This window comes from Athene cunicularia (genome assembly GCF_003259725.1).
Source record: "Athene cunicularia isolate RWA chromosome 1 unlocalized genomic scaffold, athCun1 chr1_part2, whole genome shotgun sequence".
NCBI classification, from domain to species: Eukaryota; Metazoa; Chordata; class Aves; order Strigiformes; family Strigidae; genus Athene; species Athene cunicularia.
The window spans coordinates 68,717,239-68,861,417 of record NW_020799092.1 but is presented as its reverse complement, the minus strand read 5'-3'; the positions used below and the strand labels follow the sequence as shown (position 1 = coordinate 68,861,417).

General features: G+C 43.5%; 1 long non-coding RNA gene across 1 annotated transcript; it reads left to right on the top strand.

Moving 5' to 3' along the window:
- Positions 1 to 38,554: 38,554 nt before the first annotated feature.
- On the top strand, positions 38,555 to 125,628 carry LOC113491587. The gene is made up of 3 exons (XR_003400439.1): positions 38,555 to 38,664; positions 85,528 to 85,575; positions 122,011 to 125,628. It is a non-coding gene; the product is annotated as an uncharacterized LOC113491587 (long non-coding RNA).
- The last annotated feature ends 18,551 nt before the right edge of the window (positions 125,629 to 144,179 follow it).

The following is a 144,179-nucleotide window of genomic DNA, read 5'->3' as shown; positions in this document are numbered from 1 at the left end:
TCTCCCCTCATCCATGCTTAAATGAAAACCTGTCCATGCCACTGTTCTGTTTCCCTGGTTACAGTGACTTTCTGCTATTCAGGTGCGAATTTCTGATGTTAAACACAGTATCATTGCTTTTGTGCTGTGGTAAAGGTTAGAGGAGATAGGTAAGCTTTTGTCTGAGTAAAACCAACGTATTCTTATTAACTTACATAAAAATGGTAGCATTTACACTGTGTGCATGCTTGCATTTTTAAAACAATTAGAGGATGTAATGTTTTAACCCCAGCTGGCAACTAAGTACCACCCAGCCACTTGCACACTCCCCCACAGCAGGATAGGGGAGAGAATCAGAAAAGTAAACGTGAGAAAACTCACGGATTGAGTTAAAGACAGTTTAATAGGTAAAGCAAAAGCTACAGATGAAAGCAAAGCAAAATGAGGAATTCATTCACTGCTACCCTTCAGCAGGCAGGTGTTTAGCCATCCCCAGGAAAGCAAGGCTCCATCACGTGTAACAGTTACATGGGAAAACAAAAATCCATCACTCTGAATGTCCTCTCACCTCCTTCTTTCCCCCACTTTTTATCGCTGAGCATGATGTCATATTGTATGGGATAACCCTTTGGTCAGTTGGAGTCAGCTGTGCTGGCTGTGTCCCCTCCCAGCTTCTTGCACACACCCAGCCTACTCGCTGGTGGGGCAGTGCAAGAAGGAGAAAAAGCCTTGACTGTATGTAAGCACTCTCAGCAATAACAAAAACATCCCAGTTTTCAGCATAAACCCAAAACATAGCCCCATACAAGCTAATATGGGAAAAATTAACTCTATCCCACTAAAAACCATCACTTCTTAATCAACAGAAGAGTGAAACTGGGAAAACATTATTGTGCTTGGTTACCAAAGATACAGGGTTTTTATAAAATCTGATGAATATTTGATTTACAACTTTGTAATCTTAAGCAAAGCACTTCAAGATTCTGAATGCATAGGAAAATTTTACTTTTGGTGGTCATAAGGTACATTCTCTATTGCTGCTTTAGCTTCAGCAACAAATAAATGGTGGCAGCTTTCTCACCTGTAGTACTGTGAGGTGGGATGGTTAGGTAACAGTTTCACAATGCCCTTTGCCACTCGTGAAAGCAATAGGGTGAAATGCTGGGGTTTCAACCCCAAGCCCCAAATTAAGGTTGACATCTGGGTGATTCCCACAGCCCTTCCCAAAGGGGGTGAGTTTGCCTTTAGGCTTCCCTCCAGGGAGCGGCCGGCCTGGCAGGGAGAGCCATGAGGTAAAGGAGCCCCAGGTGTCTGCATTAAGGAAGCAAAGCTCAGGTGTCCCACTTGGGGATAAAAGCTGGGACCACTGGCAGGAGGGGCAGTGTCTGTCTGTGAGGTGGATGCCCTGTGCAGAGTTCCCTGTTGGGGAAGGACCTCCTGCCTCCCTGGGACTGGGCTCCAGTCAGGTCTGGCTTTTGTAAATGTGGGCTGTGTAGAGATTCAGTGTGTGGCTTCCTTGGTCTGATGTGTTTGGCTTGTTGACTCAGTTGTCTCCTGTCCCTTCTATGGGAGACTGCATTTCACCATTTATCCCACCTGTTGTTGGTGGTGTGGTGTTGTTGTTGGGGTCAGTGGGATTGATGTTGATTATGTATAATCTGACTTGTTTGTACCCCCAGTGCTCACCCATGTGCTGACCCTTTTGTACCAAATACAGTTTGGTTATTGGTTTATCTTTATGCTGGCTGTGTCCTTTATGCTAGGCCTAATAATTGGCAAACCATGGGGGCAGTTTGCAGGATTAAACACTTTCTCACAGTTATACTTCCACCCCACCAACTCTTCCAGTGCTGGTGTGGATACAATGATTTCTCTTGCCAAGAGACTGCATTTAGACCGTCATGTTTTAGAAGGTTACAACTGAAAATACTGCTTATCTCATTCCTTCTTTCCTCCGCATAACATGCGTTGCCTTTCATTCCACTTGGACTGTGAAAATTGGTTACATGGAGAGTTTTGCAACATCTTTTCCAGCACTGGAGGAGAATGGTTGGAAATAAGAATCCTTAAATGGTGATACTGTGTGGTTTATGCTTCCATGATAGCATTGCTTTGGCCAGCAACGTGCTTTGTACTTAGACATTTATTATAAACTTGTTTATTTTACAGATACTCCTGCTGTGTAAAAGGGAAAAGGCAGTTTATTATGAATCTTTCCAAATTATGTTACATAATCCCACAAAATACAGAAGTTAGTAAATTTTGTCAACTACTCTATGCTGTTCTGATACTACCAGCGTTATCTAACATGTTCTGTTCTGGTATATGTCTGTTATAGAGGCACAGAAACTGTTAGTTTAGATCAAAACATAATTTCCTTGTGTCTGGTATTCTGTCTTTGACAGGTGGGTGCAGAAAAAGTATAAATTAAGATGAATAGGCCTTCAAACAATGCATTGTGGTTTGGGGATTTTTTTCTTACTTAAGAGAGTGCAAGGTGAGCTTTCTGGGTTAAGAAACACTTTTGGGTTTCCAAACTCCAGGTCTGGCATGAGGTTATACACTAATGATTGTTTATTTTTAGGCTTAAATAAAAATGTTCTGTCTAGAAATAGTAAGGAAGATTTTCTATGTGATGGATCTGGATTTGATAATCTTTAACTAATAGATAGCTCCTCTTTCCTAAGCAAAGGGCTGATTTATCAGAAGATACCACAGTGAAAAGTCAGCTGTCCATCCTAGCAGTTAAAGTAAAACCCCTGCTCTGAAGGTGGTCACAGGGTATGGACATGTTGTGCAAGCACTTCCATCTAAGATGGTTCCGTGCAAGCTCACTTGTACAAGACAGCACAGTGCTACACAAAGGTAGTGGCTGGCTCTGTAAGTCATAGCCACGTTAACACAGGGCTATGCCCAGGCTCATCATCTCTGTTCCTCAGCAGAGCAGATATCCCCGGGCATAGGTCCACGCTGACAACCTGTATTGCTCCCCATCTCAGAGCTTGCCACATCAGCATTATCTGGGGAAACTCTGCACTTCCTTGTAGTTCATGTTACCAACCTACCTGCACACACCTTGGGAGAAGTGTGGGTGTGCTTCCTGACAAGCAAGCTACAAAGCAGTTGTGCAACATCCCTGACCAGGCCAGGACAAAATGTTCATCTCTGATTAAAAGTTGCTATTTTCCTCCCCAGTGTAGTTTGCACAGTGAAATTGAGTAACCCACATATGCCCAGCCATGCTGGGTTGAATTTCCCTCCAGTTTCTGTGAGGTCTCTGTGACTGCATGTATTTCTGTTAAGAGGAAGCTGCAGCTGGAGAACTGGAGGGAATGGGAAGAACGAGGAGACAGTTGTAGAAACAGAACAGTCTCTGGGAGCAATCTCTCATGTCAGTAGCTGTCCTGATAAAATGTTGGGGGGGATTTCGATATGATCCCAAGAGTGAGATTAAGACACAAATGCCATATAACCAAACCAGGTTTTTATTATTAAAAAAGAGGGGTAGCGATAGCACAGAATGGAAGGAAAAGGCAGAAATGAAGCAAGAATGTGGGATGGGGCTGAAAGAATAGTCACCACCATGGATCCAGAGGCATCCCGTTGGTCCTCAGTCTTCAGTTCTTTGGTGGTGGGTGCACACGGATCTGGCTTTGAAGGTGGAGGCATACTGAGCAAAATTTAATGCTGCCTTTTTAAGTTCATCGTATCTGCTCAACTTTAGGTTGTTTTTTTCTCTGGTCCAACAGGTTTTGTTTCATCCGGCTTCAAGGGCAGGAACATTTGCCTCTTGTCAGTCCATTAGCAATGCAGGCATGGGGTCTGTCCTGCACAATAGAGCCACAAACGGCTACAGGATGGGGCCAGCTCAATCCATGTCTGCCCCTTTGAGGGTTGTCTAAAGAGTCCGGACAGTGCAACCGCAAGGAAGTGGGCGGGTGCATCCTTCGATACACTCCTGCTTCTCTGGGCAGCATCCCCCAGACCAATTCATTGGCTGCAGCAGCTTCTCTTGGAGGTTTGCACACACACAAGCAAGCTTTGAGACAGTCATGTGACATTTCAGTCTCTCACAGTAGCTCATAGTCTTCAAGAGGCATCTGGTGAGTTGTACACACCTAGTTGGTAGGAAGAGAGCCCTACTGGTAAAGATAACCTTAAAAATAATACAACAAAAGGTTACACCAAATAAAATTTGATAATGTAGTTTGTTTCTTAATAGTTATACAGCCTTCTGTATATTAAAGACACTTTCCAAATATTTAAAATTGAGTCGCATGAGTCAGTTTGGATAAGATTTCTTTTACCTAATTGTAGCTGTCTAGATGGGTCTCCAGTAATAATGGAAGGGAGAGAGAAAAGTACTTGCAGGTGATTCATGCAGACAATCTCTGATTTGGATTCCTCTACAAGTGTCCAGCTAGGCTGTCATATTCGGCTTATCAACATCACCTGACCCTGCGAGAAACACATGAAAGTTGTTTAGATAAGCCAAGAGATACAGAGAGCTTTTGGTTTAGCTTTGTGTGATATTTAACAAAAATACCCCATGGACTCTTGTGTATAACAAGATTTTTAGCCTGTTTCCCCTTGAAATCAGATGTACATGTGATTATGATGTCTTCTTATCTGTCACATCCTTCTCAGAAATTTTATCAATGGGTATACTTCAGTCATATCTAACAGAAGAGACCCAAATGCTATACCTTCCTCAGAGGTCTGACTCTGATTGGTTTGACAAAAGAGTCTCAAATTAGTATATTCACTGGATGAAAAGCAGCAACAAGAGGTTGGTGGTTATGTGTTTGACCTCATGGTTGGCTGGTGACAACCTTTATACTAACAAGTCAGTAAACACATATGGAGCTGAGAACCAGTTACAGCATCTGCTGCTTTTTATCTGGTCAGCTGTTAGGCGATAAGGGAGTAAGAAGATGTCTTTAAGATTGGGGAGTTAAAGAGGAGGAGTAAAAGACTTGAAGATACTGCAGTATTGCACCTGAGAGCTAGTGATATAGGACACAAAGCCATAAAATGGTTGCCTAGTTCTGCTGCTCCCAAAAAACCCTTTTAGCCTATATTTTTAATGTTACCAGATTAAATACTAACCAACATTTTCACTTCACAGCAGTTACCTTTGAACTGACACACAAAATAATGATGAACCAAACAGCTGTTAGTAGAGTATTCTCAAATTATCCTCTCATGTATCTGTATGCACATCATTCATGTTGAATTCTCTGAATTCAGCATCCTTCCAGGACATGATTACTTAAAGCACTGCCCATATACCAATTTCTCAGTATAACCCAAATGCTAATATTTTGCAAGTTTGAAGTGGTTGAACAGCAACACGATTTACAGAGTCTATTTTAATCACCTTGAACAAACAGTTATCATTCCAATTCTGTAACTGTGGAAATGAAAAGAATAAGAGAGGATGGGGAAAAAAAAATGACAATCACCTGTGCAGAAATTATAATACATGGATTACATACAGGCAAAGCAAGCAGAATGATGGAAAGTGCCAAATGGTGACCCAGCTTCCAGAAAGATTAATGGTAAGGGCTATTACTTTGCTGTTCAGTTTGAAAAGGGATTCCCCGTTTACTTAAAAGTTGAGCCATTATATTTCCAGGGTGTTCCCATTACTGTTTTACTTATCTTTTGCTGTTCATTCGGAGTATCCTCTTGCTGGCATAATATTTTTTACTGTTTTTCTTTTCTTTTCTCCATATACCTTCTCCTGGCTATACTTTCTGAGTTTCTTTTCTCTCATCTCTCTTCTCAGTCTTCTCGCTGTCTCTCCATCAGTCTCCTCTCTCAAGACAGCCTCTCATTCCTCCTCCTTCCCACTCTACCCAGTCCAGTCTCTTTCCCAGCAGCCCACTCTTTTCACTTTCAAAGGCCAAAGGGTTTGTCAGCAGTTCAGCTTTTCCCTTCCTTACGCAGCATGCTCCTGAGCATTGATTTCTGTCATCTTCCATATGTAAAGTGAGAGAAATTTAAGCAAACAAATGTGATAATATCTTCATGCCCCACTGAACTATTCTATCATCTTCTTGTTGGCACCCTTATCTTTTATTAGCTTTCCCTTATACTATCTATCTATCTATCTATCTATCTATCTGCCTTGTGACTGGTAGTAAACTACATGCAGTCCTAGGCAGCAAATTCTTTGAATCAGCAGAAGTATCTTTCCATTTCAGTGCTCTATGACAAGTAATATAAGTGAGAGTATATTCCATACTGCCAGCTACTACATATTTCACAAGCTCTGAATTTGATGAATTGACACCAGGGAAACCCACTATTTTTCTATTCCTCACACAGTTTGTTTAGATTTTACTGTTTAATCAAGTGATGCTTGGCTCATTTGAACTGACTTATGTACAATTCTCAATCGTCAGTTCACAGAGTCTAATCAACAGCTTAATAACACACAGTAAACAGTCATCATGCTTGATCCTAACAGCACACTGCACGTTGAGGCAGTGATCTTGAATTCAAGGACAAAACTTACTCTGGATCCACCCTTGTTGGGCTAGAAACTGATTATCATTTTCCTTGGCAACCAGGATGAAAACTAGTCATGTGGTGCAGTAGATGAGTAAATTTGGTTTGGTTTTGGTTTGGTTTTTTTTTTTGTCATAGAGCAATTTGGCACAGGTTTGTATTTTCTGAACAAAAAAAAAATAATACCTGGAGGTAGTTAAATGAATGCTAGAGAAAGTGGCATAGATCGGTGGACTTTGAGTTGCAGAATATTTCGGCAAAAGCCTGTTTGAAAAGTGCTAATGCAAGTAAATTTGAGTGACTTCTGAAGCTGAGTTCATTAGTTATTCCCATTAGAAGTCACAAATTGGAAGTATATACCGTCCCTCTGAAAACACAATATGTAGCTATTTCTTTCCATTACAGCATTAGTTGAAACATCTATATGAAAATATTTCAACTTATTTGTAAGGAATACACACTTCTTTAATTTGTTCAGACTTCTCATAATGTCACATTATAAGACTAGATATCTTGAAGAATAAACAGATGGATATATTGATGACACCAGCTGTAACAACATCTTTATGTTATAATGACATCAGTGCCGGTAAATGACATTTTTAGTTAAGGAACACTAAATCTATAAATCTACAGGTTAAATTTCCCGTTTCAGTGGACATTCATCACATATATATCACAGGCAGAGCTATGTGTGTTCAGGTGCTATAGGCGAAACACAGCCTGTAGTAGCTCAAAATCTGTGTGTGTTATGGTTGGTGAGTTAGAGATGTTACTTGAATTCCGTCTTCAATTTTCTAGTTCTGAATTACAGTCAAAATCATAATGTTGCAGTTAATAACTAGCAACAGTTTGACAAGCTGGATGACACAATTTGTTGCCGAGATAAATAATTTCTTCCAACTGGAAAACAGAACATCATTCATAATCTAAAAGAATTGTATACGGAAAATGTATCTTTTAATAGGAAAATGGAACTGGTGTAATGAGTGTATAATTACATTTAAAAAGTTATTTCCCAAACTACTCTCAACAGGGGGACGCCGGTTCAGATTGGCATTTATGTGCTTTTTATTGTTTAGGTCTCACTCCTGGCGATTACCTTTATATTGCTCACAGACAAAAATCACTTTCTATTCATAATTTTCCATTCAAAGAAAGCAAACTTTTATCAGAGGAAAGTTATATATTTTGAGAATGTAAATTCAGAAAGTGTTGGGAACTATGATTATGGTCTCCACATCTGGTGTGACTTGTATCCCTTGTGTTGTGGTAAGGATTAGCTGTCTTTTTCTATCTGCTAAGCCACAGGAATGTGGCATTCAGATCACAGCTAACCCTTGCAGGAGGTTAACCTCCGCGGGAAAGAAAGCACAAACACCAGTATGGTGGATGCTATCTGTTCGATTTATTAGCTGCACAATTGCTTTATATACCCCTTTCTGTACATCGCGAGATCTTTCGTTCCCTGTACTTTCCGTGCATCACGAGATCTTTTCATGTGCCTCCTGTTTTTCCCGTACATCGCGAGATCTTCCGAGCGCCTCCCCCTACACCCTTGCAGTTTCAGTGCACTGTTCTTTATTGCTTAGATTTTCTCTAATATTTGTATGTGATGTGTCTGAGCTACCATGAATGGTTTGGTACTAATTAAAGAGAAAACATAATTACATGAATGACTCTAGGGCAGGGGAGGCAGATCAAAAGAAGGAAAATGTAAAGTTCACAAAATTTTTTCCTCCTACTTTGACCATATTTCTCAATTTTGAATTATCAGATAGACTACATTTGAATTTTAAATGTTTGGACACAACTTATCCAGAAGCAAATGGTGATTTGGGGGCCATATTGAGCATTTTAGCAAGACTGAAGGATAATAGAATAAATCTCATACTTATAAACATCCTGCTTAACTCTATCAGGGACAAAACAGTTGCAAAAACATGGGGCCTATGCCTGCAGTACTGTTTTTCTTTCCAGACACGCTGGAACAAAATGGTGGTTTTGTATTGGAAATATTGGCTTAAGCAAATAAAATATTAAAATCTGGTTAAACTGTTACAACGTGTACTCATGTTGTGCTATCTAACATGTGAGTATAAACACGCAGTATATTACATGGCAGATGATCATGCAGTTTGTGATGGAAAGCTGCGCATTGCCTAAATCCCTCTGAGGTATCTACCTGTAGCTGAAAAGGACTTTAATCAGAAAGAGAAAAACAATTTTTGAGTAAAAGTATCTGAAATATCCCTTGGTTGAGTAAGATAAACTGCCATCCTCTATCTCTAAAGCAATCTGTCTTGTAATTCCTTCCAGACAGATCATTTTTCTGTGGCCTGGATCCCGTTAACATTATATTAAATTTATTGTACATTCATTATTCTGTTTAAAATACGAGACTAACTCCAGTGTGACTGAACTGTGTGAGATCAGAATTTCTGTGTTTGGTGTATAAATGGAAACTCACATACCTTGGAAATAGATATGCTGAGAGAACTGAAAACTCTAAAGATATAAAGAGAATTGTATTTAAGAAGGCTTATGTAGGCTTTACTTTTAATCCTTTTTTTTAAAAAATAGACATGCTGAACAATTATTCATTCAGAAATGGTAAATCATTAAAAAAAAATGCTGTAAGGTAAGAACTACAAATGAAATAAGGCCAAAATCCCTTCTAATATGATTATAGTTACACATTAGGATATTCATGATCAAGAGCAGAAGAGCATCCAAACCCTGGCTCATCCATACACAGTTTGTTTAACAGAGCAGAGATAACTTATTTAACACAGCTGGAGCCAAAGTATTTAATTTTTTTTTACCATAGTAAATGTCTGCCATTGCTGCCTGGGTTATTATATCACAGAGGAAAATAAATCCCTAGATCATGGTGTGGGAGGCAGAAAAGAGCCATGAGAAAGCTTCTTAGGGTGATGAATAAATTTCTAATTAAAGACAAAGCTGTTGGTAGTGCAAGAGTACTCTGGCCTTCCTAACCTACAGTTAGCACTTTATGGATTTCTTCATGGCACTTCATGGAGTTTGGATTTATACTGCTGAAATATTATATTAGATGGACCAGAAGAAAGACTTCAGAAACACTAGTTCAGAAAAAAATTGTAATACACCCTGGAACAAAATGAAGGTATCTACCGATTCGCTGGCATGTGTACAGTACTTCAAAAAGTGTCTCTAATTAAAAATCACTTGTGACTTGCTTCAGATAATATGCAGGAATGTATTCCAGTTTATCATCTTTTTCTTAACTAAAATTCAATAATTTCCTAGACGTAGTCAGAGCTGTGTTAGTCCCTCAATTGCTCAAATGTCAATGTTAATAAAACCAGGGGAGATGCACAGGGCAGGATTCAGCTTGCAAATTAATACTTCAATTTAGATGTCTGTATGTGGAGGACTACATGTGCACTCAGTGTCCAGTAATTACCAGTATAGTTACTGGAGATTTAGTCAATACAGTCAGTGGAACCTGGAGAGCTATTCAGCTCACTTGGAAGCAGGCATGTACAATTCATGAGTGAATTGCCACCTAGACTCCACTGACTTGATCTTCAAGGTCTTTTCCAACCTAGATGGTTCTGTGGTTCTGTGATTCTGTGTCTGTTTTGATCACATCCCCATGTACTAGTGTTGGAGTGTAAAAAGTTCAGTTTAGCTGTCTTAATCTCTGTGTACATTGCTGATGTGAGTGGTGGTTGTTCTTACTCATGTCAGAATGAATTACTGAATGGAGATAAAAAAATCCTGAATTACATTGATATTACTTGGAAATATTATGAGGAAGAACCTCTTATGTAGCTATGGAGTTCAGAGTTTGGCTGCTTAACCAGACCTGCCTGAGTGTCTGAAGCACCCAAAACTGATGTGCATAAGATCACCAGTTGCAATTTTATATCTTCCCATACCCAGTTTCCCATGAGTTTTTAAAGAGCCAAAGGACCATAGCAATCATCTACATTGAGTCTCTGCTGAATACAGGTAATTATTATGTCAGTAGATCAAGGGTGAAAATTTAAAGGCATTATTCCCCCTAGTTGCTCCCCTTAATGCTACTATTAGATACAGATCCACTCCAGGTCATGCAGCTGGGAAGTCATGTATCTCCCACCATAGGCTATGGCTATAGCCAACCTGCCACTTACGGGACAAATGCGTCTCAAACGTTTTTAGTCTCCCTGCCCTGGTTTGGAGAGGGCACGAGGCACAGAATGGATACCCTCACATTAGAGCTTTTGAAGCTCTAGTGTTCGAGATTGTATTTCTGCAGCTTGAACCTGGATGCTGAAATACCAAAAATTTCCTACATGTTCCCATGAATAAATGTTTACTTTTAATATTTTTGAGTGGGGACCTAAAAATATTGTGTCTTGTAACAATTTTTATATGAAGTCGATCAAACAAACTCCCTATTTATTCATAATGTGTGCAGAGGGACTGACCCAGGTGTCATTTAATCAGTTTTGCACTTGACTTCAGTAGAAGCAAAGATGGGCCCACAGTAAATGCACATCCAGGGGAAATTACACCCAGGTGCTTTTCAGTGAAATCTTTATCCAGTTTAAAATAAATTCCTTATTTCTTTATTTTGACAGACAGTACTCTCAGTACTTCAGGCTGGCTTATACATGTTGCCTTTCTCTACAATATATTTACAGAGAAAAATCTAAGCTCAGCTGCAGCCTTTGATGTTGAAGGAGGTGTTTATAAGCTTCGCTCCTTAGTAAATTCCTTCCCAGCCAAATGTACTGAAGCACTAGAGTGTCACACTGTGAAGCACAGTCTGAGTAGTGAATATTGCCTGGAGTGCACAGGGGAAAGAATGTTTTGATGATATTCATGCTTGCAGGTTTTCAGGTCTTGTGCGTACGTATTTACAAACCTTAGATATCTGGCATGTATTTCATCAGTGTCAGCTATAATATAAATCTTCCCTGAGCAAATTATACAATATTATCTACATAGTAAGTAAAATGTACTGATACATCTGAAAGTGTTGCCTAGAGTTTGAAGCTGTTACCAGCATTATGATCCTAGACACTATTATTAACCTATCAGGGTGTTTAAATATGTCAAATTAGAACTCTGACAGCAGAAGGCTGGTTAACATTGCAGAAAGGAAAAATGCATGTGTTCAAACATTTCTTCTTACATAAAAGCTTTAGAAACAGTGTTAGGTATGGGGCCTGAAATTTGTCTGCTCAGGTCTGGTGTGTTTTGAAAGAACTATGAGTGAATGTCACGTGTTTGAAAGCAAAGCTCTGATAACACTGCTCTTGGTTCCTCTCCGGCAAACCCGAACTGTGTGTGCTGGCACCAGCCCGTTTGCACCAGCAGGTCCCCATGGCGGCCTCCAGGGCTGTTTTTCCCAAGGCAGGGCTGAAGTGCTGTCCTTAGATGATGTGTCTGTGCTGGATCCAGAAGGTTCCTACCATAAATGTCAGGGTTTGGGGTGCAAAAACATGGTATCCTGAAGGATTCCCTTTCTACACGAGGGTGTGATTTAGGAACAAGGTATGTTGTACATAGAGCAGGCCCTACAATGTGACTGCCAGGTCTTACCGCCTGGAGAAGGAATGATGCTCACAGTGTCAAAGTGCTCTCCTGCTTGTGGTGAGCATCTGAGTTAAACATCTAGTTCACGGGTCTCTGTGGCTGTGGGAGCCCAGGCTGGGCACAGGTTCCTGTGTGCATTGGCCCCAGTGCAGGTCCCAGCAGAAGGCTAAAGTAGTGGATTTGTTTTAATTTACTTCTAATTCTTTTATCTGCATACCATCTTTCAGGTGTACTTTCAGAACTTCTTTTTAAGAAAATGTCAAAATCTTTCACATTGAAGTAACTGTTTAAAAACATTGTGAGATTCACAGTGAAATCATGAGAGCTGACAACACTGATAAATATCATGCTTGAAATGAAGGCTTCTATCAGGCCCTGAAGTGCTATTGCACAACATTCCCACACGTGGTCAGCCAGAGGCAACATTTGAAGACGCTGTGATTTTTTTCCAGCAGGAGAAAATACATAGTTTGTCTCATGCTCTAAGATAACGTTTCACTTATTAATGTGTCGCACAGAATTTACAGCTGCTGCAATCATGAACTAAAATATTGCATCTCCTGTAGCAGGGTTTGGGATAGCAAATTTACTCATTTTTCTTTTCTGTGTATCTTGGGAGATGCAAATATTCAGCAGCATCTGAGTCTGCAAACCTTTACTATGACTGTTCATAAGAGCAAATGGAACATTGGGCCCTTACCAAGTTCAAATATTTCCTTCAGAATTAGGCCTACAGCTGTACTCTGAACGCTGGATCTTGGGGGAAAAAAATAGATCTTTAAACCCTTGCAATTTGCCTTTGAATTCAAGCATAATGAGGCAGAGAAAAAAAAACAGATTTGAGGAACAGATAGTAAAAGGCATAAAACCTACTAATCCTTCTGGAAAAAACATCAGAAGGAGGAAATCTGCCAGAAGTCCAAGAAGATGATCAAAGTATAAAGCATCTGAAAAGTCTCTAATAAAAGTCTCAAAGACAGGTATATTCTAGGAAAAAAAACCTAGAATAAATCTTCTGTACACACAGGTACTTTAGAGGAGTTTGAGGAGGTTCCCACACTGGAAATCTTCCTTCCAGGATACTTACCAAATGCTTTTTTTCAAACTGAAATGGAGATAGCAAAGTTCTTGGAATAAATAGGCAGAATGCATTATAATATATCAGAATGGTCAACAGGAACAGGTAGGACAAAGAGTTTTAAAGGAATTCAAGGATGAAGTATTCAGTGTGTCAACAGCGCTGTGTAACCTCTTGTTTAAAATTGCCTTGATACCAGAGACTGGGTGATATTTAATTTGATACCAGTTTTCAAAGAGATCAGAAAAGAAAGAAGGAACTGCAGAACAGTAAGTTGGTGGCTGTACTAGTCAAAGTGGTAGAAATGTTGATTTAGCAGCCATGTTGGAAAACATGACAAATATTGGGGACAGTCAGCATGGATTTTAGAAACAGAAATTATGATTCAGTAGAATAGCTCTGAAAATGCTCAGACGAGCAGCAGTGATGAGCAGGGACAGCAAATCTCTCACATATCAGGACAGATTGAAGAGGCCAGGACTCTCCATCCTTGCAAAGATATGATTCACCAGAGATAGGGGAAGAGTCGATATAAAAGGAGGAGGTGCATGAGTAAGTTCGGTAGAAGAATATTGTCCACTGTATTTTCAACACAGGAATTAAGAACTATTAAATGAAGCTAGCAGGTGAAAATTTGAAACTTTTTTTTTCTTTCTTTTTTATCATCTAATGGATAACTAAGCTGTGGAATTTTTTACCTCAGGACATTGTGGACACTGAAAATTTGCAAGAATCAGCTGTACAAATTAATTGAGGAAGGAAAAATTCTTGAAATCTCATTAAGTATAAAGATACCTCTGCTGAACTGCAGATTGTTTGAGACTCACAGAATGCCCTGGGGAAATGCTGCTGCATGTTTGAGCTATGATTGCTCTCTTCTGCTGCCCACTGCTAGGTACAGGGTGTGGGGAGATGGGAATGAGGGCAATGGTACGGGGAGAAACAGCTGATCTAGTGCACCTGGATTTATATTGTTATGTTCTTCTAAGCTTTTCAATTACACTGTCTTCCTCAGTTGTCCACATACAGATATGTGGGGAACCAGATCAGTAAAGATATTTGGGTTAACCATTCCAGCTGATTTTCAAAGGAGCTAAAACAGTCAAAGAGTGGTAGGCACCTATGACGGGTTGACCCTAACTGGATGTCAGATGCACAGCAAAGTCTCTCAATCACTCCCTCTCCTCAGCTGGACTGGCAAGAGAAAATATAATGAAAAGCTTGTGGGTTGAGATAAGGACAGGGAGACATCATAGTATCATAAAATCATGGTTTGGGTTGGAAGGGACCTTAAAGACCATCTAGTTCCAACTCCCCTGCCATGGGCAGGGACACCTTCCACTAGCCCAGGTTGCTCACAGCCCCGTCCAACCTGGCCTTGAACACTGCCAGGGAGGGGGCAGCCACAGCTTCTCTGGGAACCTGTGCCAGTGTCTCGCCACCCTCACAGGAATGAATTTCTTCCTTATATCTAAACTAAATCTGCCCTCTTTCAGTTTAAAACCATTACCTCTCATCCTATCACTACACTCCCTGATAAAGAGTCCCTCCCCATCTTTTCTGTAGCCTCTTTTAAGTACTGGAGAGCTGCTATAAAATCTCCACAGAGCTTTCTTTTATCTGGGCTGCACAACCCTGACTCTCTCAGCCTGTCCTCACAGGGGAGGTGCTTCAGCCCCCTGATCATCTTTGTGGCCTCCTCTGGACCTGTTCAAGCAGGTCCATGCCCTTCTGGAGACACCAGAACTGGACACAGCACGGCAGGTGGGATCTCATGAGAGTGGAGTAGAGGGGGAGAATCACCTCCCGTGACCTGCTGGCCACACTCCTCTTGATGCAGCCCAGGATATTGTTGGGTTTCTGGGCTGTGAGTGCACTTTGCTGGCTCATAGTCAGTTTTCTGTCCACCAATACCCCCAAGTCCTCCTCTGCAGGGCTGCTCTCAATCCACTCATTGCCCTGACCCATGTGCAGGACCTTGCACTTGGCCTTGTTGAACTCCATGAGGTTTGCATGGGCTCACCTCTCCAGCCTGTCCAGGTCCCTCTGGATGGCACATCCCTTCCCTCCAGAGTGTCAGCTGTACCACACAGCTTGGTGTTGTCATTGGCAAGGGTGCACTCAATCCCACTGTCTATGTTGCTGCTGAAGATGTTAAACAGTGCCAGTCCCAGTACTGACCCCTCGTCACTGCTCTCCATTTGTACATTGATCCATTGACCACAACTCTTTGAGTGTGACCATCTGGCCAATTACTTATCCACTGAGTAGTCTATCCATCAAATCCATGACTCTTGCATTTAGAGGCATGTCATGAGGGGTGTTTAGCGGATGTCATGTGAGGCAGTGTCAGATGCTTTGTACAAGTCCAGGTAGATGATGTCAGTTGGTCTTCCCTTATCCACCAACACCATAACCCCATCATAGAAGGCCACCAAATTTGTCCGGCATGATTTGACCTTAGTGAAGCCCTGTTGGCTGTTACCAGTCACCAACTTGTTTTCCATCTGCCCTAGCATAGTTTCCAGGAGGACCCGCTCCATGATCTTGCTGGGCACAGAGGTGAGACTGACCTCAGTGGTGTGGCGGGAGCCCTTGCTGGTGAAGACTGAGGCAAAAAAGTCATTGAGTACCTCAGCCTTCTCCATATTCCAGATAACCAAGTCTCCCATTTCCTTCCAGAGAGGGCCCACATTTTCCCTAGTCTTCCTCTTTGTTGGGATGCATCACTCCTGAGCTTGGAGGAAGTGATACCTAAATGTTAACTGGCTTTCTTGGTCCCCTTTTCCCTCCAGGGATCTATCCCATGCTACTCTGCCAAGCAGATCCCTGAAGAGAACAAAGTCTGCTCTCCTGAAGTCCAGGGTAGCAAGCTTGTTGTGCACTCTCCTCACTGTCCTAAGGATCTTGAACTCCACCATTTCATGGTCACTGCAGCCAAGGCTGCCCTTGAGCTTCACACTCCCCCACCAGCCTCTCGTTGGTGAGAACAAGGTCCAGCATAGCACCTCTCCTTGTTGGCTCCTCTGTCACTTAGAGAAGGAAGTTATCATCAATGCATTCCAGGAACCTCTTGGATTTTTTGTGTTGTCCCTCCACACATACTGAGGTAGTTACAGTCCCCCATGAGGACCAGGGCTTGTGAACATGAGGCTGCTCCTATCTGTTTATAGAAGGCTTCATCTGCTCCATCTTCCTGGTCAGGTAGCCTGTAGCAGACCTCCACTATAATGTCACCTGTCCCTGTCTTCCCTTTAATCCTGACCCATAAGCTCTCAGTCAGCTCCTCATCCATCCCCAGGTAGAGCTCCATGCATTTCATCTGGTAGATCACTCACCAATTACTGTCCCAGGCAAAACAGACTCAACTTGGGGAAAGTAGTTTAATTTATTACCAATCGAGTTAGAGTACAATACTGAAAATAAAATCTAAATCTTAAAGACCTTCCTCCACCTCTCCCTTCTTCCTGGGCTCAACATCACTCCCAATTTTCTCTGCCTTCTCCCTGCCAGCAGTGCGGGGAGGCAGGGAATGGGGTTGTGGTGAGTCCATCACACAGTGTCTCTCCCACTCCTTCCTCCTCAGGGGGAGGACTCCTCACACTCTTCCCCTGCTCCAGCATGGAGTCCCTTCCACAAGAAACACTCCTCCACGAACTCCAATGTCAGTCCTTCCCACAGGCTGCAGCTCTTCACGAACTGCCCCAGCATGGGTCCCCCGTGGGGTCACAAGTCCTGCCAGAAACCTGCTCCAGCATGGGCTCCTCTCTCCATGGGTCTCGTGCTGCCAGGAGCCTGCTCCAGCGTGGGCTTCCCACAGCCACAGCCTCCTTGGGGCACCCCCTGCTCCAGCGTGGGGCCCTCCCCGGGCTGCAGGTGGAGATCTGCTCCTCCGTTCCCCTCCCTGGGCGCAGGGCACAGCTGCCTCCCCATGGGCTGCCCACGGGCTGGGGGGAACCTCTGCTCCGGGCCTGGAGCACCTCCTGCCCTCCTGCTTCACTCACCCGGGGCTGCAGGGTTGTTCATCTCATATTCTCACTCATCTTTCCAGATACAATTGTATAGGTTTTTTTCCCCTCTTCTTAAATATTTTATCCCAGAGGCACTAACACCATCACTGATGCCCTCAGCCTTGGCCAGCATTAGGTCCATCTTGGAGCCTGCTGGCATTGGCTCTGTCAGACATAGGGGAACCTTCTAGAAGCTTCTCACAGAAATCACCCCTATAGCCCCCTCCTCCAGCAAAACCTTGCCATGCAAACCCAATACAGCACCTAAATAATATGTATTCATTTACAGTCAAAAGAAATTATTTTCCTTTGAAAAAAATAGCATCAGCAGTGGCATTTATGCGAATGGAAGCTTACGGACCTTATCTCCAAGTGATATAGAGTCTATTGCTAAGCAGTTACTTATCAGCAAAGGGCTGTTGCTTTGTACAGGTTAGGTGCATTATTGCAAGTGACAGGGCTGTGACAACACAGTGGTCCTGCCTACCGACACTGGAAGAGGGTCCCTGCACAACCCCTTCTCCCCATTGAGGTGAGTGAGCCAGTGAGGTGCCTCTTGGTCATGCACTACTATTTTGAAAAAAAAAAAATTAAAATGCAATGTTAACAGAAACTGTTAGAGAAGTCTTTAGCACTTATATTTGTCACTGGTTTGTTAGTATTTTGATGCATTAATAATACAAAATAAGGATAGTTAAGGTGGCCTGGACCCCAAACGTATAGGCTTGTTAAGCATTCAGATACAGATAAACCCTTGAAAACCCTAAATAAAGCCAACTAAACCCAAGTCACAACAGGAGGATTTGAGTTTTTGAAAAAAAATGGGTCTGCATCTCACTAGAAAGGGAAAGTGGGAATGTGTCTAAGTGACTGAGAGGACCAAGGGAGCAATCAGCCTGCAAGTATTGCTGACGTGTTCAAGGAGGACGACAAACAGGCAGGAGAAGATAAATACCTTCAGGAAGCATGTGGAAACGTTCAGCTGAGAAGTGGGGCCATTCATTGCAGAGATGCTAAAGAGGTAACATTTAAACAGAAAAATGAGAGAACAGAATGGAAGACTGACAAGAAAGAAAAGAGAGCTTAGGAGCACTTCCCAAAGTGGAGACGACCATCAAATTCCACCTCTTACCCCACTCTGCCATGCTCTAGATTTGTTCACTGTAATCCCTCTTAAATCACTCGCATCATGGGTCCTCACCAGTGCATAGGGGTTCATTGCACACTGTTCATTTTTATTTTCCCATTCAGGGGGGAATGGAGACCTCACTGCAATAACTGTGAAAGCCATGGAAGTTGCAGCCAGCCAATGCTCCAACCTGCCTAATTCAATATAATGGCATATTACAACTGCCCTCATTGTCTTACAGTGCAGTTTTGGATTACAATCAAGTTACTCTTGCAATGCTCTATGGGATACCAGCGCTTCTCCTAGGAAATATCTGAAGAAATTTCCACCAGAGGGATGGGGACAGTCATCTTCAGCCATCTGGAGAGCAGTCAGGTGAAGGCTCATCCACCAGTCTTGTGATTAAATGGATAGCTGTTCACAGACAAGCCTGTTATGGTACTGATATGCCTGTACAGGGAGGAGACACGAGAAGATCCTGACTTACTGAGTTTAAATCACAGTGGTTTAGTTGGATGACATCTGTGAGACACAAATTAATTGAGTCTTCAGCAGACATTCATTCACTCTGGATGCTGCATGGGTGTCTTTGCCGTCACAGATACAGGTACCCAGAATATTTAATAGTGGCAGACATCTCTGAGAGAGGTTTTTCCACTTCCCCAAATGAGATAAATATGTTGATTAATGTTGGATCTTGGATATAATCTGTCTGTTGTGTTGTAGACAATGTATAAAACTCATCCATTGTGTGCTGTGTGGAAAGAGAGTTGACAGAGAGAAAAAATACCAGCAACAGATGGTGGGTGATGCAATAACTGTTAGGCAGTGACAACCTTAATATAATTAGTTTCCTAATCAAGATTAAGAAGACACCAAAGGTGTGAGAAAAGGTGAAGAAGAAACCTGTAATCTATAAAACATATATAAGAGGATGAAAGACATGCTGATGGATAAGATGAAAGAGAGGAGGGAAATCACAAGAAAAAATTACTGTATGTCTTGTCAACGTGAAAACAAAGTAGTCAGACCTTGCATTAGCAGACATGTACAGAACAAAAAAAGGTGGGCTATGTGACTAAATTATAAACCATTATATGGATAACTGAGTGACCAGAAAGGGTCAGCAAATTAAGCAGTAATTTTAAAAGTATATTAAAAAAAATTTAAAAGATGTTTGATAAGAATTAATGGTGTTACCATTCAAACACAGTTGGAGGTCACAAAGTTTCTGCTGTGGCTTTGAGAAATTGAAAGATAAGTGAAAGGAGAAGCTGAGGAATATCTCAATGAAAATTTTGCCCCAAGTCATGTCTGCAGATGTGTTAAGAGGACCATCGCCAGCCTTGCCCTTTGCCTAGGAACTGTGTACATTCCGCTCCCTGTGCCATGCTGGGTCTTTTACACAGAAAGCTGTCCCCGCAAAACTCTCACTGTTCCGTTGGCACACTGTGAAACCAGTGCTCCTGATTAGCTTAAATCTCTTCAGTAGCATCAGCTAAGCTCTCCTTTCTCTTTTATCTATATGGGACCGATGATCTTCTTTATGCAGCTCCTGTAACTGCTACAGCATCTGCTTATGCAGCAGTGATAAAAGGGGTACATGCAGAAGGCACAGAGCACGGACATTACCAGCTTGCTATAGGCACTTGCTTCCCAGCTGCAAGTGCTGGAGTGGAGCACGTGTTTATGAACCAAGCCTCGGCAGGTGGGACCAGGCCATGGGGCACTTCTGGAAGACTCAACAGGGGTTGCAGAGCATTTGTGTGTGAAAAGTGGCATTTCTTTCTTGGCAAGAAAAATAAATTGCAGATAAACCTCAAATTACATCTTTTCTACCTCTGATGAAAATTCACTTTATTTTCAAGGGATTCTCTATAAAAATGGAGCACTTGCAGTTTTTCTCAGAAATGCTTTTGGGTTGTGTTCAGTTAGTAGAGTTGATCAGCCTGAATATTTGAAATGTTCCCACTGACCTGCTGCACTCTTTATTGGCAAAAAAATTTTCAGACAAAATGTTTCACTCAGTAATACCAAAAATGTGAGGTACTTTGACACTGGTAAGAGGGAAGACATTAGCTGACAGCCCTGTCTCGCAAAGGATGTAGGGGCAGCAAATCTATACTGGGAGAAGTTGAAATCCAAGTGAGGCCATTAGTGAGTCTTTCTGCACAAGACTTTGAGTATGGCTTTGCATACGATCTTCCAGAAAGATCTTCTCACTGTCAGATCAGGCAGGTTAGATTCAATAAAAATTATTACATTTCTTGTTTTTTTTTTTCTGACTGGCTGAAAGGAAATTATTCACATAGCATAGTTTGGGTTGGAAAGGATCTTAAAGATCATCTAGTTCCAAACCCCCTGCCATGGGCAGGGACACCTTCCACCAGCCCAGGTTGCTCAAAGCCCCGTCCAACCTGGCCTTGAACACTGCCAGGGAGGGGGCAGCCACAGCTTCTCTGGGCAACCTGTGCCAGGGCATCACCACCCTCACAGGAATGAATTTCTTCCTTATATCTAAACTAAATCTGCCCTCTTTCAGTTTAAAACCATTACCTCTCATCCTATCACTACACTCCCTGATAAAGAGTCCCTCCCCATCTTTTCTGTAGCCTCTTTTAAGTACTGGAGAGCTGCTATAAAATCTCCACAGAGCTTTCTTTTATCTGGGCTGCACAACCCTGACTCTCTCAGCCTGTCCTCACAGGGGAGGTGCTTCAGCCCCCTGATCATCTTTGTGGCCTCCTCTGGACCTGTTCAAGCAGGTCCATGCCCTTCTTATACTGGAGACACCAGAACTGGACACAGCATGGCAGGTGGGATCTCATGAGGGTGGAGTAGAGGGGGAGAATCACCTCCCGTAACGTGCTGGCCACACTCCTCTTGATGCAGCCCGGGATATTGTTGGGTTTCTGGGCTGTGAGTGCACTTTGCTGGCTCATAGTCAGTTTTCTGTCCACCAATACCCCCAAGTCCTCCTCTGCAGGGCTGCTCTCAATCCACTCATTGCCCAGCCTGTATCTGTGCTTGGGATTGCCCTGACCCATGTGCAGGACCTTGCACTTGGCCTTGTTGAACTCCATGAGGTTTGCATGGGCCCACCTCTCCAGCCTGTCCAGATCCCTCTGGATGGGACCATGACACATCCCTTCCCTCCAGAGTGTCAGCTGTAGCACACAGCTTGGTGTTGGCAGCAGACTTGCTGAGGGTGCCCTTGATCCCACTGTCCACTGCTGATGCCTGAGGAAAGCCTCTCGTCACTGCTCTCCTCTTGGATATTGAGTCATTGACTGCAACTCTTTGAGCCAATTTCTTATCCACCAAGTGGTCATTATTACAGAGATCATGGTTTGCCTAAGCAGAAAGAAGAGACTACTTTTTTAAATTGGTAAAATAAGGATAATTATTTGCCCTGCTTATGATAGCCCTGCTATGTAGAAGCAAGGTACCCCATAGCTGGTACAAGGGCATCACAGGAGTCCAAGTGTCACACAAGGGAAAGCTCCAAAGAACCAGTCCTTAATTGTGTCTTTTAACTAATTTATGCATTCATTTTCAGGAGTACATAAGTTAACACATGACAACATAATTCTTGGATACACAAATTACTTCCACCGAATTTATACCAGCGCTTTATTATCTTGTTCCCATGGTTACACTATTAGTACAATTTAGCATGGCATTTTCTTGCTAACCAGAAATAATTTTAGCAATGAACACAAATAAAAATACTTAGTTGTTATTGTCCAATTTAACCACTAGTCAAGGTCAATATAACTTCTCTGGTCAGTGAAGTAGCTCATATGTATCAGTATACCAACAGCTAAGATTCCTTTAATCTGGCACTGTTAGATGTCTCTTTCTCTAGTCCTGGATTTCTGCAAAGCTGGAAAGAGTTGCATCTGCACAAGGTCAAGAAACTTGAGGCAATGGATTTATTGAATTGCAGTATGTCATTAGTTACCATTCAAACCAGGATTCCACTCCACATGCACACATGTGTCAACAGGACTCTTTCCTGTTATTGGATGCATTTGTGAACCAGCATGGATGTTGCATAGTCACAAATGTGCCTCTGCAGAGTGGTCTGGAGAGATTAGTTTTTAAAAAGGCAGCACTGCAAACAAGAATGTTCCCTCAGAGCAGCATGGTCAGAGTTAAGGGGCAGCCATACCACTGGTGCTCCAAGGAGCCCAAGATGCTCTTTTCATCTATGGGTCTGCATTTGTGACTTGACTAAGTGTGGTCTGAGCAGTTGCATGGATGAATGTTAAATGTGTTTCTCATTAGGCTGAAACCATACTGAGCTGGTAATGTTTCAATGGATGTGAACCAAATATTTGTGTTATTAAGGCTGTATGGTACATTTTTATGTTGTACTCCTGAATCAGATGGGAAACATTATTCTCCTAGTAGAAAGGCTAAGACAAAAGACTGGTTTTGAGGGGTTCAGCAGCAAGGTAGCTGACGTGCTGAGCAGCTGAGTGCCTCACCAGCAACCCTCTCCATACACTTTTGAGTTACTTTGTGCTGTTCCTGAATAGACAGTATTTGCCTCGTGTGGGTATTGTAAGCAAACTGTTAGCACATTTTTATCAAACTCGTAGAATTATTCTGATAGCATGAGATGTCAAATGCCAGTTTTCAAGGACAAACTGTGCAAAATCAAAAGTACATGTTGGCTGTTATTCCTGCATGAATTACGGATTGTCTCTGCAATTGTTATTTTTCTCTTGAGCTTAATGAGAGGGAAATTGTGACATGCTATTGTGTCTCCAATCCCAAAAAGACAGAGTCCATGAAGACTGCTACTGTACAGATTTTAAGGAAATTTGATCTATGGGGTTTACAGTCCCTGTATTTGATGTCCAAGGAATTGCGTAGTGTCTTGGTGCACTTTCCTGTGCATTTCTGGAGTCCCTGTGTTTCCCCTGAACCAGGAACTCCAACCTCTCCATACATCCCGAACTTGGACGTTTTGAGACAATTACAGAACTGTTTTCCATACATCCATGTCTTCATCGTGGTCAGGGAGTTTGTCAGCTGATTGAAGACGGTGCCTCCCCAAACTAAAGTTTTCCAAAGAAGCTGTCATGAACTCTGAAGTAAATTGGATTTACTTCCAATAAACTTGTTTGGAATAGGTCAGAAGCTCTCAGCCCCGTCAGTTTGTAGTACCACTTTCCAAAGCAAATAGTCCCATGAGACTGAAAAATGAATTCACAGGTGTCACTGGTAATACAGGTAGGAATAATGCATTAAAGATTACTAACTTACTACAGCCGGTGGTGATTCTGATGGGCTAAGGTCTTGAAGTTTATTTTTCCTCTAAACATTTATTTATAAAAATCAAGTAGTCTGAATGACAAGATATTGGATTGCTCAAAAAGCGGATATTTTCTGTACATTTATTCAAATGCTCAAATATCTCTTACGCTGTATTTCAACTGCTTGCAGTATAGTAATAGAAACACTTGCTCCCTGATGCATTGGTGAACATTTTGAGTTACTTGTGGCATTTCTTCTCTTTGTTGCCCACCAACAGATTTAAAGTAAACTAACTACTTCAGAAAACAGTTCTATTATACATGTTTTCAGCCATTATTTATTTATAAAGAGAGTACTAGAAAAAGGACATGAGGCTCCAGGGCTTACCAAAATTTTTGAAAGAAGACAGAGTTACTGCAATCCCAGATAAACTCTTCTTTCCTCTGGCTCCATCTCTGGATTCAGTTGGGTTAGAGTCATCTTACTCCATTTGAAAACACCACATCTGGTTCATTCTTCTTAATGAGCTGGTGCACACCATGCACTTTGGGGGTTTCAGAGGTCACCTAGCAAGCCTTCGAGCTTCATATCCAACTTTGCAGGTACCCAGTTTTTCCAGCAGCCTATGTCAGTCTCTTTTGGTGGGACTGTCAGGTTTTCCCTCTGCCTCACATTGCCGCTTTGCCTCACATTGTTCCAGTCCTTTCAGTGTCTGAACAGACATCTTAATTTCTAAGACAGAAATCACCAGCAGTAGTGCATTAATAGGCATATGCTAGACATTTTAAATGGAGGGAGACGTACTTTGTGTGACTTCTGGGCATCAGTGCTGAAAATCAGAACCAGAGCGGTTGTTTGCTGTGTTGGAAGTACTAAGGGGTTTTTTATTTCAGACACATTGCAGCACAAGAACAGTACATGTTCTGGACTTACAAAAATGTTCAAAAAGGTATTACAACTTGATATCATAAACCTAGACAGGACTTGAAATTGCATGTGCATGACATAAGGATTTGCTGAGAGCTATGCTGGTAAACATTGCTGTATAGTACAAATCTTGGGGTTAACCAGCAAGACTAAAAAAAAAAAAAAAATAAAGGCAGAAACATGTAATTCTGTAGAATTCCAAAGAAGAAACTCCAAATTTAACCCTTCCAGTTAGGAACTGATTGGATAATCAGGATTACCAAAACACCAAGGTTAAGGACTGTTGCAGTTATACTTGAACTTGATATGCAGACTTGATAGCAAATGGAAGATGAGATGTTTGCCAACACAGATATACTATGATAGATATTAAAAAAATATATATACAGATTTTTTCCACATTTCTTGAAAGATTTTAAATTTTATCAATTCTGGCATGTCAAAAGCAATGAGATTAAGAGGCTCAGCAATGTCATAGGCTTGGCCCTAGGTAAAAGGGTAGTCTTCCCTTTAACAGGAAAAAGGCAAAAGAGAAAAGCATTACCAGTGTTACTGGTCTTATTCTCCAGAGCTCTCTCACCATCCAAAGCTCAGATGCTCAGTGGGAGAGACATTGCCACCCCTGATACCTCTGCTGCTGTTAGCTTCAATGAGACATCAGCTCCTGAAAGGCAGTAAAGTCTCACTGCCAAATGTCAACTTTAATGAAGAAGCAATGCAGCCGAGCGATCTCAGGGCCTATTGTCCATTTCTCTTTTCTCCCAAGCGAAGCTGTTAGGAGATCAGGAAGAGCTATAGCAGAGAAAAGTGAAGAATAGCACATGACAAGCTGTGCAGGCATAAAGACGTATGCATGCACCTCAGGGGCATTGAAAGGAACTATACAAAATTCGATGCCTTTATCATCTGTTCAGAACTTGTCTTGCCTCTGTGCCAGTCCATTTGTAGTATCTGCTAGCGCTGCTTTGGAAATCATATTTAAATGATTGTAATGACTTTGGTTAAACCTTAACATTTCCAGCTCAAGAAGGCGGCTGCCTCCTTCTGCTTCCATCTCTCTCTTTTCAGAGGAGATTGCCCCATATTGCTGCCTCCCAGCTGCCTGTCTCCTCCACATATTAAGGTCCTCCCCTCTGCCGGCCTTTAGCTTTGGCATAACCCACTTCCACTTCCCTGCAGCGTAAAGGTGCTTCAAACCCCACCTCACTTTTTTCCTGTCCCACAAACTACTCTGAGGTACAAGCGTGGGTCCCCTCATTCAGAGGAGCAGGGTGCAGGCTGGCTTTGGGAAGGTTGCTGATTTTGAAAAGGGGAATGAAACCAGTCTGGAGCTAGATCTTCCCATACAGAGCCAGCTGGAGTACATTGAGGAATCCCCAGCCCTGAGGAAATTGGTGATCAGATTTTAATGCTTGGAGAATGAGCCAATGTCTCAGAGAGGGTGAGTACCGTTCCCACTTGTCAAGGAAAGCATGGCATAGTCAACTGCAGATAATTTCTAGCAACACATTAATGCTTTACAAAAGACAAGAGGGACAAGAGACTTCCCCTTTATCCCCAGCGCACTCAATTACTTCATTTTTCCTTGCTCACGGCAGAATGTTTCTTTGTTCATCATGTCATCTTTCTACTTGACTTTGGTCACTTCCTCTGAAACTTCACTTTCTCCACTAAAGTACATGGGGAAACAAAGCTCCAAGTGAGGGCAAAGAAAATGGACGTCGTGCCCACAAACAGGGGGTTGAATGCCTATAAATTGTAGATCTTAAGATACTTCTCATTTCAACATTAAATCACATTTCTTTCTCATGATGCATTATAGTCTGGGAATTATAGCCATGTTTTGTCAGAGAATGTAGCAGTGACCATGAACCTGCATCTCAGCTTACATCAGAGCAATCTCACCAGTGGCTGTTATCCACTGCCACACAACTTTTTGAATGTCTCAATCAGCTTCCATCATAGGAGAGATTTCAATGGCTGGCCAGTGACCAAGAGCAGGTACAGGCATCTGCCTGGCAGCTGGTTGTACTGCAGATGTTTCACTGCTTCCATCTGCCACCCGGTGTGCTGAGTCAGCATTCTGAGCCAGCACCGTGGGGTGGCCTGCAAGGGTGGAGGAGAGACTCAGCATGTTCAAGAAAACTCCCCCCTTGTTTTATTTAATTTCCTCTTTCAAGTGTTTTTATTGTTCATGTTACTTCCATAGCATGACAGCCAGCAGAGCGGAGGCCAGATTAACAATTGGTTTAATTCTTGGTGACTTTTTTTAAATTGCTCGCTTAGTTGTTGACCACTGACCCATGCTATTTCATGTACTGGGTGGGTGAGTTACCCCATTTTCCAATCATTTCCAATCATGACTGTCAAATACTCTTAAATGGCCATGTAAATGAAATGGTAACATGACTAGGATGTCATACCACCTATTTCTCTGAAGCTGTGAGGACTGATTCTTTAATGCATTACTAATATGCTGTTGCTGTTTGTGTGCCTCGTTGCACGAACCAGGTGAGACGCAGACAAATCCCTGCAGCTGAGGGCTGCAGTAGCGTGGATGGAGTTCGGTAACAGTGTAGGGAAGCCTTGCTGGTTGTGAACTCAGTGGTTATGCAGTGTAAGCTCAGCTGGCTTTACAGACTGTAACCATAGGAGGAAAAACAGTCAGCAAGAGGCTTTGCTGACTACAATACAGGGCACAGTTTATCCAGGTGGAGAGTTTTGCTAAATTTGTGGCCAAAGGAAGATAAATCTGAAGGCTTTCAGCAAAATGGCCATAGTGCTCAAGCCTAGAGTTTGCCTTCAGTGCTGCTCTTGCCCTAAGGCTTAAACAGGTGCTGTTTGTGTTGTCCTTGTGTCCAGCTCTACAGCTACTGCAAACCTCATATGCTGAGAACACTGATGATCCCAGGTTTCTGATGTCTGAAGATACATGGTATAAGACCTTTAAATTCTTACAGTTTTCTTAAGGGCCCAAAGTAGCTGAATTAGCCTCACAGAGAAACACATCCTGATAATTGTTTAATACACTGCTCCAACTCCAGCTTTAATAACTATTTAACAGCATCAACTTGGACAACTTAAAACTTTTTGACCTGCCTACAGCTACTGAGTTTGTGCCAGAACCTCTTCCCTGACAATTCAAAACTGCCTCTATGTTACAGCCTAAATGTATTCCTGGACAGTTTATATCCATTTGTTCAGGTGCCAAGTCTGCCCTTCCAGTTAAATAGCTCTTCCCACTCTCTGGGACCCATTCTCTTGTCTTTATATGAGTTATCATAAAATTCTTCAGTGCATCAGCACCATAAGGCATACAGATCTGTTTTCTGGGGTACTTGGGTTTTTAGAGGTTTTTGCCTCCTTTTTTTCCCAGTGAGTACTAACTGGCTGCAAAGTTTACTAGTTTTCAGGATCCAAAGACTGAAACAGTGCTATTTATTATGGACTCTACTGTAGACTTTGTTGTATAAATTCTCTCTTTGTATGAATATCTCTTGCTTCTGCATCTTGCTTCCACCTTAGAAGCCTGCAGAACTTTGCCATGTTCATTCTGAAAATGGTGTCTGGTGCACTCCCAGACTTCCCCACTCAGCAGCATGCAATTTGCTTACAATTGCAGTAGCTTCGGAAAGCTGGAGGCATGCATTTCCCAAGTACAAAACCAGGCTGTTGTAGTTGCTTGATGTTTCACAGGGAAGTCAGGACAGCTTGGATGAGGACTGGCAAAAAAAGAAAATCACTTTATGCCTCTCATCTTTCTTTGTCATCACGTTTTCAAACCTTTAATAAAGAAGGGAAAGGGCAAATTTCTATAAAGACTACAGTGAGAGAGCCCACTAGTGAGCTCCTTTGCCTCTTACCCCCATTTGTTCTACTCAGTTTTCTTCTCAATTTGAGATACACAACACTATTTTTGATCTTAGCACTCTGTAGTTCCATCTAGCTCCTAATTCTTTGGCTGCTATTCCCCTTAGATATCCTTTTTTATTATTGCCAGAGATGTTTATCTCTTAGCCTTGTCATAAGAACATAGGCCTGGAGAAGACCTACTAAATTATCAGATCTAGTCCCCTTATCGTGGGCAGTTACAGCATGATGCAATACCATTCCTGAAGTACCATATCATTGCATCTTAAAATAATCTTGCTCTGATTAACTTGTTGTTCCAAACATCACTCTTCTAAAGATTAGAAACCACTAGCACCGCATGGCTCTAGTGCTCATGTTATACTGAAAAAACTTCCCCCAGTGCCGCCAGTGCTCATGTTTACCTTTCTCTGGGTGCATTTTACTGGTGACTCATGGTCCTCCAAGGGCTGATCAACATGTTCGTATGTTTTCTCTTCTTTACCATCTGTCCCAATAGTCTTCTGTATTGATAGTGCCTCCTATCAGTGGATTTTACTACCAAACCTCTACTCTTGACAAAGCTCCTAATGAAAACACTAAATGATTGACACCCAGGCTGATCTTTGAGGTGCCCAATGTATCCTCACAACAGTTCAAGACTTCCTTTTCAAGCAAAAAGTGCCAGCTCTCCAGGAACAAGTACAATAAGCACCTTAAATTTTCATGCTAATCTCTGTATTCTCCAGGTTAATAAATGTTTCTATATGACACAGTATTAAATGATTTCCAAAGAGCATGTTACTTAGCTTTCTTTTATAAAGTCACTGCTTCCTAGCTGTCAGATAGAACCATGCTAACATTACCCCACTTTGTATTGTATCTATAACTGAGGTGACACTGATGGGTGAGTGTTTGCTCCAATTACTTTTCAATTTTTTTTTTTTTTTTTTCCCCAAAAAAATTAGGTAACATATATGCTGTTCTCCAATACCTCAAAAATAAATCTGTTTAAAAAACGTTCCTACCAACTTTGAAGTTCAATGTGTTGGTTATTTCAGTATTTGGGGTTGGAGGGTCCATTCTTCCAGCTTGAGCATAGTATGAATATATAATAAGATATAATATATCTTAGGTTTGCCACGGGCTTGGAGGCAGGAGTTCCCATTTCTGAATGCTTATGCACAGCTGTCAGGGCATTGTCATCCTTTTCTCTTGCACCATCCTCATTGAAAAATGAGGCAAAGAATTAGGTCCTAGTCCCAGCCTCACTCCATATCTGCTTTTCCTCTTATTTATTTGTTAATCTAATTGAAGATTATTTGACTTTTTGTTTCAATTTCTCTTGAAAGATTTAACACAGCTTGACTTTTGGTAAGCTGTCTTTTAGGCATGCATTATCTAACCTCCAAAATGTGTCTTTCTTTGCTAACTAGTCTCTTTTCCTGTCATTTCTAAGGTCTCTGCTCACACTGTCTTTCCTTTTCCCAGGGCTTTTTGGAGGAAAAGGTAATGAGGGTAGGAGGAAACAGTTTCCTATTCATTCAGACAGAACTGAAAGTAACCCTGGAATTTTATTCATCTTGTCAAGATACTTCAGAAAATTTACATCTTTGAAAGAAATTCAAGACATTCCCCACAATTAAGTATGGACTTCTTCAGCCTAGTTAACTTGTTAGCTAGTTTCTTTAGTTTATCAAAGTTTGTCCCTCTGGAATACACATTTTTTTAAACCCAGTTTTAGGATCATTCTTATTCATATTCTCATTTTATTTAAATTGACTTGACTCATGGTCACTGAAGGTAAGATTATTTTCAGCTCTTCCTTCTCTTTACCAAAACCGTGTTTAAAATATCTTTGCTTCTTGAATCAGTAACTTGTGATGAAATGCCAGCCGTATAAATCTCAAGCAGTGTCTAGCCTATGCCATTCATAATAGCACCTATTCTCCAGTCTGTCTGCTGTAGCCTACACTGTATTTATATTGAGTTTATTCGTTAATTAAATCTAGTACATTTCAGTATGCTATGGTTTGGCTAAAGACCAGGTTCTACAAAGAGAAGTTAGCATTAAATTAGAAAGCTGTAACACTCCTCCGTGACAGTGTTTAAAATAAACCCTTTCAATAGTAAGTTTTGTTACCAAGCAAAGCCAAGCCAAAATTTTATTAGAAGGCTGTGATCTGACAAAAAACCAAAGATGCAGTATAAACAAGTAGTTCCTTCCTTACTTATACAGTTCTTTTCCAGGGAACTCTGGCATGTGAGAAAAGTGGCTGTTGGATATCCCTACATTGTCAAATCACCTGGCTTCACGATGGTTGACTTCCAGGTCATGGCCTCGTGAGCACATGCATTTGCAATCATCTTTGTCATTGCTGTGATGTCTGGGCATGGCACTTCAGCTGACACACAGGGCTCGTAACACGTATTCTGTGATACAAAGACACATTAGAAAAAACTCTGGTGGACTGTGACATGGTTTTCATGTTATTTTAGACACTTTAAACAGAAAATCAGAAAAAAAAATTTGTTAGATCCCAGGGCCACTGGACACCACAGGACGTGATACAGCATAAAAGTAACTTTTGACATGTACCTTCCTGTGAGCTTCTAGCTATATCACCTCCCATACCTGCTTCATTGTAAAGAAGTATTTTTATCCCTTATTGCATAAAATTTCAGTTTACCCATTTTTCATCAGTTAGTCATCTACCTCTGCTATAGCTGTCAGCAATTCATTGTCATGACATTTCTAGGCATTTTTTGCCCACATTGTGAACAAAGGCCTGCATCCATTAATAGGCCCCAGATTCCATATTTTTTCTGTCCAAGGCGCTATAAATACCTATTGCATATAACTGTGGTTGGAACACCAGAAGTTGTGATCTTTCACAAGGAGTCATTGGTATGCACCTTCTGAGTCACCTGCTGCACACTCATAAAAATCTTTGATACTCTTACATTATCTTTATGCTCAGGCTAAGATAGTTGTTGTGCTAACTAAATTATTCATAGAAGTGCATTAATCTCAAAGTTTAATTATTGTAGCTAATGATCAAAACTCAGAAGCTAAATACTCCTGTGATGATAAAACTCCTCACAGAATTTCTGTCTCTATCATACCAAAGAAATTTCTATCCATACATGAATCCAATACTTGAAGTCCAAACAGGGCCTCCTTAGTTCAGTCAAATTTCTCTTGCAGTTCTTCCCCCAAGTGATGTTAACTGAAGTAGGTTGCACTATCTTTGCCTTTCTTTTATGCATATTTACAGCTTAACATATTCCTCACGTCTAACATTACTTCACTTTTCCCAGTTGTTTCCATCTTTCTGCTCTTTAGTGCTTGCTTGTCTTTGGGAATGGATGTTGGTCAACCATATTTCTGTTATCCAGCTTTACATCTTGCAACAGCTGATCAGATTCTTCCATTTTGCTCTCTAAGTATAACTAGCAGACATCAAAATATCTCAGCTATCTATCAACTCATCCAGATTATGGCAAGTCTTCCCTCCCTGACTGTAGCACCTACCTCACTAACACTTTCCACAATATTATTTTCTTTCTCTTTGCTGTCCAGTCACTAAATATTTGGTCGTCTTTTTTCCTTTTCATAAAATCAGCATGAGAAATACACATATCTCTTGATATGTGTGTATATGTATTCTTACTAGATTTGGCATCAGAAAGTCAGTGCCCTAATAAGTCAAGTGGCCAGAATTGTGTCACGTCTTTTGTATTATTACAGGAATGCAATGGGAGTTCTATTCCTTTTTCTCCCCCTTAGCACTGTCTATAAATATTCTTCATCCTGTGGAGATATTCAGGCTTGTCTACATTACCAAGTAAGACGATGGAAAATAAGAGAATAAGTAGATTAAAGCAGTTACTGCTGAAGCCTCTCACATGCTCATCATATGGGGTTCTAGGGTTTTACTTCAAATGAGAAGTAGTCTTGTCTCCTGGACCAAATGCCCCCATTATACATGTTGTTTGAAACTTTCCAAAGGAAGATTAACCCACAAACCTTTTCTCCTTCACTTAGATGGGGGGAGCATCTTTGGGCCTCTCTAGGAAGGTCTGTTTTTGTCCATGTCACTTAGATAAAAGTGGCACATCCGTGTCCTGGAGTAAGTCCACAGAGCACCTCCCTTGTCCCACATGGGAGCCCAGGGCACAGAAGTCCAGATATGATTTTATCATTCCAGCTCTCCAAGAACACTGCCCTTGAATCTTGAATTTTATGCCACTTGTCTCACTGGCTATCTCATACCCGACAGCAGTTATGTGGTTAGCAATCCCATATGAGCACCACCAAGATATCCTGCTGCCAGAGGAACTTTTGGTCTGCTTATGGCACACATTAATAGGCTGTGTCATCTCCAGTTGGCACCTTTCTGAAGAATATCTCCAACGCTGAAGACTAGATCTGGCAGTCTTCAAACAAAGCAGCAAATAAGGAGACTTATATGGCATTTGCCTCTTTGTATTGCACAGGAAGCACTTCAGGTGTTGGGGAAGCTCTGCATGGTTCAAGAGCCTTATCCTAGGCACAGGGTTTGTGGTGATGAAGCCCACACAATGAGTCAGAATTTTAAGGTCCTCATCCAGCATTGAAGAACTTTTAGAAAGAAACTTTTAAGCTTCTCCAAAAATAATCTGTTTTACATGCACCAGAACTTTTCTGTGAATGGGATCGGTAAATGGAGAGAATCAGGGCATTTACTTCAAAATCGCACATTTGCTCCAAGCCAAAACATAAATGTAAACACAGAGAATTATAATTGCACTCATTAGTACAGTCCATATCACTCAAATCAATCTCAGCTGCATGGAGTTGCAGCCTTTGCGTTCACTCAGGATTGCACTTGACCCTCTGTCTTCAGCCACCTCCCCTCGCACTTTCTTTTTTTCCCAGGTACAAGCTCCTGAAAGACTCTAGTCCTGATGAATGTCCTCTGCCAGAGTCCTCACCTTTCATTTAGCTCTATCCTAGCAGTTCCCTCCACTAACATGGCTGGCAAAAACTCTATTCAATTTATTGGAGTTTAATGAGTCACTGTTTTTTGTAAATACCATTTAGAAAAAAAAATTGAAAACAAAGAACTTTTCAGTTTTTGGAACCATGGAGCCTTGGAGGGTCTTGCATATGTGGGTGTGGAAAGAGAATAGCTGGTCAGTGTAATTCCCATTCCATTATTCTGACTCTTTTATCAGGAAACTTGCCATCATCATACTCTACATGCAAGCAAATTGGGTAGGTTTTCAGAAGAAGAATGAAGGAGAGAGAAGAGTCCTGCCAGTGGGAATTTCTCAGCACTGGTTTCCTGTATAACAGTCAGCCTTTTTATAAACAGCACCTCATTCCATGCAATGATACAATTTTAATCTGTCACCATATTTGGCACAACCATAGGAAGAACTACTTGCTTGCTAATTGCCATTTGAGCTCATGCACAGAGCACAGGCTTGGTCAGAGTCACAAGTCAGTCAGTGCCAGCAACAATTCAGTGTCTGTTTCCAATCTCTGAAAGTGTCATATCTGCATCCTTTCATCCCAGGAGATAAAATCCTGGATTCCCTCTCAGTATGAATAATTTGTCTTGTCACTCAGAGCCCTAAAGGAAAACCATGTGACAGCTTCTGTTAGCTGTTCATATGAGAAAAAAGCTTTTAAGAAGTGAAGTAAATATATATCAGGCATGTTTAACCACTATTTAGTAATTTTTTTTAAAAAGCTAGAAAAGCTTCATCAGACTCCAATATGTAGGAGAAACAATTTGTTACCTCATGTCTTGTAAGAAAATTAGAGGAAGGACTGGAGGAAGCCCCGGGCTGTCATTGCAAAGGCAGTAGTCCTGCCAGGAGCTTTCTCAAGCAACCAAAGAGACAACAATGTGGATATGATTCTTGCAAGTTTTACAGTTGCCCAAATAGTTTTGAATGGAGTCAGTGACACTAATCAGTTGTTTATCAGTTTCCCACTGCTGTTTCTCATGAAGTTCTTGATTAGTTACAGAGGTCTGAGGCTGGGCTGTTTGCAGACTCAGGAAGAATGGTGCTAATCCAATCTGTTGAGCTCACACACAAAAAAAACTACCTTTAACTAATATATATTTAACATTTTCCTTACTTGAATCAAAAAGTCTGTAGGAACTAATGATTTAAGTCTTTTAACTCAATAGGTGAGCTTTCCAAATCCCAAAGTTTCTGAATTTATTAGGACTGGATAGTAGTAAAATAGTAGTAGCCTTTGTTACATTTCCATTTCAATCACATTGACATTAGAGACAGCGGAAGTTTAGACAAAGATATGGGACCCATGTCTGTGTTATAAAATAATGTCATAGCAGTTTCACTGAAATTGCATAAAATGGTTTCCATTTTTCAAAATTGTATAAAACTGAAAGTAATTTCCTCCTAGAGAAAAATCTTCTAATCCTCTTCAGAAGGATTAAAATGTAAAAATTTCTAGCAATACAAAGTAGATCTGTAGGTGGATTTTATACCTGTCTTTTTGGACTTGTAGCTAATAAATTATTCATTACCTGTTTCATAGTATTGAGGAAGTCTATATTTTTAAAGGCATTCAGTGCAAAATATTCCCTCAGCAAGTGAAGACTGGAGGTTGACTAATCTCACTTATGTTAACCTCTATAGTTAGGTTATGATTCCTGCATCTGAAGATGTTGACCAAGTAGTCATCTAGTAGAAAGCATCTAAACTGTATAGGGAAAGGAGAAAATAATAATACCTCCTCTTTGATACCTGCCTTTATGCAAAGGGAACTAGTCCAGCCACAATTTATCCATGTGTCTTACTACCATGAGAAGTCCAACTGCAATCAACAGAATGACTCAGAAAGTTAAGCAAGTATATCAAGGCATGCAGGAACAGAATTCAGAAAAGGCGAGTTGGAAATCTGAGGAACACAGCTGGGAAGCTGTACACTGAGTTCCTGAGATAAGGGCCCCTATTTTTAATTACCTAGGTGTAAGAGAATAAAGCTATTATTTTTAGGAAGTACTAAAAACATATGTCTGATGTGCTATGTAATAAAAAACCACAGAGATGTCAGTATTTGCTAATTATTCTTGCACAGTTAGCAGAAAAATCCCACATCAGTAGATCATTACCTAAGCATTGAGCTTCCTCTCATTTTAAGGACAATTAATAAAAGTAAACTGGCTTTGGTAGATGCTGTTATACATATAGTAAATCAAACTTTTGTCAACAGTTATCTGGGTAAATGTGGGCATTTTAACAAACATCGGAAGTATGCAGATTTGCTGCATCATTTTGGTGGACTCCCTTGCAAGTGTGAGGGCAATGCTTATGCGTTGACTGCAAGAAATAAGCTGTTTGGAAGTGTGTGTAACCAGGCCCAAGAAAGCAAATTACTATACAGTTTGTCTCTAAAATCTTTGGAAGATCTTATGAAATTGTGTAAATGAGTTAAGGCAGGTAATAGGCAACTTAAAATTTGCCCAACCTGCATGTTCTGAGTAAATCAGTCCTTATCTAATTGTCCTTGTTTCTAAGCCTAATTGTCCTTGAAAGTATTATAAGGTGTTATATTTTCACATAAATGAACAGCTCAGACAGAATTTGTCAAATGCCTTAGGTGCAGCTTCTATTCTACATCAGATGATTTCTGCAGATGTGCTTTCAAGGCATTGTCTACAGCAATTGTGTAGCTGTCAAAAGGAAACTACCATTCCTGAGCTCTGTTTTCACATCTCTCCTCTCGTATTTCATCATATCGATTCAGTGCAGGTGTGGGTTTGTTTTGAGGGCATTAGAGGTATGTAAAATGACAGCACTTACGCTTGTCCAGAAAACACAAGAACTTGTTGCAATTCCCACAGCAATGGCAACTGTTGGTTGCACAAGCGACTCCATGTATGAACTGTACTTTCCAAATAGAGGTCTGACTCAATAACCATTTAAAAGGGTGAAAGACGCACAATGTGTTATTTTCAGTTAGCACATATACTTCCAATGTAGAGCACAGTGCACCAATACAATATTAAGACTTATAAAAGATGGCTTAGGATCCATTGGATCTCATCAGCCATACTAAGGTAGAAGGGCTAATGCTGGAAATATAGTTGTTTCCAAGTTAGAAAAGACAGTACAGACAATTACTGAAAGCTTATGGTTTTTCTGATTCTCCTAAATGCAATAAAAACTGAGGAATTAACCCATTCAACACAATCTTTATTTTTAGATTTTTCTTCTTTTACTTAATTTTTATATCCTATCCTCCCCTACTGAAGATGCCCGTATGCCATTGCGCTGGCTAGTGCTACACACGTTGTTTGCTTCAGTGAAGCCAATGAGTCCCTCAGCATGACCAAGGGCTGCAGTTATGTGTAGCTGTGCACTACTCCTTGCCTAAAGTTCAGGTTGGATGAGACCTCTGGAGACCACCTGGTCCATCACTCAGGGTTTCCCAGGGAAAGACATTGTCCCAAAGCAACTGGCAAGGTACAAGACATGCCTTTGCTGCGTGCCTTCTGCTGTGCCCAGTGACAGTTCCTTCAGGCCGTGGGAAGCCAGGTCCTATGCAGAAGTACATTGTGTCCAGTCCTATGCAACTGGCACATTGGGGTGTTTTCTCAGCGCATAGATTTTCTCAGCTAATGACTCAGTGGGGAGAGACCATGTTAGTGAAGATTCAGTGTATGGTTTTGCTTTTTTGTGTGTGTTTCTGTGATGAGGCATCACCACCTCAGGACACATGGTATCCTCTCAGGGGCAGAAGCCTGGTGCTGTGTCCCTGTCGTGGTACCCTCCACTGCCAGGCACACGCTCCAGCAGGAAGAGGGACAAACAACCGCCAAGGAGGCTGCTCCCCAGTGGCCACAGGACACGTGGGCTGAAGAGCAAGTCTTGTGCCAGCCCAGGGCTGTAGCCAAACCTGGGCTGCTAGGATGCTGGGGCAAGGGCTGTGACCATGCTCCAGAACCCAGCAGGGGCCACACTTGAGGTCTTGCACCAGAGCTCACGTGTACCACCCAAGGTGCGGTGGCTGGGTACAGGTAGCTGTGCGTGCTCAGCCCTCACCCTGGCACCATCCAGGCAGGGAATGTCACAGCAACTGCTGGCCAGTGGGCAAGACTGATTCTGCTTCAGGTGATGGAGCACATTACTTTTGAAAAAACAAATGTCACACCATTTTGCCTGCGTCACAAGAGCCATGTTGGCCCATGACACTACCTGCTATCCCACAACAGAGCAGTTTCTCTGGGAACCATGGGTTAAAGCAAATTTCTGCAACTTAAAAATTAAGTTCAGCTTTTTAGCAGTCACATAGGCTGATGGATGAGCACCTGAATACCTATCCTTTGCTGCTGTCCCTGTCACAGTACAGCTGCCCCTACCCAGAGGCTTTCCATGCAGGTAGAGGATTTTAATTTCTCTTAGTGTTAAAAGGATCAGTGCTTTTTTGTTTTTGAGATGTCATGTGGTGATTCCTCAAGTAAACCAGATCAGAAGGTGACAGCAATGTTGACGGCTTATTTTTCTGTGCAGAACAATGTTATTACTTGTGTTTTTAAGGAGCATAAACCTTATGCATAAAGCATATTTCAGTTAAAGGGGTACTGCCAACTGATAAAAAAGAACCCCAACCTTGCTATTACCTATGTATGTTACAAGCACTTAGATTACCAAAAATTATTTCCAAGAGTTGTTTCCTCTGTTTTTCTCTGGTTTGTTTGCCTACACCATTTGATAGTAATCCAGTGTTTCGTTTGAATATCCAGGTTATTATAATTGTGTGAGCCTTTCATATTACAAAGAAGAAATCAATCTCACCAGGAAAATGTGATTGTACTGGCACAAAAACTTGCCAGGAATTCAGGATTTAGCTTTTTTTTTTTTAAGCAAGGTGCACAACTGATGTTGTATCCTAGGTTTTTATATTAAATACCTAATCACAGCACATAATTCTGTGACTTGTTTTTAAGTAACCTAGCTTTGAAGCTCAGGATGAAAAAGTGTGTTTCTTTAATGATAACTGTAGGTTCTCATCAAAACAAAAGTTTGGTCTCATTATCCCATTGTTCTCCTTTTCTTTTTTCTCCAAGCTGCCTGTCTCGTCCTGGGTTGTATGATTTTTCCTGATGGCTGGGATTCAGATGAGGTAAAACGGATGTGTGGTGAAAAGACAGACAAGTACACGCTGGGGGCTTGTTCAGTCCGCTGGGCATATATCCTGGCAATTATTGGAATCTTGGATGCCCTGATCCTCTCATTTCTGGCATTTGTGCTTGGCAACAGACAAGACAGCTTGCTAGCAGAGGAGCTCAAGTTGGAAAACAAAGGTAGGACTGCTTTAGAAACACTATTATTGGGTGGCCTTGAGGGCAATTGCTTAAAACCAATGATCAGTTTAATTTTATCTTATTCTTAAAAGTTGGCATGCTGGCTTGCTTCCTAAATTGCTGGGAAAGAAGAAATGCAAGGGGCAGAGGAAGTTTTGTTTTTCAGCCTCCAAAATCTAAGAAAGATCGAAATTGCCATAATTACCACACTATGCATGATTTACCCTTAACAGTTTTTAGAGGTGGTTGAGATGTTTCTGTGTTACCCACTTGCACATTATTTCATTAGCATTTAATTTCACTATCTCCATCTTTTTCTGTATCTCATGCAAGATTTGTACATTTGGTTCCTTTAGGATTTTGCACTGTAATGCAAATAGCTGTAATATGGCATATGTGTTAGCACAGTACACAGTAAGGGGGAAGTATTGACTTGGGAGGTTGGCAATGAGCTATGTAATGAGCCCGCCTATACAGCGAGGCACCAGTGGACTGAGGATCAGAGCCAGGAATGAAGAATAATCCTAGTTCTTGTTTGATTGTGTTGCTTTGAGCTCATTAGTCAGCTCACAGGTATCTAGGAGGCTGTAGTAACTGAATATTCATGCAGTGGGTTGGGGATAAAACATATTTCTAGATTAAGAACCTGAAACTGGCTCAGGCCAGTAGTTTGTCATGCAGTTGTGAGAGGAGAGATGCTGTTCAGTGAGTGTGTGCAAGCCCGGCTGATTTCTGCAGCCCCTTCCCGTTGTGCTCTCCCAGTAGCCACAGCTGTGTAGCTGATGTGATAGATAACCACAGAGGGCATGTCCCTGCCTTGTCTCTTTAATAGGCCTGTTGTCCCTGGATCTGTCTAATCCCTTCTGAACCTGATGATAGTCTGCTTCTACAGCACCAACTGGCAGCAAGTTCCTGAAGCTCACTACTGACTGCTAAAGAAGTACTTTCTTTTATCTGTTTCAAATCGATCCCCTACTAGTTTCACCGAGTGTCCCCTAGTGCAGGATTCTGCATTCAGATCATCTACCACCTTTGTAGTTTTGTAGGTTGCTTCTAATAATAGCAAAGATATTAGGAGTCCTTCACCACTGAATTGGAAATCAAAAGCTGCTTGGCAGCCTGTGTTGTACAAAAATAGCTGGCCTCAGTCCTACTCCAGAAGGACCATTATCTATATCTGAAAGCACCAGCACACTGGCCCCAGCTTGCTGAATTGCAGACAGTCAGCACACTCAGCCCAAAGATAAATGGACTCGAAGATTGAACTTCACATACGATTCCAGACGTGGTTATATCCTACTAATGTGGTGGGTTAAGGAAAGTGTATGTTGCTTGCAATTGCATGTGTACATCTGCTCTGCAGGTAAAATGAGGGCATCAGTTTCAGGGACTGTCTCTGTGGCCCTTTTCTGTAAGGATAATATTCATCTGCATTTGAAAATTAAAATACTTCTCAGAAGGGCATTCACAGCTATGCCACAAGTGCTTTTGGCATCAGCACTGTGTCTGATTTGTCTATACCATACAGAGCTCATGAACCAAACAACTATTTGTATCAAAGAACCTCATCTGTTTTGGCACCTTATGAGCAAGAAACAGCTTCTGGAGACTCATCACCTCTCACATCGCTGGCAGAAGCTCCTGCCAGAACATTTGGTCCTCAGCATGTCGGACAAAATCATTCAGCAGCTCATTTTCCTTGGATTAAGCACAGAAATGTACCACACCACCAGCCTCAAGGCAAACCAGAACTCCACAAAAAGGTATCCAACCCACTTTGTCCTTCACAGTCGAGCCTAATGTTCACGACTTTTGAAACTGAATTTCAAATGAAAAGGAGGGAGCCTGTCTTCTGAAAAGAACATCTTCTCCCCACTCTTCACAAAAAGCTTCTGCTAAACAGGTCAAGTCTAAATAGCCCTGCAGCCTTCCCCACCTGCATGTGTTGCCACGGGGCACAGCTGCAGCCACAGTAGAGTCCCAGGAGAACACAGTGGGAGCATGGGTGGACACCACCACCCCTGTCAGTGTTGGGGACATGGCAGGTACTAGTGCCAGCAGAGTACCAGCTCTCCACTGGCCAGAAATTGCCTTCTTCTAGCCTTTTGGATGGCAGGAAAGCCTGCCTGCATCCTAGTGAGCAAACATCCTACTGAGACAACAAGGCACGAGCACTTCATTCCCTCTTATGGTCTCTGATCTCTGTACAAGATGGACTGCAGCTTACTGTCTCCCATGCTGTGCTGATGCAGCAGGGGTTTGGGGCATGGTCCCTGCAGACCAGGGAGGGGTTTCTGCCCAAAAGGCTGTACTCTAAAGCAGGCACTGAGATGTGTAGGTAATAAGCATTTTTGCAACTAGCATTCATTTGACTGAAGATGCTGCCCACGGTGTTTAGGAGGAAGATTTTGGGTTCATATGGCCAGGATTGAGAAGCAGGTTTTGTAATCCTGGCAGTCACTGGCTGCATGCTCAGGTGACTGAGCTGGGGCAGTGGTCTGTGGTTAGAGAGGGCGTTAATTACTTCCACCATAATGATGAAGAAGCTGGTAGAAGATTAGGGCCAATACTTATCCTTGAGTTGGCACCAACCAACCTCCCATCTGTACCCCTGGCACACTACACATGCATGAGGGCTCTGACACCCCATAAACTGCATCCCCCCATGGCCTCTTCTGGGTTAAGAGATACTGGAGGAATACTAACCAGCATTAGTACACATGTAAAGTATCCATGAGTCTCTTGGAAACGGTCAGGGTGCTAAAATACTGAAATATGCAAGTATCACTAGCATGCCTCCCATATAGACAAGACGAGACTAAGGATATAGGCATTCCCATCCTCAGCCTCCCTAGCTACTCTGACAATGTGAAGTCAAAGCCCTCATAACAAGCAGCCATGAATATGAATATGAAGCACCCCTCATCCTCACCTATAAGAGCTCTGCCTCCAGATTTGCACTGGCTCCTGCTTCTAGATTAGCCGGTGTGGATGAGGAGCATACTCAAGGAGGAGTCCCTGGGCTGCTGCTGTCTTCCAAGGAGCAAAAGATGTGGCCTGATGGTCAGGGCTATCCTTCAGGTGGGAGCCCAGGGACTCCTTCCCCTTAGTGGTGGTGATGTCTTCTGGTCACAAGCCTGGACATCCCAAAGGCTGTGATAAGCAAGGTGTCCACTTAAAGGGACAGTCATGGCCCCATCGTGGCTTTCTGGGAGAATGCACCTGGGGAGCAACCATAACTACCTGAGAGGAACCTCTGCTTGCCCTGTCAGCTCTTCTCTGCTGCTGGGGCTTTGTCCCACGCATGTAGATGTGATTATGTGGTAGCTCAGCAGAGGGGAAGAGACAGTAAGTTAAGTGTCACAGTAGTGTCCTTTATGTGGAAAAACCTTCAAGAACAAGAAATTATCAGGCAATGATCAGACAGCTGGGCAGCTGTTTTCTTAATCAGGTAGTAGTTCTGTCTGGAGGCTTCATTGCAGATCAGCTCCCACAAGCTCCTTAATGAGAGTCTGCAGTGGCTCTGTGAGCACCTGGTTCCACAGCTGTTTCTGAGCATTGGTGACAAGGAAACAGTTAAAAGTATATGAAATGCAACAGGGGGGTAAAAAGGTGAGAAAATTAGAGAAAAAGAGAAAGCTGTACCTCTCCATAGACTTGCCATGCTGAATTGTCCACCTGCTCTTTGCTTTTCATGACTAGGGTTCTGTATATCTACATAGATTAATGAATGCTTGTAAATAAGGAATTTGAGTATTGAAATTATTCATGGCAGAAGACAGCCATATTTTTGCTGTAAAAGAAAGTTTCTTTTTTCACTACATGATAAAAATAGTGCTAACTCATTTCTTATTTGCTTAGTTCTGAAAGTAAACTACAATGCAGGTTTCATGTCTGGGAAATATAACGCAAGTTTAGCAGACTTTCTTCAGGTTTTTTGATGCAGTTTCCTAATCATGCAAATTTTACACAACAATCTGTATCTTTTTCATTTAAAAAACTGCCTTTTGAAGAAAAAAAGTATTTCTAAAAAGGCTTTCACATTATCTTTATGTCATTAGCAAAAGGACAGGAGACAACAGTATTATGTGTTTTTCTTTAATTTATAGGTACTAATGGTAATGACTTAAAGGCCTGTATGTTATTAAACTAATGGCATGCAGGGTGATAACAAAAATAGTCAGAATTCATCTTAGCTTTGAGCTTCACCTACACTATTTCAAGTGAGCCATCAACATCAGGCATAAACCTTTGCTGTGTAATGACATACTTTAACAATTTGAACTCTAATGTCTTAATGACATAAAATTAAAGTTCTGGCCAAAGGCTAAAAAGACCAAATGAGAAGTTTCCAAAATAAATTGAGAGTGCAAGGCAATTACTTTTTAATATGGTCTGCATTATGAGTGATAAATACAAGAGCATTCAGAAGAAACTATACTGTTAAGTAATATCAGTCAGAGCAGGTGCGTGATCCACTTTGTGGACAGCTGTGGCTTTTCTGATTGGATAGAACAGCTTCAAAAAGGTGTTTAACATTTGATTCATCTTTGGGGCTCATATGGTCACAGATAAGCAATTTGCACTAAAGATCTTCCAGAGTTACAAGCCTAATGCTGAAAGAGATAAAAGGAGCCGGGAGCTAGATAAGTTTGAAGGATTCATCTACATTGCAGTGATTACAACTCATACAGACTCAAACCACACCACATCGCTTTCAGCAGCCAGGTTGCAGGAAGGTTGTCACAGAGCTCAGTGCACGATGCCCAACCAAGGACTTACTGGTTGGTTGACACTTACACCCTCATTATTTTCCATACTAGTGCTGTCAGATCCTGATCCAGGTTGTTGAAGACTGGCTCTGTACATCTGCATGAGCTGCAGTCATTGCAGCATACACAGTTAAAGACAGAAGCTAAAGGGAAGTTTTTTCTTGGTGACCAAGCAGTTTCCTGTAAAAGAAAAAAATAGTCTTGCACAGAGATTTGTACACCTTTGGCTAGAGAATTGTCTTCTGTAAACAGGAATAGCCTACCCACATGATTGCTGCTGCAACAGAAAACCATCTGCAAAAGGTCTAGTATGTGAAGCTGAGTGACAGGAGGCTAGCGGTGCACTTGTCCCACCGAGGGACAACATGACAGAGTGCGCATCAGCTGTCATTCTTCAAAGGAAAATAGCTCAGGACACAGTGCATGTACAAACTGCTGCAAAATTGCAAAGCCGTGCTTATTAGCGTGTAGTTCTCATGGCATACACTCACAAATATTCAGGCTAACTTGTTCAAAGTTATGTGACTAAACACGAATATTGATACCTGATTTAAGTTTTCACACATAACTGCAATGTGTAAAAAAAATTGCCAACAGCCCTGGTAGTAGTAAAGAGTACAAATCCAGTCAGAACACCATGTATACCCCTGTATACCCATGTTCTCTATCCAATAAAATTATGTAGTCCCTTTATTGTAGAGTCATGTACCCCTGACTCCCCCTGATACAGAAAAAGTCAGTGTATGCACCTTTTTATTTCAGTTAGCATGTACTTTTCAAAAATAAAATGCACAATTTCTGTTACTCTCTTCCCTTTTTTAGACTGGTATTTCTCTCCATGTCTGCTAGTTTCCTCCCATCGTTCCTTCCTACAGAGTTCAAGCGTTATCCACTTCAGCCTCTTGCTGCTTCAGTGTGTGGCTCCATGTTCAAAGCACTTAGGGTGACTTTGAACTCAAAACCAACTTGGCCACTTGAATTTCCATTTGAGAAGGGAAATGTGGAAGAAGCTCATGGAGGAGTGATCTGTGGTGGATTGCTGTAGACCGCCTACCACATGCATTTGCCAGGCTGCAGCTGGCCAGAGGAAGCTGGAACTATGTCAAAAGGTTTATGCTCCTGCCCCAGAGAAGTATTTAGTCACCCTGCTTTCTAGAGGCAAAATCAGGCTCTTCTTTGAAGCCCACAGCCAGAGGTTCCAGGTTGGGAATTCCTCAGCCTCATTTCTAGCTTCAAAACATGATTCTCTGCCATGTCAGCCAAGAACAAAGTCTTGTCACAGCTGTGAAGAGTTCACATGTTCTCTCTCAGCTTCAGCTGACAAGTGCTTAATCTAACATATCATCACTGCAGTTAGCTCCAGTTGTTAATTTCTTTGTTTAATTACAACCTATTTTCCTTCAGGTATCACCTCCACAATGAGCTATAAGGAGCTCTGAGTATAAGAACAGTAGGCAAATAGTACAGGATATATTTAATCTAGAAGCCAACCTAACAAAATTTTTTTTTAAAGTTTTTTCCCCAACACTTCCTGCTTTAGATAATGACAACCATTAAGCTGTGATTTCAGCTATATAAATTACGTTTTTAAAAGAGAAACTATAAAGATAAGCATGGAGATTTCATTCTCATGGAATCAGAGGGAACTTCTTCATCTCTCCAGGTCGAGGATTTGCATAGCCCTGCTATGGGATCTACACCCAAGGTATTAACTTTCATCCAAGGACTGTATGAACAGTCACTGGATCCAAATGCAGGATTTCCCTTTGCAGAGCCTTAATGTCATGCACTCTCTTGCCCAGTGTGTATTGAATTCTGTCACACAAAACAGAACTGCTCCAGCATGAGGATTTTTGGCCCCTCTCCTCCACAGCAGTCTACAGTGCAGGACACTGTTGCTGGAGGTCAGAGATGGAAGTCTGAGAACCTCCGACTTGAGGAGGGAACCTCCTTAAACTAAGGCAGGCAGAAAGTCTTTTCAAGGTTTTAGCAGAAACTGAGGGGAAGAAACTGGAAGTGAGACAGTGTCATGGTTTAAGCCCAGCCAGCAGCTAAGCAGTGAGTGGCCGCTCGCTCCTGCCCTGGGGATGGGGAGGAAGAGTCAGAAGAAAAAGGTAAAACCTCATGGGCTTAGATAAGGACAGTTTAATAGGACAACACAAGGGCAAAGTAGTAATACCAATACTAATAAAATATTGTATAAAGCGAGTGATGCACCATGCAATTGCCCACCACCTGGAACCCAATGCTCAACCTGAGCTGTAATCCCTCCTCCCCCTGGTTATTTTCCCCAGTTATATACTGAACATGATGTCATATGGTATTGAATATCCCCATTGTCTAGTTCGGGTCAGCTGTCCTGGCTGTCCCCTGTCCCAGCTTCTTGTGAACATTAACTCTATCTCAGCCAAACCCAGGACAGACCAGAAGTCAAGGTTCTTTAATACAGACTTAGAAGACACTTCCAGGTCTTCCTTTTGAAAATGTCTACTTTTGTGTTTATGGGCATGTGAGAAGACCATGCATATGCATGTGAAAAGCTACTTAGATCTTTCTACTGCTGTTGAGAGGTGTTCAGATTAGCTGAGTTTGATTCCTGGTTCTCTTACTGAGCTTGGAACTGTCATTCAATTTCTCAATCTTTTAAATGGTGGGGAATGAGACTGACTTTGTTGATAAGGCATGTTGTGATTCAGCAGTGGAAGGTGAATTAGAAAAGCTAAATAGTGGTGGAATTATTATTAAAGTATGTATTCTGAGACAGCCTTAATAAAAGTATTTTTTCAGGGAACTACTTTACTGGCACCCTAGATGATGATACTCTAGGGGGAGGCAAGTGAGGCATCAAAACTAGAAGTTGAAAGCTGATTAAAATACCTTATTAAATAAAGGTCAATCTCGCAATAGTGCTGATTGATATATCAGCTGATCCAACAGTTCCATTCCAGCTCTACTTTCTGTAATGAGAAAGTAAAATTAGTCTTAAGCATATGCATTAATTACTCAGCTGAAGAAGTTTGAGACCATGAATAAAGAATCCCAGTTCCCCACTGATTAAGAAAGTAAAACCATGGTGAACTGCTTTCTGTCTCACAGAAAGGGATCCCACTTGTTACACTCTGTAAAGAGTCTCATACAATAGCTCGGTTATAGAAATTATCATTCCATTTAATGAGCTCATGATATGAAGGACCAAGTATGGGGACTTAAAGTCATGCTGGTAGCAAAAAACTAGGCAGCCTCAGAAAAACCCACTTCTTAAATAGTATAGGGGATTCAATGCATTGTATGGGCTCTGTGCTCAGCTGAAAAATTCTGTAGGGCAGCAAGGCATCGAGGGGTTGAACATTACAAAGTGGAGTGATATGATGCGTGAGAATGGGGGATGAAGTCATTAGAAAGTGATATCACAGTGTAAAACAAATCTCCAGGCTGGTCAAGAAAAGTCCATACAAAGCCTGGACAGATCTGTGTTGTTAACTTAAAACGAAGCCTATGGCCTGTTACAAGCAATACCATATTTACTGAGCTAGAAAGTGGCAAGTCTGGCTGTGCTATCACTAGGAGTTGCATTAAAAATGGTGTTTTGAAGCTTGGAAAAAAAAATCAGAGATATTTCACAATACATAAATACATAGAAGGGAAGTAGCTGGCACATATTTCGTTCTGTGTAGGGGTAGTCACACAAAGATTATCATACCCCACCATCCACACCTTCTTCCCTTACTGATAGAAACCACATTTTCAGCAGAGAATAGGAGAGCTCATGACTCAGCTGTTCTTGCATAAATGTTTTTGGGCAAAGTGTTAATGTAGACTAAAATATCAAGGCAGGTTTGTGCCAAGAAACTGGACTGTGACTGGGAACAGCTAATCTATAAGGACTTTGCTGCTGCCCAGTCCAGCCCACCATTTCAGAGAGTTGCTCTAGCTGTCCGTATGTTCACACCAGCACTAATGTCTAGTCCTCACACACAGCCTGTAGAACTGAGATGTAATTGTTCCTTGTTAAAGTAAGTTCCAGCAATTTTCCTGGAAATCTTTCTCATGATTTACAAACTTATTAGTTTCATTATCTCATTTCCACTGTGAAATTGTTTTGACTCTTCTTCAGCAGTTTCATAAATCCAGGATCATTTTCTATCTGCAAACAAAACATCTGGAAAAAAAAATGCAGGTAGCCTCTGCTTTACTGGGCATAGGGTCAACGGAAACAAAAATGATATTGTCAGAAGCTTTAGAATAAAGAAGCTATCAAAAAAATCCAAAGGAAAACAAGGAAAACAGCCCCGGTTTCCAAAGTTATACCCAATAAGACATAGGAGTCATACCTAATGAGGTATTTGAGATATCTGGCTTTCTGTAGTAGTCCAAGTAGTCCAAGACTACTTAACTACAGTAACAAGGAAAAGTAGTGTTTGGTGCTGGCAGCTTTTCTCTGTTTACCCAGTCATTATTATATTGCTTTACTCTAGAACCTTGAAACTGTTCCTGTTATTTCTGGACTACTTCCAGAGTTGATCTGCACTTTCTGTTGAGTCCCTTATCTTCTGCTGAACGATAAGCTTGGTGGACTCCAGTTTGTTGTTCCACTGACCTCTCCCTGGATGCCTGGGACAGGGCCAGACTAGGACACCCACATATTTTAGTTCCTTGGCTCTGGGATGGCCCTACCAGGCCCAGGTTTGCTGTGGCTGAATGTTAGGGTTCTGCTCTTGCTGGCCAAGATCTGTGTCTGTTGATTTTGATATGTCTACTGATACCACAAAACAGCAGTGGAAGAGGAAACAGATGTGATCTTCATGAATAACATTGCACTCAGGATTGCTATAGGTGTGTACTAACTTCATTTGCTAGAAATGAACACAATAGATAACAAGTGAAATTACAGTTCAAAGATGTTTTGCCTAACTCTTGTACTGGAGGATATTTTTTTTTCTTAATTCATGTTTTTAAATGAAGTAAATGAAGTTTCTCGTAGCACATGGTCCATGTTATTAGGTTTAGTCTTTCAGGCATTTGACATGCAAGCATTCCAGCTGTCAGAAATATTTTTATGCACCTACTTCAGGAGCATTTAGCATGAAATGTACTCCACAGACATGATAAAACTGAAAATAGAGGTTTAGTTGCAATCCTGTTTGACTAAATGTATTTACAACACCACAGCACATTTGATTTTATGAACAACCTTCCCCTTAGTTTTGTAAAGGGGAAAATTTTCAGGATCATAACGAGCTAGCATGAGGACGTCATTGCACAAAATTACTCATCTCAAAATGCTCTTTCATCTCAAAGCACTTTGTACCCTTTTAGATGGCAGCATTTGACACAAGACAGACCGTTTCTCAGGTTCCTGCATGCTATTTCCCTCAGCTCCTGCCTTCTGATGTTCCCAAAAGATTCTCTCCTAATCACCGAGTGTATTGTTGCTGCCTGGTATGTGCACACTGAATCCAAAACTCTGAAACCAAAACTGCTCTTCATATAACTCCATGTCTGATAAGAGGCTGAAACAATCAGCATGATCATTTAAACTACTCCTATCTATCACACAGGCTGTAGGATGGCCTGAGTCCTCTGCAGTTTATCAACACTACATAATCAGAGCTGAACACTCTTCCAGGAGTGGTTGTGACTCTGCCATACCCAGAGGTGTTATAACCCCTCTGCTTCTCAGAGTTTCCTTGTCTGCAGTTGAGAGATTCTGTAGCCCTATTGTCTGCCAGCACATCTCCAGCTCGTGTTCAGCTGACTTTCCACATGCTCTCTGTCAGTCTGAGGTTACGTTTCTTGCTCCTTGACATATCACTTTGCGTCAGGCCATGCTTATAGAATGAGCCATTTGCTAACACACATGAAGACTTCTTTGGTCCTCTTCACCGCAGCAGCTGAGAGAGAGAAAAAATGGGCGTTGCCACTGCTTCCAGCAATCTGGAGAAAATCCAGATTTTGCAGGTCTGTCTCCTCCTTCTTCCTCACTAGAAGGAGATGAAAAGACATGAAGGAGACCAGGAGCCACCTTCTTTCTTTTCTACATGTGCACTGAATTCAGACACAAAAGCATCCAAGCATAAGCCCTGTTCTGTGAACTAACAGTGTTGGGGCACTTTATGCCTCCCTATGACTTTGTTTGCTTTCCTTCCCCATTCTTCCAAGGGATTCATAATCTTTCACTGCACTTGAACAGTCCAGTCAGTAAAGGTATATTTTTACAGAATATTCCTCACTGGCTGGTATAGCTGAAAACCCTGAATGCCTGCTGTAGGGTCTAATAGGTGGACAACCATCTTGAAATACTGAATAAATCCACCAGCGTTGCTATCAGCAGTGAAGTGCAAAGGTAGATAATTTCTTGCTTCCTAGTTCAGCTGTACTTTTTACATTTCTACCACAATAATATATGTGAAAGATAAGTGCACATCGGATAAGAATTGAGAAAAATAGGGGTGTTATGTAAATGCCTGCTAAAATGGATGCATCTGGAATCTCTGCAGAGTACAATAGTTCAGTTATTTAGTGGTTACTTGAAAAAGAGTAATTCAGAAACCAAATTAGATTGGCATAGCTAAAATGAACTCATTTTATACAAAATGTTTACTACTTTTCTTTTTCTTTTTAAGTAGACTATTGAACCAAAATCCTCAAAGCTTTTCCACTGGGCATGTTGGACATGATTATGCAGTGAGGGTTTTTTCATCCTGTGAAATCAGTAAGAATTTTAAAGGGTGGGAGTAAATTGAACCATTAGAGCAATTCATACACTTTTTAAATGGTCACGAATCTTACTTATACTAATCCTTGAGCACAGAGTTTCAAACAACATTTTTCAGGTGTTTTAATGTTTGATGTCTATCAAGTATGTTCACATTTCCTTTGAAGAACTATCATAACACTCTGACAATAACAACTGGCTGACCCCTTGCAAATAAAACTCTGATAAAGCAATAAAGATCAGACATCATATGTCCTACAGAGACAAATATCAGTCTACTAGGGAAAATGGAAGTGTACTAGAAATCATTTGATGTGTTTCAAATGTTAAGGAGAAGAAAACATTGTCAAAGAGTTGACTGGAAATTTGGTACAGAAGCCATGCTGGCAAAGTATAAAAGTGCCACACTTAAGAGAACAGCCACAGAAACACAGTACTTGCATCATTAATTGAAATGCTGGATTTGACAACATGGAAAGAAGTAATGCCAAATGGCTAAGGAGCAACGTTGCTTGGGAGAATAAAAATTTGTATCGGCGTTAAGGCTGCAGTTCTGTGCTCTTTTAGAACGAGCCTGCAGCATCTAATTGTTGATTTTAAAATGATAGCTGAAAACCTCTGAACATTCCCTGTCATGTGGCCTCAGCGCTACCAAGCAGAGACGGTAGCTGTCTGAAGAGCAAAACTGCTCTCCATTGTTCTGGCTCAGTTTTATAAGTATGCTCCCTGCTGCTCTATAGATGTTAATTCTTAGCCTGTATGGGCAAAGATGACATGTTGTTAAGTGCAATAAATCTTCCCATATAACCATCAGCCCGACTATTTTCCTGAAGAGGACTGACAAAAATCTTAAATAAATACCTAAAAGGGCTCTGTCAAATGATTAGAAGTTGTATGTTTACCATGATGCCAAAAGATCAGCAGGCATATACACTGATCAATCATTCATACACTAGTGAGCAGCTGGCATCCGAGGCTGTGTCTGCTCATCTATCAAGCAGTTCTCACAAAGGTTAGAGGTAATAAAGTTGTACTCAGGCACAAATACAGGTATAAAAATGTTCAAAAAATGCTAACTATTGAGGATTATGGCATGAACTGATAGGATTTCGTATTTCAGAATAATTTCTATATAAGATCCCAATCACAAACAATTTGCCAAGATGTCACCTTCCTCAAGTCCAGCTGAAGCCCATCCATTGCTTTTCATGAAGTGCAGTTAATGTCCTTGCAGATAGATACAAAGTATGTGCTCACCCAACATCGGTCTCAAAAAACTTCTGTGAATGAGGTAGTACTGACCTTTTCCCTCTGAACTAGGGAAGGTGCTTTTGAAAGAACAGCCTGGGAACCCCTGGAGAAGCTGGAGCCAGGTGCAAAGAAGTCTAAAGGCTTGGATCTCTGGCTCTCACAGGGTGTCCACTTTGGAAGGGACCAATTTCCCCTGTTTCTAGGCAAAGATTAGATCTGACTTAGTGAAGAAATATGAAGAGAAGTCCAGGAAAGGAGGTTCATGGTTCTGTGAGGTCCAGCAGGAAGACAGAAGAACCAGCAGTCTGTGTCCTGGTGGTTCACCTGGAAGGGTTAGTGGCATCTTCGTGTTCTTTCCCTTTCTATCCAAATCTTTACTTTATGCCTATGGATGTGAGCACACATGCTTTCAACGGTGCCATCCTCTCAGCTTCTGTGATTATCAGTTCACAGAGCATCTTCTTTAGTGTGGTCTTACAAGCCTTAAAGCGTATATATTTGTACATGTATGAGTATCAGGAACATGCAGGACCTTTCAGAGCACTGGGAGCACCGTGAAAGTTACCATAGCAAGGAATGGTGTGAGCACTGCAAGAGGTCCTGGTGGCCAGTGACACTGGTCCCCACCATGGCACACTATATGCTACTTAGATTCTTTTTTAGTATTCTAGAGCTACACCTAAACCCCATCAAGTTAGTGCAGCCCCTACTAAACCTGCATTACATTATTTTCCATGTCTCATTATTTTTCAGAATATTCCATGAAGCTCTGCATAACATTGAAATCACAGTTATCAGCCTATGTTTGTCTAGACCTATAGTTAGGTTGTCTTCTGGCATAAATTAAGGCCCTCATTGAAAAAATTGCAGAGAGAGAAAGCATAATCACTTTCAAACTGGGCATTTATAATAAATAATATTAAGTGTTCAATTTTCTTTTCTGGTCAGTGGCTGTGCCACAGTTCAACCTTGGTTCTCCTTTCTTCTTTCTTCTCCCTGCCTTTCTTGCCTCATAGAGCATGTATTTGTATCTCATTTGCCTAGCAAATGTCTTTATTTAATTTTTGTTTCAGACATTCAACTTTCATAATCCCAGGACTAGGTTTTTCCTCAATTTATAATTTCAGAATTACAGAAAAAAAAAATCATTAAGCAGACAAAAAATGAAAGCAAAATTTATTTTTTTTTTTCTAAATATATCTATGTATGTATTACTCCTAAAACCATTATAAATGGTATTGTCATTCTTAGCCTGCTTGAGAGAAGGAGGTGAATGTTATCATATGTGGGCTGTTACAGCTATCACTCCGATTAAAGCCCGCTGCATTGACCAATTCAATTTTTTTTAACAGGAAAAGAATGCAGCAATTCATCACTTGTCCAGTCTAGTTAATGTTTTGTGCCTTTTTTCTCAAAGTGGAGTTTGTGAACTGGCTAGCTTGGACAGTTTGAAGTACTTGGTACTTTTCATTTCTAGATAATTGACTCAAGTATAGCAAATATTTGATGAAAATTGACCAGAAAATAAATCTGGAGGATGACTGATGAAAGTATGCAAAAAAAGGTTGGTTTCTGCTCAGCTGATAGTAGACAGATGCCAATAACAAAAAAAAAAAAAAAAGATATTTTTTAACCCTCTACTGACAAATATTGTAACTAGGAAGACTTGAAAATGAATTGAGAACATATCTACCTTTGGATGCCTTCATCACTGGGCTCTGAACTTTGGCTATCTAATACCTATTTCCAGAAGTGGAATTTACCTAGACATGCTTCTCAGATCTCTGAAAACTGGATCATCAGTATTGAATATCACACACCCAAAAAGCAAGGTCTTTTCTGAGGAATGGTAACTCCTTGCACCTGACAGGACTGTTCTTGCAGTTTGGGTACATGATGGAGATGGGTGAGGTGTGAGTATGTGTGGGAGCGTCAGCTCGGTGCAGTGGTGGGAGATTCCATACTGAAGAGCCAAATGGACACTGGCTGGTCAGCTTGGCTAAAGAGAGCTCTGCTCACTGTGGCTCTGCTGGATGAGCTCTGTTTTGTGCAGGCTTGGAGAAGTGCCAGCTCTGCTCTGCACAGGCCGGGAGAAGCAGCAAGGCTTTGAGGAGAAACAGGCCTTGGGAGAGAGATAAGAAATGGCCAGGCTGTGCTAAGGCGGATGGAACTGTTTGTGGGAGAGAGGGTTGATGACTGTCTAGTTCCTGATTTGCTTATTATGAAGTAAGAGCTTGAGTGAGTGTACAAGTATGTATTATTGTATGAGTATGTATTAATGTAAGAAGAAAAAGAGAGAGTTAAAGAAAATAAACAGCCCTTGCCCTCCAGAAAGAAAGAACATTGTGATGTGTGAATTATTTTGGCCGCTACAACTTGCTACAACTTAATACAATTTAGTACAATTTAATAAAATTTAATACCAAGTATGTTAGGGAAGAGATGATGCATTTTGTCAGGGCTATGTGGTAGAGCCAAAGGTCAACTTCCAATGGCTTTTGTCTGCCCTAGAAAGTACAGCAGTGTCTCTACATTCCCACTCCACATAAGAATTTGAATTCTATTGAATTAGTAAAGTGAATTAACCTAGTGTTTGATACTTCTTTCTCTAAGTTTCCAATAAATTTAGTCTCCAGTGATTATGATTTTGCTTTGTCTGCCATTTTCTAGTGACAGATTAGCTCCCAATTCCCAAAGAACATAATGAGGTATTTAAGATAAAAATAGTCCTCCTTCTGTGCTCCACTGTCCCATTTGGTTAATCTGATTTTTAACTTGCATTCTCATTTAAAGAAAGAATTTGTGCCTTATAGCAATGAATAACTGACCCTCTCATCCTTCCAGGACTGCATTAATATTGTTGATTTTAAAAAGACAATGACAGGCAAACCAGCCTTGACACTACAGTGGCAGGTCATACACTTGCTCAATGCACTACACATTTGGGTAACACAAGTAAAGGAACTGTAGTTCCCTATTTAGATTTGCAACATGTCAAGTTCTGGAGTTAAATTCACATACTTTCAGACCTGGTAGCAAAGATGACGTTTCTGATTGTTATACTTCCCTGTCCCCTGAGAAATAGAAGGACTTTTTCAACAACAATCCATATATTTAGAAATTTGACTTTAATTTTAACAATGTGATTATTTGTGGCTTGATGTGTACCAGCTAGATCTCAAACCAACACAAATCTAGTTATGGAGCCTTTTTTTGACAAACTGCAATTTCAGTGAGCAATACTGTTTCAAGAAACAAAGCCTTTTAATGGACGGATGTTGAATTTAATGCTTTGTTTGGATTTTTTTTTAATGCTAGTACATTTCATTTTGATATCTGAAAGCAAAAATTTCTTATTTTCCTATCAAAATAATTTCCTTATGAAATTACACTTCTTATGTGCCCACCTGTTTTATCAATCCCCTCCCTAACAACTTTTAAACCCATTGTCCAATTTCAATAAAATTTAACAGAAGGCTAATATCTTAAAAATATCAATCTCCCAGAAGTGTTCTTAAGATCAATGGCTGGATAAAAAAAAAAAAAAGAGCATTACCTACTGATCCCACTAAGGGAAGAAAGCCAGGAGATTCAGAGCTTAACAGCACTTGGCTGACCAAGTCAGCACAAATCTCATTTCGGATATGCTGCACTGCACTTCATGCCGTTTCTTGATCATCTGTCATGCTAAATAAAGTTAGGTAGAGTAGATGGGAAACATTGCAAGTATTTCTGTATGTATATGTGTGTGTGTGTATATATATATATATGTATATAAATGTAGTGAAAGTGGAATGAAGCCAGAAGTCCTGTAGGAGAGAGTCTGTAAGAGACATTTGGGGCATGTGGGAAGCATGGGAGTTTGGAAAGGTCTGGGGTGTGAAGGGAGCTGGAAGTACTAGCGAAGGATCTGAGGACATGAGAAAGATGGGTATTGTAGACAGAAGGTGCGTGGGTGTGAGACGAACCAGGGTATTGCTGTGGAGGTGTCATGGGGCCGTGGCAAAGAGCTGGGTCATTGTACTCTGGTCATGTAGGAGAAGGACACCTGATGTTCACTGAAAGCCAGGCTTCACTGATTCCTTGTACCACTCATGCAACATTAGGCTCAATTAAAGCTGACCAATAAAAAGGTTTTTCAAGTATCTAAATAACTCACAAAGTAGTTAATGGAAGATTTCTGTTTAACTTTAAAGAAAATGATACAATAGGAAGTAGTGGGACCCCCATTTTTCAAAAGAAACTGTAAAAATTCTATTCCAGTTCAGCTCCAAACTGTTTTTTCCACTGCTTGCTTCAGCCATTGAACTGAAAAATTGGTTATTTACCTAACAGTTATACTTTAAAATATTTGCAGCACAGGCATAGCCAGTACCTTTCACTCAGAGCTTTTCTGCGAGGGCAGCTCACAAAACGTGCCAGGGAACCATCGCTGCCTATTAAGTTCTGGCCGATAAGATCTCAGGCTGTGCTTTGGAGAATTTGTTCCCTTGTTCAGCTGAAGATAAACAAGGTAGAACCAACTGACCTGCCTCTGCCAATGATAATCTTCCTAAGAGATGCTATCATTTCAGCAGCTGCTGTAAGAAACTTTTCTGAAGGTCAGCACATACAAAACAATCAATTCTCATCTACAGATCACAACTTGAATGTGCCAAATGCTACCAGGGCTTATGCTACCAGGTTCGTGAGATTGAGGTCCACAATACTGATTGATGCCATGATGTTTGCTGCAGCTGACAAACTAAATGGGCCATGGGCCATGCCTGGGGAACTTCTTTTAGCTTCCAGAAAACAGATATTAACTATTTCTAATGAGCAATAGGCAAGAAGTGCCCACAGCATAAGTGGTCTGTAGATAAGCAAAAAGCTATATTCACAAGTACTGTCAATCAACATTTTGCATCAATTTCCTTTAAAAAAGAGAAAGAGAGAAGAGCTGGTCTAGGAAATTCAGCATTTTGAAGATGCAGCATTTCTCTTGCTACAGCTGAGGAAAACATGAGATAAAAGTAAGTGCCATTAGTGTGCAGCCTCGCCAGCACTGCACCAGGTTGTGCTGTGTCCAGCAGCTCTGTCTAGGCTTCAGTCACTTTTTAGGCTGAACCCACACCCAGTACCTTCAACAGACAGCATGGGGCATGAGTGGGTTTTGCCAGCAGTGAGTGTCCAGGATAAACCTCCATCACCCGATTTCTGCTGCAGCTGCAACAAACTGCTTCGACCCTCACAGCGGTGTCAGCAAGATCTGAATCAAGCCTATAATCTTTGTTCTAACAGAACTGTGAAGGCAGTTTTCTTCTTCTGAAACAAAAACCTCATTATCCTCTGTCCAGCTGACTATACCTAGAGATTGACCTGGAGTCGGATTATAACTCTTGGTTCAAAGTATCTGAGAAGCATATGGGCAGAATTCAAAGTTGTTGGTACTCAATGGAAAACTCTTAATTCAATTATTTTGCATGCTGAGATAGTTTTAGGGGAGCGTTAAGTACATCTAAACTTAGCCTGCAGCGGTATATTCTTCTGTAGAAATGGCTCCCTGAGCTTGAGAAGGAAGGAGGTTGCGGCAGCACTGCGGCACTGTGGTGGGGTTTGGAGATGCTGGCCCTTGAGGGATGCTGCTTGCTCCAGGCCTGGAGGCAGCTGCGGCAGCATGGCTCCGTACCAGCACCGAGCCTGGAGGCGATGCGCCTCAGCACAGCATTGAGCTGACACAGCCGTATTGGGTTTAGTACTCAGCTAATATCTACACGGCACCTTGTGCCAAGTGAATGTGCTTTCAGCTGCTGGTTTGGTCTCAGCATTTCAATTTCATGTGTCGTTTCCCTCCTCCAGATGTTGTCAAGATACTGTTTCCATCTGTAAAGGAGGATTTTGCATTTTTTTGTCTTTGGCCACATGTATATCACCTAACAGGGCACAGTGCACAGATCCTTTAAGCTCACAGCAGCTCATGCAGACACAGGGCAGAGCCTAGCTCAGGTCTTCAGAGCCTTGTAGCTGCATTATTGCAGTACTGGCTGAGCTAAGAAACCCTGTTGACGTGCAGGATTTATGGGCTTGAGCAGAGAATTAACCCATGTCACAGCTGCATCCCCCCTTTCAGATGCAGGTAGCTGAGCAGGATCCTCTGAGTTGTGTCATTTTCTGTGATGAACAAAGACCAATTGTCCCTAGCATCACTGCCCACTCTACCTTGTTAAGAGCTTATCTAACCCTCTTCAATCAAAAGAAATACAGTTAGGTGCAGGAAAGGGAGAAGTAATTCAGTGCTGGAATAATTACAGTTGCCTGGATTCAAAATGAGCACTGTATTTTTGCTCAAAAGCACCCAAAAGGCAGAACAGGACGAATCTGGAATCACTCCTCACCTTGAGGCCAGAGCAGAGGAGTGAGCAGTCAGAGGACTATTTCCAATTCTGTATGACTTTGAGCAAAGCACATAACTGCCCTGTGCCTTAGTTTCCCCTGAGGCTCCAGCACTATTTGCTTGCTTCTGGCATCTTCTGTAAGGATTTTCAATTAACACTTCTGAAATGGTTGAAGTTCCTCATGAGGAAGATACAATAAAAGTGCATATTACTGTAAAAAACAATTTGCTAAAAATAACTCTCATCAAACTGAAAAAGTTGAAAGGAGGTGCTGTTTTGTTCAAATAACATAAGGAAGAACCAAAGAGTGAATGGCACAAATCTCAGCATGCTTAAAGGTACAAGGCCAAGCAGCATTGCAGGTGTAGTGTCTGCACGACACAGCTCTATGTCCCAAACTGACTTGTGTTTTTCTGGCAAACTTAGGGGGTGAGGTGTGTCTCTATACAGTGAGCAGGGCAGGATGTGATGGGAGGACGGCGGCGCCAGGGGTACAAGGTGACGCTGGCTCCTCACAGTGCCAGCTCGGCAGGTGGCTGCCCGGCTGCCAGGCAGGATCCAGTCAGGGCTGAGCACTGCTCTCATCAATGCCACACTCTCGTTAAGACCAAGCCAGGCTCCTCTCTCCGTGCTCCGGTCGGCTCAGGGCTTTTGCTTTTTCATTTATGCAAGCAGCAACCCTCAAATCTGTACTGTACAGGGAAAAACCTCTGTGTTTCATTGATCAGTGAGTTCAGCAAGACCCATGTACATTGAGTGACTGCCATGAGAAACTTCAGCTGCTGTGTATCTCGGTCTTTGTTTGCTACAAGCATTCATATTGGCGATGAGCTAACTCACAGTAAATTCCAAGACAGAGAAAGTCCAAACAAAAAAGTTGCACGTTGTGCAGAAGTTTTCTTTGTGTGGCTTCACCTCATTAGTTAGAAATGTTTGATTTTTTTTCTCCTTTCTCCAAAAGTTTCAGATATTTGATCAGGAAGAAGAAAAAGACACCACATGAAGTGAGGAACCATCCTCCCAGAACAAATAAGAGTAGCAAGCAGAAGATGGATCAGCTCAAAATAGCACAAGCAGAACAAGCAGGTTGAGCTGCAAACAGTATACATGTGGAAATCAAACCCCATTACCACAGAAATCACCAGCAGACATCATGGAGCTAAATTCAATGATTAAAACATTTGCTCAGAGCTTACCCCACTCTTCTAATTGAATATAGAGTGGTTTCCTTACAGTTTTCCGGCAGGTGTTTTGTCCAAGACAGTGAGAGGTCAGTTTTTCAGGCAAAGAAATGCTGTTGTGCACCAACTTCTACCATGACCCCGGTACCGCCCAGACCACTTTGGCCAGGAGCTGGAAAAACCACCTCTGTCTTCAGCAGATAGGTCTTTCCATGATTATTAGGCTGTCATGATAAAGTAGGTGAGCTGACAATTTTAAGGCACATTCTAAACAAAATGCTGCTGTGTCCACCAGGAGGTGCCTCCAGCCCTGATGGTACTCATGCTCTGTCAGTGGACAGGCACACATCTTTCACTAATAGAGTTCCCTCTGAACATATTTACCTGGATTTCACTGCAGGCTGTCTGCATGGCTAATATTTTAGTAGCACTGGAAAACTCAAGCTTTAAGAGACCAAAAGGGCATTATAATATGTATCCTCCTATCCCCATCTTCTTAAGTAACAAAAAAGTATTGATTGGTTAGAAACTGATCATTTTCAATGTGTGGCAGTATGGCTTTTTATCTGAACTACTATTATTTTCACTCTAGGGAGAGGAGAAGCAGCTTCTTCCTAACACAGTAGCAGCACAAAAGTAAGATTTGTATTACAGCAAGTGAACTAAAATGAGACTAGATCAAAAGTCTATTTACCTTTTGTATACACACTTTTAGTCTCCATTAGAACATATAGTCTCCATTAGCAATGAATGTGTTGTTGTACAGGAGGGTGCTCTGGCTGCTTTTCTGGAGGCTTGTACTAGTGATGAACATGTATAGGAGCTGATCTAACAGCTCATCACCACCAAATGAAGGAGGTTCAGTTGCTTTCCCCACCTCAAGACTCTGCCCCCAGGTGCAGGCTGCTGCCTCATGGATGCTGGACTGCATGTTGGAGCTCACAGAAAAAAAAAAAGTGAATACATTTCTGTTGTGTTAGTGGTTACGTCAGCTCACAGAAAGACCCCACAAGTGCCAGCAGCACATGGGCTGTTGCTTCACAACACATGGTCTGAGCGTTCAGGAAGGATAGGAGGGAGGGAGAGCCAAACCTTCTCTTGGTGGCAACAAGCTGTTAGATTGGTGTGACTGCTTGCTGACCTTAAAAGTATCTCAGAACCTTTGGAAAGACTGTCACATCCTGAAGTCATCTGTACATATTGCAAAGGAGGTATTAAACAGCTGTGTCATTTCATCTGAGGCACCATCATGAGGAGTTTTTCACCCAGGTAACTGCACAGAAGCCTTCCAGTATTGGCACCTGTTTGCATTAAACACTGTATTCACTGTAGTTAACTGCAGTGCCAATGTGTGAATGAAACTGGGTCATGCTTCTGCAAAATCTAAACAAAGCATTATTAACATGTCCATCAGCTATCTAGGATGTGATACATTTTGCAAACTGTTCATTAATTCTGTACAAAACCATTGACAGGTACAGTATTGTTTCCACAGCTGGGGGTGAAGGATGTCTCATTATGCAAACCTGCAACATCTGCCTGGTTTGGGGATTTAACATCCTTTTCTTAAAATGAGTAAAATGTAGATGAATGTTGGAGACATTCACCTGAACTCCTCAAAGCGAGTCAGTAATTACTAACTATTAATCCCATTGTACTTTAATTCTGTGAATTGTAAAACACTTTTCAGTGTCATGGAACAGATTGTCTGATCCACTTGGGAGCTGATGAAACTTAACAGCAATGAACTCTTTCTTTTCAAGACACATTGCCCTGCCTTAGAAAAGTACATGGATCCAAGTGCCTTACACCCCTGAAACTAAGGCTCACTTTAGCAGAGGAGGGGGAAGCAGAATAAGGCACTGATTTCCCCTGGGTACAAGGAACCTTAAAGCCTTTCACAGAGTGGGATCAGCCTTGCAGGGAGTGTGAGCCTACCCTGACAAAGCCACTGGGAGCTTTCTCACTGACCTTAAGAAGAGCTGGATCAGGCCAGCATCCAATTCCACCATAAGAAAAGGCAAGTTATGCCACATGATAAAAGCACCATTGTCCTTTGTAGTGAGGGCATCCACACAGGAATTAAACATACTCTGTAATCACAATCTTCAGCTAAATTCCCTCATCTTTTCTCATCTGCCTTTAGATATGCCCACATGCATTTATTTAATGTTGGCACCACACAATTTAATGGAGTTGATTTCCAAAAACATTCAGTGTCTCCCCAGCAGCCTTACAATGGCGTATGTTCCTGTATTTAAAATTCCATGATTGCACTTGGAAAAGTAGAATATATGTAAGAAAATATTTACAGACACTCTGGGGCTCAGTTATGGAGTTATATGCATGAGGTTTTTTCCTCTGTGTTTAAAAAAGGATGTGTATAACAGCACTACAATATTATTACACATTGTAATTACACAGCCTAATTATATGATTATATGTCTTTACACTAATTACACAATTAAAAATCATTACAGAAATGTTGTGAATGTTTCTGAATCAATTAAAATGTTTTTAAACTCACTGAGGCAACTGACTAACAAAAAAACATCAAGGGGTAGCAGGCAAACTTGCCAAATACATGGTATGATACCCCACTGGGACCTGTGACAAGCCCCTTGGTGCTGTTTTACTCTTGGATGGATGAGAATGTGGAACATCACAGGTAAATGTTAAAAAGAACCATTTTGTGCTCCATGTACCTGAAACTGAATTTTATAACACCTTCTAGCATGGTTGCTCTATAGTAGAAGATTTATAGCCAAGATCTAGTGATGGTGCCTTGAGAATCTGGAAAAGGCATGTTGTTAAGGGCAAGTCAAGCTGCTGATTCACTGGATTGAATCCAGATTTACCTGTCATGGGCTGGAACTAAATAGGATGATTGTGAACATGTACAAAGCGGGGAAATTGTAGAGCAGGACTGTACAAGAGACCTGGACAGAAAACAGACAGCCTCTGTGGCTTGGTGCCTCCAGGGAAGATGGGGAAGACAGACACAAGGCTGGGTTGGGGTGATAGTGGCCGCTCCCTTGTGGTCAGATTTACTAGGGGAAGATGGAGGCCATCACTGTGGCACAGTTGTGCTCTGTGGGATGGTGTCTGGGTGCCCTACAGTGAGGAGCATGGCTGCCACCTTGCTGTATTGAGGAGGGTCTGCAGAAGACACGAGGATGTCCCTTCTGCTGTTAACAAGAAGCATGGGAGCTGAGTCTCTCATGGAAAATCCCAATTTCTAGAGAAATCTGGCAGCCTATTGGTGGGAAATTGCAGAGAAATCTGTTTCTACTGGGTATGCTTCTGCTCTTTGGAAACAAAGACTTAATTTTTCAAGGCTGTCAATGTAATATTTTCTGTAAGCACTAAACTCACCTGAGAACATTCTAAGCCCTGGGACATTTCCAGAGTGAAAGGGAATGTGACCAGCTCATTAATACCAAACCTTGCCAAGGAACAGTCTCATTATGATCACTAGCACAGACAATGCATAGAAAATAATAATTTATTTTGTTTGTCTATATCTTGCTTTTTTTCTGTCTAAGCACTAAGGGATGTTAATGCACTGACAGGATTTGGGTATAGATTAACAGCAGATCAGTAGCCTAATTGATGGCGAATTAGTCATAGGCTCCCAACCCTGCCAGTGCTATATGAGTAGGTATTTTTCTGGCATAATCCTGCTTTGGGGAATCCCACTCCAAGACTTCACAGTTCCTCTTTATACATGAAAGCGAGAACATTATTTAGGCTTTGATAAGCAATGTCTTGTACCCGCAGCATAACCATTAGAAACTCGGCAGATGTGTTTCATGAGATATGTGACCCTTTCAAGCTCCTTTTTATCCTGAAGGCACAATAAAACCTTTACACAAGATAAAGATAGTGAATCTAACTTGCCTGGTTTTGTTCAGCTTCATGTAAATTTGTTCTGTTTGCAGTTCATTTTGCAGTTTCGTTCTCCATTCATTCCCTATGATTATTTTAAAATATCTATATCAGTGTCTCCCTGTATGTATCTCCCACTCCATTCTGGGCTTTACTTTTACTTTCCTGAACAGCAGGGCTGCTCAGTTCAAGAAGCAGTTCCTTTTTCCTCTTCAATTTGCACAGTCCAGTCACATTTTAATAAACTTCAGAAGACACTCCTGTATTTTTCTCACAGTGACTAAGGTACACCCCCCATAAGTTCCGGCAAGGCTCAGACAGCAGTACCCAACATGGTATAGATATGGAGCCCATATGCTGGTTTCAAGCACATCACACCAGCAAGCTGATTACAGCTCTGTCTCTCTTGGACAGTGCTTCACGCATCCAGCAGGGTCAGCTCTGCTTCTCTCCCTGTTTGACCTGAGCAGAGATGCAAAAAAACTCCACGCAGAAGGGCCAGGGCTCGCTTCAGGCTAGTTTGTACAGACACAGCAGTGGAGAAGTAGTAGCACAGGCTAAATGAATCCATAAATAAATGCATCTGAATCCTGGATAGTAATGGTGAATGGTGCCTACATCATTGCACCTGTCACTGCTGGAAGTCTCCCTAGGTAGCAGATAGGCCATAACTGTCCTCATTTATCCTTGATGACATGCTGCAGTCACAACAACCAGATAGCTACAACATAGACATATCTTCATTTGGTTTTGCCTTGCATCCCCAGTATCTCTTCTGCAATAGCATGGCCAGTGACAACACAGCCACTAGTACAGTTTGGATGGGATTCAGATCCAGAAGACAACACCTGTACGTAGTCTACACACGTGAGGTACTTAAGTTCTTGTATCAAGGGAGATGGAGTCAGTACTTGTTAATGGAGAACAGAGTGCAGAGTCAACTCATCCTTTAAGGGATACACATCAGGTGCCCATGTTTAAGTGCCCACTGCCATTTGAGATTCCTGAGTGGGCACGAGATACTCACAGTGGTCTGGGGATGAACTACCATCTGGATATACCTATTTTCATCCAGTGGCTTTTAAAGGGGCCTGGAGGGCTGGTTTTTATTAGATTTCTGTGTTTTTAACAGTTAATGAACACTACGAACTTCCTCCCAGTGTAAATGAAGCTGAAATACAAATGCACATCATCCAACTGGTCCATCAGAGAAGGGCAAACACATCTACCACATCTAGTTTCAGCTTCCTGGCTACAACTGTATTAATAAACTACATAAACAAGGGCTGAAACGCTGTCCTGTTGTCCAGGCTGTGTAGTGTTGGTGCATTCCCTGGCCCAGTCAGTCACTCAGGATAGTAATGTCTGGGACAAGGTTTGGGAAATAGCATGGCCCAGAGCCACAAGGCATTAGGGAGGAGGTCACATTGGATGGAGGGGATTCGAGTGAGGCAGGGCTGCGTAGGCAAGGACAGATGCATACCATGCCGTGATAGTTGCCCTCGGGACTAGAGAGGAGGATGTGTCCTGTTTTCATTTACTGGTGTAGACATAACCCTGGGCCCCAGTGTGCAGACATGCTTTGGCAGGTTGTGTGAATGCTCCGTACCCTGCAGTAGTCTCTGCTGTTACATTACCCATCCCAGCACCCTCTTGTAAATCTTCCTCCACATCCTCTTGCATTGCTCCTGCTCAGTCACTCCTGGCAATGAGGAGATTTCCATTCCAACTCTACCTCATCACAGTAAATACACACTGCATGTGGTCTAAAATTCATCCCTCCTGCTGGAATTTACCTTTGTTTACTTAAATAACAGCATAACATAAACCTTAATCTGAAATTCCTCTTGACCTTGGCAGTTTTCAGAGTCTTTTCCTCAGCAGGGCTCCCAATAAGCCAAGAAAATATTTAGCCTTTTGGGCAAGGGCAATAGGCATTGAAAACTGTAAAATATTAAGTATGTTTAGCAGGCTGGCCTGGATTTAGAAAAACAAATGTGACAAGTAGTTGGAAATTAAACCGAAGAGCAAGATTTTGTCATTGCATCTGCCTCAGTGAAAGACAAAGACATTTCATAAACATAATGACATTTGGAAACCAAGTTAAATTAGGCATCAAATACAGATTATAATGTATTGTTACAAAGAAAAGTGAAAAATGGAATATTTCAAGTGGCAGATCTTCAAATGAGAAATGCAGTGCTTCATTTGGGTATTCCTGTTTTTCTTGGGGTCAGGAGAGGGAGCAGGGGAGCTCATAATATCTTGCAGCCATAACCAAGGGTCAATCCTGCACCCCTCATGCAAACTAAATTGACAGAACCAATTTTTTAAGTAAACAGAGCAGGACCTTTCCTTAAATATCTGCCCTCTGCTGAGTCATCAGTGCTGGAAGATGAGGTCCTTTCTCAGCTTGGATGCAGCAATAGGATTAACACCTGCTCTGTGACTGCTGTCAGACCCTCCTGCCACCTGTTCATCCATTAGTGTCAGTTCTGCTTTTCCCCAAAAATTAGATTAATCTGTCATTCCAAAAGTGATAGCTCAAACTATTTGCATACAGTATTGCTGCAAAGAAAATGTCTGAAGAGCTTGTTTCTCCACTGACTTACTGTACTCCTTTGTTCTGTGTAGGTGGCAACGACTACACCAGGCTGAGACCAGACCAGATCCGTCTGTGTGATTTCACTGATTTCATTAAAACCACTCTTGCCCATTTTACTTCCTGGGAAACCCAATACAATTTCTTCAAGGGTTAGATTGTGCCATTTACTAAATATTCTGTATCTATAACAAGACCAGGTAGGAAGCTGAACAGTTAAGCCTCCATGACTTTACAAGGCAAACTTCCTCCCTTGGCGTCAGTCAAGTTGCAAAGAAATTGCCCCCATGATATATCTGACCTACTAACTAAGGTGATTTAATACAGCCCTAATTGATTTAACCTGTGTCAGTAGGCAAATAATTTGAAAAGTTCTGGTGTCTGAATAACTTGTGGATAAATTTTGTATATCCTGGTTACATAACTATATTTGGAAAATAAGTTCCTCAAACCACATGTCTGGCTCTTGGGTTTCCAACTTTGGTTTTGATGGGTTACCTCAAGCAAGGTTCCCAGCCACTCCACTGCATGTGATGTGTTTTCTCAGTAGGCAACTCGTGGAAAGCTCCAAATGGTTGAATGCTCCTGAGGAAATTTGGTACTTGAACAAACAGTTCATTAAATCGCACAGCAGACATCAGCAAGGCTGGCTGACCTAGGAGACAGCCCACCACTGACCTTTCTGCTTCTCACTGGTTTTCATGGTTCAAGTCGTATGCACAGATGATAGATAGCATTGCTTCTAAGCACAACTGAAAATGCAGAAGAAATGAAAAATAAGTGGAGACATTTTTCCCTGATGGGACTCATGCCAACATTGATGTAAGCATTGTTGATTTTCTCTCTTCCCCAAATAATATTTTACAGAAGAAACAAAATTAAAACTTTAATTTCTCTTTCTAAATAAACATAATATGAAAGGGATGAAGCTGTGGGGGAACAGCAAAATAAAATCAAGTTTTTACTTTCTTTTAGAAAAAACAAATAATTCATGACTTGAGGAAGAAAGCGAGTTAAAGCTAAGCTCTAACTAATTTGAATACTATCAGCTATCTAATATTAGAAATGTATTCCTTTCAGATAGATTATTTTTGATGGTGGAAAACAAAGACTGCTTACAAATCATGACTGACTTATTGATACAAATTATTTTTCTTTTTTAGACAAAAGATTTATATTTAAATTTAGTTCACAGTATTTTTCTTCTTTTTAATCCATTCACATACAAAAACTAACAGCAATCTAGAGGAATATGCCTCAGGTTGAGACACCCTCAAGGTTATCTTTATGTGTGTATTCTATTATTAATGTACATAATAATTTTTATTTTCTTCTAATCTGTCAGCATTCAGGAGAAAATATGCTGGAACGTTAAAATTGTGCACAATTTGTAGGCAACAAACAACAAGATTTTCTTGACATTAATTTGAGAAAGAAGAAACATCTCCGAATAAATTTTTAATAACCAAAGGGCCAATGCTTAGTTTGATCCCCTGTCATTCCTCAGCCTGAAGTGAAGCACAAGTAGCCCCAAGTATTCATAAGCCTGATCCAGCACTTTGTATTCCAGGAAAAGAAAAAATAAACCCACTTTGTGCTTTCTCCAACCCCAAACTCTAAAAAAGGCAGAAAAACATTTTGCTCATTGAGGTCAAGTTGGGTAGATTCCAATCCACAGCAGTAAATTTATGGCATTTGGGAGCTGGAGATTTACAGACACTGACAGCCTGTCCTCAAAGTCTGCTTCCCCATCACACTAAAATGAGCACCCAAGATCTCAGCCTTGACCCTGAAAAGCAGTTCACACCCATCTCCTCTCCAAAAAGACAAAAATAATTAATATGCTTTAAAAATTTAGGAAATATCTACTCCAAAAAGAAAATCAGAAGGGGGTGTTATTTAATGTGAGAAGTACTTAATATAATGCAAATACTTTACATTGGTTAGGCACAGAAACCTTACTGACAGTGTAAGTTATGCTGGCAAAGCACCGCAGGGGAGGAGGGCAGCGATGTTAGGGCCTGCCTGTGGGAAGCAACACTTGCAATGCTGCCCATCTCCAGATCTCAAGTGTTCACCAAACCACCCTGCTGTGCACGGGGCCATGCAGTGAGGGGGCTGCAGGTACATTTAAACATGTTTGAGCTCTCTTGGGGTACAATCCTGTCACCTCAGTTCAGAAGAAGTTGCCATATCAGAGGGGAGGCTGGGTGCTGGGTTTGTGACCTGGTCCTGTAGGACCTTGGTTTCTTTGTGCCTTAGACTTGTCTGCTCTCCATGGAAAGCCCCTTCCCTTTCCCTCTCCTGCTCTCACCAGGTGAGTGAGCGAGCTCTCCATTTCAGCTTGCAAAAAGAGGTCTGTAACACTGTGGGGTAGAGGAGAAGCCGCTGACCCACAGGAAAGCCCTGGGAAGGTGATGGGGCAGGGGACATAGGGAAGCAATGGACTGATGCTAATGGGACCAGGGACCTACTGGTAACATAGACAACACAGAGAGCTAAAACTGAATCAAGCAACAACTTGCAGCCTGACAGTGCGAGAAATACAGCATCTCTTCATAGAAGGCATTTTATTGTTGTTTTGGTATGTGCTAAATGAAGGGTGACCTTCGGCAACCTGACTTAGTGTAAGATGTCCCTGCCCACAGCAGCAGGGTTGGACTAGATGATCTTTGAAGGTCCTTTCCAATCCAAACCCTTATGACTCTAGGGTTCACGAGTCCTTTGCTGCTGATGGGCTAGGGCATGTCTTCATAGAAAGAATTATGGTGTTATGGTTTCATCCCACTTGTACCGCCAGGCTCCATGTTGGGAGAGTAGGGTGAGGGAGTGAGCCACCAGCACTGGTGACCCAGAGCAGACCACAGTGACCACTGGCCATTGCTGCTCCAGGGGCAGATGCTGCAGCATGGCCAGCCACGGGTGTGCACAGATCCCAGGCCAGAGCTGCAAGAGTTCCTCCCACTTCTCCCTGGATGGAAACCCTCTCGCTGCTCTGTAAATAAACTTGCAATGTTTCGGGGAACAGAAATCACGTGACAGCAGTAACATCACTGGGGCTCTCCCTGGCTGTTTGCAAATCTAGATTTTATGAAGCCTGATCACTTCAGTGAATGACCTCTTGACCCTGGTGTCCATCTATCACACAGAGCAATGTGTTTGCCAACAGGAATATCCAGTTGGACAGTCAATGATTTAATAAGCTTTGCTTCCTACACAGAGTTTATTGATTTTCTCTTTCAGTGAGAGCAAAAGACTGTATTGTCAGAGTAGGTGTTCTGCAGCTCTTGCATCCTTTCCTCATGTATCCTTTGTTTTATTTCCCTCTGTATGATTTCCATCATCCCTTATTGCCACAGATATGCTTCCTGTCATCTCTGTGCCCCGAAGCATCTCATTTTCTTTTCTGATTAATGTCTTCATAAGTTTTGGTTTCCTCTACTTTACTGTGCAATGGTTGCCCTATAGGTCTTTTTTTCAGTGAAAACAATTGGGGTTTGGATTTTTTTTTGTAATTGTCATTAATTTCCACTTCTGTTTCTCTTTGGCAATTCAGGGTATTTTATTCTGATCTCTCTATTGATTTCTTTATTGTACAAGTTAGCAAAGTTTTGTTTAATTGTTAAATCAGATGATTTAAATGTTCATCTCTACCAGTCAGAATGCTATGCTTTTAATTGCCTGCAAGTGTGGATTTTGGGTCTAATTTTTCCCTCACTTTTGATTGTCTGACTAGGACAATCATAGAAAACTCAGTGAATTATATGACAGCCAAACTGGTAGAGGCTCATGACAGAGACTGCAATTTCCATTTTCTGTCAAATAACTCATTCTGTATACTTTTGAAAACACATAACTGACTCATTAGTTTTACCATTCATTATCCCTCTCTACCTTCTTAATTAAAAATAATTAGGAGATGTTTCTGGGCTTAACCACACATTAGTGTGATACTGGTCAAGGAGCTTTTTCCCTTGTAACTCTTGCATCCCAGGAGCATCTAGAGCAGCTGCTTTCCCTAGAATGCCATGGCAAGAAAATATGAGGGGCCCTGGAGGAAGGAGTGGGAAAAGAGCAGGATCTTAGATTTCTTACTGTATCATGAAGCTAGACAATTGCCTGCTGAGCATCCGTGGATGATCTGCAGCTTGCTGGTGGAGATTACTGTTTGGGAACCATTCGTGAGTGGGAGGAAAGTTACTCTCTTCAGGGGTTGAATCCTCAAGGGTTCCCAGACATGCAGTCTGGGATGACACAAGGCACTGCAAATTCAATCACAGTCCACATGTCTTTATTCTCCAAAGGCTGCTCTGCCATTGCTAGCACTGTTCAGATTTTCACTCTTCTATAGTAAGTGTTTGGAGATTTTGATAATTTCTTTTGAGTTTAAGTAAAGGACTCTCCATCCTGAAAAAGTCTAGAAGCACTATGATAGGGTGTCAGCATTCCCTGCTTATTTACAGCCTAGCTCTCCTCTCACTAGGGAGATGCATTTTGTTACAGATAAATTTATGAAAGCCTGAAACATCGTTCCCTGACACAGTCACCTTCCTGTTGCAAAGCCAAGTGTGGGAGTTAATTTTTGCCAGCATCTTGCCATGAGACTGACAACTTAAAGGAATAAAAAAAACTACAGTCAGCTTCAAATAAGGTGGGGATTATTGTTTTGCCACAGGTGACATCATACTCACCTTATTTTCAGCCTTTTAGCCCTGTTGAGTTCAATCCTGCCATAGATTGAAAATGTTATCATTCTATTGGAAACCATTTGCTAGATGCAAAGGCACAGCAGCAGCACAGCATGGCTAGTCTGGGCTGCAGGACTGACTCACAGACAGAGCCTGCACAGCTGAGCTCATCAACTAAGTGAGGGTGAAACTTTCTAATAGGCATTTGAAGGATGCTGTTGCTCCACTGGGAAAAAAATAATTGTTTATCTCTGTGGGAGATGGAGAGAGTGGGGGAGGATACATATTTCAGTTAAGAAAAAGCATTGAATTTTAGAGACATCTCTCTCAGAATGAGTAGACAAGTTGTTCTCCCAAATAATCTCCCTGAGGAAAGCATTGCCCACTGGAGTTCTGTCAGTCCAGCTCAGCACCCTGAGCCACCTGCCCTGCTAGGGACAGGTGCAAGCCACCATGGTTGCCCCTGCAATGCCCCACCATCTCCTCTGCTCATGAGGAAGGGTTTAGTAAAGACAGACAAGCAAGGGGTTTGCTATGCTGCAAGGTATTTTGGAAACACAGCAAACCAGGCTTTTAGGAGTAAATGCCAGCACTGGTTCCTGGCATAACTGTCCCACTGAAAGGGGAGAGAGAGAAAATAGGGGGCTGCTTCTCCCTGCACAGACCCCCAGCTGGCATGCTGTTTTGCCAATTATTAGGCCTAGCATAAAGATGAACCAATAACCAAATTGTATTTGATACAAAAGGGTCAGCACATGGGTGAGCACTGGGGGTACAAACAAGTCAGATTATACATAATCAACATTGATCCCACTGACCCCAACAACAACACACAACCAACAACAGGTAGAATAAATGGTGAAATGCAGTCTCCCATAGAAGGGACAGGAGACAACTGAGTCAACAAGCCAAACACATCAGACCAAGGAAGCCACACACTGAATCTCTACACAGCCCACATTTACAAAAGCCAGACCTGACTGGAGCCCAGTCCCAGGGAGGCAGGAGGTCCTTCCCCAACAGGGAACTCTGCACAGTGCCTCCACCTCACAGACAGACACTGCCCCTCCTGCCAGTGGTCCCAGCTTTTATCCCCAAGTGGGACACCTGAGCTTTGCTTCCTTAATGCAGACACCTGGGGCTCCTTTACCTCATGGCTCTCCCTGCCAGGCCGGCCGCTCCCTGGAGGGAAGCCTAAAGGCAAACTCACCCCCTTTGGGAAGGGCTGTGGGAATCACCCAGATGTCAACCTTAATTTGGGGCTTGGGGTTGAAACCCCAGCATTTCACATCCATGCCTCTGCCCCACCTCCAGACAGCTCACACAGGGTCCCAGAGCTTGAAGCTGGAAAAGACAACTAGATTTTATCACAGCTCTTAAAACCTCACACAGTTGTGCCCATATTGGGATGGACTGAAACACAGCATGTGTACAAGAAAATTATCTCTCTCAGAAAAGCATCGTGACATCTTCATCAAGCACTGCAGACTCCTTCCCTTCCCTCAGCAGCTTGTTTTCAACCCTCACTATTAACATGTTTTGCCTAATCTTCTCTTCAGATATATCTGGTTTCAGCTTTCAACCATACATCTTTTTCCACCAGATTAAAGAGCTCTTTTCTTACTGTGAAGATAGTTATTCACTGTAATCAAGACCTTTCAATCTTCTTTTTGATAAACTAGACAAATGGTGCTTTTTAAATATCTCTCTCCCCATTAGGTGCATTCTCTAGTCCTTGGCCCACTTTTGCAGTTCTTCTCTGCATCTTTCCCAGTTTTTCAGCATCCTCAGTGATATGTGGATACTACGACTGCAGATAGCACACACATGTCAGCCTCAGACCCTGGCTCCATCTCAGCATCCCTCGTTTAGTCCTCCAAGGTCTCATTAGCCTTAGCCATAAGAGAGCTTCTTGTTTGGCCTCTAAATCTTTTAGAGGAAAAATAACACTTAACTAGAGCAGCCATTATTTCTTCTTCCATGGAATTTAACTCTGTATATGACTGTACTTAAAAACAGTAGATCCAGCTGACCAAGCAATAGGTCTCATAGGGCAGCCTTCTCTTCATCATTTAAACATAACATCGATTTTTGTGCAAGCTACAGATTTTATCAGCAATAATCTAATGTAGCATCTGCAGTGCTGATGAACAATTTCAGGTCTAAGAACAATCTGTGCACATCCCTACAAGGAACACCCCTGTTTAATGATGGTGGCTTTTTGTCAGATGGTACTCAGAGAAAGCAGTTCTTTGTTTCCTATGCACTTTATTAAACCTACATAGTGCTAATGTTATACCCTGCAATATCAAGTCAAACACCTTAGAAAGTCATATTGTGGAAGTCCACATTTTCTATAAGCTAACTTGAAATCTGGGATGGCAGCAAAATGTTTGTCTACACTGTGGGCTTGACTGTCACTGTGTTAGTTTGGCAGCTGGAGGCAATCTCAAGCCCTAATAGCAGAGAGCGCCCCATGTGCCTGGCGCCCTACCTACCTCATTAGCAGCACAATTAAAGAGCCAGTTCAAGAGAGAAACTCCTTCGCATCAATTCACTGAGAAAGTTATGACAATGTTAGAGAGAAACAAATGTAATTTGTTAATAAGCATTTTTCTGGGTAAACACAGACATTTACTCAATGATGATTTCCTTATGCACATGGAGGGAGGACCTACCTGTAAGATATTTTTATTTAGGCATGAAAGGGAGATTTTGCGATCTCCAAGGAGCATTTTCTCCTACACAAAATCCCAGATAGCACACTACAGATATGAAGATCCGTAGGGACAAAGGAGGCAGCCTTGGATAGCAATGTGTTCTGCAGCCAGGGACCAAGGCTTGGTCCCCTCCTGGCTCTGTGGAGGTCTCCAGGGGAGCTGTGAAATGTCCCGGAAGACTTTTCATTGTGATAGCCACCTGGGAGGATTTAATACAGTAAAAAGGAGGACAAACAATATGTGTCTTCCTGAAATACAAGGGTAGGAAACAGCAGGGGTCCACAGAAATGCTCTTGAGTAGAAGCAGCTCTCCACCAGCCAGGAAAAGCTGAACATTTTCTCTGCATTTTGTGCAGAATTCATCAGGCTTGCATTTCAAATGCATCCTGGTCTTTAAATTTTCTGTCATCTAGCATAGCCAGTACTTCTGTGTTGTATTAGCTTTCCTGGATCCCAGGCTTAGGAACCTATCTCGTCCCTCACGGTGCAAGCTGCTTACCTATTATATTCTGTTTCGTGAATGCTTAAGGGGGGTTATATCCCTGAAAGATGGGTGCCACAGCATCATGGCATGACACTGTAACAACTTCGTAAATCTAACCCATAGGACATGAACAGCCCCAGAGCTCTCTGCACCAGCACATCAGTGGTGGGATAGGTCTTTATGACTGTTATCATAAAGATGTTGTGTACCTTGACTTTATTAAGGCCTTTGACACTGTTTCCCACAACATTCTCCTGGCAAAACTGGCTGCTCACAGCTTGGACGGGCACACGCTTTGCTGGGTAAAAAACTGTCTGGATGGCCGGGCCCAAAGAGTTGTGGTGAACGGAGTTAAATCCAGTTGGCGGCCAGTCACGAGTGGTGTCCCCCAGGGCTCGGTTTTGGGGCCACTCCTGTTTAACATCTTTATTGATGATCTAGACGAGGGGATCGAGTGCACCCTCAGTCAGTTTGCAGCTGACACCCAGTTGGGTGGGAGTGTTGATCTGCTCGAGGGTGGGGAGGCTCTGCAGAGAGACCTGGACAGGCTGGAGCCATGGGCTGAGCCCAACTGGGGGAGTTTCAATAAGGGCAAATGCCGGGGGCTGCCCTTGGGCCACAACAACCCCCAGCAGCGCTACAGGCTTGGGGAGGAGTGGCTGGAGAGCTGCCAGTCAGACAGGGACCTGGGGGTGTTGATTGACAGCTGGCTGAACAGGAGCCAGCAGTGTGCCCAGGTGGCCAAGAAGGCCAGTGGCATCCTGGCTTGTGTCAGCAATAGCGTGGCCAGCAGGGACAGGGAAGGGATCTGACCCCTGTACTCGGCACTGGCGAGGCCGCCCCTCGATTCCTGTGTTCAGTTTTGGGCCCCTCGCTACAAAAATGACATTGAATGACTCGAGCGTGTCCAGAGAAGGGCAACGGAGCTGGTGCAGGGTCTGGAGCACAGGTCGTACGGGGAGCGGCTGAGGGAAATGGGGGGGTTTGGTCTGGAGAAGAGGAGGCTGAGGGGAGACCTCATTGTCCTCTACAGCTGCCTGAAAGGAGGGTGCAGAGAGATGGGGATGAGCCTCTTGAACCAAGTAACAAGCAATAGGACAAGAGGGAATGGCCTCAAGTTGCACCAGGGAAGGTTTAGACTGGATATTAGGAAGCATTTCTTTCCAGAAGGGGTTGTTAGGTGTTGGAATGGGCTGCCCAGGGAGGTGGTGGAGTCCCCATCCCTGGAGGTGTTTGAGTCAGGTTGACATAGCGCAGAGAGATCTGGTGTAGTTGGGAACTGTCAGTGTTAGGTTAATGGTTGGACTGGATGATCTCAAGGTCTTTTCCAACGTAGACATTTCTGTGATTCTGTGACTGATATTCAGTTGTCAAGGTCTTTTCACAGATTTTCACAATCAAACTTCAGACATACTCGATCCAAATAGCATTTATTTAATATTTGAGTACTGCTGTGCCAGCCACAGGAAAACTGGTGATTTTTTTCTCCTCCCAGATTCAGAAACTCCATAGGCAATGATACAGGTTCTCAAAATCTGATGAACTGCTGTGCTGAAACTTTAAAGAAAAAAATGCAACCCAAGGCAGAAAGAAATCACAGCAGATTCCAGCCCAAATTATTAATGCTGGAGGTATATATTAGTAACTGCAAACAGGAGTGTGCAAAACACTTGGCAAACAGCACAGCGGGCAGCATGGCACTTGGTTGCAGTAGGGCTGTGCTGGGGGGGCTTCTCCAGTGCACCCCTGCTTCCTGTGCTTCCTGGCTGCCGGCCATCACCTTCTGATGATAAAGCAAATTTTAGGAGACATCTCATTTAAAACTGTTGTTAAGGTTGCAACGCTAATGTGCTTTCTACAAAGAAATAGGTGAAGTCTAGACCTAAGGCATTCCTACTGAGTTGGATGCAAGTTTTCTTTGGGTTCCTTTGTAACCTCCCTCCTTTATTGCAGAATTTTAGGTTAATAGTTCTTTCTTTTTTACCCTTTCCTGCTGGAATGACTGTTCTCCCTTCACATGTGTCAGCAACACAGCTACTGTTGGGCTGCAAAGAAGAAAGCAGTGCAGGAGGCTGGCAATGGTTAACCTTTTCAAAAGGATTTTGAGGCACTCAGTTTGAACTGACTTTCAGAAAGAGAATGTCCAACAAAATCAATTCCTATGCTGAGAAGTTTAATGCACCCAATATCATTAGCTGCTTTTGAGAAACCTGGTCCCAGTGTTCAGCAGAAGGAAAAGATGCAGCTCTTCCATTCTGCATGAGCATCCACCCAGCCCCAGGGTCACCCCCTGGCCTGTGTGTCTGTGTTGAAGGATGATCCCGTTGCCCCACAGCCAGGGTTTCTCCCCAGGTCGCTGTGGCTGTGCTGTCTGGTCACCTGCCCAGCTGTGCTGGGGTGACCTTTATCGCCCTGTGCTGTGAAAGTTGTTCCACTTTTTATAAATACCTCAGAATTCACTGCGTGGGGGAACTGAAATTAGGGCTTCTTCCCTCTGATGAGAGGAGTAGGAACAGCTTCCTTGAATTAGGCCCTTTGGTCTGCAGCCACTGGCTGTTACGAAGAATGATATTTTCCTTTCCCTTTCTGCACACAGGTGTACTTGGGTTATAGTTTCTCTGAATGCTTTATGTTGCAATTTTACTTTTGAAATATGCACCTTTTAGAAGTCACTCTAAATTCTGATTATGTCTCTGTTTCTCCTGAGGAGATGAGGGAACACACTACCTGCGTCCAAATTAGAGTTAGCTACCCAGACACCATGCGCAAGCCAAGTGGGATGAATAGTGGGAAGAGGAGCATGGCAGCCTTTGCTGTATATTTTACTCCTTGCACTGTTAGTATATTAAATTGCTGCTTGCAGAGAGAGAAGGAATACCCCTGAAAAAAACGCAAACATAAGGATGCCAGGAGGGAGCAAGAGTAGCTGTGACACACCAACTGGCTGTCAGCTCGTTAGACTCATCACTCCTTCCCATCCATGCCAGCCTTCAATTTCAGGGGGCCTGTAGCTGCACATCCCAGGATTGAATATGGGTCACCACTTATCTTTGAACATTTTTAATGATTGCTTACCTCATTTTCTAATGATAAGTGCTCAGTGTGGGGGAATTTACAGGCATGATGTTGCTGCAAGTAGAGAAGGAGCTTGGCTGTGACCAGAGAGGTGGTCCACATAGTTTCTGGATCCCCTGGCCCTGTGCAGTGAGAGGCCAGTGCTGAGCAGTGTTGGCAGTTCCCAGCCCCTGCTGAAGAGAGCAAAATGAAGCTGGTGGGCCTCCAAAACACGATGCACTGGAAGAATGTTTAAGAACTTGCTCTTGGATGACACAGGAAAGGAACCCGCCCTGTGCAGAGGTGCCCTCCATTGGCCATGCCATCCAGAAGAGAAGGACCACAACAGTAATGTCAGCTGGAAGACATCTGTTCTCATGGAGTGGAAACTGTCTTAAAGATAACTACAATGGCCCTAGTATTGCAGTTACACATGACATTTATCCAATATTCATCTAAATCAGCTTATTCTAGTTCTGCATAACTGCGATTCCTGCCTTGTACTAGTTTGAGATCTGAATCTGACCCTTTATCTAGTGTGTTGCATATTGATGGTTAGAAAACTTAATTTGTCCTAGAATAGCCTGGTTTTGAACTGAGAACCTTTCATTGTATAATAATTTTGCTTTAGAAACTGATTACTCATGATTCCTATCAGATCTGAATTGCAGATACCTGGAGGACTGTAGCACTGGGATATCTGAGATTGAAATTGTTGCTCTGCTATCTGTTCTACTGCAGCTCTCTTCTAAAGTAGACTTTATGTTATAAATTACTTCATAGATTTGTAAAGCATGACATAGAAACATTATATACCCTGTAAGTGCTTTAAAATTAATTTGTTCTTGAACGTGTCCATGTATGAATGAATTTGACATAAGCCTTTCAATTTTATGCTTCACTACAGAAAGTGTACAAAGTACAAACTGTAAATCAACCGCCTCACTTCCTGAAATGACTACTCAGCTATGAAAAAGAGTCTGTCCAATATTTAAAGAAGATTTAGATACAAAAATAATAATGTGTACAAGAGAGCTGACATACAGCCTTGGGAATTTCTAACCTAAATCAGTGAGATTAGTGAAGTAGCATCAATGTGCGGATCCTTCAGGTTGGGACTGGCTTGCAGAGTGGTGAGGAGACTGCAGGGAGGCAGTTGAGATCGTGATACTGTCTTGAGCAGCATGTTGTCAGAGTTGAAGGGTTCACCAGCAGCCCTACTGTGTGTGCAGGTGGAGCTCACAGGCATGGTGGCTTCAGTGAGCGTGATTGATGTTCAGAGGTGGTGAGCAGCATTTGCCAGCAACGTATTTAGTTATTTTATTAATTAAAAAAACCTATTTGGGATCATAACAATTCTTTAAGAATTTGAGTCAAATGCAGTAATAATTTATCTGATAAATAGTTTGGACCTTGGGAGTAGTTTCCCTCTTCCCTCCCAGGTGTAATGATGGTGATACAGGATATGTGGCTCCATGTATTGGGTTTGTGTGTGTGTGGTGGATTTTTGGCAGTGGGGAAGGGGGCTACAGCAATGGCCCTTTTGAGAAACTTCTCAAATCTCCCCCCACTCCAAGTCGGACCCACCTCTGGTCAAAGCTGAACCAATTAGTGATGGTGGCTGTGCCTCTGTGATAACGTATTTAAGAAGGGGAATCTGGGAGGATGAGGAGTTGTAAAGAGGAGTTGTGAGGGAGATACCTATGCAAACACCAAGGTCAGTTGAAGAAAAGAGGAGAAGGGGGAGGTGCACTGGAGCAGAGACTCCCCTGCAGCCCATGGTGAGAGGGCAGGCTGTGCCCCTGCAGCCCATAGAGGTAATCGGTGGAGCAGATGCCCACCTGCAGCCCATGGAGGATCCCATGCTGGAGCAGGTGGCTGCACCTGAAGAAGGCCGGGACTCTAAGGGACCCACGCCAGAGCAGTTCATGAAGAGCTGCAGCCCGTGGGAAGGACTCGTGTCAGAGAAAGACCATGGAGGACTGTCTCCTGTGAGAAGGACCCCACGCTGGAGCAGGGGAACAGTGCAAGGAGCCTTCCCCCTGAGGAAGGAGGAGCATCAGAGACAAGGTGTGATGAACTGACCACAACCCTCATTCCTCTACTTTCATACCGTGTCCCCCAAATTGTGTATTTTGCTGATCTGAAATTAAATTTTTCAGGATTGCATTTCAGAAGGTTGATAGAAATATTTTTTTTTTCCCCTGGTTCTGCTGTTGAACCAAAAAAATCAATGACTGTTACAACTATTGGCTGTCGTAGTGAGAATGTTCCGCTCACATGGCCATGAGTGATGCTGGGAGTCTAGAGAAACAAAAGCAGCAACTTAAAAGAGAAGGAAACTAAAATGGACCTCAACCAACTGCCACAGAGATAAATATTGAAATTCCTGTTGACTGTAGTGATTCAGCAAAGAGATCTTTGTCCTTAATACCGCAGGTGAGTTTATAAAACGTACACCTCAGAGGCAAAACCAAACCTTTTGATAGGGGAAATTACTTCAGGAACAGATCTTTTAAAAATCATGCATTAACAATAATAATATAAAGGGATGAAAACTAGAAGTGTGAGTATACAGATCAAGTCCAAACTTTGTTGCTTCTCTGAAAAGACAATGGAAATAAGCTTCAATCAGGAGAATATGTAAGAAGTATAGTTTTTCTTTTTGATAGGGCATTAAATGCTGGGTTCTTATAATAACAGGCACAATGTGGTGCTTTTATTCCATAGTTTAAAGGATGTTTAATAGCTTAGGTAATGGATGTTCCAGCATCCCTGTGTTGTACAACTTAGATACCATCCCTAACAAGTTTTGCATACAAAAGAGCTACTTAAATGAAAGTATTATTATTACTAGCACCCAATTCCTACTAAAAACTCAACAATGTTTTTTATGCAGACAATTATTACTAGTTATCCTAAATACAACTAATATTACCACTACTATAATAGCTGCCTGCATAAAAAATGTTGAGTTTTTAGGTGCAGAGTTAATAGGCAAACCTTGTCTCCAAATGTTTTTATTAAAAAATATGGAAGGACTACTGAGATGTGGTATACTTCTCAGTTCAGCCTTGCTCTTAGGGTGCTTTGGGATCCAGGCAGGTGTTCAGAGCCTCAAGCTCCAGTTCTTGATTTCCTGACAGCGGTACGCTGTGCGCTCTGGTGCAGAAACCAAGTCACGGCTCTCTCTGCTTCTCTTTACCATCTCTTTTCTAGCCAACATGGGAGAAGAAGAAAAATGCCTTCTCCTTCTCCCTGCAGGCTCCAGCAATGAAGGTAGATCTGGCTCTAGAATGCGGGTCTCCGTCCAGGAAAGCTTTTAAGCATGCGATTAATCCATCTCCATTTAGGAAAGTGCAGACACAGCTACATTTTACCAAGCAAGACCTGGGAGCATATGCCAATTAAGGGGCCTTGGTAAGTGCTTTAGTGAGAAAGGATGGACGTCTGATGTAGGACCACAGAAGGGCAGCAGGGGACAGGAGAGAGGGAGGGCAGATCCGGTGGCAACAGGGCAGCAGAAGCAAGGAAGGCTGAGGGTCAGACCATGACTCAGAAAAGAGTGCCTTTGTTGGCTCTGGTGTCACCTTTTCCAAGTCACTTCCCTGTGCCATTAGAGTTAATAACAGCGACCTCCTAGACAATATCCTTCTGAGATTTACACATAAAAAGAGCACATTGTGAAAGCCAAGTGTTAATGATGACATCTTTGGTGAAATTACCTGGCTTCAGTGGTAACTTCCATTATTTCTCTAGAAGTTGCTTGAAGTCCTTGATTCTGACCTTGGGGACAAAACTGGGATCTCAAGGGTCTTCCACTGTCTCACAGATTCACAGTCAGGGTCTGCCCCATCAGCTCAGGGACGTGGAAGAATACATGAGTCAGCAAAATGCTCAGCTCATAGGCTCAGGCTAACCCTCCAAACACCACGGGCTGATTTAAAGGCAGCCAAGAAAAAGTAAAGCACAGCCCCTCTGCTAGCAGCAGACTGTTCAAGTCACACTCATGTGATCCAGCATCAACATCTGTAGGAAAAATGTCAGCTTTCAGGCAAGTTATTTTCAAAAATGAGAACAACTGAGTGGATGGGAAGGAGAGTGAGATCTCCATTGCTGGGAGAAAACATGAACACGATAAATAAAAGTCCAAATCAGCTGAAGGGCCTCTTTCAAGAGACATTTGGCCCTGACCAGGGCCAAACCCCAACCTGGCAGAAGAGAGCAGGGCATGAATCCAGATGTTCATGTTGTCCCAAATGATGTGCTCAGAGTACTCCCTGATACCCAGTCAGCCTGTCACCCCGACTGTTACATTCGGTACATGGGCTGTTAATTCACTGGTATGTTTGAAGCACCTGATGAAAATGTCTCTGATGATCTCAATTTGGAAGCCCTTCTTCTACAAAATGCTTCACAGGAAAGTTTCATTTTAGGAGATGTACATACCCTAAAGGGGCTAAAGACTGTATTGTTCAAAAAAAATGTATCAATTGATGTCATCTAAAATAAGCAGCTAGTGCAGTTTGATGTACAGCAGAAACTTTCTGGATGTTACAAAAATAGCCCCTTGTATTAATCTGTCAGGTCTAGCCCCCACAGAGGTGTACAAAGCCTTAGCACTGACAAATGCCTTCTGATGATGCCTTGCTGAGTCACTACATCACCAGCTCCTGACAGAAAGCCTTCATCTAAATATATACTATATACTTCACTAATTGCTGTGATGTGTAAAATAGGGCATGTGAGGATGATACAGGTTAAAGGGGCTGGACTTTGATGTTTCATTATAAGCTACAAAATCTCAGCATCATAAAGATTGTTTCCATTAGTGATCTGACAAGGCTTCTTACATCTTACTGCAAGGTGTCTGTGGCTTTAACTCAGCGAGCACTTTCCTTTTCCCTCAAGAATAGGAGAATTTCATCTTAAGAAACAAATCAAACAAATACTTTTTATACTGAAAATGCTTAACCTAAAGCTTTCTCCCTATTATTTCATAAATGCCTTTAGATTATAGAGGCTCAGCTAGCTTAGGAAAGATGAATTGCATGTGATCCTGGGAATACAGCCATTGCATTAGTTATTCTTCCTTTCCGTTGCATTAGACTTTTTGTAAATAATCTGCATGCTTAATCAATAGAAACTAATTAAGAAGACAGGGCTTGCTGTATTGTTGTATTAAAACCTGTTCATTGCCATAGGCAAGATGTCATCAATATTTCTAGATAAAAGTATTACTTGCCATATACATCATGGAGAATTTCACTGTAATAATTTAAAATGCTAAAAGAATATTTTGTCACTAGGTACAAACAGCAATATGCAGATTTACAACTATGTAACCAAATGCATAATTCACCCATGTATATGATATTTTGGAAGAAAGAATGATCTTGATTGATTACTTCTTCCTATAGCCCTAAATTCAAGGATCCCAAAAGACAGAAGATCCCCATTAAACTAGCTCCAGTACAAGGCTGCACCACACATCTAGATAAAACCAGTCAAGTGTTAACACCAGTTGTTCCACTGTAAATATGGACTTTCTTCAGTGACTTTAGTAGATTTTTTCCTAAATTCACAGTGGTAACAAAACAGTCACCACTGCCCCAAACAGATGATTCATATGCCAAATAATATGGGAGAGTAAATGCCACTTAGAGACAGATCTGTCAACTTTGCTCATACAGACAATCACATTGGTTTAAACAGGATCAATCAAGTAGGAGCAGTGCTGCAGGGTGAAACACCTTCTGCTGGGGGCCCAATGTCCGTGGCAGTGGTGTGGTGGAGAGAGGATGTTATTCCAGCCGAGTTCCCTCTTGGCCCCAGTTGTGGTTTATCCCAGCTGAACACACAGCTGTTCCACCAGTGGGATGGAGGAGAGAATCAGAAAAAAGGTTAAAACTCATGGATTGATATAAAGACGGTTTAATAAGACGAAAAAGGAAGGGAAAATAATAATAGTGATAGGAAATACAAAAAAATGATGCACAATGCCGTTGCTCACCACCTGCTGACCAATGCCCAGGCAGTCCCTGAGCAGCGGGCCGCCACCCCCCGGCCAAGCCCCCGCAGTTTCCTTGTTCAACATAACCCCATACATAATGGAATAACCCTTCGGCCAGTTTGGGTCAGCTGCCCTGCCTGTGTCCCCCACCCCCAGCTGCTTGTGCACCCCCAGCCTCCCCTACTGGCAGGGCAGCATGAGAAGCTGAGAAGTCCTTGACAGTGTAAGCACTGCTCAGCAACAACTAGAACATCAGTGTGTTATCAACATTATTCTCATTGTAAATCCAAAACACAGCACTATACCAGCTACCAGGAAGAAAAATAACTCTATCCCAGTTAAAACCAGGATAGCCCCACAGTTGCCCATTATCAGCTGGAACAAGTGCAGTAAATGGGAAATTCACCTCAGAAATGTTCTCCTGATCCCAGCTGAAACATGGATGTGGGCACATCCCCAGACAGCCCCAGGCCTGCCAGTATCTCATGTGCATTGTCACAGTTTACCAAAGAAAAGAGGTTGGGGATCCGTCTTCCCAGTTCATCATCAAGTGCTGGATCATTCCCATGACTGAACTTGTTCAGGAGACAGTCTCAGGAGACAGCCGTCAGCTATATACACTTAACCTGCTTAGAAATATGTTTGTGTATTTTGGGGTACAGGCTGATGCAGAAAGTGAGGCTCAGTGAAAGGTACAGCCCTCAATGAAAGAAGCCAAGGCGGAACTCAAGGAGGGACAAGAGTTTTACCTCTGACCAAAGGAAAACATTGTTTATTAACCAGTTATGGGCCAGAAATTATTCCTACTATGGCTACATGATATGTACATATGGAGGGAAAACAGTTCTTAACCTAACTAAGAGGGTGGCAGGAGAGTCTCCTGAGGAGAGAAGATGTTGCCTGGGACAATAAACCTGTGCAGATCCCCCAGGAGACTTGAGCAGTGAGGTTGGCTCTACTTCTGTATGTTTTATGCTAACTGGGTGGTAACTAAGCACCTTCATCTTCATGGGGATGGTGAGCCTAAAGCAAGGCCCATGGAACAGGCAATAAGTGCCCAAGCTCCCCTGGGTCATCTCCACAGCATCGCAGGAGTGGGACTGCACTTCTCACCTTCCTCGGTGGCTGCATGGCCAGCAAGCCCGGTGGGGCAGGAACATCCTTGGGCAATCCTGGGGAAGGCTCACGTGTCTGGGGAAAGGTGGAGCATGGTAGCCTTCATCAGGTCTTGAATAGGGTCTCAGTTTTTCTAGGATATTTCTCAAGTGTGTCCAATTGGTGTAATGCTGCTGAATTGTAACGACTGCTGCCTAGTGTGCATGAAACAGCATTGGTTCCACTTAACCAGGATGTGCTGGAGGGAGGCAGGGAGCCAAGAACAATTACAGCGCTACAAATTCCTGATTGTTGGCTCTTGCAATGCAGAAGGATCAAAATAAAATAGGGAAAAAAGTAAATTTATGTCAATATCACTTTTTTAATAAGCTATTTTACCTCCTTTTTCCAGCATTATAAATGAAATGGCTGCTTTGCTTTGTATCTCAGTACTCAACCAGTGTGCGTATCCTTCAGCACCTCTGTCTGTTCCCTGTTTCATTGCCAAAATAATGGTAGGAGACAAGCCAATGGAGGCACTCCAGTACCAATATATAAACAGTCACAGCTTCCAAGAAAGACAGAAATCCGGCAAATTCTTTTTTTAAAAAATATACACACACACAGAGAGACTTTTTTTTTTCTTACTGCCTACTGTGAATCTTTAGAAAAGTTAATATATTGATCATTTTCACCAGGAACATGCATCAGCGCATTTAGATATTTGCAGCTACTGTGTCTGATTTCTCTTCTGTATTTTACAGTTCTTCTGCATTAGATCTAGCTAGAAAATACAACTGATGTTATTTTGGCTATTTATGGTTTGTGTGTCAAATACACTTTAAAGTTCTTAAATTCTTTTCAGAAGTTTTCAAGTGATGGTGGAACCATTGGTTTATGTTCTTAGTTAAGAAATGATTGCTTTAGGATAGTGTCTCAAATTCTATCTATTCTAGCATCTCCTTTGAGGCTTCTCTCAAATAGCAGAAGTTGAGGCCAATTGATTACTCTGCCACTGCCTCAGGAGAGACTCTTGTTTCTTCCATGCTTGTTATGGAGTTTTAGCTGTTCAGCAGTATAATATATAGATGTGCAAGTACACATTTTTTCTTGATACAAATCCTTCAGCTTGGAGGTGACTTTTAGTATCTCCTCATCAGACACAAAAGGTTTATACACTTATGCAAAGTACTGTCAATTCATGATAAATTATAGGAGTTGGTGATGAAAGATACAGTGCTTTGAGATCCAAAGTATCTTTAGGTTCCCCTGGGTTTTCTCAGAGCATCTTGGGCACAAGATCTCACCAGAGCAGATTTCTGTGAGTGCATAATTAAAAGCACAATTCATGGCTGCCCTTAAAATCTAAGCCATTAGGAGAGTTTGTGCTTATAAGGATTTGGTAGGCTGGGTCTTTCAAATGGTACCTATGATTTTGGAAATATAAACAAAAATGTTGAGCAATGTATCAATGAGTTCTAGATGTATTATTTTTATTTTATTACTGTAATTTCTCATCTAGAAGGAAGACTCCTGTAGATCCGTACATACTGAGGTGATAACTGATGTAGTTTTACCTTTGATCTAGTTCATTGTTCTGATTTTTGGTTGTTTGGTTTTTAATTTTGCATCTTTATTCAGGTATTTTTGAAATATCCAGATTAACATAGTGTTTAAAATTGTCCACTGATCAACAGGTGTTACTGGGAGTTTTGATTCTGTCTTGATAGAAAGAAAATGCAGTAAGACACAAAAATTCTTCACTTTTTAATGTGTTTGTTTATATTCTGTCACTGTTTCTCCTCTGTTAATCCTAGTTTTTTCATCTACCTCCTTAGTAACCCATTGAACCACTCACCTGGCTTTCAGAAATTTCCCTGTCTGGATGAACTGAGACAGAAGCCTGAACCATTCACACCCTCCACACTACAGCCAATAATGAGATTGTTTACAAATTATACTACGATGTGCAAGATCTCATTTGATTATACCTTAACTATTCTGTTTTTCCCTTCCTATCTCACAGATGATGGAAATGCTTAAAACAAGTTAAGGTAGTATGACACAGACTAATGTAAGTGTGAGCATGGCATCCAGAGGACAAGCTGTGAAATGTTTGCGTGCTTCTGCCAAAATACGTTGCATGGCTTTCTGCTGTTGTCTCGTGTTGCTGATGTTAGGCAGCATGTTCAGCAACATGTAAGCGTTTCGCCTGGTATTTATATACCCAGCTTTGGTTTTGCATAGTCTTAATAATCCACCTTTTTCAGTAGCTTGTGGCAGCTGATAGTGGCAAATCTGCAAGCTGTGTATGTTATTCTTAAGTAACGTTCAGAAGTACCTGCAAGGATCAAGGCCCCATTGGATACAGCTGTTTAGAAATCCACTGCAGAAATGTTGAAGTATGCAATTCAAATGGGTCAGAAACAGTATCAACACTTTTGTGCTTGCCAGTGAAAAGCAGCAGCTCCCAGTCTGCGTTTTCTGGAAGTCAAGCCTGGTACTAGTGCAGCTGGCTGCTGCGTACGGCTCTGCTACCCACATCTGTGCCTTTGCAGTGTAATGCTTCAGGACGACTCTTCTGTTGTCAGACTCTTACTTCGTGTGATAGATGACACACTGGAATTAAAAATTTTATGTTTTCACAGTACTCTGTTAAAAAAAGACTACTATGGGCAAATATTTTCTTCTGTGTTTATATACTTCTTTTAGTGTATGTAATGTTATGAAGGTGAGACCAATCACAGCATCCTGAAACACTTACCCACACAGGTCTTCTGATGCTGCCTGGTATTAAGAGGCAGAACTCAGTTATTCCATGCCTAGGTTTCTGTTCACCTGGGATTGCCACTCATATTTTAAGCATGCTGTGGGGTTTTGTGATGAGGATGGTCAAATACGGACCAGGTTGCCCAGAGAGGTAGTGTTATCTCTGTCCTTTGAGATACTCACAACTTGACTGGATATGAACCTGAGCAGCCTGCTGTGGTTGGACCTGCTTTGAGCAGGGATTTGGAATACATGACCTCCAGAAGTCTCTTCCTACTTAGAGTTGTCAATGATTCTACAGTTTTATGACTGTACAGGTGGGAAGTAGAGTGAAGCCCCCAAAATAACTTTCTCTGTGCTGTGAGCTATCATTTGAAACCAGATCACCAGAGATCATTGTGCTCGTCACTGTTCCATTTTTCTGGATAATAAAATGGAGATTATCAGATTTTGGTTATTACTCTCAGTGTGCCCAGTTCAGCCACTTGCAACAGAGCTACACATGTAGGTATTTGTTGTATTTTCTTATCATGCAACAAAAATACCACTTCACTCCATTGCACCCAATATGTGTAATGTGTGTGCAGTTACAGCATGTGCTGTGTGAGAACAGTATGACTTATTAGAAACATATCTACTTTTGAATTGTTGGAGCTACGCCATCTGACACTGACAGCTGTCTCTGTGATGTTTTTATAGCTCTTCTCAAGTTTCCCATGTAAGATCCCTACCTCTGCTCCTAAGACATTAATGATTAGACTGTCAGAGCTCAGAAAATCCACCTGGTGAGCAAGGTCACCTTCACTGTTCTCAGTAACAAAGGAAAACACCAGGCTAACGAGGCTAAGGAAGTCCTAATTAATGTCAATGGCAAACTCAAAGCTAGGGAAAAATAGGGCTGGCAAAATAAGTCTCTATAGAGGTAAGATTGTTTTTTGAAACCATTGCAAAAAAAGCCTGGAAGCTGTATTTTCAAATGCGGTTAGTGCTGGGGATGGGTTTCAGAAAAGAAAAGGAGTCAATAACCGATTTGTGATTTCCCTGCCTCCTTCTCCTTGGTGAGTTCCCACCAGCAGTCAGAGCCTCTGAGACTCAACCGAGGCCCTGATCTCTGTTCCCGCCTGCCAGAAAGTCACCCTGCTGTTTCTTCAGCTCAGCCCCTTCACTCCCCAAGAAATGTGCCTCCTCAGGGAAGCTGGAGCCATGGCACACAAGCAGAGCTGGGTCACCCCACAACCTCCCATCACCTGCCCTCACTTGCAGGAGACCCATCTTCCCCCATCCTGCACAGCAAAACAAAGTGATGGCCAACATCTAACCACAGTTGTTGTGCATCGTAAATGGATGTCCCAAAGACCATTTTTGGTAGGAGCCAACTCACAGATCTGTCCCTAGCACCACTTCAGAACCCTGAACTTGCTATTGAGTCTTGCTGCACTGTGCCACTGTGACAAGAAATAGTCCGTCCTCCCAATGCACCCAATTAAGCATTTTTGCTCAATTTTCTTCCCCTAAAATACTCTTAAGTCTAAAGTTCAGATTCCCTGAATTGGGCTAATTCCTCTGGTTACTGCCTTCCTCCTCTCAACTCTCTGACCCCCATTACAAGATTGCTGCAACTGGCCATCTCTCAGACACACGTGTCTGGCAGAGAACTGCTGAACCATGCAATGTTTCAGCCTATTCATTTGTATAATCTGGGTGTTTCATGCAGGTCTCTTTACTCAGCCACCTCTGGTTTCTGTGTCAGCCCAGTGCCACTGGAAGAAGCTCAGTTTCGCCACTAATTTCCCTTGCGTGGCAGGAATGCCTCCAACTCAGTTCTCTTATTTTACAAGTGTGAGGGTGCAGTCCATAAATCAGAGTGAGCATTTTTGGTTTTCAGTGCCCATATATGGATAATAGCACCTGAAACCATGTTTTAAATTCCAGAAAGAAATACTCAAATCAGATATGATGAACAAAAATCCCACAGCCTTCTCAACAGTGGGTAGAGTGAAGGAGAGGAAACAACTCCCTAAGGGCGCTGTGAGCTTCCAGTGTTGGAGAGCCTTAGGAACAAATTATTCACACATCGGAAGTGACACCAGTGCAATTAGCCTACCCTGGGACAAGGAAGAGTCTGCATGACCTCCTGAAGTTCTCTCCTGCTGTGTTTTCATATGATTCTGTTATTTTAAATGATGTTAACAGCCTCAGCCACAAAATTTAATCACCTTTCTAAATCATGCACACGTATAAGTGGCTGACACCAGGACACAAATTTGCTGGTAAGAAACAGCAGACTGGAAGAACCACTGCCAACTGTTGAATGTCATCATATCCCTCTTGCACACACACACACGAGTGTAAGTAAGTCCACCACACACTGCTTCTGCCTGTTAGTGTAAGAACAGGCCAATATTGGATACTCAGCCAACTCCAGCAGCATCCACAGAGCCAGCCATCGTGGCCCACTGAATCATGCTCTCATGTGTTCCTCTGCAAATCCTGTTGTCTTGGCTGGCTTCCTCTCTCATCTTCAGAGCATCCATCCTTCACCAAATCTTGTGACACAGTTACCTTCTCCAGGTTCATCACTGAGGAAATTACAGGAATAGTTTTTCTAATGACATACAGCACAGCATTATCCCTCACATGAAGGTTAAATACTCAGAAAATTATTCACAGACTGCCATCATTGATCAAAATGGTTTCCTACAATTTCATTCAACCTTCAGCCACACGCATCTCTGACCATGTCAGATCAGGAGACTCCTTTCCAACAACTCTCCCAGGTGGTGTCTCTCTGAAGTCAGTAACAGGAACACATGCCTTGGGATTTACCATGACACCCTCTGTGCTTCCCAGGCAGGGACATAGCTGCTCACAGTGATGCTGTGTGGCCATGAATCTGTCAAGACTGCTGCTGCCTGCCCCTTCATCTGCCCAACAGCAGCATTAAGCAAATGCCAGTGCTCTCTGAAATTATCACTGTCCAGCTCACTTGCCTACTGCCCAGTTTCCTTTATTCCCTGTGTTTAGATATTCTCTGCACCACAGAGCTAGGCATGCCCTCATCAGGACATTTCTTGTCTCATGCCCTAATCCCTGGCAGTCCATTGCTGCTACTTAGGGTGGTTTCTGTCATCTCCACAAGGTCTTCTATCCCAACATTACCACTTGACCCTTATTGTCATGATCACTCAAGTTGCTGTTGCAGTGCCACCTTTGGGGCTCTGGGATCCATCCATAACAAAAAGGGTAATACACCATCTCTTCCTCTGCTCCCACCTGCTGTTTTCAGCCATGTGCTGATCCCCTCCAATATTGCCAACTTTGAGCTCAAAGTCTTACTATTTAGGGAGTAAACAAGAGTACATGTGTTTATCACCGGAATGGTGTGTAGGCACAGCTCTCCTTTTGCTGGTGCTTATATTGCTTTCAACCCAAATAGAATGGTGCTTTTTAAATTTAAGTAGATTCATTTTTGAAAGTGTGGTTATGACTCAAGCAAGCAGTGCAGTGCTGGTCAGTGTGCATAAGCCCATCCAGCATATTAATATGGCTTCAAGGGATGTGAAAGAGCTTTACTCAAAGGGGGACATGAAAAATGCTGGACCTAGCCCAGCAAAGCACACTGTTTCCTGGAAGTGTATAAGGATCCCTAACAAATTCAGCAAGATGATCTGTGGACTGAGAGGTGTGCTCCCATCTAAGTGCTTTGCTGGCTGAGGGCCACAGACTGACTTGCTCCTGAAAGCCCATGGGACAGCTGGGAGAGTGAAATCTGCCCAGTAGAATACCAACACCTCCCTTGCCCCAGAACTATCCCAGTTTCTCAAGGTGTGAAAATCGTAGGATCTTTATCAAAGACATTGAAAAGCTCAGCCAACCTCAAGCTTTCTTTCCTTCAATGGAGCAGTTATAATCCTTCATTATGGCTGGCCAACCTTTCTACATCATGAGTCCTCAAAATGCCAAGATTTTTCCTATGAGCAACAGCCTCCAGGGAGACCATGAAGTTATTGGGGTTGTTCATAGACAGGAGCAGCATCCCTCTCCCATGCTTGCTGTGGAATACAGCTTGACTGGCCTTCTGTCTGAACCCCACACATTCTGGCTGTGCTGGTGTCTGCAACCCCAAAGCCTCCCCTACCACAGCGACTTGTGTCAGGTGGATGCTGTCAGTCCCATGGGAACCACAGTGCTTGGGAACCAGGGCTGAACCACACATCAAACATAGCCAAGGGATCAAAAGTTATCCACAATCTTAAAGATTGCATTTGCTATATATCATTGGCTTCCTTTATAATGACAGCAAGAGATATCCTTTCTCTGCATTCAGGCTATCTGGAGAATTTAACAGACAGAAACCTAGACAGAACAGTAGCATCTTACAACCTGGCAGTTAGTATACATGAGTTGAGCTAGAACTGGCTGATGCTGTTGCACACACTGCTGTACCTGTCTTCCTGATGAATGGCTATTTTGGATTTTCCAGTCGTTCAACATGTCCATCTTTAAGAGCATTTTCTTATCTCTTAAGATATATTTCCCTTTTGTAGACCTATTGACAGTCATGCTAGCACCATGATACCTCAAGTGCTCATCTTCTTAATCACAGTATTTCCAACAGAAAATGATCCTCTGAAAGACTAGATACAAAAAAGACTCTACAGTGGTGCCCATGAAACCTGTTCTTTTTCCATTCCAGATTTCTGCTTCATATCAAAATGTGCACTGGAAACCATACCTTCTGCTGTAGAAAACCATCTTTAGCAGACTTGGAGTGGTGCAAAGGGTAATTACTAGGTTATTCCCATCTCTAACCTCTGTGACGCAATTACAAAAATTGCAAAATGCAAGAATCTTTCCCTGCTGGCAAATGAGATCTGTCATTAATTTAGATTCTCACTAGAGAGAGAAGGGTGGTTAAAGGCAAGGAGAATGTATACCTCTGTAGCTCCCTTTGTCAATCAGCAAGAAAAGGCAGCAGGTTTTTTCTCATTTTGGTATTGGCTCAGGATACACAGAGCACCACCACCTGGATGCCAAGGAAATGCAGAAAAAAAGCAGTTTCACAGAAATGAAGACACACAGCTATCTTCAGCCTGTAATAGATTTAAGGGGAGGGCAGTCATTCTCCAGAATGCCTGAAGCCAGCTCTGAAGGCAGAGCTCATATATTCTCAGAAGTGCTTGAGCTCAGATCAACTTTGAGGGGGAGAAAATATTGCTTCCATCCAGTTCGTGCCAGAGGAGATCTCAAGAAGTAAATCAAAGGACACTAGGGACAAATCTTTGATAAAAGCATATCAAAACTTTGTTTAATTTGTTTGCACTGCTGTTGTAAAGCAGACTCACCAGAGACAATATGATCTTCAAATGGAATATGTTACTAAATCAGGACACAACTTACTGGAAGGATAAGTAATGATTTCATCTAAGTCATTACATCTCCCTATCAATAGCGTATCTCTGTGGGAAGCATGCTCACCTCTGGCTGAATATCAAATAATCCCTGTAGGACAGACTGTAGATGCCTGACTCAAGGACATGATAAATAACCCAAACACCCAAAAATCAGTGTGTCAGATGGTCCCTGGTTGAGATCACATGTGCATAAACACGTACAATCAAATGGTATGTGCAACATGCAGCAGATAATCCATTGTTTGTAAAATTTGCTCCTGCACAGATACGTGGGAAAGGGACACTTGTTAGGACAGAAGAAGGGGGTGGTGTTACTCCTGGATATAGGCATGTTCATGGGCACTGTGACCTCCGAGTCTTGACACATCTCAAGAACATAATCATGGGATCGGTTGGACCTGGCGAGCATGTATCACACAGTGCGTGGACCTGTGCATGTGTACCTCCAACCTGCTAAACTTTTGGGGCAAATATCCAAAGTATCCTTGCAAATATCCAGAGTATCCTCAAATGCTTCCCAGGCATCATTTCTGAACACAGGAAGAAAACGTGTACATGGGGGGCTGCACCAGGTTAAAAATTGGGATGTTGGATAGCTTTTCAGACAGCCTTGCCTTCTCCCTGCATCCCTCATCTCTGTCCTTCATACTGCTAAAATCTATTTTGTGCTTCTCTTACCTGTTTTGATGCAGCTGTTGTCCACGCTCTTCCTAAATCCTCCTCCTCAGCAACATCAACTTCTGGAAACTTTCTTTGTTCCCCTGGAGTCTCCATCTTTGTCTTTTCTGTTATTTAAAATTCCTCTCTCCCTCTTCTATAGACAGGTCTCCACTCTTCAGGACAGTAAGGCCAGATGGTTTCATTTAACTATACAACTGTATCTAAAACTGACCCCCTTATCGTACCTCACCTGCCTACCCTGTTTGATTGTAGTTGAGAAACCTATTAGCTTCTGCATCCAGGCAGCACACATCCTCAGCGTTATATTCAACATTATCACCATCTTCCCTCTTCTCTCCACACTGATGCTGTCATTTAATCCTGCTGACATTCTCTCAAGAGCATTCTCAAAAAATATCTATTATTATCATTATTTGTTCCCACAGTAAGGCCCTGATAGCTTCACCCTCAGTCTCTGTGACCTTCTCTGTTCTGGCCCTCTTGTTGCTCACCTTGCCTTCCCTCAAAATGTCACAGCTAAAATCGATTCCTTGCTTCAATTCCTTAGCAAACCACACTAAATCCTTCTACTGATTCACCTTCATCTTCTTTGTCAAGTTCATGGCCCAACCTTTCAGAAGTTCCCATAAAACTACTCCTATGGCTTTTCCTGCTTATCTCCTCCTTTTCTTCAGAACTTTCCTCTTCATGGTTCCTTCTTCTCCCATCTCAGGCCTCCTGCAACACAAAACTTCCTCCCACAGTGCCACCAAACAGACTTTCAAACCATACCAATCTTCCATAGGTTTGAGCCATTTTCAGGAAATCAGGCTTATCTGTGCTGTTTTCAACCTACTCCTGCCTCTGGTATTGAGGTATTGCCTTTGATGAGACACATGCAGTAACTCTTTTGCTCTATAGTCCTCTGCGGACACAAAGTATATGTGGGGCAGCTGGAGGAGGAATCAATGCCAAGCTCCTGCCTGTTAGCCTTGCTTGAATTTACCTCAGAGTAAACCAGTCAGTCTTCATCTGCCATTTGTTTTTGTAACAGGGGACCTACAACTCATCCCAAGTTGAAAACTTACTTTTCTGGGGGGAGTCACAGCTGCTGCATGTTTCCTACTTCCATTCTAAATTATTAGGAATGGAATGTATTTTAAATGACTGTAAAAGACCTGTTATTACATTAAAATTACATTAAGGGGAAGATCCCTTTGGAAAGGGAAAAAGAATTTATGAATGAGATTTGGATAGAGAAAGTGTCTCAGGCTGCCTATGTCCAGCATTATTTTTTTTTTCCCAGGGGAAAAAAAGAAATAAAAGTGACAGTGTCACCACAAGATACTGTCCGAGTAGATTCTTTTGAGCAGAGTTTAGCATATTGCCCATCATCCAGAGACGTTCATTAACCTCTACCTTGTATATGATGCTTGAGCTGTATATGAGGCTTAAAAATATTTACCATAACCCACACAATTGCCCTAAGCAGGTTATTTCAGCTCTCTGATTTACAAAAAATTATTTGCCTGACAGCAGCTGCCTCTGAAGTTGTTTGCAATTATATACATGCATTTTCAGTTTCCTTAAAGACAATGTTCATAACAGATTAGAAAGATCAGAGCTGCCACAAAGATTTCTAGATAACAAGAATTAGTTGTAATTAAGTAGATCACTGTAGTGGTGAATAGACTTCTCAATTACATATCAAAGTTAATAAACAAAAAAACATACAGCTATTTTATACTGATGATTTAAGAAAGCATGCACAACAGTTCAAGTCTGTGACGCACAGTATTTGTAAGGTGGCTGGTGGTTTTGGGTGCCCTGCACTAGACTTAAAGGGTTAAGTTTTTAGAGCCTGGATATTTGGGCTTTTTTTTTTTTTTAATATGAAGATGCTATAAAAATTACATCCAAATAAGAAGGTTTGAAAGAGCTAATTCCATTTTGCCGGTGTCAGCCACGATGGACATTATATCCTGCAGCAAAGATTGTCAAGTCATTTGTAATAGGTTTTCAATAATGTTGCAAAATATGTGCAAGTCGCAACTTAAATGCATTGCTTGTACATTTTATGTCTAATTAATTAGAATTTCTATAAAATATTATGATGCTTCATTCACATGCTTAGAATTTAATTAATTTGTAGTTTACATGCCCCTCATAATAAATGTCTCTCCATGATCTTGGTCCAGAGACTTATAAAAGTGTACAGCTTTTCATCAGCTTTAAAGGCAACTCTATCACTGACAGTGGTAAAGTTTACTGAGTTCTACAAAAACTGCCTCCTTCACATAACCTTTGATGAGCATGTTGTATGAAAGCCAACAGGCAGTATTTATAGACTACCCGCGTGAACAAAAGCACAGTTTGCACTCAGACTCCCTTGAAAAGCCTGTGAACCAGGTAGTAGCTTGCCAGTGTTGGTTTGGGGATTCATACTGGTGCAGTAAATAGCCAATGTCACCTCCCACATAGAAAATTTTACACAAAAAGTCATCCAAATTGGCTGAATACACTTCATCCTAGTCATGTGCAGGGTTTGACAGTCTCCTCTTACTACGTGTTGGGATAGGAGCTGCTTTTCTAATTACAGCATCCTGAAGACTTATTCCAGCCTCTTTTCAGGAACAGTAAACTCAGTCAGTCAAATATGTTTTTAAACATTGTCTGATAGAAACATCTTGGAAAAAACATTAATATTTTGCTCAGAGGAACAAAAAAACAGGGACCATATATTCTTTTGGCAGGATTTGCTAGACACTGTGCCATTATAGAATAATACAGTCATGTTTCTTGCTAAGGATAGCAGCTGTCTAGAGGAACCCAATTAGGTAACTTGGCCATTTACCCAGCTAATCAGAAATCCTCATGTTCCTATTTTTACTCACCACCAGTGATAATACCAGAAGGTTCAGCAAAATGTTTCCATGATCTGCAGAAAGTCTCCCTCTCTGCTTTAGCATAAGGCACACACAAGATCATTGCAAACCATGCTATTGGGATTGAGGGACCAGCCTTTTCTTCCTTTTAAATGTGAAGCCACACACGCCACTTGAAAAAATAATGCCTGGGTGAATGCAATCTGCTGGGGAGTCAGAAGTGAGATCAATGCTGATTCACCCTCAGGAGAGGAAGGTGGTTTAGTGGTTGACACGGTGCCTTGGGCTGCAGGTTCAGGCCAGGCAGGCAACAATGTCCTGTGTGACCTGGGCTTCACTTGCCCATGGTTCCCCCTCTGAAATTGTACATGCTAAAAGGGTTCACAAAACAGCTGGATATATTTGTGGAAGAAAGACTTGCAAGATCCTCACATGCAACAATGCCTATTGGGCTCCTGAAGTCCCTGCACTGCAAATTGTTGGAGGATGGTACAATATTCTGGGGGAACATTGCTATGGCTTTCCCTGTCCTCCTGCTCTGCCCTAGGCATCCACTGCTGGCTGCTGCCAGAAGAAAGTTACGGACTGACTGGACCTTTGGTCTGACCTTACACATACAAGGGGAGAACTGTGTTTTCCCACCTGCCTGGGGAATGCCTGTTCCCCATCTTCTCTAGCTGACGTGAATCTGGCCCTTCACATGCCTTCATGCTCCCACCCACCCTGTATTTATCTCATTACAGTATTTATACCATTACAGTAACACCTCATCAGGCCACCCTATGGCAGAGCAGGAGTTCCCAGGAGCACTGGCTCAACAGAACATCCTTAGTGCAAAAGTTCAGCCCAAGCAGCTTTTGCTCCCAGCATGGTGTCACTTCTTTCTTCTGCAGTAGAGATCTCAGTTTTACTAAACATTCACAACACCCAGATTTATTTGCCAGAGTTACAAAAATATATAAGCTGATAAAACAACCGGTATCCACCAAGGCTGCAGGAAAAAAGGTTGTTAACTTTCTTTCAGAGCCACAGCTCCATCAGGAAACAGAAGGTTTCGCATGAGGGAAGCACAACACGTAACCACTTAATAAAAACAACCCAAGCCTGGCGGGGAACTGGCAGAATTTACAGGCATTGTTCTGGGAACGGCAATCCAGCCCTCACAGTCAGCACAGCATTGTTAGCAAACACACAGAGTAGTTAATATTTTTACGTTGTTTTAGTTTTATTTGTGTATCTTGATAGGTGACATTTCCAAGACACTGCAAGTCTCTGCTGAGTTGGACCTATTATTAATTGTGAACATGCAGCTGAACTTTGAAAAATCCATACATGACAGAGAAATAAAGAAGTGAAGTTGCCAGAGTCATTTATGCAGGGAAGGTTATTCATTCCCCAAGGTTTTTTATCAGCCTTCCAGCCCTATTCAACCAGAGGCAAAAGCCTTGTGCTACTACTACACAAGGTGGATGTGGAAACCTACCTCTGCCATGAACAGGGATCAGCTCCCTGCACTTTGCCCAAGTCTATTCTATCTTTTTTTTTCTGTTATTGCAGCTAGTTGTGGGTGGCAGTTTTCTCTTGAATTATGTTCCCAGCAGGTATAACCTTGCATGGGGTTTTGTTCTTCAGTGGCTGGCTCTCCAGGGGCAGCTGAAAGAGCTCTTGAATGACACCTTTGAGTAAGTGTCTCCAAGACCCCTGCAGACAGTTTCAGGTGGGGAACTTCCTGATGGCCACATAGGGAAACAACTGTGCAGTTGGAGCCCTCCTGCAAAAGCTACTGAGGACAAACTCTTCCCCAGCATTGTGCTTGCCCAGCTCTTCACCATGAGGAGCACAGGGAAAGCCCTGAGAGCCTTAAAGCTGTTGTTACCCAGAATGAGACAAATGAAGAAGGAAAAAATGTACTAAACAGTTGTTTCGGCAGCTGAGATTACTGGTATGGTTTCTTAGCAACTGTGGGAAAAGAAGCTGCTAGAGATCTGAGCATGTCTGGTTAAATCCATCAGGTATCCCTTCATGGAGGGCCACCCTCCTCCTCTCTGCTCATCAGCACAGGGAAACTGCACGGCTGGTGGGAAGACCCCCTGCACAAGGGAGGATGGCAAACAAGCCCACCTCTCTCCACTGAGGGATGCAGGGACAAGCTGCCCATCAGAGCCTTCACATGTGGTTCTTCCAAACATGGAAAGTTGCTTGGGATTAGACTGCTCTTCATTTTAATGAGCATGGAAAGGACAAGGAAATCTTGCACTAACAGCTGCAATCAGTGATGTTCCTAAGTTACCCCAAAACAGGAACCACAGTGGAGGAGAAGCTGGGCTGCGGCTCTTCCGTCCCTCAGTGGCAGGGGCTGGGCCAGAGGGGAGCAGGAGGACACACCTGAGGCTCTGGCCAACAACCGCTCAAACTCTGCAAACTAAAAATGAGCCTGACAGCTCGCTGCAGCAGGATCCTGGCATCCCCCTGTACAAGGCACTTGCCTTCTTTCCTGGCCGTGCAGGTGGCTCAGTTACAGCATCCTTCAAAGGCTTCTGTTTTGTGGTCACTGCTTTTGAGTTCATGGAAAGCTGTTTATGGCTGTTTTCTCAGTGATCAGCAGTGTCAGTCTCTTGCAAGTCCCTTGAGCAAATCCACAGAGAGAAAGGGCTGGTGTTTGCCAAACAGTTTCAGATCTCACTGAGCGTCAGTGCTGGAGGAGGTTGCAGCACTGGTGCCAGGTTTGTGCAGGTCTCTGTACTGGAGCAGCCATTTCATTGTTTTGATTTCTCAGGGACAGTGTTTAAATCATTTAAATTCATGCCTGTGACTGACACACTGGCCATACTCATTGCTAATAGCTTATTTCCATCCATACTAACACTATCTCATTCATTCAGATATGAGAATGCTGACCTGTAGTTAATCCTACACATCCTTGACTTTTAATTTAATGACTATTAAATATTAATGGGAGCAGAGAGTGGAAGTCAGATCACCTTTTCAACAGCTTAGTGCTCCCTGTCACCAGGCTACAATGTCATCCTTGATCTTGCTTTTTTATTCCCTTTCTCCCAGTTTCACTTACAGGACAAAGCAAGCTGTATTTTAGAAAAGACTTTGCAGTCAGGTAGCTATTGCAAGGATTAGAGCTGAACCAGAATCTCCCAGCTCCTGGGTGGATGTTCAAACCACCATGCTGTTGGATAAAAAGGGTTTTTTTTTGTCTAGATGCTGGGACAGGGCCCTACACTCCAGCCCAGAGGCTATGCTAGAGAAGAGGGGAGTGCACACAAACACAGACACCCATGAGCTAGATCCCCCAGCTGATGTGCAGAAAATAATTCAGTATTCAAGGACAGATGTGAAGGATGTCTGGTGGTTACAGCCCTCCTCAGAGCATGGGAGCACTGGTCATGGATCTACCAGGGTCTACCTGTATATAGTTCATTAAATAAACTATGGTCTAGTGCCAAGGGTGGACCCAGAGCCTTGTGTGCAAACCTCTGCCAATGCAGTGCCATGTGCCCTGTTGTGTTCCCATTCTGGTGGGAAAACTCTCCTGGCTGGTCTGGGGTACAAAAGTGAATCCTTCCTTCTAGAGGAGAGAGCTGCACATCATCCTTTCAGCTTCTGATGAGTATTATAATGTCTTGATTCTCACAGGAAGCACCATCACTTCTTCTGGTCATGCTTCAACAGGAGCAAGTCATGTGCCCCACATGATTGTCCAGAGAACATTTCATTTTCAAGCCTCTAGGTTCTGGGACGGTGGATAACAGTGGTGGTGGCGGTTTAGGAAATCTCTTTCTCTGCATCTTCCCATGCCTTTTTTTTTTTCTCATGGTCTTTTCTTTTGCGTCAGGCAGTTGTGACTTCATCCTTACAACAGCCACATATAACTGCTGGAGGTATTTGTGCTGAAATCTATGTATCTTCAGATGATGATATTTTTCTGATTATAAAGCTAATGAGATAAAACAGAACTCAATCAAACCAGCTGGGCTTGAAGTGTATTGATACTTAATACTACCTTTTACTATTGTAATTATGACTTATTTACTTTTTAAATTGCTATCTGGTTTACTTATGTCTATGAGAGACATCTCTCAAGAGTATCTTTCTGACTATAGTGTTTTATTTTTGCAGAAAAACGCAGGCATTTAGTGAGATGGAAATTACTTCCTTATTACTTAAAATTAATTCAGCCTGTCAAAATGAGCTCATTGCCATGCACAGTGCTTCCTTTTTAATTCAGTCTCAGCCTTTCTAGCAATTGAAATTCTGTGCTGAGATGATGTACATAGCAGACTTTTTATACATATTAAACCCCACATATTAAAAGGATTAAGGCCACATATACATTTTAGAATAGGGAACATAATTATGAAACAAGTTTTGCAGCAGGGATAAAAGAATGCCAGTTTTCCATCAGTCTTGTAAACTGCTTTGCTAGACAGGAATAAAGCTGCAAGGATGCCCAATGGGAATAGAAGGGACTGTGTTTCCTGCTCCTGCAGGACTCCAAATTTTGCTAAATCAGGACAAAAGTAGAGAAAATATTTGCATATAAATAATTGGGATGCCAGTGCTCCCTCCTTTTCTCTTCTTGGAATAAAAAAGAAGATGGAAAGCAGAAGAGGACAGAGGAGATATTGAAACTTGTGATGGATATAGGAAGAGAAAACCTCTATAATGGGAGAAAAGTGCCTGTCACCTGCAGAGGAAGCAAAGAAAATAAGGCAGGGAGAAGGAGGAAGGAGAGGTTTCTGACAGCAGGACCCTGCCTTTCAGTTGGGCCCATAGGAGTTTCTTCAGGATCAAGAATCAATTAGGAGAGGGGGGAGAGAAGAAAAGACAGCTTTAAAAGATCTTCATACTACCCACTCCATCTTCTGAGCAGCTCTCAGCTCCCACTGCATTCTCTCCTTGTAGCATCTGAATGCAGAGGTTCAGTCCTCTGGAGTCAGCCTAGCATGTGAGGAAACACCCCAATGATTCACCTGCACTGGGCTGGTGTCCTGGTCACACTCCCTGAAAAGAGGACAGCAGGAAAATAAGTGTTGGGGGATGCGGGGAGTGGCCAAGGAAAACCGTTGCTTGGGAGGGCACCTGAAAACATTGCCATTCCCATAATAAGAAGATGAAGGGAAATTATTTTTCTATTCAGTAACTGAATAAAAAAAGTCATTTAAAAATTTCAGTCATTTTGGGCATACCATAGACAAGACATTCAGGGTCACTTCTATCTCCGAGAGAGGATGTGCAATAGACAAGGCAGTGTTACCTCAGTCCCTGGGGAGGTGATGGAGCAAACAATCCTGGAAACCAGTTACAAATACAAAGGACATGATTGAAAGTAGTCAGCATGGATTTACAAAAGGGAAATCACACCTGACAAACCTGAAAACTTTGTATGGTGACATGAATGCCTCAGTGGTCTAGGGGAAAGCAGTGGACATTGTGTATCTTTACTTTAGCGGGGCTTTTGGCAGTGTTTGCCATAACAACTTCACAGACAAACTCATGAAGTATGGACTAGCTAAACAGACAGTGAGGTGGACTGAAAACTGGCTGAACTGCCAGGCTTAAAGGGCTGTGATCAGTGGCGTGAAGTCCAGCTGGATAATGTGACAGATAAAAACCTAGGAGAAGTGGTTGATGCACCAGAGGGTTGTGCTCCTACCCAGAGGGACCTCAACAGGCTGGAGAAATGAGTGGACAGGAACCTCATGAAGTTCAGCACAGGGAAACCGCAAGTCCTGCACCTGGGGTGGAACAACCCCATGCACCAGTATATGCTGAGGGCCACCCGGCTGGAAAGCAGCTTGGTAGGAAAGGACCTTGGTAGAAAGCTGAGACAGCTGGGGTTGCTCAACTGGGAATAGAGAAGGCTCAAGGGGGACCTTATCAATGTATATAAATACCTGATGGAGATCCGGCAAAGAAGACAGAACCAGACTCTTCTTAGTGCTGCTCAGGGACAGCATAAGACACAACAGGCACAAACTGACATGCAGGAAATTGTGTTTAAACATAAGTAAAAACTTTTTTATAGTGAGCATGGTCAAGTACTGGAACAGGCTGCCCAGAGAGGTGGTAGAGTCTCCATCCTTGGGAGATAATGAAAACCTGACTGGACACACCCCTGAGCAGCTTGCTGTAGCTGACCTTCCTCTGAGCAGTGGGATAGGACTAGATACTCCAGAAGCCCCTGCCAATCTCTGCAGTTTTCTGACTCTGTGACACTGAGACAAGAAAACAGCAGGGGACTGGCAGATGGAAAATACGAATTATGGTTTAAAGATTTGTAGTAGAAGTCCAGTAAGAAACAACAGGTTGGAGTTGCCAGAGATATGTGCCAGAGTGAGCAGGGGTGCACACAGGCCCCCCCGCAGGACCACCACTGTGGCAGGGGACGTATCACAGCACACCCCACACGTGGCTGCATCACAGTGGGAGGAGGGCATCTCCCACTAATGCTGTCTTAGTCAGTCAGTAAGAGCTGACACAAATAAAGCTTTGTAAAATAAAGCCTAGCAGCAGGAGCAACCAGCTTAAACCCAAGTCTTGGGACCACCCATGCCAAAACCAGCTCCCTTGCCAGTGGACACCAGTGCTAACAAATTCCCTATCCCTGGAATCTAAAACCTCAGTAACTGCAGATGTGCCTTAACTTGTGCTACTTCAGTGGATGTTTCTGGTGAAACAGTCAGCAAGGAACTGCTAAAGTGCCAAAACTGTATAGATAAGAGGCCATGAGAAGAAATCAGAGATTTCTTTCCTCCCATGTTCAGAGCCTTCTTTATCCCACCAGCTGTGGCATTCCCCCAGCAGCACATCCGAGGTGGGAAACACACCTGGGCTCTTACTTCCCTCTCTGCATTTTGTTTCAGGTGTTTGCTACTAGCTAAGGATCCTGCCACCAAACTCTTTTGGGACAGCAAGGTGTTGGCTTTTGCAGATCTAAGACAAATTACTGTGAATCATCAGGAGCATTTTATAGATAAAGTCTCTGAGGTTAAACAGACTGTGTTTTAATTTAAATAACTGCATAAATTTGTGAATTGCAAAACAATAAAGAAAAAGCTTCACATTTTTCAGATAAACTAGTAGATTTTAACTTTTTTTAAAATAAAGTCTGGGAACTTCAAAATGTTTTTAATGAATGATTCTGAACTGAAGTTACTATTTTTTTCATTTTGAACATTTAGCAACGGTGTCTGGTATATTTCAATTTTACATAGTTTTAAATTATATTACAAGAAACATTAATTAATTTTCTCAGTAATGCCATTTATTTTGAAATTACCAGTACTGCTGCGAGCGAGCTGGGAACCGTAAGTACAGCACTCCCCTCTAGTGGGTAAAATCAGACCCAATTTTGCAGGACCTGCTGCATCCTGCCCGTTAGCACTGGCTGGAAATAAAAGCTCTGCTTTTCTCCCAAATATCCTGAAGATTCTGCGTCGATTTTATCTTTTTATGGCTTGTTATTTATTTATGGTACAGTATTTTCGTTATGAAATATAAAGGGAAGGAGAGAGGGGCATGTGAGGCTCAGGTTGAGTTCCTACTTGTGAACCTTGGTTCAGAGCAGTAATTCCCTGCATGCCCTAGAAATCTTCCTGCTAAAAGTGCCATCAAAACTAGCATGTTTTGCTTGAAATACTTTATTTTCACAAAACATTTTGGAAGCTAAAATTATTTTTTAAAAAATAAAAAGGAGATTAGGTGATTAATGAAGGACAGGTTCACCAGAGATCACCATCCAGCTCCTGGCTCAGCAGCTCATCTAAACCCACTTCAGAATCCTTATGCACTGGCATTTTCTGATTCAGAATTACACCCTTGTAATATTCACCTGTTCTGCAAGCAAGAAGCAGTGATGTTTAGGTTTTAGGAAGCCATTACGGTCAACATAATGAAGATATCCTCTTCCCAAAAAACATGTCTGCCCATTTGTTATAATTCTGCTATGCTACAGCTATAAAGGAGAACTGTTTCTAACACTCCCCATCTCTTTTTTATTCTTTTACATAATTGTGGTCATGTTTTTAATTAAGTTAAAATAGAACATTGCACTGAGCTCCTCAACAGCTTCCTGAATTTTGTGATCTATCCCATCAATCGACTGAAATCAGAGCACCATCTCTGCTGGTACCACATGCACTGAGTGCAAGCCACAGATATTTGCATGAACAATTTATCTCTTAAAAATATTTCTTCTTGACTGAAGCATAAATTGCCTTACCCTAATGTGCTAGGTAATGAATTGCATTTGAAATACGTTTATTTTTAGCAAACAAATGCTAATGGCAGCTTGCTGTTAAAAATAGACAGTACAGTTGGCACAGAAATAAAGGCTGGGGAATCTTTCTTTCCCTGATCAGTGGAAATGCCCTCTGTGTAAGTCATCTGGGGAGAAAGCATGATGTCGCTCTGGAAGTTAGTCCCTCCATCTGGGGAAACTTCAAACAGCAAGTCATTGCTTGTCACCTGAGCCCTGGCTTACAAATAGCCTCTTCAGTCCAGCATCCCCAAGGATGTCCTACCTCCTGTAGGAGCAGGGGGTGTAAGATGGAGACAGTGCCTTTTTCTTTTCCTTTCTCCCTGTCGGATGTCAGTGGGTACAATATGTGTTCTTTATGTGTCTCCAGCTATGCCTGGCTGTAGGGAGTGGGAGCATTTGGGGGGGGGGGGGGGGGGGGCTCCCACTCCTCCTCTCTTAGCAGCTGATCCACTGGCCGATGGGCATTATCCTAGACAGGCTTTTACAAATGTGAAAGTGAAATTTCCCGGGCTGCACTTTAAACCCAATACTTGTCACATCCCCAGAGAGAATGATTTATTCCCTTCCCTTTTGCAGCAGCTTTTTTCATAGTTGAGTGTTATGTCCAGTAAGTGTCCTTTCCTCTAGACTAAATAGCTCAATTTTCCATGTTTTCTCTTACATTAAGATTTCCAAAGCTTCTGATCGCTCTTATTCTCCACACTTGTCTTTACCCAGTAGGTCCACTTCTCTCTTATAGAGAGTCTACTGCCAAAAAGCAAATCATGCAGCCAAGGCCTTGCTGAGTAGGCTGGTAGAATCGCTTTGTACATCTTGCAGATAGATTTTTCTGCTTGCACATCCTGGTAGTGCATTTATCTTTTCTCACAACAGAAGGTCCCCATGGACTTGTGTGGTCAATTGGTCCCTAACTTATATTTTATACAACTCCTTTTTCTGCCCATGCACATACCACTATTGGATTGTGTCCTATTTTTTCAGGCCATTTCTCTAATTCATTATAGATTTTGAATACTGTTTCTGTCCTACAACACACTTGCAGCCCCTCCTGGAAAACTGTGGTCTACAAATGGAAGAGGACATCCAATATTCCATTGGAGATCCTCTATTGCACTATCCAAGTGGTTAATGAAGATATTTTAACAACATCAGACCTAAGACAAATACCCATGAAACTCTAATAAATGCAGTCCTTCCAGCTGGCCAGTGAACCACTAATCAACACTCTAACAGTATGTTTTTCCAACAAGTATTGCATAGCTTTTCATCGCAGTTTATCTAAATAGTGTTTCCTAAATGCTGTGAGAATGCTTTTCAGATTGTAGCCCCAATGGTGAATACCAGAGACAAGATTTGCAGGGATGGTTCACTTTTATAAGTGCAAAATAGATAATCTTCCAAGCACACAGGTGCTACATCAACCAGTATTCATCAATATTTGTTCTGTACTTTCACTAGACTTTTTTTCATTTCATCCATCACTGATGGGGATGCTGTGATGCAAGGGCTGGTCTTCTCAGCTTAATTCCTGGGTGAGGTATTGTGAAAGCATCAGTTCTCGTGGCATATTGATTACACAAGGATGCCCTGAAACCAGAGAGGCATACTCACAAGGTCTAGCTGCACCATCAAAATCTCCTAGGTGTGGCAAATGATGCCTGGGAGCAACCCAGTTGCAAAGCTGCACTGGACTCCTGCTGTCAGACCTGACCGTGTTGGCACTCCCCTCCCTCAGACAAGGGGCAGTATTTTTGCTTGCCCTCCTGGGGCTGGATCTTCCCTGAGAATAGTTTCATGGTGCATCATGGAAGAGCTATCCCAAGACACAAAGAAGATAGGTCCTTCAGCTTCCAGTAAAATAGCCTAAAGCACATCTGCTCCTCTGCACTGTTCATCCCACCAGGAGCAAGGACCCTGCTTGGCACCTGTGGGCCAGTGAGTTTCCCAGGCATGGGAGTTATGGATAGCAGGGATCTCCCCCTTAACAGCAGCAGAGACCATGGCAGACTCCAAGACCTCCTAATCTCAGTGCTGGTGCTGAATGTCTTCCAGTCTCCCAACGGATCCTTGCACTGGGGCTTTTCTGGCCCTGGTAGTTTTGCATTGAAAGCACACAGTTCCACAGTTAGAAAGGGTGCTCACCACACTAGAAAGGGCTCCTTTTAGGAGGGACAATGTTAACTTTCCTGTGAGAATTTTTCAGTCACAGACAGGGAAGTGCTTTAGAAGTGAAGATATGACATAAATCTGGTCATAAAGCTCAAGCCAGGAGCCTGGCAGCTGCCACCGTTTCACTGCAGAAGCACTGTGTTTTTTTCTGGCCCCCAAACTTGTATGAGACACAATCCCTGCTCAACAGAGATTACAAATCTAATTTTGAACATTATTTTCCAGCATTTTGCTTGAAAGGTGGTTCAAGTAGGGCAGTATCTCCTTCTTGCTACCAGATATTACCCACTGAGGTCTAGCCAAGTAATGCTGCTGGACAAAGTTTTCATGGGCAACCAGACAAGAAAGCCCAACATGAGACTTTGCTAGTTGAAATTGACCTAAAAAGGTTGAATATTATAAGATTAACCAGGGAAATTCTAAAAATAATCTAGTAAATATGATTTATTTCATACATAATCAAGAGATGGTTCTTATCTTCAAAAAAAAACCCAATGAGAAGTCCTTGATAGATCCACAGTGCTTCTTATTATCATATGATCTTAGGAGTTGAATTGGCTCTAATGAGTCAAAAAGGAACCAGAAAGGTCCAAAAGGGTTCCCAGCAGATGTAGATTGTAACAGCAAACATGGCTGGGAGTCTAGTGATAAAGCACTAGTTTAAGAAAAGTAAACCATTCCTTATTTACAGGCTTTAACATTTCCTGGACCAAACCCATAACTTCATAATTCTAAACTGCAATCTAAACAGTGGTTATAACAATCAGAAGTCAGGAATCCAAATTAAGATTTACCCACGGTGGCATATGTTTCATTAGCAGGTAACATGAAGAATCAATATTTATGACCTGTCACATATTTGAGACATCTGTCATGTTTTATCTTTAGATGTTGAAGTTATTTGACAGCTCTAAAGTGTAAGGAAGCAAAACAGAAAAGAAGTTTTTTGCTGGTGTCACACTTTCAGACAAATTTAACAGGTAATAGTCTACAACAAGCAATTAAAACACATTGGTCTCTTATTACAGAACAAATTCTATTCATGGGGCCTGAGGGAAATGCATCTCATAAAATTTGCTAATTTTATATAAGACAGCACAAACTATACTTGCCCTAGATTAAAAAAAAAAAACAACAACAACAAAAAAAACCAACCAAAGCAGAAATGCTGCTACTTAGCAGTGTGCAGATGAATACTGATTTTGGCACCTTACATAATAGGGAAGCAGAAAAATCCACCTGCAGAGCCTGAACACTTGTCTTCTGCTGGTGTCCAGATACCGAGTCCTCAGAGTCAGTGGAAACACAGACCTTTATAGGAACGTACCCACATGCAAGATACTGTCTATCTGTTGTCCCGATAAAAAGCACAGCAAAAGAAGGAGATTAGATCTTATAAGGAGGAGGAAAAGATGAAGATTAAATGCTTGTGAAGTTACCTACAGGTTTAGAAATGTCATAGCTGTTCATGCTATATTTTTTTTCCAAGTTCCAACTCTGAATCACATGTTGCACTTGAAAAAAGCCCAAATCCTTCTGTTTCTCATCATTGCAAAGAAAATCCCTAGCTCTCAGGAAACGTGAGGTAAATAAGAAAGAAATCAGACTTTTCAGAAGCTCATGTTTGTATGTCTCCCTGATTTGTGAAGGTTTTTGTCTCATTAAGACTTTCTGGAAAACAATGACTTCATTTCATGAGCAGTGTTGACAGGATGAGTCTTCTCTCTCTTCTGGTGTGGAACAAAAAAAAGCCATTTTTATTTGATTCTGTAGGTCTAAAAGTGCCAGTTTCCAAAGTAGCCAAGACCTTGTTTATCAGAGCATTTTCTTTAATTTTCCACATCCCCCTAGAATAACTCCTTTGATGTGATAAAAACAGGAAGCACCCAAGAAAAAGTCAGTCTCAACAAATTGGTATTTTGCACTGAAAATCCTTTCAATACAAAGTTCTTACAGGCAATACCAGGAAAGCTCAGGAGAGTGAAGAAATCTGAATTACAGTATTTTTTCCTGTCTCCAAGCAATCAATAATCTGAGACTTTGCTAGCAATGGGTTTTGCGAAACACCTCGGAGAAGGACAGACACAGGGTGCTCAGCAGTGTGTCCCAGAGAAAGCCAAAGATGGGTGCTAGGCCATCTGGTCTGTGCAGTGAGGCTCAGCTGCCTTGTCAGGCACATCAGAAAGAAAGCGGCTTTTCTTTTTCCTTGAGTTTCTGCTTATTTTCAAATTTGCCAGGACTGAAGCAGCAGCTTAGCTCGCCCTGGCTGCAGGGACTTTGCCGCTGGCAGTCCCATGCCCTGTGGTCTCAGAAACCCAGGCAGCCTTTGCTATTCCCCAGGGCTGGGGCAATCGGAGAAGATGTGACCGCTAGAAAAGGACTCCAGATGAGGAGATGTTTCGGTGTCTGAAGCAATGAAATATTTAATCCCTGCTCTCTCTAGGCTATGCATCATCACAGATTTACTTATCTGCTGCTCACTGACAGCAGCGGCTGACAAGGACGATGACAGCTGACATACATTAACCCAGCCGCACAACACAAGCTACCACTCCAGAGCAGAAATCCATCATCATTATTTAAGCACCAAGAAGGTGTCTCAGTTGGTGCCAGATACCAAACACAGGCAGCACCTCCACTGAAAAGTCAACACTGCCAGGGTCTATTGGAGGTGAGGGGCACAGCACTGAGCCCTTACAGCCCCAGCACAACCAGCAGCAGCGGCACCAGTCCCTGAGCAGCCTGGCACTAAGGCTACATGTAGGGTCATCTGTGCTTCCACCACTAATCTGCCCATACCCTGATGGAGGAAAATGAGAGAGAAGGAGGGACAAAAGTCATTTCTTCAGGGGTTGGGAGATTAGAGCTTTACCAGAGGTACACAGCAGGATAGTGCATTAACCCCCCATACTAAAAGAATGATTCTGTGAATCTCTGATTCTGTCTGTGAGTCCTGCGGGAGCCGTCTGTGCTGGGTCCCCCATCAAAGGGCTGCTTCCCACGAGGAAGGCGCCGGTGGAGCCCCCCCAGCCATGGCCTGCCCTGCTGGTGCTGGTGGTGACTCAGCCCAGGGGATGGCTCGGTGCCATTTGGGGCTGGCCAGCTCTGCTTTGGGGCTCAGCGGGGCTTTTGCAGCTCTTGGGTGCCATTTCCCGGTGCCCCCCAGGCTCCCTCCCCCTCCCACAGAGGCCCAGAGTGGTTGTGGTAAAAGGGCTTTAATGGAAAAAAAAACCAACAAGAGAAAAGAAAATGCTCCTCCAAGCTCTGGGCTTGTCACAGCAGGCCGTGGCCTGGCCCAGATCCACCCTCCCCGTGCCACCCCCTGGCTCTCCATCTCTTCCCTCTGGTGGGTCTAATCCCCCGCTCCAAGGCCGGTGCCGGCTGCTTGCTGGGTGGGTTTGGGCAAGTGCTCTTGCACTTCTGGCCCTGATTTTCTAGGCTGGCCCCGGTGTTGGTGTCCGCCCTGCCAGGCTGGAAGATGGCAGGCCGGAGTGGTGGTCGGTCCCTCTGTGTGTCCCAGCACAGGTACTGGGGCCCCATCCCGAAGTGCTGCAGGCTCAGGCTGGCATCCTCGCTGGTCTCTGGGACACAGTAGCTGGGTGTGAGCAGCTCCTGGGGCAGCGGGAGCGAGTGGATGTCACGGTGGGGAATGTCTCTGGCAGTGCCACCAGGGCCCCCGGGTGTGGGGCCACTGCTGGGACCATGGTGGCTGGCCAGGGAGCAGCGCAGCAGCATCTCCCGGAGCAGTGCAGTGTCACCCAGCCATCGGTGGCGGGGAACAGCCCAGGAGCTGAGGAGGACATCGCTGCACAGGGTGCTGTTGGTGCCCAGGGGTGCCCCCATGGGTGTGGCCGTGTTGGAGAGGCTGAGCTGAGCCAAGTGCTTCTCCATGTGCTGGTAGCCAGGGAAGGCCAGTCACAGCCCTGGAGGGGCTGGGGGGTCCGCTCTTCCCCGAGACTTACGTGGTTGTCTCTGGGGGGTGGCAGGAGCTGCCCAGGACAGGGGGGTCCCGCAGTCGCCCCACAGGGCAGCCCCTGGCAGAGAAGCAGCACCAGGGCTGAGCGTGGCAGTGGCTAGTGGAGGCAGGTTGGTGTCCATCTGCCGGCTGTGGGAGAGTGGTGGGGGAAATTCAGAGCAGCCAGGAGCCCTCTGCAGCCCTGTGTGGGGGAGAGGAGTCGTGCTGGGCCAGGGGGACCTTTGAGGGGCACCCGCCAAGCCAGCCCCATTGCCAACATGCCCCGGCTCTGCACCAGGCCCGTGGGAGCTTGTGGCTGTAGCACTCCCCCGCCACAAGCCGGGGTGTCAGAGGAGGGAGGCTACTCACTGCTTGGAGGGGAGATGGGCAAGCTGGCTGTATCTGCTGGGGTTGCCATCCTTGCCGGTGTGCCCCCTCTCTGGGGGAAGTGCTGCTCTTGCCTGGGCAGTGGGCACAGGTTGGCCAAGCCTGAGTAAGAGGCAGGAGTGATGGCCGGTGGTCACTTCTGCTCCTGCACCCCAGAGCATCCCCAGGCTACAGGAGACGGGGTCAGTCCCTACCTTGGGAGAAGGTTTTGGGGAGCCTTTGGGGAGGCTGAAGCAGAAGATGTTGGCGCCGCTGCAGTGGCGGCAGCACCTGGGAGCGTTCTGTCCATTGGTTGCGAAGGACTCTCTGGGGTTGCCAGTTGTGGCCTTCTGCTTGGGGGTCTTCCTGCCCCACCTGGAAGGAATGTGGAGGCTCTCTGTATGGTGTTCCTCAGGGCTCGGTGTTGGGACCATTTCTGTTCAACATCTTTATTGATGATCTTGATAAGGACACAAGGTGTATCATCAGTAAATTCACAGATGACACCAAGTTAAGCAGGAGTGTCGATCTGCATGACGGCAGGGGAGCTCTACAGAGAGACTTGGGTAGATTGGATCGGTGGCCAACGTTAAGGGGATGAGCTTCCACAAGGCCAAGTGCCAGGTCCTGCACTTGGGCCACAACCACCCCATGCATGGCTACAGGCTTGGGGAGTTGTGGCTGGAGCTGTCTGGAAGGGAAGGATCTGGGGGTTCTAACTGACAAGCAGCTGAACATGAGCCAGCAGTGTGCCCAGATGGCCAAGAAAGCCAACGGCATCCTGGCTTGTATCAGCAATAGTGTGACCAGCAGAAGTAGGGAGGTGACAGTCCCCCTGTGCTCTGCACTGGTGAGACCACACCTGGAATATTGTGTCCAGTTTTGGGCACCTCAATACAAGAGAGATATCGAAGTGCTGGAGCGAGTGCAGAGGAGGGCAACCAAGCTGGTGAAGGGCCTGGAGAACAAATCCTATGAGGAGCAATTGAAGGAGCTGGGACTGTTTTCGGAAGAGAAGGCTGAGAGGAGACCTCATCACTCTCTACAACTACCTGAAAGGACATTGTAGAGAGGTTGGTGCTGGTCTCTTCTCACAGGTGATTAGTGACAGGACAAGAGGGAATGGCTTTAAACTGCAACAGGGGAGGTTTAGACTGGACATTAGGAAAAAAATTTTCAGAGGAAGAGTGGTCAGACAGTGGAATAGGCTGCCCAGGGAGGGGGTGGAGTCACCATCCCTGGATGTGTTTAAGGGTCGTTTGGATGAGATGCTGGGGGATGCGGTCTAGGGGAGGACTTTGTAGAGTAGGGCTGATGGTTGGACTCGATGATCCCAAGGGTCTTTTCCAACCTGAATGATTCTGTGATACACAGCAGGATAGTGCATTAACCCCCCATACTAAAAGCTGTAAGTGGAGTGAAAGGCCTTATTGCACAGCTCCTCAGGGAGTGCTGCTGCAGATCTGTGTAGATCAGACTTGTTTTCCCTTTGTCTAAGCTCCCCCCTTTTTATGGATTTTTATGGAGCTTAATTTCTGAGTAAATCTGTCTCAGTGTGTTCTTTATCTAATGGGTTGTTCTAAACTATTGCAGTCTCTGAGGAAGGGTGTCTGAGCTTGGAGGAATCTTGTTGAAACTGAGTTTTGGTTTGAGATGGTAAGTTGGGGTTTTCCCCCTCCCTGATAGTGTTTTCCACCAGGCTGGTTGCTTCTTGAGACCAGCCTGCTGTCTTGCTGTTACAATGGCATCCTTATGTAGAAAGTGGGCATTTACACAAGAACTGACTTGCAGTCATTGGTGGGAATAGCCAAACTAATGGATAATTGGCCATGTGTCTGTGTGAGTCAGGTGTAGGGAGGAAGGGCAAAAGAAGCCACCAAGGCTCCTAAGCCCCAGAGCCAATATTACGCTGTATGAGATGTATGCTTCCAGAGGAGGGAATAAGGTGAGCTATTTACAGCACCACATGAATGCCACATTTGAGTGTTAGAGAAGGCTCTGCTGTAGAGCGGGAGCTTGTAGAAAGAGCTGTCCTTCAGACCACTATTGGTCTTCTCACTTCTGCAAGAGACACTGCAGGTTACAAGTGAAGTTCAGATGGTTAAGGCTCCTATATTTATTCCTTCATATAGACAGGCCTTAAGGACAGGGCTAAAAAACACTGAATGTATTGAGATGCTTACAGACTGATTACCTGAAGAGGTATTTATTTCGTCTCTGTTCTGAGGGCATCGCATAGCAGAGCCATCACCAGGAGGGACAGTGTGCAGGGAGTGTAGCAGCATTCACAAATAGGGTAGTGGGAAGAGCAGAAAACAGCTGCAAGGGAGCATTAGGGAGATGAAGCAATGCTGGGTGCAGAAAGTGGTGTAGAGGGAACACCTGTGTCCTGCAAGGCCCCTGTGGGAAGCAGGAAGAGGTGGGAGCCATCAGCTCCCACAGATGGGAGGAAGGCAGTGTTAGGAGTGATGCTCTTTTCATTGCCATCACCATTTCAGATGCACAGCAGTTGCTAAGCCTCATATGCCTGAAACTGCAAGGATTGCTGGTTACACCAGGTTGTCACCTTCCTGTTCCGACCCAGAGGAGAAAAAGCACAACCAGGACACTGTACCACACCTGTCATTCAGGGCTGCTGCAAACCAGCCTGCCTTTCTGCATGCTTTTTCAGCAGGCAGTTTCCTAGCACCACCTTCCCCTTCCTTCTCTGTGAAGGGTTTTTCTCTGCACTGCTAATCACAATCTGCCTTCTGTGCTGACAGCTCTTCAGGGAAGGAATCTCCTCTTTTTCTTTTACAAGAGTGCACTTAACACTCCTACAGAACTCAGAAAAAATATTTAAAGGAATAATATAAATTAATAGCAATAATAAATCCTTATATATTGTCCAAAACCTGCATAAATTGGTTTTGCAGCAATTCTGCAGGAAAGCTGGAAAGGGAAGATGACTGAAACAATACCTTCATTGGACCATGAGCATCCAACACACTCCTTGCTGCACACCGGACAGGTTTCCATGATGGATGGTGGTCACCAAAAACCTCATCCTCCCCTTAAACCCTGGCTTTGCCATCTCCCAAATCTAGCCTCTGTTCTAGCTGTGTATCACCTAACTTCATCAAGATTTTTTCAGTAGTTTGACATGTAATCTCATAGCTTTGGAAACTATTATGGGCCTTAGGTACAGCCCCAAATATCTCCTATTTGCCTAGAGAGTATATAGCCATTTAATTAATATTCCTGTGCTCAGGTAAACTAATCATTAAGCTGCAGTTTTGAAACCTCAGACTAAAGCTTCTCCAAATCCTTATCTTTCTGTTTCCCATAAATACGGAACTTGACACCTCTATCTTTCTGAGGGGCAGAAATGGGATCAATGTTCACAGCTCATTAGCAGGTTTTGATTGAGACCCAAAATTACAGCAGCCAACCAGTCCAACAGGAGTGAAGGATCCACAGCCTTGCCTTGGCGAGCCCCTGCCCCAGAGGTGCTCTGGATGAAGCCCTCCAGCTGCAGGATCCTTCCTCTCCATGGCAAGTCCCAGCAGCCAGAGCCCCGCTCCCAGTCTGGCTCAACCCACTCATCAAATTTTCTCTTACCACCAGCACAAATCCCTACAGAGGGAAAGTTCTGAAAACCCCTGGATGTCCTTTTGCACAGCAAGGAAGCAGGTGGGATTTGTGCTGTGCTCCCAGCTTTGCCACTGGTCAAAGAACAAGGAAATTCATTTCACACAAAGAAAAGGAAGTTTAAAAGTTTGTTTTATTCTGCAGTATTTAAGGTTCACTAGAACTGCTATTTTTTACTATGTTTTCTGAGACATTTAAACTGAACTTCTTGTAGATGTTTTAATTATTATGTTATAATTAAAAATCAGCAAATTATTTCAGGAAATTTTATTAATAAAAATGTCATTTTAACATGCCAGAAGGGACAGAGAAGTGTCATGGCCTTCCTGCTTTCTGTTAGGAGCAAAACTCATTATATGAATTGGGAAGTCATTTGGAGAAACCCAGTCTGTTTGAAAAAGAGCAGAGCTCCTTTTCTGTCACACCACTAAAATAAACCCCATCGTAGCAGTTTCCTTATGCAGAGATCCTGGCTGGCACCTTCAGGAATCTGCTTCAGTATCTTGGCTTTCTCCCAGGGCCAAACTCCTACTCTCTCTCTGCTGCACAGAAATGCAGGCTCGAACCACTGTGAAGCCGGAGCACCACACTTAAATCGGTGACTGGCTTTTCTCAAGCTCGGGCTTGCTCACAGCTCCCCACAGCCTGTGCTGGCCCCAGGCGCTGTCTTCTGCCCTCCCTGATGGCTGAGCCTGGACAAGTAGAGCTTTGTGTCAATGTCAACAAGATTTGTGTTCCCAGACCAAAGATGTGCCAATGTCAACATCTAACACTGCTGAGTGCAAGAAAACTCCTGGAAGATACAAAGCTAATAAAACTAGATTTAAAGTGTCTAAGTTACTTTAATTAGCAAAATTAAAAAAAAAACACATAAGAATATACAATGACAATCCAAACATTATCTGCCCAGGACCTTATCAAGGAACCTCCACTGACATGGCTGGATCCTCAGAGGGACTCTCAGTAAACAAGTACAGAACAAAGTTTGTAATGTTGGTTTTTTTTTTTTTCCGGCAAAGACAGTGCAGTGCTTTCTGAGCAGTCTGATCACACGGCTTGAAGGCTGGTGAAACAAACAAAAATACCTACAGAACCTCTCTGTTTCAGGGGAGTAACTGAAGAACAACTCCAGCAAATGTGCAGAATATAAAGAAAGTAAAATATTTTCTCATTAAACAGTTAAAGAACAGGAAGAGTTTAGGAATCACTGTTCAGGGACTCCTGTTTAGTGACAGCAATTTATTTGACCATCTGGGTAAAGAAAGACTGCAGCAAACATGGAGGAAATAAAAATAGATGAACAACAAGTAAGTGATTTTGCCTGACTCAAGCCCACAACTCTGGAGCAGGAAGCTACTTCATGTGAAAGACGTTATTGATGAAGGCATTTCAGCCTCTCTCCACTCCTTCCAACAACATACTAGATCTCCCATGCCAGCAAACCTGTCTTGAGACGTGACTCCCATCCCAAACTTGCCAGAAACATCACAAAGTACAAAAGACAAATTGATGAGCCTTCTGGAAAGGGACCACCGGAGGAAGGAGCGTCTCTGTGATGCTCCACAGTAGAAGAAAAATCTGTAGGAGAAAGAATAGGAGGCTTTTTGCTTTGTTCATTATGATAAAAATCTTCCTTTTCTTGACAGACACAAATATTGAAATGGTGGAAAACACTGCCCACTGTTCAACAGGATCTGATCACTACATCTCAGTGTTTTGGTACCCACCTCAATCAGACACAACCTCCTCCCTTGTTCAGGGCACACTGTGCTGTGTGTGATGCTAGCAGAGGGGCGGTCGTGCTTGCTTGGCAGTTATGGCGCTGCAGCACCAAGCTGCCCAGCTGAGGGACCCAAAACCTGTTGGTAGTGAGGCGTGGTTAGTGGAGCCATCACCCAAGGGAGTCCCATTTCCATCAGCCCAGAGCGGTGCCAGCAGATGACAGGGATGACAGCTACAACTTGCTCCTTCCTTGGATAGGTCTCTCTTCCCTCTGCCTGTCACTTTCCTCCTGTCTTTCTCATCAACACATATGCATATGTTGTATTCTCAGAGCTGCATTCAAACCAGAGGAAAGCCACCCGAGCCAGGGATTAGGAAGGGTGGCAGGGAAGCTTGAAGCCTGCCCATATTCAGAGTTTTGGAGCCTGTCACTGACACTGGGTTAAATTTAGGTGCAGTTGAAGGAAGATCTTTGGGAAATAAGAAAAATGTCAGGCTCTGATGAGGTGCCTTCTTTAAGCTACTCTAACTCTCATTCTCAGGATTTGCAGCCAAAATTCACCTGCTCCCCCAGTCTGACAAGAGCAGCTAATCTGACTGACAGATGTAGCTTGGCTCACACCTTCCCACTGGGCTGGCCTGCTCCTTGCATCCTTACACTCAGGTTGGTCAGCCCTTAAACTGTTAAATTTATCTTACTGAGCCCTCCTGGGCTGGGGGTGAAATCTTAGACCCACCTTCTGCAAAGCTGTTCGATCCTCCATGAAGACAGTCCTGGTATACAACTGCTCACCCCAACAGGACTAAAAATACCCATCTTTCAAGCTGTGCTCAGACAAGATCTTTGACAGCCTGTTACAAATAACTAATCCAAAACTGCCTAATAATTTGATATTTCAGTCTGAAGATTATCTTCTATGAGTGGGCAGTAGCTTCTCTCTTCATGTCTCCACGCATGCTGTTAATCATTCTATGCAGGATAATTATAACTCCAGGATTCACGCACCACACTTTGTCCATCTGAGACTTAGGCCTCGAGTCTCATCCAGGTTTACAGTCCCACAGGAGTCAATGGCACTCATCTATTCTGGGAACCATCCCAAGGTGAAATGAGTCACCCCAGGAGGGCCCTGTCCCTCTCCAAGGATTGCCCAGAGCCACACACCCAATGCCTGATGCTGAGAGGGCTGACATTACATGAGATGCATCTCCAAGACCAAACTCCATCTTTTCTCTACTCCCAAAGAATCTCCTCACCTTTCTCAAAATTTCCATCTGTAAGAGAATAGGAACTTGAAGAAGTCAACACCAGAAATGGGTAGACTGTCCTACACACCCTGGGCTCCAGACTTAATTTCCAAATACATCTCTCCTTTCATACCTCAGCACAAGGTGGTCAGACTTAATTGCTCAAACCTTTATTTTGTTTTAATTAATTTGTTTTGACAACCACAGTTTTCTCTGGACACTTTTTGCTTACAGCTTCAAAAAACATTAACAGATTCAAAAAGCATGTCTGCAGAAATAAAAGAAAACAACCCAGAAAATAATGTTTCCCTGTCGTGTCGCTTGTCTCCTCCCATAGCACACTGCCTACAACCAAACAGCCTCTGAATTGACAGGCATTACCTCCCCCCATGTGTTAGTTTCTACACAGAGCAAAAGAAAAAGGGGCAAAAAAACAATGTAAGAATAAATTGGATTTTAAAACTACAAGAATTGGCCAGAGTCTGGTAGGGAAGAGCAGGATCTGGCCAGCAGGGCAGTCACTGGGAGCATTAACTGTGCAAGAAGTGTAGCTTTAGGTCTGCCAACGCTCTGGGTTTTTCCTTGTGAGTGACAGCATACGAGTTGTTGATGGCAAAGGTCTGTCCAGCTGTGTGTTGTACACGGATACCAGCAACCTGGCAAAATTGATCTGACTGGATCTTTCATGCATTTTTCTGTTTCTTTTTGGAAAAGTGTGTCTAATAAAGCAGCATTCTGTCTGTTTAGTGGTTAACTCTGACCATCATCACCCCTGTGGCCCTGAAACTGTCTTCTCAGATGCTAGAAATGCATAGATGCTAGATGTCTTCTCAGATGCTAGAAGTGCAGCCATGAACTGAGCCTTCTGCCTGCAAAACAGCCTGAATGACCTTTTGATAGACATTTAGAAAATTCTTAAATGCTCCCGAAAACCATTTCCTACAGCTCTGGAAACATTTCCTACAGCTCTTGCCCAGGAGTTCAGCTGCTGCCACTAATAGAGTGCACAAAGTACCACCTTGCTGATTAAGTTCTACCATTCCACTCAATTCTGGTTTCACAGGGCTTGCATACCAAATTGGTAAAAACCGTGTTATTTTTTATATGATTCAATTCTGTTTTATTGCAAGGAAGTGCTGCAGCAAAAGAGTCAGCTCAGGCACCCTTCTGCTGAGACGAGCTTCTCCTCTAATGCCATACAGACAAAACCATCACACAATTTCAATCCCAAAGTTTTGTAAAAGTTTTAGTAACTCCTCAAGGTTTGCTGTGCAGTCTCTTTAAACCCTGCCCTCTGTAGCCTTCAGTAGCTGTGAGTGACAGCAGAGCAGGCAGTAGCCAGATCCTGCCTGCTGGTTTGCCAAGAGGAGAAAATGCACTTAGGCACCTCTGGTGTGGACAGGTCATTTATCATGTTTTGTTAAGAAGATGCTGAACAGTGAAACGCTGAAAGACGGTAGCCAGAAAAACGGTTGGGGAACTTCTGTTCATTTTTCCTTCCATCTCCATAGGGCAGCTTTGTCCCCTCCTTAATGTGTTCTAAACTGCAGTGCACCAGAGAGCACAACTTATTCACCTCCTGGCCACACAGCTGTTTCCAGGATGATCTCTGGACAGCATCTCCAAAACACATGCTGGAGTTTCAGCTTGGATCACCAGGTCTCTTAGAGTTTGGAGAAGACCTGAGTTGGTGTCTAGTTGTCTATTGAGAGCACAGTATTTGCCCCGGGGTGGCTCTCCAGGAAATGCATAAGCACCCTCCCATGAGGCCAAGGCAAAGGATCCTCGGCGCATTAAGAGGGAAAAGGCACCCACAGCAGGTAGGAAAATGGGAATACACATTATTCCTCTCTCATCACCTGGAAAACAAAATTTCTTTCTCAGTACACTCAGATAGGTTTTGTTATGTGTTTTAAAGGGAAATTAGAAGATTTCACTGAAGCTTCCATTGGCTGCCCCATGCAGCTGGGCATCTACACACCTTTCATGCCTTTTAATTACACACATCTGGATATTGCCCAGACCCTGAATGCGTGTTGCTATTTGAATTTTGGGATGCAGTAGCAGTGGAGTTTTAACATACTGAGCATTGCGCCAACCCTGATGTAAACAAAACCATCTACCTGTGCTTACAAGGAACTGACCCAAATCATAAGCAGAAAGGCGAGAACTCCAAGCACCTCATTAAAACTGAACTTCTCCAATTTTTTTTGGCCTGCAGCCCAGGCAGCAGTGTTATCCAAGGTGCCTTAGCATGTCTGTTTTCAATTGCAGACCTTCAGCAGCAATGTTTCTCTCCACCTTCATCTCCTCCCATACACCAAACACAGCACCAGCATTCAAGAGAGATAACGTCGCTCTCTAGGCTAGAGGAGTACTGTGAAGGCACTGGGAAGAAATCTCTGGTGCTTCATTAGCCCATGGGCTTCTGACAGCTGATGTGGTTTTGGAATAGCACCAATTTTGGTGTGACCATGAATGCCAGTTGCTCTTTATCTCAGTAATTTTGTGTGTTTGGAGGCAAAAATAACATATTAACTCTTGGAAAGGTGTTACTTTCTAGATGCCAGTCAAATAAATGGCAAAGAAAATTGTATAAATATGGCTGGTGACAACTGATGGTGTAAAATGTTAAGATTATTGGAGAGAACATATATTCAGACCTAGAAGGTCTGCCTTTATCTGTATATTTACTATCAATCTGACTGCCTTTACAGTAACAGCATGTAAGGGACTACCTGAAATGCAGTACATGCTTTATAACTTGGCAGGGAGCAACCTGGAAATCCCCATGATTCATCTTCAAAACAAAGAAATATCCGTGGCCTCTCTCTGAAAATATACATAAACACTAAAATGTCGTAAATCCCTCCAGGTTGACTGTACCCCAGCTCTGCAGTCAATAGAAGTGACTGCCCTAATTGAACAGGTCAAAGATGAGTAACTGTGTTGTCAGGATGTCAGCCTAACAGGCAGCCTTTCAAGACTTAATAGAGAATTTAACAGCAGAGCACCTAGGTGGTTTGGGTAATATGGCTTTCACAAGACTACTTTCATTAACTGATTTCTAGGCAACAGCACTAGAAAAGGGTTGTAAGTAGCTTAAGAAAAGAAACTTCAAGGAGTCAAAAGCCTATGATGTGATACAAAGTGGACTGAGGGATGTTGGATGTGAATGACTTATTTCTACCTTATCAAGTAGGCACTTCTGGCATTTATTTAATTTAATTTCCATATATATAACACCTGTGTGCAAAATTTGTCTAAAGAAATAATAAAGGGTTTAATATGGTACACATGAAACACTGGGTACTGCTGGAAATTCCATAAGCACTGTTAAGAATTTGAATAACACAGGTACATGAAATTACAATTTAAAATAATTGAAAGAAATGGCTCATTCAGTTCTATTAAGTTTAGATTGTTCCTAGGAGTGTCAGGGCACATGCTCCTCACCATGAAACTTTGACTTTCCCTGGATTTCAGTTTTACCAGCTGTGGATTTTTTAAGAGGCTCACAAAACCCCATATCTCACTTAGCAAATAAGCTCAAGAACTTTTTCTTTCTTTTATTTAGTAGTGCTACTTACATATATTTAAAATTACCTTATTAATTACATTAGTAACCATATTAATAAAATACACCAAAATTCCAGATGCAGGCCATTTTTAATAGATTTTATTTATTACAAATATGTGGATTTCTCATCCATTCTTTATCCTTCATTTTTGCTACATATTTTAAAGGGAAAAAGGAAGCTCATGGAGCTATCAATAGCAAGTTTTCTTACACAATTGGAAACTACCATCCCCATTACATACTCACAACATTAAAATGCTTTTATTACAGTGAACACTATATTTTGTATTCATTTCTGATAAAAGTAAAACTGATCCATTTGTGTTCTGCAGGACCCTCCTTAGCTCACCTAATGCTTCTTGCATAGTTTATTTGCTACTGTCTAGTCTCAACAACATCAATTAGAAGTGTCACCTTTATAAAATATATTTGGACTACACATACATGCTGAACACCTATGGGCTATAACAAGTCAGAAATTTTCCTCCAAAATAAACTTTGCTTGAAAAATGTCAATTTGTTGGAAGTTGATGGGGGAAGCAGGGTCTGCAGCAGAAGGGTTAGTCAGCACCAGACCCCCCCCCCAGTTCATGGTACCACATCCCAAGCTCTCAGGTCTGGGCATCCTGCTCTGGGGCAGACACTCTCCCTGGTGTCTGTGGGTGCATTAGCAGCAGGAGAAGGTGACCATGAGGGTCAAGGTGTGTAAGGAATTGGTGGGAATGGGAGAAGGTGGCTACTCCATGTAATGTGGGGGGTGACATGACAGTCTGCTTACAGTACCATTTTTGAGTTTCTAGTTCTGAAACACTTAGTTCACTGACATTTCACAATGAAATTCATTCCTTTTGTGATTTCCCCAAGTTCTGCATTCCAGCAGTCTCCTGCAGAGTCCCCTGCATTATGATGGGGGGAGCGGGTTTGCGATGAAAGTGGCTGTCCTCTCCCCCAGGCTGCGAGCTTGTAGGACCTCTGACCAGTGACCCTTTCACAGGAGGCAGTGGGGAGGCTGCCTGCCAAATGACATCGTGATTTGGTCTGAGTGATCCAGGAGAGTTTAACTAATGGTGAATTTGCAGATCTCTGGTGCAAGAACCTTCTGTTCTATGCCAAATGCCCGAGCAGTCAGGTTTTTATATTTGCGTGTACGTGAGTACTTATAAACAGACATTCTCATTAGGCCCCTGTTCTCCCCTCCGACACCGACTTATGGGCAGTCACCTCCAGCAAGGAGGGGGGAGCCTTTGTCACCCTGTTCACTGTGTCACTGCAGACAGTGTCCGCTCTCCTGTGTATGCAGCTCTGTTTACAGTATGTGGAAACTGGATGGGTGAGAACTAGTTTTTAAGAGAGAGTTTGGGTTGAAAGCACCTCTTTCCTCATTGGGGTATGCTCCCTTGAAATTTAACACAAGGTATTATTTCATCTTCTTTATGAATGTAGATTGTGTGCTCAGGGGAGTGAAAGAAATTATTGATACGGAACAGAAGTGTCAGGATTTTAACTTGATTCATGATATTCACCTAACAAATGTCATTCTTGCCCCATAGACATTGTATCTTTATTTTCATATTGTTCAAACTTTAGATGAAACAATCTCAATATTTTGACTTCCCATGTCGATTAGCTGATGAAAACTGATGTATAAAAATTCCAGATAACAAATCCTTGTCATAACTGAAGATTAAACTTGTCATTTTTCATGATAAATGGAAATGCAAATAATGAAGTATATTAGAATATTGATCAGAGGCTTGTCCTGAGCCAAGCACAGCGTGACCATCTTTTTGTTCACTGGCAGTAAACCAGCTTCTCTCTTCTCTCTGTTTTGCACAGTCCTACTAAGCCAATCTTCACTAGAATGAGCACAAAACAAAACGAATAACAGCTTTTGTACATCAACATTAAAATGGGAAGAAGCTTGGGAAAGGGCCTCCGACAGAGAAGAACGATGACGAGTGCAAAAACGCCTGATGGGTAAGCGCCACCTTCTAAACATAGATCAGCCAGACGTGGAAGTGATTTTCAGAAGAGAAATGCAATCATGGATTACACACCAGCTCATTAGAAACTGTTGCTGAATGCAGCATCCAGAAGACATGCATGAAAAGTCACATTTGGGGAATAAATTAAAAGGGGTGTAGTTGTTGCTAGATAAACATATGTAATATATATGCATTCAAGAGGTTTGTAAATGTCATTTTTTTTATTCGGACGGAAAGCAAAAAGCTTTAAAACCTTTCACAGTAGAGAGGCAGTTAACTCCAGACTATTCCTATCCCAGTAGCCAAGAAGCTGATAGGACATCTCTTAAATTAGCATTTACAATAGACTCTCTGAATGTTTCCATCACTTAGTGGAAAAAGCATAACTTTTACTGCTACATTGCTGCACTTCATTTACTTCACTGTATAATAAGTTGACTAAAACTGTAAAGCTTCTCAATTTTTACTGTATATGTGTTCCAATTAATCTATGTCTGTAACAAACTTGACTGAAAAATTATTTCTGACTTATATTCTAGTTCTATGAAGCATATATACTATAAGATATGTCTGATTGAATATCATATTACTATAATTTCCCAAGACACATAGAATTGTTTGTATTTGAAGTGACAAAATAAAAGCACTTGATTTATTTTTTAGTAGGAGAAAGTAATTTACCCCTTAAATGTAACATACCACTGCTCACTGCAAGGGTCTTTCTATTCTTTTCCTTGTTCTGCCATATAACCGCTGAGTGACACTCTCTGGCCTGTGCTAATGCCAATCAGGTGAAGTGATCTAACAATCCCTTCTGGCCTTAAACTCAATTCATAAATTAAGAGACTAGTAAACAAATACACATTGCAAATAGCTATGTGAGGGCTGAGGGTGCAGAGCCTTGGGGCATTGGTGAGGCTGGTGCTTCCCCCCACAGGGGCTCAACAGGTCACTCCTCAAAGGCACCCTCATTTCCAGAATCCACTGAGCACTAAAACAGGGGAAGGCACAAGATATCAAGATGTCATAGTGAAAGGTCTGGATGCCAAGTGCCAGGCACAGAGCAATGGAGGGAAGCAGGGACCCCTTCTCCTCTGCTCCTCCTCTCCAGTACCTCCCAGCATGGCACACATCTTCTGGCTCAGGACTGGGCAGGAGCATGCTGCTTCCTACATTTCTTCTACCCTCTCATGCGTATTGCATCTGAATCCAGCCCAAAATGAGCACTGCAATGCTAATTTCTTCAGATTTTTTAAGCCTGTTGCTTCATTCTATGGCTTTTTGGGGGAATGGTTAAAATAATAATTCATTGCTAATGTAGTTCCCAAATAACACAATACACTGAAGACATGAGTAAAACATGAGTTAAAACTGGTTTTTGTCTATTGGCTACACAACACAAATTATTCCAAAATTTTGTGCGTGGTCTTATCTTTTATTTTTTTAAATAAAACCCATCTTTAAACAAACTGTCAGTAAATAAATACAGGGAATTAGATAACTCTTCTATCTAACTACCAAGGTACCAGTGTGGCACTGCTTATCTTAGAGACTGAACGCTAATGTGGATAACTACCAAGTAAATTTATGTGTAAATCTGGGCAGCATTTTTTTAAGAAAACTTGTTTTAATCCAAATCTGCTCTCATAACTGTGTGTAGGAGACTCCACTGACTTCCACAGGACCAGGTTTAGAGGCAGTCAAAAACCCCACCCAGATCAATCAACCACCATAAATATATTCCCAGTACCCACTGCTGACCTGAAGGGGATGGAAGGTAAAAATAAAGTAGTTTACACATGAGACCGCATAAACTCATTAAGGTCCCACTTCAGATAGGTTTTGAAGTCTGTGATTAGTCCAACCAGTGTCAGCTGGAAAACGCACATCCCTTAGGGCTGCATGCATTCAGGAGTCATTGTTAAATCGTGTCTCCATGAAGCCCATCCTCATTCACTGCTCTTGTTGGCTCACAGCCACAGTCTCACCTCAAAAGCCTGTGAAAGGGTTTGCTATCTGGATGTGCTGTCGTATCACTGTCTTCATTTGCTCCTTGGGTTTACCTCTATCCCACATTATAGCAGTCGTGGCACTTCTGCTGTGACAAAAAATCAGAAATCACTGAAACAGGGTTTTTCTGTAATACATTATTTTGTTATGGGCTACTAAGTTTTGCATCATGGTGGCTGTGTAATATAAAAGCTCTTTCTAAATATACACAAACGTTGCAAAAAAAGTGTCACCACAAGACCTCACAACCCTGTTAGGGCAGCTCAGTGAATATGTACCATTTGTACACAGTCAGAAGGAGATCAGGATGTACATCACTAAATGTTGACTCAGTATGAATAGTATGTTTTATCTTTTTAAATGTTACGGCTTTCCCATCCCACTCAATTGTAACTTGTCAATTGTAATTTTTTTTTAAAGTCAACAAACTGTAAAGAAAACTGTTGAAATACCTGATTTTCTGTAAAAAGTAATAACAATAATTTTTGTTACTTTAAAGTATGCTTGGTATTAAAGTACCTAATAAAGTTCAACAATGAATTTTGTAGCATACAAATAAAGTGTGATAGTGCTTTTCTCCTGCTGATCTGTGGTAACAGCTGCTGTTGTTGGGATTACTGTCCTTCTAAACAGAAGCCTGGCCACCCCCTACACACCTGTACCTACACAGATCCCTAAGATATGTAAAGTTCAAGAAAAATCTGATCCCTTAATGAGTGCAGGGATTTGTATCCACAGGTCAAATTAACAGTATAAGTACCTTGCTGTTTAAGGTAAGTCATCTCCACCCTCTGGTACCTGACTATATATATATGGGCAACAATATAAAGTTCCTGATTGCTTTAGTTTTTAGTAAGAGAAAGGAGACTGTAAATTATTTAGGAGTTAATTATCATTAAATAGAGAACTGACAGGTTTGTAGGATGATGGAGTCCTTCCAGTTCATTTTTATAGGCAACACATTTCAGTTATTCCTAAATAGATTGGAAAGCTCAAACAAGTTATTTGGAGGACACAGTAAAGCCCCCAAATTTATCCCTCTTAATTTCACTACATGAAGTTACACTGGAATGGTGTATCAAAGATGTACATCATCCCAGAGCTTGAACCAACAAGAGGCAAGTACTTTCTTGTCAAATAGATACTGGATTTGCTTCCATGATGCTGATGCAGTAGTATCTGTGTCTGGAGACGATCTAGAAATGGTTGTGACTGGTATCTAATTATTCCCAAACCCTAGGCTCTGCCATATTTCGTTAAGAGTAATGGACCAGCTTCCCTCACACCATCCAGCTTGCCCTGTTCTAGATAGGAAAATGTAATGCTGGGCCCAGCAGCTTTCTGTCCATTTTCACTCTGCTAGTCTGACATCCTTAAACATTTAAAAGTTTTAGTAGTTTCAGCTGATTCCTTGAGCATTTGAAATGAAATAAGAACTAGAAAATTAATTTTTAAAAAACCCCAAAAAACAACAAAGAACAAAACCCAAAGAAAAAAAACCTGCATGTTTGTCCTGACTAGTTTATATGTTGAAAAGCCAGCCATATGCTGAATAGCTTCTGAGACAGTGCCAGAAAGCAACATAGGTTTTTTTCCCATGTGCTAAAGTCTAAAGGTTTACGCATTTCTCCTTTCCAAAGAGCTCTGTGCAGAAGGGAACAGTTTTGCCTGCTGTTGGAGTAGCTGGCAATACCTGCATACATTATCCAGGCTTGCAGCCATTCCACCTTGATCTCTGATCCTCATTGGCTTACATTAATATTTTGAAGAGACTTTCATGGAAGACCCAAAATTCTGCAGAAAGAGGGATATGTAGTTAAAAAATTTATGCTTTTCTCTTTATATCAAACAACATTAGTCCCATGCTGCCAAACACAAAGCCAAGGCTTACAGTGATCAGATACTGCCATGACACTTTCTATTACCCATCTGTCTCTCTCAAATTTTTGCTTAGAGTTACTTCATACTGCCTTCTGAAATGCCTTTTACATTTTAAAAACTAAACTGATATATCTTTCCCATCTTCAGATAGTGTCATAACACCACTGTGGGCAGTTACATAGCTTTTCCACTTCACAAGGTGATGAGGAAAAGTATTGCATGTGCAAGAAACAAATTATTCCCTTTATTTGTCTCTTTTTTCCCTTTAAGTATAAGCAGGCACATTGTGCTCATCAACTCCCAAGAGGAGTTGTGGCCCCCAATTGCCTACAAAACACTAAAAAGCTCCTCTCCTTTAGAAGTGGTTCCAAAAGTTGCTGCAAAACACCTCCCAAGACCACCGGTGTAAGACCAGCCTCCAAGTTTGAACATCAGCTCAGTCACCTGAGAAAAAAGCCTGCAAGGAAAGATGCTCCAAAAAGCTAGGACTTGGGACTGAATTTACCTTCACCAACTGGTTTTAAGTTATCATAACAATATGGATTATTACTTCTGATTATGTCAAGTGCAAGTTAGCTTTATATTAACTTAATATAGCTGTAAGAATATATTAGTAATTGTTAATAATAATTATTAATCTATTGTCTTGCTATTTCTTAGGGAAAAAACTGAAGTTACTTGTAAAAATCCTATATGCTAGACTTTGATATGATTTCCACAGTTTAACAGCAGAAGATGCTCTAGAATACCAGTTACATTACCAGTTACACAGACTCAGGATTTCCTCATCGAGTCTTAGCACAAAAAGGTAGGAGTTTTGCTCTGCCATAGGGAAGACCAGGCACATCATTACTTTGATGATTCTCAAACATGGCCTTCTCACAACTGGGATGTCAACATAAATGTCAGGCTTACAGGTATGCAATTAGCACCTTGATTCTCCTTTATCTGACATTTTTGCCAACACAATGCAGAATTAGTAAAGAGCTAGGTGGGAGACATTTGAGTTTGAAAAAGAAAACTAGCTCTCCTCTCCATTTGCTTCAATTTTTTCCATTAATAAAATGAAATTAGTTGGAGTGTCATCAGAATATTGTGAGGCTCAATTAAGTGCCTGCTGTATTTGTTGAGTTTCTCAAATGGAGATTGAAAATAATGTAAAATATTATGATCCTCAGGCAATGAACTGAGATGGTTGGTGGCATCAAACTAAGGAAGATTTCCTGGAAGAGCTCTTAGGCTATACGCTGCTCTGTGTGTCATCAATAAAGGAGCTGGTTCAGTTAGTATAGCTGAGTTTAATGTATGCTTCAGAAAGATAAGGAATAAAATAATTCTGAAATTCTGAAAGAGCTTCCAGCATACTACATGCTGCCACTGTGTTTGTTTTTTAATCTGCCGTGATTTATTATTAAGATCCTCAATTATGTTTTTCAATGAATTTTGCATTAAGTAATGTGAAAATTCTTCAGCCCCAAGACACCCTGGGGCCGCTGAAAGCCCTGGAGGGGCTGTGCGAGAGCAGCGCCGGCAGCCACGGCTACAGCGTGTGTCTGCGCTGCCACCTGCCGGACGGGCCCTGCCGGCACCCGCCTACCGCGAGAGGAGTCCCGACGGCAGGCCGTCACCGGGAGAGTCCCGACGGCAGGCCGTCACCGGCTGAGTCCCGATGGCAGGCCCTTACCGGGAGAGTCCCGACAGCAGGCCCTTACCGGGAGAGTCCCGACGGCAGGCCGTCACCGGGAGAGTCCCGACGGCAGGCCCTTACCGGGAGAGTCCCGACAGCAGGCCCTTACCGGGAGAGTCCCGACGGCAGGCCGTCACCGGGAGAGTCCCGACGGCAGGCCCTTACCGGGAGAGTCCCGACAGCAGGCCCTTACCGGGAGAGTCCCGACGGCAGGCCGTCACCGGGAGAGTCCCGACGGCAGGCCCTTACCGGGAGAGTCCCGACAGCAGGCCCTTACCGGGAGAGTCCCGACGGCAGGCCGTCACCGGCTGAGTCCCGACGGCAGGCCGTCACCGGCTGAGCCCAGACAGCAGGCCGTTACCGACAGAGTCCCGACGGCAGGCCCTTACCGGGAGAGTCCTGACAGCAGGCCGTTACCAGCTGAGGAGTCCCGGCAGCAGGCCGTTGCCGGGAGAGTCCTGACAGCAGGCCGTTACCGGCTGAGGAGTCCCGATGGCAGGCCATTACCGGGAGAGTCCCAACGGCAGGCCGTTAACGGGAGAGTCCCGACGGCAGGCCGTTACCGACAGAGTCCCAACGGCAGGCCGCTAACGGGAGAGTCCCAACGGCAGGCCGTTACCGGCTGAGTCCCGACGGCAGGCCATTACCGGCTGAGTCCCAACGGCAGGCCGTTACCGGCTGAGTCCCGACGGCAGGCCGTTACCGGCTGAGTCCCAACGGCAGGCCGTTACCGGCTGAGTCCCGACGGCAGGCCGTTACAGGCTGAGTCCCGATGGCAGGCGGTTGCCAGGAGAGTCCTGACAAAACTTGGTTATGGGGTGAGACCCGAGGGAACGCAGTTGCCAAGAGATTCCTGAGGACACGTAGTTTACCAGGAGAGTTCCAAGGGCACTCGATTACCTGGTATGTCCCAACGGCACTCCGTTGCCAGGAATTTCCTGACAGCACGTGTTTACCAGGAGAGTCCTCACAACACTGGGTTACTGGGAATGCCCCGAGCGCATGCAGTTACTGGGAGAGTCTCGAGGGCACTTGGTTACTGGAGAGTCCTGACGGCAGGTGGTAGCCAGGAACATCCCAACAGCACTCGGTTGCCAGGACAGACCCTATGGCACATGGTTGCCAGGAAAGTCCAATAGGACTCTCCTGGTAACAACGTGCCCTCAGGACATCCCAGCAAGTGAGTGCCCTCAGGCCCTCCCGGCAGCTCCAGCATCATGGAGACAGTTGTCTGTCACTGAGACCTGATGTGAGACCTTGTGCTTAATTCAATTAGATGAGCAGAGGAACTCCCTTAGCTAATGTGAGATTGAAACCAGGTATTTCTGCTCAAAACAAAGGTGCCAGCTATTCTGGCCTGTCGATCTCTGGTATATAAGGCTGGACCCGCTCACAGCGACTTTGTCAGCCTCACCTATGGGGGACGCACCGCGTAGGATTTCCCCCTTGCCAGGACAGGCTCTCCAAACCCTCGCTGTAACCGGGGCTGCCCAGCCACTGCGGGGCTGGATGATGGTAACATGTGCAAGTGGTGATGGATCTTTTTTAGTCACTATCCTTTCTCTCAGGTAGTAATGATTTGATGCATTACCCTGTATTTTCCTACTTGTTTAAGTGCACTAATCTGTCTTTTCTTACTGTTCTGTATTATTGTTATATTTAGTAAAATACGCTTGCTCTTCACTCTGGTGTCTGAGTTTAATTGGTATCCTTAATCAGCAAAACGGTCCTGAGGGCACATGGTTGCTGGGAGAGTCCTGATGGCATGCAGTTGCCACGAATGTCCCGAGGGCACGCGATTGCCAGGAATGCCCCAAGGGCACACTGTTGCTGCAAGAGTCCTGAGCGCACACAGTTGCTGGGTACGTCCAGGTAGCACTCGGTTGCCAGTAGAGTCCTGAGGGCACTCAGTTCCTGGGGGAGACCCTACAGCACATGGTTACCGGGTTATCCCGAGGGCATGTGGGGTGCTGGGATAGTCCTGAGGGCACACCATTGCTGGGAATGTCCCAAGGGCACGTGGTTGCCAGGAGAGTCCCAAGGGCACACGGTTGTTGGGAGAGTCTGGGTGGGGTGCCATAGGGTCTCTCCTGGCAACCAAGTGCTTTCAAGACTCTCCCAGTAACCACATGCCCTTGGGACCCTCCCGGCAACCAAGTGCTGACAGGACTCTACCGATAACTGTGTGCCCATAGGTGAAATGCTGGAGTTTCAACCCCAAGCCCCAAATTAAGGTTGACATCTGGGTGATTCCCACAGCCCCTCCCAGAGGGGGTGAGTTTGCCTTTAGGCTTCCCTCCAGGGAGTGGCCGGCCTGGCAGGGAGAGCCATGAGGTAAAGGAGCCCCAGGTGTCTGCATTAAGGAAGCGAAGCTCAGGTGTCCCACTTGGGGATAAAAGCTGGGACCACTGGCAGGAGGGGCAGTGTCTGTCTGTGAGGTGGAGGCACTGTGCAGAGTTCCCTGTTGGGGAAGGACCTCCTGCCTCCCTGGGACTGGGCTCCAGTCAGGTCTGGCTTTTGTAAACGTGGGCTGTGTAGAGATTCAGTGTGTGGCTTCCTTGGTCTGATGTGTTTGGCTTGTTGACTCAGTTGTCTCCTGTCCCTTCTATGGGAGACTGAATTTCACCATTTATTCCACCCATTGTTGGTCATGTGGTGTCGTTGTTGGGGTCAGTGGGATTGATGTCGATTATGTATAATCTGACTTGTTTATACCCCCAGTGCTCACCCATGTACTGACTCTTTTGTATCAAATACAATTTGGTTATTGGTTTATCTTTATGATAGCTGTGTCCTTTATGCTAGGCCTAATAATTGGCAAAACAATAGGACATTCCTGGCAACTGGGTGCCATCAGGACTCTCCCAGCCACTGAGTGTTGTCAGGAATCTCCCAGCAACCAAGTGCTCTCAGGACAATCCAGGCAACTGCATGGGACTCTCCTGTAACTGTGTCCTGGGGACATTCCCAGCAACTAAGTGCCTTTGTGACTCACCTGGCAACCATGTCCCCTCAGGACTCTCCTGGAAACTGCATGCCCTTAGGTCATCCCAGTAACAGTGTGCTGTAGGGTCTTGCTCTGGCAACCATGTGCCCTCTGGGACATTCCTGGCAACTGAGTTCCATCAGACTCTCCTGGGAACCGTGTTCCCTTGGGACTCTCCTGGCAACCAGGTGCCCCTGGGACTCTCCCATAACTGCGTGCTCGAGACATTCCCAGCTACCAAGTGCCGTCAAGACTCTCGGTAAACGTGTCCCCTGGGGTCTCTCCCGGCAAACGCGTGCCCTCAGGACTCTCCCAGCAACCGCATGCTCTCAGGACTCCCTCCGTAACTATGTGCCCTTAGGAATGCCCGGCAACTGAGTGCCATCTGGAGTCTCCCAATAACCACGTGCCCTCAGGACATACCTGGTAACCGAGTGCCGAGTCCCGACAGCACATGGTTGCTGGGAGAGTCCTGACAGCACACAATTGCCAGGAACATCCCGACAGCACTCGGTTAACAGGAGAGACCCTATGGCACGTGGATACGAGGAATGTCCCGAAGGCACGCTGTTGTCGGGAGAGTCCCAATGGCACTTGGTGAATCCTGAGGGCACATGGCTGCTGGGAATGTCCCAATGTCACACAGTAATGTCTCAAGGGCACACGGTTGCTGGAAGAGACCCTACGGCATGTGGTTATCTGGATGTCCTAAGGGCATGCGGTTACCAGGAGACTCCTGAAGGCACTTGGTTGCCAGGGATGTCCAAAGGGCATGTGGTTACTGCGAGACTCCTGAAAGCACTTGGGTTGCCAGGAATAACCCAACAGCATGCAGTTACCGGCAATGTCCCAGTAGCACATGGTTGCGGGGAGAGTCCTGAGGGCACGCAGTTACCAGAAATGTCCCAAAGGCACACTGTCGCTGTGAGAGACCCTACAGCACGTGGTTACTGTCCTGAAGGCACTCAGTTGCCAGAGGAGTCATGAGGGCGTGCCTAGATAGACCAGACAGCACTCAGTTACCAGGAATGTCCCGAGGGCAAGCAGTTGCTACGAGAGTCCAAAGGCCCATGGTTCTTGGGAATGGCCACATGCCATGGGGATATTCCTGGCAACCAAGTGCCTTCAGGAGTCTCCTGACCTTGGGACATCCAGGTAACCATGTGCTGTAGGGTCTCTTCCTGAGTGCCATCATGACTATCCTGGTAACTGCATGCCCTCGGGACGTTACCAGTAACTGAGTGCCATCGGGACATTCCCAGCGACCATGTGCCCTCAGGACTCTCCTGTAACTGCATGTCCTGGTGACATTCCCAGCAACCTTAGGACATCCAGGTAACGGCACGCTGTAGAGTCTCTTCCTGAGTGCTATCATGACTCTCCTGGCAACCGCGTGCCCTCGGGACATTACCAGTAACTGAGTGCCATCAGGACATTCCCGGCAACCATGTGCCCTCAGGACTCTCCTTTAACTGCATGTCCTGGTGACATTCCCGGCAACCTTAGGACATCCAGGTAACCATGTGCTGTAGGGTCTCTTCCTGAATGCCATCATGACTCTCCTGGCAACCACGTGCCGTCGGGACATTACCAGTAAGTAGTGTTGTCGGGACATTCCTGGCAACCAATGTGCCCTCGGGACCCTCCTGATAACCGCATGTCTTCAGAAATCTCCTGGCAACCGAGTCAGGAGTCTCCCGGTATCCGCGTGCCCTCAGGCCATTCCCAAGAACCACAGGCCATTAGGATTCTCCCAGCAACCGAGTCACATCGGACTCACCCGGCAACCGCATGCCCTTGGGACATTCCGGCAACAATGTGCCATCAGGACATTCCGTATGACCTCAGGACTCTCCTGGCAACTGCATGCCCTTAGGGCATCACGGCAACTGCATGTCCTCGGGATTCTCCCAGCAACCTCATGCCCTCGGGGCTTTCCCGTCAACTATGTGCCCTTGGGAATGGGCCGAGACAGTCTCCCAGTAACCATGTGCCCTCAGCCCATTCCTGACAACCACGTGCCATTGGACTCTCCCAGCAACCACGAGCCCTCGGGACATTCCAGGCAACCATGTGCCCTTGGGTTATTCCCAGCAACCAAGTGCCCTCGGGGCATTCCTCGTAACTGAGGGCCATCGGGACTCTCTCAGTAAATGCATGGCCTCGTGATGCTCATGGCACCCATGTGCCCTCACGACAACCTGGCAACCAAGTGCAGTCAGTACTCTCCACTAACTGCATGCCCTCAGGACTCTCTTGGCAACCGCATTCCCTTAAGACATCCCAGCAACCACGTGCCCTCAGGACTCTCCTGGCGACCGTGTGCCCTTAGGACATCCTGGCAACTGCATGCCCTGAGGACTCTCCCAGCAACCATATGCCCTTGGGACGAGTGCCATCAAGAGTCTCCCAATAACCATGTACCCTCGGCCCATTCCCGACAACCATGTGCCATCAGACTCTCCCAGCAACCATGTGCCCTCAGGATATTCCTGGCAACTGCATGATGTCTGGAGATTACCAGCAACTGAGTGGCTTCGGGACTCTCCCAGTAACCACGTGCCCACAAAGCCCTGATGGCAGTAGGTTACCAGGAATGTCCCCTCAGTAAACGCGTGCCCTCAGGACTCTCCTCCTGGACATTCCCAGCAACCGCATGCCATCAGTTCTCTCCCAGTAACCACATGCCCTCAGACTCTCCTGGCAACCGAGTGGCTGAGAGAGTCCTGAGGGCACACGGTTGCCGGGAATGTACCAAGGGCACGCAGTTACCAGGAGAGTCCCAACAGCACTCGGTTACCAGGCGAGTCCCAAGGGCAGTCGGTTTCTGGGGATATCCCAACGGCACTCAGTTGCCGGGATGTCCCAAGGGCACGCAGTAACTTGGGAGATTCCTGAGGGCAGGTGGTTGCCAGGAATGTCCTGAGGGCACTTGGTTGCCAGAATGTCCCATGGGCACGTGGTTACCGGGAGAGTCCTGATGGCACACATTTGCCAGGAGAGTCTTGAGGGCACTTGGTGGCTGGGAATGTCCTGAGGACACATGGTTATCTGGAGAGTCCCGACGGCACTCAGTTGCCAGGAGAATCCTAAGGGCACGCATTTGCTGGGAAAGTCCCCAGGGCATATGGTTGCCAGGAATGTCCCAATGGCACTCAGTTACCAGTAATGTCCCAAGGGCACAAGGTTGCCAGGAAAGTCATGATGGCACTTGGTTATTTGAGAGTCCCGTCAGTACTCAGTTGCAGGAATGAACCAACGGCACATGGTCCCAAGGGCATGTGGTTGCCAGCAACGTCCAGACACTATGCAGTTGCCAGAAGAGTCATGATGGCATGTGGTTACTGGGAACATCCCACCGGCACTCCATTGCCGAGATGTCCCGAGGGCATGCATTTGCCAGGAATGTCCCGATGCCACTCGGTTGCTGGGAGAGTCCCAAAGGCACTCATTTACCAAGAGATTCCTGACGGCATTTGGTTGTCAGGTATATACTTACGGCACTTGGTTGTCCTGAAGGAACATGGTTGCCAGGAGAGTCTCAATGGCACTCCATTACCGGTAGAGTCCCAATGGCACTCGGCTGCAGGGAATATCCCGACAGCACTTGATTAGTGGGAGAGTCCCGACGGCATGCAGTTGCTGGGAGAAACCCTATGGCATGTGGTTACCGGGTTGTCCTGAGGGCACACGTGTGCTGGGAGAGTCATGATGGCACGTGGTTAGTGGGAACATCCCAGCAGCACTCAGGTGCTGGGATGTCACGAGGGTACGCATTTGCTGGGAGAGACCCAAGGGCATGCATTTACCAAGAGATTCCTGACGGCGCTTGGTTGTCGGGTATATACTTAAGACACTCGGTTGCCAAGAGAGTCCCAAGGGAACGCGGTTTCCAGGAGAGTCGCAATGGCACTCTGTTACCGGGAGAGTCCCAGCACTTGGTTGCTGGGAGAGTCCTGAGGGCACTCAGTTGCCGGGCAAGACCCTATGGCATGTGGTTACTGAGTTGTCCCGAGGGCATTCGGTGGCCAGGAGAGTCCCAAGGGCATGTGGTTACCAGGAATGTCCTGAAGGCATGCTGTTGTCAGGATAGTTGTGAGGGCATGCAGTTGCTAGGAGAGTCCAGAGGACACATGGTTGCCAGGAATGTCCTGGGGGCACGTGGTTACCGGGAGAGTCTTGAAGGCACTCAGTTGCCAGGAATGTCCTTATGGCACGCGGTTGCCAATATGTCCTGAGGCCATGCAGTTGCCAGGAGCGTCCCAATGGCCCGTGGTTCTCGGGAATGGCCTGAGGGCACGCAGTTGCACTCGGTTGCTGGGAAGTTTCTAAGGGCACATAGTTACCGGGAGAGTCCCAAGGGCATGCAGTGTTGCTGGGAGAGTGCTGATGGCATGCATTGCCGGGAATGTCCTGAGGGCATGTGGTTGCCAGGAAGATGCCCATGGGCACACGGTTACCAGGATGTCCCTGAAGTGCTAAGGCTTGGACAAGTGGTCCAAGCCAGAGTTGACCTATAGATGAATCCTGTATATTATGTAACTGGTAACCGTTATAACAAACCACTTATTCTGACGTGTATTGAAGCCTGAACAACAGACTCTGTTATTTTATCCAATATGCATGGAAGATGTAGCTATCTTAAATGTATCTTTTCCTTCCTATTTCATTAATGATTACATACTAACAGAGTCATGGAGACAGCTGTCTGTCACTGAGGCCTGATGTGAGGATTAGATAACAACTCCCTGAGCTTCTCCCTTGAGCTGTGGCCAGGCTCTGGGGGAATCTAATGTGAGATTGAAACCAGATATTTCCACTTAAAACAAAGGTGCCAGCTATAATGGCTTACTGATTTTGGGGTATATAAGGCTGGACCCGCTCACAGCGACTTTGTCAGCCTCACCTATGGGTGGATGCACCGCGTAGGATTTCCCCCTTGCCGGGACAGGCTCTGCAAACCCTCGCTGTAACCGGGGCTGCCCAGACACTGCGGGGCTGGATGATGGTAACATATGCAAGTGGTGATGGATCTTTCTTAATCTCTATTCTCTCTCTCATTTAGTAATGATTTGATGCATTACCCTGATAGCTCAAATAACTCAAATCAGAATATACAGGGCAGAGTTTTTCCTATCTATTTATTTCTAGTAAAATACGCCTTCTCTTTTCACTCTGGTGTCTGAGTTTAATTGGTATTTATGTCTGAGTTTAAGGGACTGTTTTGCTGATTAAGGATACCAAGTAGACATAAATCAGCAAAACAGTCCCGAGGGCACACAGTTGCCGGGAGAGTCCCAACGGCATGTAGTTGCCGGGAATGTCCCAAGGGCACGCGGTTACGCTATTGCTGGGAGAGTCCTGAGGGCACTTGGTTGCCAGAGAGTCCTGAGGGTACACAGTTACTTGGAATGTCCTGAGGGCACTCAGTTGCTGGGAGAGACCCTATGGCACGTGGTTACCGGGTTATCCCAAGGGCACAGGGGTGCTAGGATAGTTCTGAGTGCACACAGTTGCCAGGAATGTCCCAAGGGAACACAGTTGTTGGGAGAGTCCCAGCGGGGTGCCATAGGGTCTCTCCCGGCAACCGAGTGCTTCTGGGACTCTCCCAGCAACTGAGTGTCATCGGGACATTACAGGCAACTGAGTGCTGTTGGAACTCTCCTGGTAACCACATGCCATCAGGAGTCTCCCGGCAATCAAGTGCGATTGGGAGTCTCCCAGTAACCATGTGCCATTGGGTCATTCCCACAACCAAGTGCCATCGGGACTCTCCTGGTAACCACATGCCCTTAGGAAATTCCTGGCAACTGCATGCCTCCGGGACTCTCCCTGTAAATGTGTGCCCTCGGGACATTCCCAGCAACCAAGTGCCATCATGACTCTCCCGTTACCCATACTGTCAGCAACCACGTGCCCTTGGGTTATTCCCGGCAACTGAGTGCCCTTGGGACATTCCTGGTAATCAAGTGCCATCGGGACTCTCTCAGTAAACACGTGCCATTGGGATTCTCCAGTAACCATGTGCCCTCAGGACTCTCTAGGCAACCGCGTGCCCTTAGGACATCCTGGCAATTGCGTGCCCTCAGGTTTCTCCCAGCAACCGCATGCCCTTGGGACTTTCCCGGCAACTATGTGCCCTTAGGACATTCCCAGCCACTGAATGCCATCAAGAGTCTCCTGGTAACCATGTGCCCTTGGCCCATTCCTGACAACCACGCACCATCGGACTCACCCAGCAACTGCATGGCGGGACATTGCCAGCAACCACATGCTGTCTGGACATTACCGGCAACTGAGTGCCCTCGGGACTCTCCTGGTAACCACGTGCCCTCAGAACATTCCTGCTAACAGAGTGCCATCAGGACTCTCTCGGTAAATGCATGCCCTCAGGACTCTCTCAGCATCTGTGTGCCCTCAGGACAACACAGTAACCACATAACCTACGGACATTACTAGCAACTGCATGCTGTCAGGACTCTCCCAGCAACCGTGTGCCCTCGGGACATTCCCAGCAACCGAATGCCGTCAGTTCTCTCCCAGTAACCGTGTGCCTTTAGAGTCTCCTGGCAACCGAGTGGCCGAGAGAGCCCCAAGGGCACACATTTACCGAGGGAGTCCCGAAGGCACTCGGTTGCTGGGAATATCCTGAGGGCACACAGTTACCTCAAGGGTCCTAAGGGCACGCAGTTGCCAGGAAGAGTCCCGAGGACAGACCTTTACCAAGAGAGCCCCAACAGGACTCGGTTGCCAGGAATGTCCCAAGGGCACATGGTTGCGGGGAGAGTCCTGATGGCACACGTTCCCGGGAGACTCTCAAGGGCACTCGATGGCTGGGAATGTCCCGAGAACACGTGGTTATCTGGAGAGTCCCAATGGCACTCGGTTGCTGGGAGAGTCCTGAGGGCACATAGTTGCTGGGAGAGTCATTGCTGGGAGAGTCCCGACGGCACGCAGTTGCCAGGAGAGTCCTGATGGCACTCAGTTGCCAGAAATGTCCCGATAGAACACGACTGGCAGGATGTCCCAAGGGAACACGGTTGCCCGGAGATTCCCAATGGCACTCGGTTACCAGGAGAGTCTGAGGACACACGGTTACTAGGAGAGTCCTGATGGCACGCAGTTACCAGGAGATTCCCAATGGCATGTGGCTACTGGGAATCTCCTGACGTCATTCAGTCATCGGGAGAGTCCTGACGGCACGCGGTTACCAGGAATGTCCTAACGGCACTTGGTTACCAGTAATTTCCTAATGGCACTCCAGTTGTGGGAGTGTCCCAATGACACTCAGTTAATGGGACTGTCTTAACAATATTTGGTTAACAGGAATGCCTTAGCAGCAATTGGTTAACAGGTGTGTCTTAATGGCACTTGGTTAACAGGAGTGTCCTAATGACACTCGGTTAATGGGAGTGCCTTAACAGCAACTTTGAGGCTGTACTTGGAGATCAAGTTAACAGAACCAGTGCACACATAACCTCCTGTGCCTCCCAGAAACAGGGTAAAAACCAAGAGGCGAAACTGTCAGTGTATTAACTCTCATTGGACAGCTATCAAGTTTGAGAACTTCTACTTTTTTTTTTTTTTTAATTTCTGAAGTCTGAAGAGAATAAGCTTCCTCTCTAAATGTGGATGAGAACTTTGCATAACTTTTTAAAAGCATTTTCCAGAGCTATGCAGTCCAGTGCTCCCCAGGGACAGATTTCTGCATTTCCCTCATGGCACAGACACTAATCCTCTGTTTACTCTCTCAAGGAACAAGTGGGTGATGATGACATTGTCTTCCCTCTTGGCATATTACTTCAGTCTCTCAGTGATCGTATATGTGGCTTCTCTCTGTTCATTCTAATCACATTATGAAGAATATTTAGCAGCCTTCTACTTCTTCCAGTTTGTGGATCCCTAAAAATTTTTCGGATCCCTTTCTAGATTTCATATACACATATGACCCTACAGAATATAAGAACAAGTGATCTTTCATATATATATCTCCTAATAGCCATCTGTGCATCCTCAGACTGAAAATCATTGTTCTAGAGACATGCCTTTTGGGATTCAATGCATTCCTCTACCCCCTTTCCCAAATGTTGCTAATTCCCACTGTTTTCTTCCCTATCCTTCCCTTATCTCAGTTTTTCCCTACTCAGATGTTATCTAATCTATTGAATCCCTTACCCAGAAAACATGATGCTTAAAGATGGTTTGGGGAAAAAGGATGGTCTATATTGATCATACAGCATAACATGAAGTAACTGGTAGGAGGATTCTCCATCACCTGAAAAGGCTGGAGAATGTTTTTATGATGGTTAGCTAAGAAGAAACGAATAATCTGTCAATCATATCTGAAAAATCTAAATCCGGCAGAGCAGAATAATTTGTTCATGGGGCCCTACTCCTCAAGGAACATGGTGGCTCAGCAGGATGTAGACCACCTCCAAGAAACAAACAGGACACCAAAGCTACAGAAAAAGCTCAGGGGTTGAGCCCACCCACAGGGCAATATGAATTATAAGAGACAGAGCAGAAAAGAGGAATCAGGACGAGGAGAGCCAAATGGGAGACCTGAAGAATAGAGTCTCCTATTGCCATGCTAGATAATCCTTCCTAAATCCCATAGCCTTTCAGACCCACTCTCAACTCCATCATAAACTGGGCAGGAGGCCTGTCACCAAGGCTCTGAGTGAGAGCATGAAATGGAGGGACAGAAGAGCAGAAGTAGCAGGCATCAAAAAGAATGGAATACTTTGGTATCTTAAGTCAAACCACTATACCAGAAGATAGTTAACTGGTCCGCATTCCTCCAGAGGTTAGAGGTTACTGAAATAATGAGTCTGAGATGATGGTCAACATAGTACTGATGAGCTATGGTCATGCAATAGGAGACTTGTGAGCATCTTTAAAGGTGACAGAACATGGAAAATTTATGGTCCCTAAAGGAACAGGACACCAGATTTAGGCCATCCTAGATAGCATTTGCTCTGATCATGCTAAAATCTGATTAGATTATGGATTACCAGGCTGAAGTCTGGGAGTGGCTAAAGGCCCTAATCCCAGAGGAAGAAAGCAGGGACTCTAGAAGCCATTAATACATTAATGCTCTGAGGGTGCAGCAAGACCACCAGACTGTGGCAAGCATACCAGCAGCAATGAGCCCTTCCTCCCTGGTGAGGCTGTGCAGCCTCCCACAGTCCCAGAGTGATGTCCCCAGGCCCCTACCATTCCCTGGTAACTCCAAGGGAGTGTCTGGAGAACAGCAACTGTTGGCAGAGCCATCCTGCTCAGGTACAACCTGAGGAAGGAAAAGGTCGGGGATGTGGCAAAGTCCAGAAAAGTGAACTGGAAAAAGTCCAAAGTCAACACTGGAGTTTGGACAAAGTTTCTAGCAGAGAAGCTCCCAAAATAAGGAGAGTATCACCACACACATACATACCATGCATTTTATACTAATGCACCTGATAGTCTTCTCAGAGGCCTTAGACAACAGGCCTCCAAAATGAGTTATAAAATAAATAATAATTTTTAAAAAATATATTAAAATAATAAAATATATTGCTTCCTGTTTTGCTGCTTCCTCTACCTTTACAGGCACCCATGAAAAACTCACAAATACAACACATTTTACTGCTTTTCAGTGGCATGAGTTTTTTTGTTTTTATAAGAATTATGGAGGGATGAACTGGCTGGGCTAAACTTATGCAGACTGGAAAATGCAGGGGAAAATCTCAAACCCCAAGATCCATGCCTGAGAGGCCTGGAGTCAGAGCAGCACAGGAACACTCATATTGGAGGTGCCTTCGGAGGCTTCTAGTCCAATCTCCTGCTCCTTGGGATCAGTGCTCTATCCAGTCTGGTCTTATAAACATGAGTGGTGAAGAGTACATGGTGTTTCTGGGCAACCTGCTGCAATGCTTAATTAGCCTCATAAATGAGTCAATAATTAAGTAAGTATCAACCGGGAGATGCTGATACATGATATCAGAGCAGCTGCTATATGTGTGTCTCCACTCTCAAGGGAACCATTCCAATCTTCTTACATTTTTAACTCTAAGGCATGTGCACAGAGGTCAAATTTTAATATATTTATAGTGCTAATTTGTCATTGGTACTGAATTATATTCTTGCTGTAGTTGTAAGGGACATATTTCATCTAAACTTGTCCATCCTACCTGTAAGAGCTAAAACCAGAAAGCTTTATTACTGTGTTGAGAAGTAATAAACATATATAGACCAAAAGAGGAATTATTGGTCTGTAGCCCGCACACTCATAGGTGTGAATTTCTCCAGAATTCGCCAGCCAGGAAGTCAGGGTGAATTGACATGTGGCTGCCAGACCCATGACTGCAGCCTGGGCAATAAATTAAACAACTCTGCCAGCATACAGTACCTCAGTTTCATGTTGTGTAAAAATACAGGGTTTGTGAAAACTATTCTGTTTTGCACAGGTAGGCTGGAAGATTTGCAACAGGTTATCAATAAAAACTGAAATACATTGTTATGCAAAAATGCTGTTTTGAAGTCCAGAAGGATGTGAAAGAAGCCAAACACAAGTTGCTTGTGCTTTGATGCAACTCGGTGGATGTAGGAACACACACACTGGTTTGGTGGTGTAGAAGATCAGTGTAACTGTCAGTGGCATCTGTTTCCAGAACATGAATTCTGTTCATCTAGGACCTCTTCTCTGCTGGTGGAGAAAATCTTTCCAGATGCAGGGAAAGTACTCAAAATCTCAAATCAATTGTTAGACCATCACAGTCCCTGTTTTTTTCCTAGACTTAAGCAATCTCTTGAAGGTAATAAATCCTCTTTCCTGTTTCTCTGATTTTCTTGTCTCACTATCTCCCTTCTACTTTCTTAGCAAGAATATTGCCAATTATCTTTTTTTTTTTTTTAGAGAGAGAGAGAGAGAGAGTTTCTGACAACTGGAGTTATTCTGAAAGCCCAAATAACTTATTCTGGACCTCTCAGTAAAAAAATGTAAGGATATATTACGTTTGTTTTGTTGCATTTGTTGTTTCTGTTGTTGGGTTTTTTTTCATTTTTAAGGTGACTTCTGAGTACTCGCAGTCATGAGGAAAAGCAGGAAAATATGCACATCATGTATTCTAAAGTTTTCTAAGCCAGAAGGCAAACAAAAAGAACTCAAAGCTCAACTGTACTTAAACCTCATTATTTTTAAGCCAATCTCATGCTACTTTGTAGTCTGATTCACTATATTTTAATGCCAAGTACTGCAGTAACCAGCTAAAAAGAGCCCTCTTCCCGGGCTGTGGAAAAGAACGTGCCAGCCAGATGTCGTCCCAGGCCAGAAAATGAAGTAGCATGCAGCAGTGAAAACAAGCTCCCGGTCCAAGCTGCCTGATGCAGTGCCTGCTGGGCACTGCACCAGGAAACAATCACCTGAAGCAGAAATTTTCCCCGTTCTCCCTTCTGTTCCCTTCTTCTTCAGCATCTTTCTACATTAGGATTTTGCAGATGAGGATTTTAACCCACAGCCTAGCACTCAACTTGTTGTCTTTGTCTTCTCTTGCCCAGATGCCAGATGGTTAGTATCAGCAAGAGACTTTTTAAGCAGAGGAATTTATTGAATACAACAGGAAGCAAAGGGAAACTTTACAGACTGAATGATCGTTCCAAAAGGTTAAGGGAGGTGAAGTATTTACGAAGACAGAGTAGTCCAGAGCCCCTGTACAGTCTAGACCAAGATTAATTCTTTGCAGATTGAGGTAGCTGGATGAGAAGCCCAGTGATACTTCCAAGCCCCCAAAGCCAGTCAATGTCAAGTGAAGGCCCTGCTGCAGTTTTGTAAATATTTGGGTGTCATCACAGAAGGAAGGGACAAAGAATCAACAGTGCTTGAGGAAAAAAATATTTACTTGGTATGCTACAGCTGTGAAAGATCAGTATGATCCTTTTCTGGGGACTGCTCAGTAATTTTAACTAGGAGAAGATAAGCAGATACATTACTCAAACAAGATGCACTTTCTATCTCCACATATGCCAAGCCACATGGTCTTGGTGGTCCTGGTTCTTTCTCGTGGTATGCAGCTGTTAGTCTAACCTGTGGCCAGGCCAGCTCCATCAGAACTACCAGTTGTCCCAGTATCCCAGTTACGCTCTCTTTACCAGGCAGAAGCAGAGGAGTTTGTTCATTGGTCTCAGGTCTTCATCAGCTTCATCAAAGCACAAGCCCCAGCCAATTTCGCCTGGGCTGTCCAACATGCTGAAATCCCAGACAAATCTCTCAGAGTGTCATGGTTGTCTTATGTCAATCCAAGCATGTGCTACTGTCAAGAGGAGCGGTCCTACCTCCCCTGCCTGCTCCCATCACCTTTTCTGGGTCATTACTACTGCTTGTGTATCTGCAGTCAGCTGTACCACTGAGCTGGTTAAACTCACTCTATGGCCACATGATTATCCATGCCAAAATTACATTGGTGAGCACCAATGTGGGGACTGAAAGGAAAGCCCACATTAGATTGATTTATTTTGTTAAAGAAACATACACCATGACTGTGTGTGCAGAGTAATTCCAGTGTCTCCTGATCCCATGATGACACTGCGCATAGTCTGAACAACCCACCCAGTAGCACTTGCACAGGAGGTCAAAAGCACTCCAGGCATGTCAGACTTGAAGAACACGTGCTGTGAAGTCCATCTCTGTGTGACAACTAAGATTACCTAATATGCACAGACCGCACTGGACAACTCTGGCCACTTACATGGATTGCCTAATGCTCCCTTGAGACACCAGGAGCACTCATTTACCTATGGGAAGGGCAGTTCCACTTAGGACAACATCACTTGCATCCATACTTTTGCCTGAAACTTACCAAATTTCCTACCTTCACCCGACTTTACACTCAGGACTGTTCTGGAAACAATGCACTGTTGCATCAGGTGAGTCAGATGCAGATGAGTCAGCTGTTAATGCTACCTGTAAGAGGGAAGAGAGATGACTTTGACTACAGAGGTTTTTAATCTGACAACAAAGCCTTCCAAACACTTGGAGGCTGAAGCTATTCAGATAGAGAAATATGACAAAAATGTGTAAGTAGGAGGGTCATCCATTGTTAGTACATGGTAAACTGCCTCCATTTCAAGTTTCAAATCAAGATCTTCAGTAAAGCAACATTTGGCCTCAAACAAAGCATTTCTGAGTACAGTGGTATGTGTATGGAAACTGTGTGTATCACCACACATAAAACCCAGACAGCCCTGACAGATAGGCTTTAGCAAATCTTTCTGCTGTTGTTCAAGGAAGGCTTGCCTCTAGATTTTCCCTCCACCTCACTGCAGGGGTTGCTAAGCCCATCATCAGGCTCACAGAGGGGACTTTTCCACTTAAATATAAAAGTCGGGCGTTTATCAGAAATTGGCAATTAGGCTGAGTATACATGCAGGACCTGGCCCAGGGGTCATCCAGTGACTCCTCTGAGAACATTAACATCAGCAGAGG